The following is a 144,179-nucleotide window of genomic DNA, read 5'->3' as shown; positions in this document are numbered from 1 at the left end:
TCCAAAAATATTTACATTATGATTCAAAACAGTAGCAAAATTATGAAATAGCAACAAAATAATTTTATGGCTGGGGGTCATATTAAAGGGTCACAGCATTAGGAAGGCTGGGAACTACTGCTCTAGATGAAACAGAGCAAATTCCTTGAAAGATACAAACTGCGAAAGCTCACACAGGATGAAGCATCCCATCAGAATATCCTATGCCAATCACTGAAACTAGAGCCTAATAAACAGAAAACACATGTACCAGACTGGTTTCCTGGTGACATATAACAAATCCTTAAAAAGACATTGTATCCATTATTTGAAGTACCTTTTAGCAAATAAAGGCAAAGGGAATATCGTCTCACTCCATAAAGCTAACAGTATCCTAAAACCAAAACTACCCAGGGATTGCCAAAAATAAAAACAATCGAAGAGTGCTTCAGTTAAGCAGATGTGAAAAAAATCAACAAAATATTATCAGGTTATATAACCATGTATGTAAAGAAGTGTACTCCTTAATCAACTGTAATTTATCACATTTATGTGGGACTCCTTCAACATCTAAAATATTATTAGTATGACAAGCTAAAGAGTAAAAAAAATCATGATTATATCAGGAGATACAGAAATAGTATTTAACAATACTCAACATTTCATTCTGGGTAAACTATCTAGGCAAGAAGAAGTAGAATTTTCTTAACTTTATAAGGAACAACTATCTACAAAACACTTGAAGTTAACATCACTCTTGGTGAGGAAAAGTTTGAAGTATGACTACGAAATCAAGAAATAAGACAAGAACATCCTGTCAGTGTTGCCTTTTGACATCGTAGTACATGATTTAGTAAAAATCATAGCAACGTAATAGAACAAGAAAATGAGAGGAAAGGTTTACATATTTTCAAGAAAGAAGTAAAATGGTTTTATTCCGTGGATAACAGGATCATCTAAAGAGCCTGTAAGAGCCATAGAGACTTCTGCTGCTAATAAGCAACCGTTGAAAAGGTGCAGGAAATAATCAGCAGCTTAATCAGCAATTGACAGTGGAATTTGTAATTAAAAACGTTTTACCATAGCCATTAGAACTCTTCCAATGAAATGTTGAGCTATAAATTTAACAAAACGTTGTAAGATCTATATGAGCTAAGTACAAAATTCTGATGAGTGATAACAACTAATGAAATGGAATGAGGCTTCATGTTCATGAATACAAAGATTTCATATTTTCAAGGTGTTAGCTCTTGTTTTTTTTTTTTTTGACCTGCATAGTCAAAACTTCATGTTTCTAAAAGACAAAAGATCCACAATAACAATTCTGTGTTAAAAGAAAACCAAACCTGATGACTGGTACTGGACAAATTCAATGCAGCAGCACTAAATAAGACAAAGCTCTACTGGTGGAAGAATAGACAGGTCATTAAAACAGGACAGAAATGCACGTAAGCACAGCAAACTCAACTTTGACAAATCAATAAATGTTACACGGTGGAAAGAAGATAGTCTTTTCAAAAATGGTGCTAAAAAATGGACATCTATGTGGAAAAACAAGAGTCTAGACACAGATCTTTCAATCTTCATGAGATTAAGAATTACCTCAAAGTAGTTTGTAGACAAAATACACAATGCAAAACTGTAAAATTCTAGGAATAACAACATAAAACCTAGATGGTCTTCTTTTTTAGGTCTAACACCAAAATCATGACCCCTAAGAGAAGTGATAAACAGGACTTCATTACAAACTTAAAACTCTGCCTTTCAAAATGTAATGTCAAGAGACTGAGGAGGTAAGACAGACAAGAATAAAAATTTAAAGCTAAATATGATATAGCAGTATTACCCAAAATATACAAAATAACTCTTAAAACTCAGTGAAAAAGTAGCCCTCACTAAAAAGCAGAAAGAAAAACCCGAATCAGCATTTTATTAAAGAAGATTTATGAAGCAAACACAAAAATATTCAACACCATATGTCATTGGGGACTCGTAAATGGAAACAATGGGGTATCAATGTGGTGCAATTGAGATGGCCAAAACCCAAAACACTCATAACACCAAATGCTTGAGAGGATTTAGAAAATGGAATATCTCATCCACTGCTGGTGGAAAAGCAAGCTGTACCACCACTAATAAGAGAGTGTACCAGGGTCTTTTGATGCTACACATGTATAACGCATAAATCGGACTCTTTGATATTTACCCAGAGAAAGTGGTAATGTGTCCACACAAAAACTCAAACTCAGTGTTCATACTTCCTCTAGCCATAATCACAGAACTGGCATGTAATCAAGATCGCTTTCAGGAAATGAATGAATAAACTCTGATATTTGTTGAGTTATCAACCATATCAACATGGAAGAAACTAAGTATATATTATTATTATTATTATTATTATTATTATTATTATTATTGAATGAAGAAGCTAATATGAAAAGACTACATACAGTTATATGAGTCCAATAATAAGACCCAGGAAAGGTAAGAATGGTGGGGACAGTAGAAAGATCAGTGAGGACCAGGAGGTAGAAGGAAAGGGGTAGGCAGAGCACACATGGCTGTAGAGCAGGGAGAGAGCATTCTGTAAATTCCGTATGGTACCATAGTACTAGACAAGTACGTTACTTTAAACCCCAAAGATGAGCCCTAGTGAAAGTTGTGGCTTTGACGTAATGTCCACATGTCCATAGTACAAGCACATCCACTGTAAAGACTCTGCCACAGGGGTGAGGTGTCAGTAGTGGGGAAGGCTGTACGTGGACAGAGGAAGCACATAGAAACTCTTTGTACTTTGTGAGTTCGAGACCAGCCTGGTCTACAAGAGCTAGTTCCAGGACAGGCTCCAAAACCACAGAGAAACCCTGTCTCGAAAAACTTAAAAAAAAAAAAAAAAGAAACTCTTTGTACTTTTTGTTCAGTGTTGCTCTTAACATAAAACTGTTCTAGAAGATGATACATTTAAGAGAATTCTCAAATCCACACCTTAGAAACTTGGGTTCAGGATATCTTGGTTGGAGCTTTAAACTCTATTTCATAGTCCAACACATTTCTGCTTCCTAGCCAGACTTGAGAATTACCAGGTAAGTCTTGTTGTGAGAGTTCAAAATGCTCATTAAAGCATTCGGCTCCTCAAGCTGTCAATCTGTGCTTGGGACAGTCTTGTGAAAGCCTCTGTACTGATATGCTAATGGCAGATAATGCTTACATAGGAAAATGTGCATTTATAGAGGGGAAGTTCTAACTAGTCTAGAAATATGGGCTACTAAAATTATGAGGTACCCCCAAACTTAGCCTCAGCTATGCCTTTACATGAATCCATTAAAAACAAAATTGTTACAGGAAAACAAAAGCCAGGAACATAATAGCAAGCAAGAGAGCACAGCCAGAAACATGACAGTGAGGATTCTAAACTCAGTTCTCCTTCAAGAGGACAAGTGCATGTCAAAGCACGCCCCACAAGCACATGGAGGACAAAAGGCAGCGCTGGGTGCAAATGGTTGTACAAGTCTCATCTTTCTTCCATAACTGAGGTGTCCTGTTCCCCACCTTTAGAGGTTAGAGGAACAAATTGTTCATAGTTTGAAGCATGAGCCCCTGCCACTCCTTATTTTTTTTCTACATAGCCCAAAACGATGTAATGCTTACATACGCTCTCTCCCTCCTTCCCCCACTCTGATAGCATGGGTCTCCCTTAGAGCCCAGATGTTTTCTATCTGTCCAGGCTGCAGTTATTTCAACACATGACTTCAACTGCACTCACATCAGATCAGGCCACCTGCTACATCCTCTCAACACTTAAGAGAGATTTGATGGTAAGTCTGTATTTACGGTTTATTTGGAAAAGCCAGAATACAATTAAGAGGGTGCTTTTAAAATCATCCCGAGGTCCAAGGATGTGTACAGGGCAGATTGGTAGATAATCAAGATACTGTGTTATGTAAACACAATCAAATCCAATTTTGTGAATCATTATTGCATAAATTTGGAAAGAACCCAGTAGTTAAAAAATTCTAAAATACAATTATATGCTTGGAAGGCATAATATCATTGGACTTTTAAAAGATTATTAATTTTCCCTCTAAACCAAAAATTACTCGAATTTTCCATTAAAACATATGTGACTAAATATATAAAACATTTATTTTCTGAATTTCAAGTTTCTTTTATATTACCTTGTCTGAAATCAAATACGTTCACCCTGATATCAATAAATGAAACTATATATATATATATATATATCCATATATGTGCCCCTTTTACATAGTAGATATTTAAAATAAAACACTTCAGTGAATCAGTGAACAATCAGTAGTAAATGTTTATTAACACTCTCTATAGACTGGAGCTAAACTATATGCTGAGATACAGCAGGAATGAAATGCTCCATATTTCTATTTTGATAAAATAATGAAATAACTGCATAGTTAACTGAGAGAAAATGGTTCCATGAGCAAAAGCTGCCAGCACTGCAGAGTTAATATCACAATATTCCCAAGTTGGGCTGTACTCTGAGTAGATACTGCACATCGTGCGTTGTTTCAACTCTTTAACAATTAGTCACAGGAGGTGTGACTTATAAGGTGTTACTAAGTAAAAAGAGAGACAGGGAAAATGAAGGTGACAAGCGTCTCCTATTGCACTCTTCCTGTGGTTTCCTAGGTATATCTATAAATGAAGAAAGATGTGAAGAAACCCATCTGCAAGTTCTAACATACAGGCTGCCTGAAACTTAAAGGCTCTGCAGGGCTACAGGGCGTGCGGTGCATCATGACAGGTAAGATTGGATGCACTTGCTTCTCACTTTGGGCTTCTCTGCGGAGATATAGGCAAGAGCAGATAATGGCTTCTGTCCTGCTCTTCTGGTTTAACCCCATCTATAACCCTTACTTCCTATCTAACGTCAATTATTCACAAATATATTTTAGGATCTGGCATGACTAGAAGGGCCACTGTAGACTGAATAACTGTTTTGCACCTCAGTGGAGGACTGGGAAATCTCTGCAGGCAAATGTGATGTCACTGAAGAAATCACACACTTACCTGGAGAGATTCTTCAGTCTGCCAACATCAGCCATCAGACCGCTTTATCAAACTGTGATTTTTCTATCTCCAGTGCTTTGGCTTGTAACAAGTCTGGTAAAGAGCCAAATGATAGCTTTATCTTAAAGGACTACGTGGCTCATGCTAGTTCAGACTCACCAAATTAAACTGTAAAATGAAGTCTGTAACCTGACTTAGAGCAGTGGTAATCAAGGTGTGATTGCCTACTGCTCACATCATCTGGGAATCAGACAGAAACGTGAGCTCTCACTCTAATGCCGAAAAATCCTCTGTCAGGACCTCCAAATGTGCCCAGCAATTGGCAGCCAAGTAATGCTGGCTGCTGGTCCAGTTTGTGACCACTGACTAGAGGAGGGGAAAAAGTCATAGCCAGAAAACTGAACTCAAAAGAATCTTCTCACACTAAATAAGATGTGAAAACATCCCAGTTAGGTTTCCGCTGCTGTGATAACACACCAGCCAGAAGCAGCTTGTGGAAGCAGAGGGGTGTTTGGCTTCCGTGTCCTGCTCTCTGTCCATCACGAGGAACTCAAGTAGGAGGAGATGTAAGACCCATAGAGAAAAGTGCTTACTGACTTGTTCCCAGTATTACATTGGCTCCCTTTCTTATACTCCTACGACTACCTGCCCAAGGGAGAGACTGCCACAAGGAGCTGAGCCTCCCTACATCAATCAAGAAAATGCTCCATGGACATGCCCAAAGGCAAGTCAGATGAGGATAATTCCTCAATTGAGATGCCCACTTCCTAGATATGTCAACTGTGTGTGTCAAATGGACAAAACTAACCAGACCAAAAAGGCCAACAAACTAATACACAGTCATAAAAATACTGTCTCAAATGTATAGTCTTTAAAATAGTCATCTTAATAATGTGCACAAGCTTTAATAAGGGAAACTTTTACCTTTCATTAGCTCTTACTTAGTCAATGCGATTACAAAACTCTCCTATCTTAGAAATAAAGAGTTAAGAAATCTAGTAGAAGGAGAAAACGTAGTCTGGGAGGTTTAAAAGAATACTGACATCATTCAAGTTGTGAGCCATAACTCTTATTAGATTGTATTGCTACATTCTTCACACAGCTTTGGAAAGTTATTCCTAAGGTCACAAAATATGCACTTAGCCTGCACACAGAGAAGGAAAATGCTTTTACAATGAAATTATTTCAGCCTGGCCCAATAATATTTGAAAGACTCAAGACTTATTTTCTATGTAATGTATCTTGGCAAAATAAATGATGGCTTTCTATGACTGTTTTTTCAACATTCTCTGTAGTCTGCCCCAGAAACAGTTAAATTTGGCAATAGATGATACAGTAAGGAAACTTGGTATATTAAGAAAATATCCTTTGTGTTTTGATACTATAAAATTGCATGGGTGAAGGGTAAGTTATAATTGAACTTGGTCTCTGACAACAATGGGTAAATTTTGCCATAATTTGTGTAATACACATCAGAATGTGGTTTCTAAACGATTGGTATGCCCATTAACCAGTAACCTCTGGTAGTTTGTTAATAATTCATCTTCCATTTCATTCTTCACCAATTTATTTTTGATTATTTGTGGACCACACCAATTTCCCATGATGTGATGGAAAAAATGTAACAACCGAGAACTGAATGAGATCACACACAAAACATCAACTTACTCAGATCAGGATAACGAGGTTTGACTCATTCACTAAAAAAGGGAGCGTTCAGTTATTCCCAGAGTCCACAGACAATGCTGAAGGTCAGCAAGGTGTTTTAGAGGACACTGGGTCAGCTCGGGGAATACCTTAGCATTGACAAAAATCGAGAGGTTACCTAAACACTAGACTTCTTGACTTTCAATGAATCCAAACCAACTCAACCTTTCTGCTGTTGCTGTGGTTCCAGGTGGTATTTGATAATGTCAGAAAGCAAAGGCTAACCATTGTATGCAATTGATATGCAAAATCTTTCAAAACATGGGATTCTTCTAGAGACAGCAACAATGTCAGAACAACGCTAGGAATCTAGCACAGTACTCTAACTACTGACATGAACATCCAAGAGATACTACAGCATGGAGCATGCCATATATTGAATCTGCCTTCGTTTTCTCACAAACACAATAAAGGTATTATGAAGAATCATACTTTAGGGATTCAAGAGGTGAGTCAGCAGTTACGAACACTGGTTATTTTTTCAGATGACCCAAGTTTAGTTCCTAGCACCCACATAATCGCTCACAACCAACAGTAACTCCTATCCCAAGCTTTCCAACACCCTTCTCCAGCACCCAGATATGCATTTGGTGCACAGACACATATACAAGCCAAACACTCAATACGTAGAAAATAAATAATTTTTAAAAGAGTACTATTTGATTAAAAAATTGAGGTTTAAAATGGGAAGGAAAAAATTATGTAAGTGTATATGATTCAGTATTTCATATAAAATACTATAGAAGAACAAGCAAGGAACTATGGGTCAGAAAATCTGGTTAAGTATCAGATACCCCTACTTAATTTCTCTGGATTAAATGTCTTAGCATTTAAAAGAAGCAAGATATTCTCTATTCTGTTTATGTCCCATTGCTGGAGAAAACTCTGATCAAAATATGTGGAATGTTGTTTTTGAGTTTGGGGTGAACTCACAGGCTTTGGGATGGCCTAGATTCAGGCTATGTCCAGTCATTGTAGATTACATTCAGACAAATGAAACTGCAAGAGAAAGGATGCCAATGGGAGGGTTAATCAGTCTCCCTCAGTGCCTCCTAAATATACCTTTGTCTTTCCTCATCACCCTTCCAGGTCCTGCGCCTTGTCTCTGTCCGGATGATCCCAAGATCCTGGCTTCTCTTGAAGAACTGTGCCAGGTGAGTCCAGAAGGGGTTTCCTCTTCTTCCAAGGGTTGCCAGGGCTTTAACAAGCATGTAATTGAAGTATGTCTCAGAACCACAACATTCAGAGCTGTGGCTTTAATAGAATTAATTGTCAAGCACTGATCATGCTGGGCCTCACATGCACAGCCCCTTTGACCCTTGCAATAACCTAATCTGAACCTTGACTATTAAAGGTCCTATTTTAAGATTAGGAAACTAATGATCCTAGATATTAAAGAAATTCTCCTGCATTGCTGGGCGGTGGTGGTGCACCTGTTTAATCCCAGCACTTGAGACGCAGAGGCAGGAGGATCTCTGTGAGTTTGAGGCTAACCTGGTCTACAAGAGCTAGTTCCAGGATAGGTGCCAAAGCTGTAGAGAAATATTGTCTCGAAAACCAAAAATAAATAGGTGGATGGATAGATAGATAGATAGATAGATAGATACATTCCTCCATATCTTCACTAAGACTTGATTGTAAAACCTAAAGGTAAAGTAGACCTAAGTAATGCAGCTACTTACCCAAAACTATACATTGGTTTTTTTTGTATCATTAGACACATTCCTATATTTACTTGAAATCTCCTATATCTGTTTGAAAAATGTAATAAATAGCTATTCAATTTGTCATAGCTAAATAGTTCATTGAAAGGCAAAGCTATTAAGTTATAATCTACTGGCTGATGTGAACAACCCTAAAGTCTAATAAATTCTAGATCTATGAATACTTTAACCCATATATCAAAATGATAAAATCAACTGTCTGCTACTAAAAAACAGTAAAACATAAAATTTACGTCTTATGAAGGAAATTCCTTCCCCATTCCTAAAGTTACTGACAATTTAAAATCAACTTTAAACAAATTGTTAATGTCTTCAAAACATTGTGGGAATTATTTGGAGTGTTCATAAAACAAGACTGCTTTAACATTCATAAGCAAATAAATGTGCCACAATCACTAGTAATCATCAAATTTACATATCAATGCACTCTGTGTCCTGTAGAGATTTTGGTGAATGACTTTCTTTCCTGTGTTAGTGGTCATCCACCACTGGTGGCAGCCATAGAAGAGCTCACAGACTATGACTTACCAGAATATAATTACACACAGAGTGAAATCTACTCTATTAATATGCACCATTCATCACCAGACTTAGATTTTAGTAATAACATTCTCAGAGCAAAAGAAGACACAGCTCTTTTTTACTTTTATCAAAGGCACAATCCTTTTTTACTTTCTCTAATTTGGTTATTTGTTTCCCTTCTTATTTCTGTTTTTCATCATTTTTCTCTTACTCCTCCCCTCTTTGACATCTGCAAAACCCAGGGCTGTGTGGCTGGGGACAACGGGGCGCGGGGGGGGGGGGCAGAGCAAAATAATTTTAGTGATGCATAAAACGTTATCACTAACACCCATCAAATGTTCTCTCAGGAGGCTCCAGCCAGGAACTTTAGAAGAACCAGAGGTTGTATTTCTTGTAGAAGTTATTGCTTTGAGGGATCATGATAAATAATATTAAAAGGCAACATATCAGCATTATCATTATTGACAAATCCTTGCTGAGTACAGGATGTACTTACAGCAGTGCCAAGAGTAAGACATATGCTTAAAAGCTTTAGGAAACATGCTCCTTTGTGAAAATGGAGCTCCTCTCTGGACTTTAATATTCTGCTCTAGTGGATTTGGGATGTATATGAAATCATCTCTTATTGTATGTTAATTATGCATAGATTTGATAGAATTTTATGAGTTTAAAGTGTTTACTCACTCTGACTCATTTTTTTAAAACAAACCATCTCTCACTTTATGATTAAACTGTCTTAACTAGTAAAATTTATGTTTAGTTGTCTATATGAAAAGGACATAAACTCACTTAAGGAACTCAGCATGTGATAACTATGAGTGGAATCTATGGATGAAGACAGGAATGTCCTCTTCCTTGACCTGGGTAGTAGTTACGGGGTATGCTTATGTTATGATCATTCGACAAACTATGTACTAACAATTTCTGTGTTTTAGTTTGTCTTTACTGCAACTGGAGAACTTAAAAATATGTTTCTGAAAAGTCTTGGCATCCTTTCCTCTAAACACACACAATCAAAAAAGCCTCGTTGATTTTTCTACTGCCGTGAATTTTTCAAGTCCCAGCCTAAGAGATTGTTTTCCAGCATCAACATTCAGGCACCAGATCTTCTTCTGTCAGCTCCCAGCTCTACCCTTGCATAGAAACTTTCTCCCCTAGATGCCCCCTATCTTCTCTGTGAAGTCCTGGACACTCCTTAATATCTTCCCAGTGATGCAGAATGATGCTTCTTACTCACAGAACCATCTCTAACCTCCCTTTGCTACTGCCCACAAAGGCCCTAATGTCCTTTCACAGTGCTGGGCTGGGAGGCTTTCTCCAGATCTTCTTTACAAAGGACTTTATAACTACAAAAATAGCTATGCCTTCTAATTCTCATACAAAACTACCCCCCCCACACACACACACACTGGTGCCTCTGTAAACAAGTTCCATGTGGTTTTGTAACTCCATAGAAATATACTACCATTAAACACTCCCCCACTTTCATTTGATTTCTTCAAAAATGTGATTTCTTCAAGAATCTTCATGGAGTTGTTGAAAAGATTGAGTAAGATAATCTACATAAATTTAGTGCAAAGTTAGGTTCACCGTGTTCACTGATTGAAGTATCTTTGAGTGCAAATGTAGTGTTGTTCAATATCAGACATTGTTAGACACTTCATGTAAATGTAGTGCTGTTCAATATCAGACATTGTTAGACACTTCATGTAAATGGTCATATTTAAACTTCTGGCAATTCTGTGGGACATATTTTTGAAGCCCCGTCTTTAGGTGAGAAAGTTGAGCATTTGCAGGCAGCCAAGCCCCTTTTTCTGGGACATTAACCAGTTAAATAGATTGGTGGGGAAACATTTGCTTCTAAATAATCGCATTCCTACAAGTTCTGAATCTTCCCAGACTAAACCCTGACACTCATACCCTCAATGACATATACATGGAGTCCCAATTGGCTATTGTGAAAATGCCCAAGAAAACTCAAACCTGGCATTTGCTCCAAGGGGCTGACAATGGGTAAGTCATCTTCTCGGAACAGTGTCCAACCATGTTGTTTTTAAGACATATTTGTTTGCTGCTTTCAAGTGCCTAACCACCTTCCATTCCTGGTGTTTGTTGATTTAGAATCTCTTCCATCCTTCCAAACTAAGTATACACTTAGAAAACTGAGACTACAGTTCCTCTTCTATTGCAATAGTCTAAACAAGATTAAATTCTAAATACTCTGCTAAAAATTCCCAGGGTTTACTTCCTTTTTTTGTTACTATGGGTAGAGTCTACCAAAGAAGGTAGGTCCAGCCTGATTGAGCCACTGTAACTATAATCCACTGAGACAGCAAACGAGCTCTTCTTGCTGCAGTTACTTGTTGCTATGTCTCTTGTCTCCAAAAGCCTTCAAAATATTCTTTCTTTTATTAAGAAAAAGATGCCCATCATAAGAGCCCAGTTTACATAGGCAACCCATAATGACAAATCTAATAACAATTTTCTCTAATCACGTGTGCCATTTTCATCATCCAACTTCATCATGCCTGTTCTTTAAAAAGTTCTGTATTCAACTGCTTATCTTCCATTTGGGAGAAAGCAAGGGATCCCCTGAATTAGAAGTGGCCATTTGGGGGGCTTTATAGCAGCTTAAACTTGATGAAAGTAAAGCTTATCTATGAGGACTGTCCCTTGTACCAGCAACATTTCTCTGTTAATTGTGACTACCTACTCAAAAATGTCTTCACCATTCAGAATGCGGAAAGCATGCCAATAGGAAGCTCAGCTCAAAGGCAGTTCCGGCTTTGGCCTTGGGCTGTACACCCACCCACTCCTGCACACAATGACTCAAACTCCCTTTTCATAGTGTCTTATCTCTCCACACCACGCTCCACGAATCCCTTCCTCTATTCATAATCACTGCAGTCCTCATGCTCCTCCATCTGACCTTCTCTTTCCCCCAAAATCTAGAAGGTATGCGCTGGATAAACAAACAAATTCATAGACCAAGATAGATGTATTTAGGGCAGCTTTACCGAAATTCAGCTTCAAGTTCGTGTTTAACAAAATTCCAGCCAAAATGTTCATTTGCCACTGCAGCTAAATATTTTCCTAAAATCTGTCTGAAGCCAAACATTTTCTGAATGCCTACAAGGCTACAAAAATAATAAATAGTATCTGCCCCCCTCCCTCTCTTTCTCTCTCAAACCTTGGATAATCCAGAGTTTCAATCGTAGAAAAAGCAAGAAGACAAGGTAAGAAGAAGTCAGGCTTGGGAACGGCTGCTGCTTCCACAGTCTCTCCAATTGGGAGTGAATGAGGGAGACGGCATGCACCATGGTGCTGAGAAACATGAGCAGAGTCCACAGGGAAGCTGAGGATGCACTGTGAGCCTCTTACTTAGCTGCTCTTCTTGCATAGCTTCTTCTAGGTTTTCCCTCTTTGTTTTAATTTCCGAAAGAGTTTGCAACAAACAATAAAATATGCCCAGATAAGCACAACCCTAGCGCTCACATGGGTTAAATATCCAATCACCTGAGATATTCAGAACTTAGATCTGAGGCTTAAGGACAGACTGGATCTCTAAACACATCTCCGATGATAAGGGTTCAAATCTAAAAAAGAGTGAAAATAAATTGTAAATATAGTTTGGAGCAGCTCTTGGTGCCTGGTAGTTGTGAGAAATGATGAGAATCAAGCAAACCCAGAGTCTCAAAATGCAGAAACAGAGACACTTCTTGCCCTACATGGTACTTCACCCCGATGTCCCAGGAAGAGCCTGGCATCTCTAGCAAGGCACACAAGTGGTTCTGAAAGTTTTCTACAGAAGGGAAAGAATAAAGAAGACAGATGCACACACATGAAAATGTAGCATAACTATGTTCTCTGAAATTTAGATGTTGAAAACTTGAGGACACAATAGCAAAAGTAATTTAATTAACCAGCACACAGTAGCAAAATTAAAACCAAATAAATTTAATGTTTACTGAGGGTATATGTATGATATTACCTTCTAGTTAACACTTTTTCACACATATTAATTTAGTTTTTCACAGTCTCATACACAAGTATTAACACAGAACCTGAGGTGTCAATAAATAAAATAATATCCCTTAAAGCCCAAGTCAATAAGCATACGCATTAAATCTAAGAATCACAAACATGGTCTACCTTAGCCCAAAACTTGTGTGTTTCTCAGCACCCTGAGCTCCAGTCCATAGCCAAACAGCAGGAAGAATTCCTTTTAAGTTTTTAGAAGGTGTTCAGATAATTCTAACTTTGAAAGAAAACGGCAGTGCCTTCAAGAAAGTTGTCATCAGCTGACAGACTCAATAACTGAATAGAAATTTCTTTCTTACACCGAGGTGCAAATCTATAGAAACTCGAATAGAATTAACGTCATAAGTGTACACATTAAGGTACCCCCAAGACATCTATAGAAATGGCTTCCTATAATTGGTAACTTTTCAGAATACTTGAGCAGAGTATGACCAATGGTGCACCAGTCAGCTCCTTGGTCACCTTCTTTGTTCCTGTTTGCCGTTGTCTGTCTGGCCTATGGTTTGTCTGTCCACATTAGTACAGCTTTGATAACTAAGCTCTGTATCACTCTGTCTTTTTAAGTAGCCACAGCAACAATCCAGTCAGGTGGGCAAGGCTGCAGAGGGTGTGTGTGTGGGGGGGGGAGGATGCACGCGTGCGCGCGCGCTACACCTCAAACACTTGCTCTCTTCTTGAGTGGAAGCAGGAGCCTGAACTAGGCTTCCAATGACCTCCAGCCCTTTCTCCTCCCCCATCAGCCGACAATGCAGTATTTCTGTCTATTATTTTTTTCTTGTGATGATTTCTAGCACCAGAAGGCACATCTTAATCATGCAACCATTTCACAGTCATTCTTCAATATCTCTGACATTTAATCCAAGATTAAGAGAAAGTCAGAACCATTATTCATGTGATTTGAACTTGTTTCTGATTCAGTTTACTTCTCTTGAGAGAATAAAGCATAAGAAATGAAAGGGGGGAGGTTGTTTTGGTTTGGGTTTTTTTTCTTACTGAATAGGGCATAATCTGCTTATATTTGAGTCTACTTTCATTACTAAAAATAAAATTACACTTTATTTATGAACTTAAAAATTTGTTCTTAGGGTATAAAAACAAATCTGCAGTTGAGTTTCAATACTTCACAGTGGTCTTTGTATGCTAGTTGGGGGAATTCCTATGAAGAACTTCTCGGGGAGGGGGATGCCCACAGAGTCCAGAAGATGCCTTGGAACTGGAGTTACTTATGGTTGTGAGTCTCCAAATGTGGATTCTGGGACCCAAAGCACAGTCGTCTGCAAGAACAGCAATTGCTGAAAAATCCCCCAGTCTCTTCACATTATTTTAGACAAGACTTCTCAGTGGACTTGCATCCTGCTTACTGACTAGACTAGGGAGGTAGTCAATAAGCCTCAAAGATGCACCTGTGCACCTCCTCAGGGCCATTTTTCCAGCTCAGCAATTTTATCAATTTTCAGTTATTCAATGACAAATTATAAACTGGAATTCTACAGAACTTTACAGAATTATAGGATTCAGTAATTCTGTGGTTCAACACCATTTTATTTAATTCAGCAAATTTTTTATTTAATGCTCATTAAAAGTCAGGTGTATCAATACTGAGAGTTTGAACATGTAAAAGGGGATGAACACAGCCTCCTTATGTAGAAGTCCACAGTCTAGTGAAAGAGGTAATTTATTTTACTTTCTTTTTATTTATTCAATGTGTCTTTCACATCATGCATCTTGATCCCATTCATTTTCCTGTCCCTTCACATCAGCCCTCTGCTCTCTGCCTCTGCAAGCCAGCTCCCCTCATAAAATAAAGTTTAAGGGGAGAGAAAGGAAAAAATTAAAAATCTTACCACTGAAGCTGCAGTGCAACACAGTGAATCACGCAGTAAACACCTTTGATTATACATCTTTACCTTCAAGTATTCATTGAAAAGGTCTGGTTCAAGGCCTCCAGTTTCTACTGCACCATCGATGCTAGACCCTCACTGAGACTTCTTGGATATCCTGTTGTTGCCCTCTGTACCGGAGATCATGGGTGTCTGACCCACAGACCCAAAGCTGCAGGAAAGAGATAATTTTTAAGTCAGTAAACATCACTGTGTATTAGAGCAGAAACAGAAATCACAGGGGACTGCCAGCAAAGGAGACCAGAGAGATAATTCAGTGCCTGGTATTTTTTCTCTGTATGTCCTCTACACAGGTGTACACATGTAGGCTAAAGCAAGAAGAGAGGAAGAGAAAAACATTCCAAGTATGACTATGGCATGTGGACCAAAGGCAGAACACATACCATCAGATTCTTGGCACTTCCGGGAGTTTGTTTTAACTGAATTTGACTATGTGGGGAAAAAAAAAAAAGTCTAGTTTGAAAGCAAACTAGTGGGCAAGGCAGGAGATTCAAACACAAATCTTAGTTCCAACCAGAAGCACTGAACTGAAATCTCTAAGTGGGTTTGATTTGTCGTGTTCTCTTGTGCTACTGACCCAAATGGTGGTGAATCCCTGAAGCTGTACCCACGCCCCTCCTTTGTTGATTATTATTTCTACTGTTGATCAGGCTCCTCTGCTGGGCTGAAGGAGCCACACTTAATAGCCCAAACTCATTGAGCAATCATAACATAGCATAGGCAAACCAGGAAGACACAGAAACCACCATCCACAAAGCAGATGTCCCTTGTCACACTGCCCATCTGATGAATATATGATCATTCTTTGTTTTGACTCACATAATTGCTAGCTCCCTTGTTTGAAGAGGTATTCTAGAGAAGTTGGTTTGGTCATTTCTAAATATTTTACAGATCTTGTTTTAAAATATCTCTTGGGTGGTTGCTTTTAGATCCATTGGCATCTGCTCACGCTTGGTAGTGTTTATATAAGGATTAAATCATGGGGATCCTTTCTTAATACATAGATGCCTTTATTATATAACATGCAAGAATGCCTGTATCTGTGAAAATAAATTTTAGTTCAGCAAGAGTTTGTTCACTCTCATCAAGAAAAGATAAGGGAAGTACATATGATTTCAGTACCAGGTTTTTACCTGGTACATTCGGCGAACAGACACACAGTTCTACCTAGGCACTCCAGTTCCTATGTTCACAAGATTTTTCTTGCAGGTCTAACTGGAATGGCTATGAGTTGGCTTAATCTCAGCTGGCAACTGTGAGATGTTCCTATCATCCCTCACGGTGGTCTCTGGGATTATGCTAAACAGAGCAATTTCCTTGACCTCCTCGACCCAAGGACGATTGATTGTGACAAGCTGAGTCAGATCATTTTGTACCAACCTGTGGTAGTTACGGTGCACTCAACTGCTTCCCAATCTTCCTAAAGCCTTCCTAAGACTCTGTGACTGGAAAAGAAGCTGGCTGGGATTCATTTCTACTTAGGATTCCTTTTCGATGCCACTTGTCTGTTTTCTATGTTGCTTTAAAAGTCAGCAACAGGATTGGGGTTTCAGAAGCTGAACCCAAAGGGTTTGCTCGTGAAACTTTCCTACCTGCTTTGTGAATACTAGTCCATTAAATTCTAGGGACTCAGTCTAAGCACTTTATGTCCTCAGACTGAGCTCCTCAGGGTGCCACCTTTAACCACCTTTCCTCATCCCCCTGTATATGTTTTAGTGAAGATTGAAATTCAGGACTAACTGCAGAGCAGGCTGAGGTGGCCATAAGATGCTTGAGCCTCTATCCAATCCTAATCTTTGTTGGGCCTCAAATCATATGAACCCTTTAGTGAAATGAGGGAGATGACTCAGTCTAGACAGGCCTGGACAAAAGCGCTGGGCTTGTCGGTCAACCAGGTTAGCTGAATTTGTGATCTGCAGGTCAGTGAAAGAGCCTGTCTCAAAAAAAGAAGATCAAAGGTGAATGCCGAGACATCTAGTTGCGACCTCTACAAACAGAATCACACATGTATTAATACCACTATGCATGTTCACACATGCAAACATGTACGTGCACATCTACACAAATAATTATAATTTAATAACAAAAGAGCGAAAAGTCTAATTCCTCAAGGTCAGTTCTCTTCCTTACTCATTCAGTAACATCAAACAAATCGTATAAAACAAATTTATACTTAAGTGTGTGGTCAACACACTTAAAATCTCATTGCAAGATTAAGGATGGTGTTTCAAAAGTTTTGGATGACATGTTTTCCTTGAATCCTCTCAGAAAAACAGGTCTGTGTGTCTCAGTCTGATTAAGTTACATTATGTATCAAGACAAGTTGACATGACCTGTGATGATCACTAAGAACAATACAGTATCTCATTCCTCGCCTAAAAGTACCAATAAGGCTTCCAAGAACACTTGGCCTCAGTGCTGTGGCTCGGCTAGCTCAGGTAGTGGCCTAACCCGTCGGTTGTTGCAGAAGCCCCTGTACTATGAGGAGGTTGTATACTAACAAAAATTTCTCTCTGTTCTTGGGAACTAGCTAACTGATTGCTGTTTTCTCCTTATGCATCAGAATGAGTATGTTAAAGAATGTGGGCAGTCTTAAATCAGATCAATTAGTGTTCCATGTGATACCAAAAAAGCTTTGAAGTCCTGGCCAGAGGCTAAGCAGCCAGAAGCATCCTAAAGCAACCCTCATAAGGGGTGCACAGTAGCCCAATGTCAACTTTGGCTTTGTTTCTGTGGAAATGTAGACTGGAGAAGGCATGGCTCTCTCGTGATATACTACTAGAGAATGACCAACTACTGAGCTCATAGAAAATATCCTCTTTATCTTGTTCAATATTCTCACCAATAAACCAACAGGTATGTCTTCAGCAGTCACCAAAAGGTCCCACTTTAACCAACTGAAACTGTTTATCATTGAGGTAGAGATGGAGAATGTTTTCCTGCTTATAGACTCAACCCTTTCAGTTTAGAGTTCCCTCCAGTCACCCTGCCAGGTATCCAACTTGGGCTAATCTAGCCTGTTCTTCCAGTAGTTCTTGAATCCTAGAACTCTAAGTAATTTCATTCTCCTTTAAGCATTATTTAATGCTTGTTCTCAAAACTTCTTTTATTCACACCCCATATACCCCTAAAAATGGGTATGATGACCTGAGGAAGAGGGAAAGCGCAGTTTACATGTGTTTCTACCCAAGAAACCCTACCTTCAACTTCTGCCTCACAAAATTTAGCAGCTTTTCATTTTCCGTTCAACAAATACTCAATGACAATGAAGTCCCGGGCCCTATGTTAGGAAGGCAGCCATGAACAAACCATCCAGGCCCATGGTACACTGGAGAGTCGGTGATTAAACAACTATGTAACTATCTGTAATTATATACAGTTATCTACTATGAACAAAGGATAAAAAAAGATCACCTAGACAGTGAAATAAACATTTAGAATTTGGAAGAAATGGAGGACAGACTTTGATAGAGTCTACGAATGAGCCAGCTTTCCTACAGTTACCTAACACATTGTATTGTAACATTGGACATGCCAAGACGATCGTTCTAGAGAATCTCAAGGAATAATTTGGAAAAGATCTCCCTATTCTTTTTCAGTTCTGTCTTCACGAAACCCCTCAGCTTGGAGCAAAACAATCAAGCCTTTACAAAGAGTCTGGGCCCTGGAATTTAGTATTCTGTTTTCCTAAGAGTGGTCGCTTAGTCGTCTTTCTTTACCATCATTTTGCAGCTTTTAGAAGCACATTTGCTCTGTTTACAAGCTCAATAATTGCTACTGGTTTGCTGAAAACCAGCAAAGTTTCCTTTCTGCTTTTTCTAAGATGAAATAGAAATGAGGAGGTGAGGCTATATTCCCACAAGACCCATAATAGCACACACACCTTCCAACAAGCAACTTCCTGAGCTGTGCTAATTACTAAGACTTGAACTTCTGTGGCTAACTATTCTGACATTCTTCCTTCTAGATCATCACATTCAGTTATGAACAATTATCTGTAAGATCACTTGGTCCCAAAAGCCGGATTGTCTCTCCCTAGGTTAAGGTAGGGTTTTTTTTTCCAATGAGAAATGCCCAAAGCTAACTTATAATATCACTAATAAAGTAGCAAATCCGCCACATCTTAGGTTTGTATGACTGTTGTTCTTCTTGATGTCATATTCCAGCTGCACCTACCAACCTCATCTCTTCAGTAAGCTAGAATCTAGAATGGTAAGAAAGACAGGAACACTTCTGAAAATGATGTTGATGTGTATCACCTACATTTAGTTGATGCATAAATATGTTCAAACACATCAACTTGTATTCTTTAATCATTTACTAGTTTTATATACAAATTATCTTCAGTAAACTTGGGGGAGAAAAAAAAGCACCATCATTATATATCAACATGTATTTTATCCTAATAAATGAGCATGGTTTAATAACTAATTAGAATTGTCTTTTTCAAATCCATTTTAAAATTTTAATGTTTTTTAATTACCATGACAAAACAGGAATTAGTGGCCTGGAGGAAAATGTTTCTTGATATCCTTTCTAAAAACTACTTATTTACCTATTTTGCCATTAATTTTTATGTTTCTCTTAATCAGTTAGGGACTTGTCCATGAGTATGACTTCGGATTGCCTTATTATATGCCTGTAGAAAGACTTTCCTAACCACAAATGAAAGACTGAAAGAGAAAAAGTTGCTGTGTTGGGAAATAGGAAGTATTCCACAGACTCATCACAGTTTTTGATGTCGCAGATACTGCATCAGGAACTGATTGGATAAGACTCAGTTACCATCAGTCCCTAATGCATTGCCTTCAGCATCTAAACAACAACCAGCAAACACCTCAAGTTAGACTTGCTGTGATATGTTTATGGTCATCTGACAGATCTTAATTGTACCCTAAAAAAAAAAAATGTTTCTTTAAGAGAAGTAGTCCCAGAACGCTAAACCATCTACCTTTAGCACTCTTGTGGATTTATTACTGCAAGCAGAGACATTAATCTAGTTCCTTGTCCCTATAATGTATTGTACCTTCCTGACAGAATATAGTACTAAATAAAATAATTTAAATTTTGCTCATCACTTTCATTTCCTGAGAGAAAACCAAGTACTTTTGTTTCTTCGTTTAGTATAAACTTCTAGGTTTACATGGTTTTAAATATGATAGAGCTGTTTGCCTGGGGATTCTTTCCTAATGAGTACCACTAAAATAAACACCATTATTTTAAAACAAGCAGCTGTAGCACAAATAATAAAAATCCAAAGACAAAACTGGGTTTCAACCTGAAGATCAGAAAAGCAAAACAGTCAGGCACTGGCTCTTACATCTACCTCAGTTCAAAATGGCGATCCTGCCTCCAGAAATCCTCAGAATGAGTCTGTGTGTGAGAGTTGTCTCCTTCTGTTTTATATTCCTCTCTAGTGCTGGGATTAAAAGCATGCACCAACACAGCCCAGTTTCTAAGGAAAACTAGTGTGGCTACTGGGATTAAAGGTGTGCGTCACCACTGCCTGATCTGTAAGGCTGACCAGTGGGGCTGTTTTACTCTCTAATCTTCAGGAAACCTTCTTTATTAAAGTGCAAATGAAATATCACTACATGCTACCAAGTGGTCACTATAGCTAAAATCTACTTACAACTACTTTAAATTCATTTGTATTTCCAGCATTCTTCAATTGGAGGGTCAAGGTGGTTTGATCAAATCCTTTATCTCCACTTAATAAGGAATATTGGAAGTTTCATTGAATGCATATTAGTTCCAGGTACTAGTCTAGAAACTTCTGATGCAGCAGTGAACAAAAAGTCACTTTCAAATGGAGCCCATCTAGTTGTGGAGGGAACAGGCTAAAATCCTTCTCTTCCCTATTGAATGACTACTTTTCAGAGGAGAAACAATCTTGAAAAAAGGTCTGCCTTATTTAGTGGGACACTATCATATACAAGGAAGTATGCAGCTTGTTGTATAACTACACATAGGTCATACACATGCTAGACACATTGTGATGACTCGACAGGTGGATCTTGCAGGATGACAGTGGGCTATAAACTTGACCAGATGATAACTATAATTGCAACTGCTTTATCAGATGTGGTTTCAATGTTTGAGCAAATTAAAACATTTTCTGCCAGGTATGCAGTTACTGGCTTTCAAATTCTTTTCTCCGGATACTTGATAGTAAAGTCTACCAGGAGCAGTTGCTTTTAGGTGACAAGGTTATCAATCTAATTTCACCATCCTTTCTCAGAGGTATATCAGCTCTTCAAGCCTTTGTTATAATCTAGAGGGTAAGAAATTTAGTCATGTATCCAGTCCACAAGATAGGATACTCAACCATGAAATTGGTAATATGGTGATCGTTGGACCTAGTAAGTGATAAGAAACATCCATTGCATGCTCGTTGCTAAGACATTTGCATTCCAGAAGGTAGAAAGTAAATGCAAAAAAATGCACATGGTTTCCACTTCAAGGAAATTTGTAGGAGTCCCGTGTCATTGAGGCATATTAAGACCATCTAAGATGAATTCCATCTAAGATGAAATTTAAGCCAAAACATCTGGTCCATCCTACAATCAAGAAAGAGATATAATGCCCAGTGAGTCTCTTTGTGTTTGGGAGTAGAAATATATTCCTCACTCAGGAATGTTACTCCTGCCCTTTTTCAGCGCGCCTTGTAGAACATCTTTGTGCCAATAGTGAAAGACGATCTTCTCAATGGGCAGAACTTTGAGTGATATATTCACTTGCTATGCACTTTGCTTAGATGGAGAAATGACCAGGTGTGTGATTGTATGCCAATTATTGATTGTGGCTAATTATTTGGCTAATGGGCAGGACTGAAAAAATTGTTGAAGACTGGAAAAATGACTCCAAGGTTAAGAAAATTTTCTGCTCTTCCAGTGGATCCAAGTTCAGTGCTCAGCACCCACATGGAGCGGCTTGCTGTTGTCTATACCTTCAACTCCAGGGAATACATTGTCCTCCTCTGGTTTCCACAGGCATGTGCCATGCACACACAAATAGTAAAACATAAATTTAAAAGTAACAAATTTGAAAAGGAATTTCAAAAAAAACATGAAGAGGGCATAGCACAGTGTCTCAGAGGATAAAAATATTTGGCACAAAAACCTGACAACCTAAATTTAACCCCCAGATCACATGTTGGAAGGATAGACTACCAAAATTTGTCCTGACTTCTATATCTGTGCAGTGGCATGACTGCTCTAAACACACACATACACACACACACACACACACACACACACACACAGAGAGAGAGAGAGAGAGAGAGAGAGAGAGAGAGAGATGATTTAAAATGTTTTAATAAATAAAACATTTAAATAACATTTAAATAAACCTCTTCAGACAAAACAAAGAATAGCAAAAATATCTCTAAAAGGAGACCACACTCTCTTTTCCCAGCCACCCAGAACCAAATAATCACACAAAAATTTTATTAATTACAACACTGTTTGGCCAATGGCTCAGGCATATTTTTAACTAGCTCTTACATATTGAATTAACCATTTCTATTATTTTATATTTTACTACGAGGATTATGGTTTGTTACCTCATGTCTTGCTTCTTGGGTGGCTACATGACATTTATATAACTCCATCTTCTTTCTCCCTGTATTCAATTTAGTTTTCTTGCCTAGCTATATTCTGCCCTGCTATAGGCCAAAGAAACTTCTTTATTAACCAATGATAATAAAACATATTCATAGCAGACAGATGGGAAATATCTGCACCTTTGTGAATATACACAAAAGCGTGACTAGAAAGGATGATTTCTTATTAAGGCTGGCTTATGAATACAAATCAGTCTCCTCCCCCAACCACCCCCCTCCCCATTGCCTGATTTTTGTGCTCATGTGCAGGAAGCCCACAGTGAAGGTAACGGTAGTTATTCTTGACATAGCATAGATTTATGCTCAGCAAAACCAATATAATTGTAACCATTGCTGAGTTCCCAGTCATCCAGCAGCAGAGACAAGACCTATACTGAGTCCCCAAAGTGACACAATTCCTTCAATTGACTCTGGTAATTTCACATGAGCAACCCAATTCCATGTCTTTTCCAGTACTTCCATGTCCAGCCTCTACCCTTTTAGCCTCCCCCCACCACGCCAAAGGAAAACTTAAAAATTAATTAAAAATAATTCACTCCTCCATCTTCCCTACCTTTCCGTCACATATTCATTTATCACAGTGGCCTTGAGAGCCGCTGTGTCTCTTTCAGCATATCATCTTGCCCAAACAGCTTTACTTGCAAGTGTTCATTGTGTGATGTGTTATTGGTATGGTTCAAGGCCTCTGGCTTCTGGTATACCATCAATACCAGACCCTCACCAAAACTCCTCTCAGATCTCCTGCTGTTGCTTAGAGACCCTGCAGCTATAGGTCCACAGGACCAGTCCCTGCACACACTCCAGCAGATCATTGATGGAGTAGATGTTGGGGTGGACCCACTCAATGCTCTGGATGTGGGTGGACCTGGACAGTAGCTGAGATGATGATGGTAGTTCCCAACTGAGACTGCACCCTCGCAGATGAGGGTCAGGACCAGCTCTCCTGTGCCCATGTCATCAGGGGCAGCTCTCCCATTGAAGCGACCAGAGAGAGGGGAGGGCAGTTTTCACAGTGCCATCAAGGATCTTTGAACCAGCTCTCCTGTGCTCAGAACATTGTGGCCAGTTTAGATACTAGAGCTAGGGCTGCTCTCTGATGAGTTGGCCGGTAAAAGGGCAGGATCAGCTCTCCGGTGCACAGGCCAGCAGGGCTAGCTCTCCAATCATCATATGCCCTGACTGCAGTAGCCCCAGGGACACAGACAGCTGCAGCTTGGGCCTGGATATTGTCATGGCCTTGGTTGGCAGCGCAGGCCTCTCAGAGCAGCATGGCTCTCAGACACAAACATGGTTTCAGGTGGTGATCTGTAACAGGAAGGGCCCGCTTGTTCAACCTGCTGCCCAGTTCCTGGCCACCCTGCTTGCTTACCCCTGAAATAACCACACAGAAAGTGTGTTAATTAAATCACTGCTTGGCCCATTAGCTCTAGTCTCTTATGGGCTAACTCTCACATCTTGATTTAACCCATTTCTATTAATCTGTATATCACCACATGGCAGTGGCTTACTAGGTAAAATTCAGCACATCTATCTCCGGTGGCAGATCCATGTCGGTCCCCTCACTCTGCTCACTTCCTCCCAGAATTCAGTTCTGTCTTCTCTGCCTACCTAAGTTCTGCCCTATCAGGCCAAGTCAGTTTCTTTATTCATTAACCAATACAAGCAACACACAGAGGGGACTCCCACATCAGTGACCCAGACCATGGGCATCCGTATGGCCCTCAGTGATAACACGGGTCACAGACAACATGGACCCAAGCTGCAGCTCTTGCCAACATCATCATGCCCCATCATGGCAGCACAGGTCACCCACATCAACCTGTTTCTCACTGTGGTTGGGTCTTTAGTTCCACTTCCATCCACAGTACACAAACCACTCTGCTTCTCTTCTCCCATCTCTCTACCACGTTCTGTTCATCACAGCGGCACCCACCCACCAGGGTTGCTTGGGGCCAGGTGGACCACAATAATCTACTTACAAAAATACTTGGGGTTATGATATTTTCCTGGTTAGTATCCTAAAAGTCCCTATAAATTTTAATAAAATAAAGTCTGTTTACCATCTATACCTGTTGAGGGAGCTGCAGGCCTCTTCCCACAGCCCGGCTCCTGGCCGACTGGCTAGCTTATGCCCCAAAATAACAACACACAAATTGTATTCATTTAAACACTGCTTGGCCCATTTCTATTAATGTGTGTAGCACCCCAAGGTGCGTTTACCGGGAATATTCTAGCCTACGTCCATCCTGGGTCAGAGCTTCATCGCGTCTGCCCAGGAGAGGGGAGCATGGCGTCTGAGCTCACTTTCTCTTCCTCCCAGAATTCTGTTCTGTTTACTCCACCCACCTATGTTCTAAGCTATCAGGGCCAAGCAGTTTCTTTATTAATTAACCAATGACCTTCCTCCATCATATACCATCACATGTTTTAGGGAATATCTACCCTGTTGATTTATGTGATACTGTTTCTTCCCTGTATTGATCAAGGGTCTGTAAGGAACCTGACAACCCATTCTAAAAGGTTACTAAAGACGCTTTGTAGAAATGAAGGCAGGGTTAAGGGACCAGGAAAATTTGAAGGTCCCAGGCCTTCTAATTAAGTAGCAGCAGAAATATATTACTGCTCTAGTCCCTGGGGCAGGAGAGAGTGGTCACCACAATTAGAACAATGAGGCCTTTAAGTCAGAGAAGAAGCCACTATGGAACCTCAGCCTGTAAAAGGCAGAAGCAGAAGGACCACTCTGGCCCTCTCTCCCCTGGCCCTTTCAATTCCAGTCAGTGCCTGAAACAAAAGCAGAGGCAAAGTTACCCCAGTTTCACAGAACGTGGTGTCATCAGAACAGATCTCTCTTTAGGAACACAGACTCACTTTTCCAAGGCTTTAAGAAGAAAAATAGTGAGCGAGGTAATTCCTATTTCTATTCTTCCAAATGGAAACTGCTCATAATGCCTAATGGATAAATGCCATGGTTTTCTGTGCTCAATCTTTGTGAGTTTCTTGCTTCTATTTCAGTTCAAGTCACCTTCTTCCATATTCCTCCAATGACTGTCTGCTGTCTAAACTAATGCACTCTCTCCAACCCTACATCACTATTTTATTGCATGCTGCATTTTCCTCCCAACGTAACATGCTCTGAAATAATTTCCTATTTCATTTTTGTTCTCTTCCCTGCCCCCATCCCAACTCCACAAATTCCCAAACTTTGCCTCACTTTTTCAGTACCTAGAACAGTGCTCCATACCTAGAAAATGTTCTGAAAATATTTCTGAATAAAGTGAAATCTGACAGACTCCAAGAATGTAACATAAGAGAAAACTGTGTGCCATCACGAGAAGATGCCCACAGCAAAGAAAACCTTTTCACTATGGGGAGAAACACAAAAGATAATTCTAGAACCGGTCAGCATTCTAAAATGTCCTAGATAATTTATACTGTCTATCTTAAAGGGATCATGGTGCTTGAGGTTTCAGGAGGAGAATCTCTAATTCCACAGCTTTGATTTAGTTATGAAGACAAAGTTAAAATGTGGAGTTGGGCAAGAAAGAGACCTAGAAGCTACTTGGGATATCTATCTCATGGCCCCTCTCCATCAGAAGCAAAATGCAAGCTGGAATATGTGGTTTGGGGACTCTCTTAAAGACTTCAGGGAAGTTTGTGAATTGTCTGGAGAAGGCTGTTCTATTCCTTTATGTCGTGAGTCACCTACGAGGCTCCAGGCAGCAGCTGTATGGCAGAAAGGCTTGAGGAACTGTGTGGGATGCTTCAGTATCCACACAGCAGAACTGCAGTTGGGCCACACCCTGTAAGTAACTGTCACTGTGGAAAGCGTGCCATATGAGGTGCTGTTCATTTCTGGGCAAGTGATGAACCACAATGTTGTCACACATTTGACCAAACAATCCCTAATCCTCCTATGCTTCTCCGAGCCAGAGACAGAGGGGACATGTCTGTTCTCCATTATTGGCTCATTGATCTGCCTTAAGAGCAATTTGGGAACGCGATACACGGACCACGCCACATCAGTCACAGATAACAAACCACCACACGAATATCCTAATTCATAAATAATAGCGCTTCTGAGAATCCACATGTCACCCCACGTGCGGGAGGGCATCTGAAAATGCTGAGTGCTGAAATCACATGCAGCCAGGCAAGTCCCCACTGAATTCACATCTGAGGAGCTTTGCATGTATTGTTTATTCCAGCAACTTTATGGAGTAAATTACATACAACAAATTGGTTTCAGATGGTGGATAGGAAGCGCTGATGTGCAGTGTAGGGAAGGTGCACACCCGCTTTGACCCAATCGCTTCCCCTCCCAGCCATCTCAGTCTCGCAGTCCAGATGCAGCTTAACTTGAAATGTAGTAGAGATTAAAAACTAATAAATGGTGAGGACTAGAGACATGAAAAAAATGAGAGGTATTGGTTGTTAACTCATCTGTCTTGTGATTTGGGGTTGTTGTAAACGAAAGCATGAGGAAGGCTAAACTTGCTCTCTCCATCCCTGCCTACAGCACAGTGAGCAGAGTCAAATGCCTTCCTGATATTTTCTGCCTGTCCAGACATTCAGCTCAGCCCACACACAGAACCTCACTGCTTACCACCACAGGGACCAGCATTTATACTAACCTGAAATCCCAGCACTTTATGGGGGAGACAGGAGGAGCAAGAGTTCAAGACCAGCATAGGCTACACAAGAAAATCTGATTTAAAAAAAGAAAAAAGAAAAAAAAAGAGGAGGAGGAGAAGAAAATTGGGTTCTATATTCCTGAGACACTTGTCTTTTCCTATCCTTCTGAAGCTAAATTCTTTTTGAAGAATTATGTTTAAATTGGCAGTAAAATGTAAATGTATTACTGATATACAGCTCTCTGAATTTTATTGAATGTATAAACTCAGGCAACCATCACCAGTCAGATCACCATCCTCCACTGTTTGGAGGCACTGGCAAATGTTGGGCCTGTTATGTCCCTTTGGTTTTATCTCTTCAAGAATGTCTTAGAGCCTTTGTCACATGACTTTTCCATCATCAAAATGCCTTTAAAATTCACCAACTTGTTGCACTGTCAGCTTCCTCCTGCTGCAACCTGTCTACTGTATATATGAACTGTTTGTCCTCTTTCCCACTGAAAAACTCAAGGGGTTTGTATTTTTGTTAACTATGAATAAAGATGCTATAATTGCATGTGTGCCTGTTTTACCATGTCTGTTGGTCTTTATTTCTCTTGAGAAAATACCTAGGAGTGAGACTGCTGAGGTATGTGGTATGGACAAACATAACAGTATAAGAATTGATCATCAGTTCAGTATCAGGCTAATGATTATCTTAAATACCACCATAGAGCCTTCATCCAACAACAGATGGAAACAGAGGCAGAGACCCACATCGGAGCACTAGACTGAGCTTCCAAGGTCCAGTTAAAGAGTGGGAGGAGTAAGAATATGAGCAAGGAGGTCAAGACCATGAGGGGTTCACCCACTGAGACAGTTTGCCTGCACTAATGGGAGCTCACCAACTCCAACTGTTATTCCTACAATGCAATTTGGCATGATAAAATACTGTTAATAACATAACTAGAGACACCTGACTTTGCCTTTTCTTTCTACTTGTAAATCTGGGGCTAATATTGATATGTTAATATGGTTTTAATGTAATTAGACACTTGGCAATTAGAGATACATAAAGTCTTGGGTAATCTACTGATAAATCAGGAAACTTTAGTGGGAGAGGGAATCCAGGAGGAATTTTTTACTACAGTCAGTTTAAGCAACGTAACCCAGTGTCACATATCCAGTCTATTTCAATTCATAAATAAGTGCTATGGGACAATGGTCTTGTACCCTGTAAAGGTTTATTAAACTTGCATTGGTTTAATAAAATGCTGATTGGCCAGTTAGCAGGCAGGAAGTATAGATGGGGCAACAAGAACAGGGGAGTTCTGGGAAGAGGAAAGGCTCAGTCTGCAGTTGTCACTCAGATGCACTGGAAGCAAGATGAGAATGCCTCACTGATAAAAAGTACCAAGCCACGTAGCTAATACAGACAAGAATTATAGATTAATTTAAGATGTAAGAGTTAATAAGCAGCCTGAGCTAATAGGCCAACTAGTTTATAATTAATGTAAACCTCTTTGTGTTTCTTTGAGACTAAACATCTGCAGGGCCAGGTGGGACAGAAACTTCTGTCAACAAATGGTGCCAATGTGGACAACTAAATCCACTTAAAACCTGAGAGAACTTGAGAAGTCCTTCTAGACACAAAAGAAGAGAGTTTAGCATAGCTTCTTGGTAGCAGCACTTTTGGGGGGGGGGGTGGGCTCCAGTTGCTAGAGGCAAATACGTCTCATTTAGGAAAGACTTCTTAGAAAACATCATTTTGAGTAAGGTAACCCAGACACAGAAAAACAATTATCATATGTACTGACTCATAAGTAGTTTTTAAACATAAAGCAAAGAAAAACAGCTCACAAATCACAATCCCAGAAAACCTAGACAACAATGAGGACCCTAAGAGAGACAAACATAGATCTAATCTGCATGGGTAGCAGAAGAAGACAAGATCTTCTGAGTAAATTGGGAGTGTGGGGACCTTGGGAGAGGGCTGAAGGGGATGGTAGAGGCAGGGAGGGGAGGAGGGGAGCAAAGAAAAATGTAGAGCTCAACAAAAAAAAAAAGAGATGCTTCCTGATTCAGCTTTAGCTGCAAAAGCCTTGCAACTCTTTTAAGAGGCCAAACTACCAAACACTTAAATGGTCTTTATGAATAGCCAACAACATGCTTCTTGGTGGTGACAGGAACTTTGAAACTCCATAGAGTTATGGTAGTAAGCATGGCTCCTGCCAGTGCTTCTGCCATGAAGCTAGACCCTCAGAAAGCTAAGGAACTGGGTGGATCCAGCCATCAAAGCCATTGCATTAATCCTAGTCATATCACTTAGCAAATTAAAGACTCATGTGGTCAGAAAAAGAAAGATACACAATAAAGATAGATTCAGAGAAAAAATCTCTAAATGGTTTACAGTGTGTTTAAAAATATATATAAGCTTGGGAGAGAAAGGAAAAATGATAAATTCCTTTAAAAAAAGAAAGAAAGAAAGAAAGAAAGAAAGAAAGAAAGAAAGAAAGAAATTGGGTGTGGTGGCACATACCTTTAATCCCAGCACTTGGGAGGCAGAGTCAGGCAGATCTCTGTGAGTTCAAGGACAACCTGGTCTACAGAGTGAGTTCCAGGACAGCTGAAGATACACAGAGAAACTCTGTCTCAATAAATAAATAAATAAATAAATAAATAAATAAATAAATAAATGAAATACAGTTTAAAATAAAGCCACACAAAGATGGAAAATACACAGGGAATCTGGATACTGTATGTTATTATGCTGTCTTTGAATTGTTTGATGGCTGAAGAAGGAGCAACAACTGCTAAAAGACATTTTATTATAAATGCTGCTGGATTAATTCAACATACATATTTTGAAAATGCCTTGATTTCAAATTTTAGTTTAAAATGTATGCTACTTTAGAGAAGAGGTTTTGTTTTTGTTTCCACAGGAAATGAGAGGCTATGGATTCTTTCTGGGGTAAGAAAAATCAGGTTTGATCAAGAAAGACCCCCTGAAAAAGATCTCCAATAGGAGCAGATGGTCCAGATAATCCAACATTTCAGAGGACCTCTGTAGGAGTTCCTCTGAGTTCTATATCCAGAACAGCCTCAAGACTCTTGATTGAGATGATGAAACCTCACAGGATATTCTAATCAGGACTTGACCATAATCCTGAATTTTCTTTAGGTCCCCATAAGATTATCAGCACCCCAATCAACAGCAAGTAGCCTAGAAAACTATGCCCACATTCCCAAAAAAATGGATTATAGATGTGTGTCTTTGTTTATAATGTTTTGGTTTCAAGTTGTTGTGGATAATGGTCAAGAAGAAAGCTAAACAAAAAAATTAGACTCAGAATATTTGTTTTGGGAAAAGGGAGGGGGGAGAAATGCTATGGGACAATAGTCTTGTAACCTGTAAAGATTTGTCACTTGTACTGATTTAATAAAATGCTGATTGGCCAGTAGCCAGGCAGGAAGTATAGATGGGGTGACCAAGCAGGAAGTATAGATGGGGCAACAAGAACAGGGGAATTCTGGGAAGATAAAAGGCTTAGTCTGCAGTCATCACCCAGACACAGAGGAAGCAAGATGAGAATGCATCTCTGATAAAAGGTACCAAGCCATGTGACTAACACAAACAAGAATTCTGGATTAATTTAAGATGTAAGAGTTAATAAGCAGCCTGAGCTAATAGGCCAACTAGTTTATAATTAATGTAAACCTCTGTGTGTTTCTCTGGGACTGAATGGCTACAGGACTGGGAAGGACAGAAACTTCTGTCAACAAATAAGTGTCTCCCTCCTTCCTACACTAACACCCATCCTGGGCTAATTACAGAAGAAAATGGAATCTGTGCACTTTTATTTATCACACTAATGGGAAACACATGTGGGAGATACTGTCTGAAGTCCAAGGACCAGGGTGCTCTGAAGAAAAACAACACAGAACACAAGCTACTAAGGCAGCTTTCTCTCCTGCATAACTGAATGTGGAACAATATTTGAGTTCCTTTTGTTGCTTTTTGAAAGATTTATATTCTGTACTTTTGTCTCTGTCTCTTTCTGTCTATCTCTCTTACACACACACACACACACACACACACACACACACACCTTGTGCCCATGGCTTGTTGTTTAACCATAGAGTCACCTCTCAAGTCTACCATTTTTGTTATTATATAAATATGTATGGACCCAAAGATTTCCTAGGGAGAAATAGCAACATCTATCCCATCTTCTAAGGTTACAATGACAATCAAGGCACAATCCCACCAAATATCGCCCTGAGGAATAAATGATTTTATTCCTTATAGAGCATTGATGAGGGGTTACTTACAGGAATGTGATGATCCTCCCCAAACAGACTACACCTTAAAAAAAATCCTTTATGCAGCAGGGATAAAGGTTTCCCTATACTTTCACACATATAGTCCTTCTCTCCTGGTCTCCTTCAGTCTATATACTCTAGCACCTCCCTCAATTAACTAAGATAGAGTTTCATATGGCATGTGGTAGGGAGAACCTGGATACCCAAGTGAGAGTCATGGTAGTATACCATCTCTCTATGAGCAGGTATAAACAGTCAACAAACCTACATGGGATAATTCTTTTTCAGTGGGGTATAGCTAAACTCTATAGTATGACAGTTGATTGACTTGGAAGAATATCACTCAAAACAGAGATACAGAAATTAACCAATAAAAAAAAAGTTGATAAGCAATGACTTAGCTACCTTCAATTCTTACCTATTATACATGCCCAGCAATTAGATTTGGAGAGTTTTTAATGACAATATGAGGAAGGTGACTACAAAGGAACAAGGTTATTTATTCTTTTTTGATAGTAATACTAAGATCCTTTAGCATCTACTTTTCTGAGCATTGTTCAAGGAACTTCTAATAATATCCAAAATTCATAAGGCAGAAAGCACCCCATCATATTAGCCTTTTAGAGTACTCTGTATGGCTTAAAAAACAGAAGAAGAGAAAAAGCAGCAAAGAAAATACCAAATCCTGCAGCTCCATGCTTACTATCTGGGGCTCATGATAGAATCATCCAATGGTCTTGGGTAACACTATCCTTCCAGTTTAGCCTCATGCAGCACACAAAGCCTCTGTCTGTACCAACTCTACCCCAATCCTGAAGCTTTCCTGGATGGAAATCCCATGGCCCTGCCTGGTATCTCCAAAATTCTGGAATCTCAATGGCAATGGCTTCACCTACATAACTTCACACAACAACCTTTCAAGACCCCTTTTCTGACATTGCTTGGCCTAGGCAGCTTTCAGGAACCTTAGTAGAAGCCTCTTACATCTCTCTAGCCTTCAAAACCAGTATCACATAAACAATGTTACCAAGTTCTGCTGTCAACTTGAGATGTAGCCTGACCACATTGAGCAAAGATGTAGGCACCTACATATTTTGACTCTGGTGAAACACTACCGTTTGTGGTGCTCATGGAATAGGGAATCCTTTTAGTGGGATCCTCAGTTTAGGCATATTATTTTCAAGTGAGTTTACCTTAAACAAGATGGGTGCCTTCAGTAACGTTGCTCTTAACTTCAGGATATGTTTTGTCCCAGTACAAAGCCCTAGGTTTTAATAGTGCCAATTTCTATCTATTACAACTGATTTTACTCCTGCCTTGAGACTAGAGAGATGGCTCAGCTGTTAAGAGCACTGCCTCCTCTTCCAAAGGTCCTGAGTTCAATTCCCAGCAACCACATGGTGGCTCACAACCATCTGTAATGAGATCTGGTGCCCTCTTGAGGAAGAGACCTGGTCAGTCGTCCTCATCAACTTAGACCATTAAACCCAATATGGACAAGTTCAATAGAATCACCATATAATGGCTGCCTATTCTTGCTTCAGCATTGGCAGGGCACAAATTTCATTTTTTTCATTTCACTTTGCTTGCAATTCCTCATCACACTTTACATTTTTGTATCCTTTTACTCCACTTATTACTCCCTCTCATGTACACCTGGAACAGAACTGTTAGCAATAACCACGGAGCAGCCTGAATACAATCCTGCCTTTCAGTTTCCTCCACAGATTACTTCATTGCTTTCTAATTCAGCTATATTCAAATTCTAAGAACATAGGCAAAATGTAGTCAGATTCTGTGACAGAATACAAACATGGCCTCTAATCTGTGTGCCTGTGGAGTCTGTGTTTCCCTTTTGAGCTGAACCTTCTCATTTCATATTTTTCTCAGTACTCTAGCCTTCTAAACTCCCAGAAGAATGCACATTAAGCTCTGTTTATAGCCTTTCTAGGCAAAAATTTTAAATATTTCCATTTTCCTACTGCAAGATAGCTTCTAATCTGTAAATTTGAGTCACATAGCACAGTCCTATTCTACTACCACTTCCTATGTTAGTTTTCTCCTTACTATCATTAAATACCCAACAAGAAGCAGCTTACGGGAAAAAGTGGTTTTCTTGTTCTACAGTTAAGAATGTATTCTGTCAAGTAAGAAGAGCATGGCACCATAAGTGAGTGGCAGCTGTTTATACTGGATTTGTATTCAGGAAGCAGAGGGTAGGCAGTTATTGGTGCTGGGTTACCAAACCTCAAGGCCCATTCTCCTGTGCCTCAGTTCCTAAAGCAGTGCCCCAACTCCTGAAGGTTCCAGAACCTTCCATGACAATGGTACCATCTGGATACCAATATTGTAAACTCATGATCCTGTGGGGTTATTTCACGTGCAAACCACGAGTCCCAAATATCTCTCAAAGGTCCAATCTCCAAACACAATCACTTGGGAATTTAGACTTCCATACTTGAAGTAGAGGGTAGTGGTGGGGAACACACAGTTCAGCCTTCTATAAGAACATTTCAAACGTGTTTTTATTGTGCATGAGCATTTTCCCCCACTCTTGTCCACCGTCCTCTTTCTGCCCCACCCTTTCCATTAGCTGCCTTGTTCTTTTTAGGCAGATTTGCTTCTACTTTTCTGTGATATCCGCACATATGATTTCATGTATCTATATAAAATCGAGGAACCCCAAATTAGATAAAACATATATCTGTCTTTCTGAGCCTAATTTAATTCACCTGATGACTATTTCCAGTTGTGTCTATTTTATACAATAATATAACTTCTTTCTTCTTTTGGTTGAAAAGTTCCATTGCACTCACATACCAAAATGTCTTTATCCACTCCTCAACTGTGAATAGTGCTACAATAAGCAACTGACAAGAATCTCTTAGGTATGTTGACCTGGAATCCTTTAGATAAATACCCCAGAATAGTATGGCTTGACCATATATAAGATTTATTGTTTATCTTTTTTATTTTTTTAGAAAACCTCTACAGTGACTTACTTAGTGGCTAGACCAGCTTATAGTCACACTGACAGAATAGAAGGGTTTCCTTTGGTCCACATCCTCATTTTCTTAAAGACTACCATTCTGACTGGGATGACAGGAATTTCAAGGTATTTTTTATATTTCTCAGATGGCTCCTAAGGTTGAACGTTTTATCATGTCTATTGACAACTTGTATTTCATCTTTTGAGAATTATCTGTTCACCTGTCCATTTATTAAATGGGGTTGTTTCTTGTTTAGTTTTATTTTGAGTTTTCTGTATATTCTAGATATTATTACTCTATCAGATGTTTTGCTAGCAAGGATCTTTATCCAGTTCTATAAGCCACCTTCTATTCCACTGCTTCCTCTGCTACACAGACTTTTAATTTCATGGGGTTCTATTGATTAATTCTTGGATTTATTTACTGAATTACTGACATTCTATTCAAGAAGTTCTTGCCCATACATACATCATGAAGCTTTTCCTACATTTTTCTCTTATGGTTCAGAGCTTCATGTCTTACATTAGGATCTTTGATTCATTTGAGTTGAAAAGACACCATAACGATGGTAACTCTTACAAAGGAAAACATCTCATTGGGTCTGGCTTACAGGTTTACAGGTTTAGTCCATTTGGGTCATGGTGGGAAGTGTGGCAGTGTGCATGCAGACATGGTGCTGGAGAAGGAGTCAAGAGTTCTATATCCAGATTGGCATGCAGTAGGAAGAGAGCGTGACATTGGCCCTAACTTGAACTTCTACAATGTCAAAACCCACCCATGGTGACACACTTCCTCCAACAAGTTCACGCCTGCTCCAACAAAGCCACACACCTCCTAACAGTGCTACTCCTATGGGGCCCATTTTCATTAAAACTATCACATAGAGAGAAAATATATCTACTTTCATTGTTCGTGTCTTGTTTCCCAGCACCACTTGAAGAGATTATCTTTTCCCCAAGTCATATTTTTGGCGTCTTTGTCAAAAATCAGCTGACCAGCCATCTGGTTTATATCTGGGTTCTGAATTCTAGTGTACAAATGATTTACGTGTCAGCATCAACTTGTTTTTGTTGTTTATGGCTCTGTAGTGTAACTTGAAATCAGGTGTTGTGCTATCTCAAGCATTATTCACAGAGTCACTTCTTAAAGCATTATTTCCATGGAAATGTGGTTATCTGCTCCTTTTTTGCAATAACAGATTTAATCTGAGAATAAACCATATAAATGTTTAAAAAGTGGTAGCAATATTTACATGATATTTAAAGACAAAGAAATTGAAAAGAAATTTAAAATCATGCTTGTTGAAAGATAAAACATCTTGTGGGCTGGGGAGATGGCTCAGTGGTTAAGAGCATTGCCTGCTCTTCCAAAGGTTCTGAGTTCAATTCCTAGCAACCACATGGTGGCTCACAACCATCTGTAATGAGGTCTGGTGCCCTCTTCTGGCCTGCAAACATACATGCAGACAGAATATTGTATACATAATAAATAAATAAATAAATAAATAAATAAGAAAGCCTGCTACACGTTTCATAGTTACTTATTAAAAAAAGATAAAACATCTGGCAATCAAGTAGCATGAATAATTTAAAGCAAAAGATAGAATATAGTAAGAGATTTGAAAATAAGACAAAGATTATCTAAAATACAACCATATCTAGTAACATGAAACATCCCAAATGTGATAGAAGTAACAAACACAATTGATTTTTCAGAAAGAATGGTGAGCCGTTCTCACTTTTAGAAACCTGATGTTATTTCTCTGTTGTTGATTCTGTTCATTTTTTATTATATTTTTATTATTAAAACAATTCTTAAAATTTAAATATTTTGATCATATTCTTCCTCTCTCCCAAGTCCTTCCAGATCCTCTCCCCTTCCCTACCCACCCAACTTTAAGTTCTTTCTCAAAAGAAAAACAAAATCCCAATAAGATCCCCAAAACACAAGAAAACAAAATAAAACCATGACCAAAAAGAAAACAAACACCAAACTGTAACCAAAAGAAGCACCCACATACATATAACAAATCTCATTTAATCATCCCCCCAATGTGTATTAGGTTTTAAGATCACTCTCATCGCACAGATAAGAAAATTGAAAACCAGAGAACTACGTTCCTCAGCTGTCCATGTTGTGAGTGCTAAACTCAAACAACTGAAGCTCACTTGCTATGCGTTCATTCATTCATTCATTCATTCAGATGCTCGACCCTAGCTCCAAAGAAATCAGGTCAGTGCCACTCTGCATCTGGACTAGTCCCGTAGAGTCACCGTGAGCCAGCCTGGGCCAGTGCAAGTTGCAAAAGTCCTGTCTTTTTGAAAAAGGATAGGAACATGAAATTGAGCACAGAGATAGGGGTGTGTCTGGGAAAAGATAGGGAACCGGGGAGTAAATATGATCAAAATATATTGTATCAAATTCTCAAATAATTAAAAAAATGTATTGGGTGTGATGGCATGCCTTTATAATCCTGGTGCTGGGAAGGCTGGAGACAGACAGATCCCTGGGGCAAATTGCTCAGCCAGCCCAGCCTATTTGGTGAACTCCAGACCAGCAAAAGGCCATGTCTAAATAAACACAAGGAAACATGGCAGATGGTGTTTGAGGGACAGTACCTGAGATAATCCACTGGCTTCCATACACTCTTGCACACAACATGAGCACACACACACACACACACACACATACACACACACACACACACACACACACACACACACACACACACACACACACATCCTAAGGCTGTCTTACCCATTTTTCTGCTTCCGAGTTACAGATGGGGTGTGACATAAACTCCAACTGGAAAGCTTAGGTATATTTTATCTCAGCAAATTTTCTTTGATGTAAATTTTCCATATCTGAAATAAAGTATACCTAAGCTTTCCTGTTTTCAGAAAGAACTGATGAGCAAAGGGACTTTCCAGAGGAATGGTTGGCTTGGTTTGGTTTGGTTTGGTTTGGTTTGGTTTGGGTTTTCTACCCTTGTTTGGGAACATCCTTTTGCCCAAAGTTCACCTTGTGAATCTGATACAGGTTTCTCCTGGCTTTTGTCTTTCCTATCTCTGTTCTCCTGATCTCTACAGACCACGCCCACAGCCATTCCCTTCTTCCTCCTATCTGCTTACCTCCATACTCACCCCCATCCATGCTAATTACATTCCTTAAGAAACTTTGGGAGCAGAGGGAAAGGTTTGTAACATCTTGGCATCAAAAGTGGTAATCAAAGCAGATTCTTGGGAAATCTATCATCACAGGCCCTGTCCAGATCCTCCCAAATTGACAGCTTCTCATCTGCTTTCCTCATTCCACTGAAAGCAACTGAGCTGGTGGAGTGTGTGTGTGCATTGAGACCTTCCGGTGTAGGCAACAACCCCTATCAAGAAACTTGGGCCTTCCTGGTAGGGATAATGGGCTCCTGATAGCACGGTTCTCCCTAGTAATGTGGACCCACATGGATTAATTTAAAAGTGAACTACCAGTAAATGACCTTATGGAAGAGTTCTTAGCAGACATCAAATAAAAACAAACAAAAAAAAGCAAGCAAAGAAACAAACAAAAAACCTTCCCTGTTTCAAGAAAGGCTAGCTTTCTGACAGAAGGATGCATCTGGAATAAGATCCATCTCAATTTAAATCCCAGCAGGTAAGGGGAGTCAACAAAGTCTGGCACATTAAGTTGGGGTAGAACCAAGCTCCTCCCTCCTGCTTTGAGGCTGAGCAGTACATTCCAACGTAGGGAATGGGCTCCAGCAAACTATCCCATGCACTAGTGATCGATCCTGGTCCCTTGGGAGGAGTAGATGGGGGGTGGAGGCTGGGGGGAGGTGAGGAAGCATGGGAGGGAGAACTGTGGCTGGAATGTAAAATGAAATTTAAAAAATAAATTAAATAAAATAAAATTCATTGTAAAATAATAAAATAAATATAAATGCCAACTCTACCATGAACCAATTCCTATAGGTCTATTTATTATCCATAAGTAAGGTGTACCTGAACTGTCCCTGGGGAGTCTGCATGCAAATTAAATGAGGAAATGGTACCTGGGATTCTGGGCTTGTAGTCAGTACTCAATAAAGCAACAAAGCTTCAGTTTCCCTTCTCTTTCTTCTCTCTTCCCAGACCTCACAGGAAGAGGGGTGTGGTCGCTTAGTGAGAGAACATGAGAAGATTGTGATGATATTAAACATTCCAACTGTGCCCACTACACTCCAGGCCCTATTCTAAATGCTTTAACTTCCCTGGTTAGCCTTCCAAACCCTGTAACTGCTTCATGAGCGCTGCTTTATAGATAAGAAGCTAAGTTCTTGCCAAGGGCATTCTGCTAATAAGTGATACAACTGTGATTATCTAACTCCAGACTATAGATGCCAGGCAAGAGAGAGAAGAGAGGGGGTTGCATTAGTGGTAAGCCTTGGGTACTGGGCTCCATTTGGTTTGCATGCTGTTTTTAAAGTCAGGTGAGGGCTGGCAGAGAGCTCAGTCAGTAAAGCACTTGCTTTGGAAGCATGAGGACATGAGGACAGCTCCCAAACCCACATAAATAAATACCTAGGGGAGGTAGTATGTGCTGTGAACTGCAGCAATGAGGACACAAGCAGACCCTGGGACCAGCCAGCCCCCGTCGTAGGTGAGTCCTAGACCAGTGAGAAACCCTGTCTCCTTTGTAGAAGGTACCTGATGAACAACAGTGGGGTTGGGCCCTGGCCTCCACACAAATGTATAAACCTGGGCAAATGCACACAGAGATAGGGAGAAAGCCTGCCTTTGGATCTCTGTTTCTGACACACAAAACGTGGGGGGTGCTAATGGGGCAGCACATGTTGATGAACAGCTCCCCTCTGGACTCAGTTCTCAAGCTCACCGGTCTCCATGCCATGGTCGCGTTTGCTAGTGCCTGCTTCACTTGCCATCTGAATGCTCACTTGAGCTTGTGTTATAGAAATAGACAACTCAGCAAACCCTGTCTTAGCCATGAAGGCATAAGAACTATGCCCGTTACTATGCACTCCATGACTGAAATATTTGCATGGCATTAAAGAACAAGGAACCTAAGAAAGAGTCTGTGTAAAACATAATTGACAATCACCTTCAAACCACAACCAGCAGAGAAGACGCTTGGGAAGTCTTCTAGCCAGTTGTGTAAGAATTATAAATCTGAACATCCGAACACCTAAATCCTATAATGGAAGTTTTCGTGTCAGCACTGGGGCGAATCCTCAAGTGCTTTCATTGTTAAATGCATCCTTTACCTGGTGTAACTTGAATAAGGAGTCTCAGATTTCACATACTTCTAAACTTGAAGGATAACATTCAAACAATTTTTTCTCTTCTTTTAGGTATTTAGTCCTTGAAGAGTAGTCATGTATCTTGTGAAATTTTCTGGGAAAGAGCGGCATAAGGAAGGACTGGAACCTTCTCTGGTCATGCCTATTAAGAAGGGCTTGATTTACAAGTGAGGAAACAACTCTAGAGAAAACTGGGGTAGCAAGGGAATAAAGAAAAGACAGACATGGGTACAAAGCTGGGATCAGGGCCTTTGTCCTCTTGGCTGGAGGAACTTCAAGCAGCTCAGAAGCTGAGTGTGTTTATGACATAGAGTGAACACTCAGGCAAGGCTGTGGCATACAGATGAACAGAGAGGCATGGTTTAAGGTATCGAGCTGGATCAAGGAGGCAGGTGTGGCTTGTCTGGGTGGGAGCAGACTCAGTGGGGGAACAGCTCAGACCATAAATATCTGTGGAGGAGCTATGATGGACATTTTCTGCACACATGGCTAACACTTGCACTTAATCCCCCATGAAGGGCTTTCCCGTTTCTCCATGGAACCACAAGGCTCTGGGACTTTTGATGTGACCTGGCTCAGGTAAACACATATATCACTCTGGACTTCACTTACTCAGGGCTTTCTCTGCTCCCTACAGAAAGAGAATCAAGAATGAACCTAAAACCACAGAGTCCAGGAACTACTGCCTGCCGTGCTCCGCCCTCGGATCCATATCCTACCTAAGTATTCGCACTGCCTCCTTCAATTCTTCTCTACGTGAGCCACTCAAGAAAGCCATCCTTGTCACCATCTGCACAAAAACATTACCGATTTTACATCTAGAGGTTTCCCGGACAGATAGATCTTTAACCAGACATTACTCCCCAGTAAGCCCTCTCTTTATAACATACATCCAGAGGGAATTCCGTACCCCTCCTCAGCAACCCTTTACAGTTTCACCTTCATGGTTCCATTCACCTCATTTTTATTAACTAGGAACAGAAAAAAAAAATCACCAGCTTTTATTTTTATCATTCCACTTTATTGTAAACCTGCAGTGGTGCCAATTGTGTTTCAGATCTCTAAGTGGAATTTAACAAGCGTTTTCCTCCTCTAATCTCTCTCCTCAAGCATTCCCAGAAGCACACAAGCCATCTCAACCACTCCCCAGTTCCCCTTGGAATGCCCTGAATGATTCTGAAAGACTTTGTCATTCCCCAAACACCACCCTAAAACTAATCATTGGACTCCAGGCTGCTCTTCTTGCCAAGTTGAAGGGAGTTCAAATGCTCTCTCTAACCCAAGCCTAATGGTTACCAAGCCGTGTATCGTAGATGATGTGTGTGCTGTTCTAAATAGCAAGGCAAGGGGGTGGGGGCTCTGTGACAACCAGGAGTATCCAGAAACCTGACTGTGACCACCATGTGTACGTGTCTGCTCACTTACCTAAAAGTCAGCTTTCGTCTCAGTAACATACAGATAGAGTTTTCTCACATCCAAAACAATTAATGCTGCCTAATTTAAGATTGTTTCTCTACTTTATACAATCCAAGCAGATATAAGAAACTGAGAAAACAAACCAGGGAAAAATAATGGTGATCTGGCCAAAAAAAATTAATAAAATATACTGAATGAAACATTCTACGACTTGAACAGAGAATGTAGAAAAGACATTTCTAACAAGATACAGTACTAACTGGGATTTCCATAGAAGAGACTGTGGAAACTGCAATTTTCACAAGGACCACACACATATTCACAGGGTCCTTCAACAAAGGGCACAGTTCCCTCAACTCCAGACTCCGTCCCCAGTTCCAGCTTATTCCCTGGCAGTTCTGCTAAGCTTCAAAATGACCCCTGCTTCAAAGACCCTTGGGGACATTCATGCTAATTCAAGTTCTCATTCATATTTTAAGAACTGTGTGAGCATATAATTGAATTCCACGAATCACCTAAAGCGTGAGTGTACTCCCACCCCAAATACTGGATTGCTGGCACCTGGAATAGTGCCCAGCACATACAAGCCGCTTAATAAATTTAGTATTTTATGAAAAAAAATTTAAAAGTCTCACAGTATCAATGGGACAGTATGTTGGCATGAAGGAAAATGACCCCCAAAGAGAGTGGCACTATTAGGAGGTGTGACTTTGTTGGAGTAGGTGAAGTCATGTTGGAGGAAGTGTGTCGCGTTTTCCTGCATGCTGCTGCATCCCATCATAATGGTAATGGAGTGAACCTCTAAAACTGTAAGCAAGCAACCTCAATTAAATGTTCTTTTTATAAGACAGGCAGTCCTACAAATCTCCCTCTAGCCCTGCAATTTAACCTTTTCATTGCATGAGATCTTCAATGGGTCTTTAGTTCACTAAATACAAAGTCACATGGCCAGAAAGAAAAAACAAATCCCAGAGACCAAAAAGCAGCTTACCTGTTCAGTCAGCTCCAATCTGCAATTCTGGAGCTAAAAGGAAGATTGCTTTGGAGCTACTTGTTTTATACATGCATAAACTAAAGCCTGAGCTCTTAGGGTAGATTCTGTGACTTAGTTTTAGATGGGAGGTGTTGAAGTTCCGCCTGTCATTTTCTATACCTGCATCTTCAGTAGAGAGTCTTTACTCTCTCCCAAATGAGCACTTGTTAAACTTGAGGATTTCTTCTTTAATCCTCCCCAGCCTCAGTAATGGGGGTGATAGAAAGAGGTACGATTTGAACATACCAACCAAGAATCAGAGGTTTGCATGGCTGAGAAGTGTATTTTGGCCAAAATAAGGGAAGGTCTTTCCGACCCATCTGAAAATGTGAACTGTTTTGTTCTTAAGTTCATGAATAGCCTCAGTGGAAAAGTGTATGGTTTCCTAAAACTATGAAGACAAAAAAAAAAAAAAAAAAAAAAAGCAAATCCTTCGATTTGGCCACAAGGGGGCAGCTGGGACATTTCCTCCTAAATCTTCAAGTTCTAAACCACCATGAAGAAATGGGCACTGGGGCCTCTGCTCATCAGGTGGCTTAACATCACCTTTCAGCTGAGTTCTCAGCATGTCACAGCCTTTTCTCACAGTGTTTCTTGGAGTGTATATTGTTTTGTTTTAAAACAAATTATTTTCCAATTTCTTTTCAGATCTAGAGAGCCCTCTGGTTTAGAACTCTGTGCCAAGATTACCATCTACAAAGATCTTTGGAGACCAATAAATTGTTAGGCTAATTTGGAAAGCTGCAGAAAATGTTTTATTTTAATTATGTTTGACCCCAGATGAAAATGAACGGTAATGATCATCTGATTCCACCACACTTAATAAAGCTTGCACTAAGTGCTTTGAGATTCGCCAAATACTTGCCTCATCACCTAGGCTCCATTCGTCATTCCCATTTTTGTGATAGCCCAAAAGCTTTCAAATCAAAATTTATTGTGGAATTTTATCACTGAGCTAAACAGTGGGAGGTCTGCAAACATAAAAACAAGCAGAGATTAGTAATAGCTAAATTCCACATCTTTGCAGTTCTGCAAAAACATAAATTCACTTCATCTTTTAGGTACATAAAGAGTTGGGAGTTAATCTGAAAAACAAATGCTAGGTTTCCTATGTATGTGCACTGTAGGGGTCAGGGTGTATTTCACTTACAGTAACAGGTACTTTAATGATGGGGTTTTTGTCACTTTTAAAAATAGACACAAACGTGTCTTCCAAGGTTCTGTGATTCCTTCCCCTAAACATCCTATTTAGAATTCTACTAAGCCTCCTTCACACACACACACACACACACACACACACACACACACACACCCTCCCTACTCTGGTTTCCTGATTCAATGAGCAACATCTGACTTGTTGTTTTACTTGGCCTCTCACTAACACCCCTTCCTCAACTCCAACCAAATGCCTTATGATCAAACCCAAATCTTGCCTGTTCCATTTACTGCTGTGTTCACAGTTTATACTTGTGCCTGCCACCCTATGGGGACTCAGCAATTCAGCCAAATGGTGCAATTGCCAAAGGAGAAAAAAAAATGGAGTCTTCCTATTATACTTTTGAAAATGGCTATTTTATTTCCAATTTTTCGAAAATCCTTTATAATAGATAATCTTCTCCGCCAGAATTGAAGTATGCTTTTAAAGCAGGCATCTTAAACCATCCTTGGACTCTTGGTCATTGCTGAGAGCATCCTCTGGAATGCCCAGACACAGATGGAGCTGGACCATGGTATCAGCAAAGGTGATCCTCCTGAGTTGCCATGGCATTACACAGGTAGAGATGTACCACACTGCAGATGACACTGGCCTGGAAGGGAGAGCCCACAGTCCTCCTTTCACCTCTGTCACTGGCAAGCCAGGAGTTAGATCACCTAGTCCAGTTCTGACTGTCTCAATGTCCTCATCCGAAAAAGAGCAAAGGGTATAAAACTAACCACCATTCAAAAGACTTTTGAACTCATGAAATGTAGAAGTGCTTAGAAAGAACAAAGTATTTTTCAAATATGAGGTATGTTGAAAACCAGTGTTCCCTAGCCTCTGTTAAATAAATACACCTCTACTTCACATGGCCACCCACTTTTTTTTTTTTTTTGTCAGTGTCTCACTAGGAACCTCTGGCTGGAGTTGACTATGTAAACCAGAGCAGTCTCTTAGGCACCTGTGGCCTCCAACTCCCAAGTGTTTATCTCTTCCTGATGGCTTAACTAACAGCCCTGGGGTGGATGCATAACCCAATCCCTAGACTTTCCCTTTGCCATAGCTGATTTGAATGACACTGGAAGTGCCTGCTGCTCCTATCTCCAGGGTAAATCTTAACAGGAAACAACATCTCCTAAAGGAACTCTCTCCTTGCAAGGAGGAATGTGTGCCAAGACACGGTCACAGCAGCCCTGACAGTGTGTTCTGTGCTGGAAAAAATGAGCTTCTGCAGCTCCCACTCCACAGACAAATAGACATGCTCTTTTCTCAAGACGGTAAGGTCACACACTGCCTCCTGGAAGCATTTTCACAGTAGCTCCTCAATAAACACTTGAGTGAGAGGAAGGGCTTCATGGCAATACTCCCTTAGGTGTGGAAGAACTCTACCTGCCAGGAGGCCCATTTCTTGCCTCCTGCTAAGCCTCATTTATTCATTCAGACTGCAAAGCCCATTGCTTTCCCTACTTGAGTTTGCTTGCCACACCCCGGGGATATTGCTTTCTACTGTCATTCTGCACTCTCTTGGTACACATCTCCAGTGATTCTATATCCTCCGGGACTGCTTCGCTTTGCTTCTGTTTCAGTTCAAGGGTTACCCAGACCACAAGACCCTCACTGTGGCTAAGTGAAAGCGTGTAATTTAGCCATGCCTAGATTAGACAAAGCTCTGAGCAAGGAAGCCTAAAACTTTAAAAATAAACGGCATGTTTCACAAGTTTTTTTGTAACATGGATTCTCTAGCGCTTGCAAATGAATTTGTCTGTGGGAACAACCCACCTATTCCGGAAGTGATTCCTTCAGAAATAGGTGGAGAGGATCTTCCTATTTTGCTATTTTGTGCTGGCTTTAGCACAGTAGGGACACAGAGAGATGAGAGTCAGCCTCTTTCTTCCTGAAGAACATGGGGAACAGTGGTAGAAACAAATAGTACCTCTACAGAGTCTCATGTCTGAAGATCAGATGGTCCACACAGTACACTGAGAGCAAGGAGTCCAAGGTGGACCCTCTGCCGGGGTGGATCTGGAAGGTTCCACAAAGAAACAATCAATTTTGCTGAGGCAGAAGAATGAGGAAGCAGGCAGCAGGCAGATGAGTGGAGAAGGGTGTTCCTGGTATGTGGGTGTCAGATTGCCAAAAAAACACCCAAGCATCAATTTAACCCCTTCTGTAGCTATGCCACTGGAGAGCACTTCCTCAAGGGCAGAAATGGAGTAGGATTTTGTAAGTTAGCCTAGGAAAATTTGTGTTGGGGGATCAGCCTAAGACCCACAGTAAGATAGCCCTGGTCCTTGGTTCATTCACCACGGTAACCCCCCATCATTTACATTACAAGTATCACAACATCTAGGGCAAAGAAGGAAAGCAGCCCCTTCTCTGGGATTGGGTGTGCTGCTCTTGCGCTTTCTCTTTCTTGTTAAGTTTTAATGTGAATTTGAGGTCACGAGTCAGGCTTATTAGAGACTACATCTCAAGACAGGTCTACACCCCAAGGAGCTTAAAAGCTAGCTCTGTAGGCAAGGCTTCTGCATATAAAATAACTCAGAGCCTAAGAAAGTAGCTGCCGAGACAATGAGACGTGCTGTAAGCACTATACTCCAAGTTTCAGTGCTTTCTCCTGAACATAGCTCGGCATAGTTCAGCAAGTGTTTTTCATTAAATGCCCACCACAGGCCCGTTGATGACTCAAGATAGCATTCATCAGCAAGAGGCAGTGTCCCCAAAATTTCACAAATGTAAATCCATGTACCTCCCAGAAATAGCAGATTAAGTCAACCCTGGAAAGGCTCTGGGGAATCTAATCAATAGGAATTCTGTTTTACTTGATATGGGGATAGGTATCCCTAAATATGTATGAGAATTTCCCACCAATCAGAGCTGTCTTAACAACAATGAACCTCCCTGGGAGACAACATGTTTCTAGCAAAGCTGGAAAATTACTTGGCAGGGCTCCTGTAGGGGTGATGCAAACACTCAATGATCAGGGGTCCCTCTGCCAGTCCTGTGATTGTGAGAACTTCCACACACACACAGGGAAGAAGAGAGAGAGAGAGAGAGAGAGAGAGAGAGAGAGAGAGAGAGAGAGAGAGAGCGCAATATCTGGGCAACCACACTGCAGCATTTCACCATGCTGAGCATCAGCAATTGATAGGCTCGTTTGAAATACCAGAGCTCAAATAAATGGCAAAGAACCAGAGGGTGAGAAGATACACTTTCCACCTAGAGCTTGAATGGACAGAGTGTAGCTGGGATGGCTGAGAGTCTCAGAATGTCAGAACTCAAAGGGGATCAAGATCATCAGACAAAGACCTAGCAAAACACAACACCTGTGAAGGCCATCATGGTTGTTGAAAGGAGACTCTGGGTAGCCTTCCAGCAAATATGTCACCAAAGATGTATTCAGGAAGACTTCCTCCAGAAGAAAACCAGTGGTGTGTGGATGGGCCAGCCACATGGATCTCCGGAGGGCTTTGCACAGCCTCAAAGGTAGACTGGAAAAGAGGAATGTTGTCTGAGGGTCCATCCCAAGAAGTAAGTTGGTTGGAAACCTGGCATGGTGTCAAAACAACTGGCAAAAGATGGGATTTTCTGATCCTGAAACAAAGTCACCACACTAGTGCTGGTGTATCTGCTGTAACTCTTCAAGAAAGAAAAAGAGCCGCATTTGAATCTAGACCCAACCAGTTCTGAGACGAGACTCCTATGAGCTTCAGAAAACAGCATACTGGGTCAACAACTTTGTGCAAGGTCCCTTCCTTCTCTAAACTCCACTGTGCCAATGCAAAAAGGAGAAGCTCTTACAGGAGAAGAAAAGGCAGCTCATCTCATATCATGTTAGAAGAAACAAAATAAAATAACCTTGATTCCTAAATTTCCATTGTGACTTCTCCCATCTTCTTCCTCCTCCCCTCACTGAATTTGGTTTAATTGGTTAAGACAAATGAATGGAAATGAAATCAATACACCACATACTAACAACATTTTAGGAGAAAGTAAGCAGATACATGATGTTTGGTCATAGTGAACGTAATTCTACAGGCAAAACCCATAATTCTAAGACAGGTTCTGCCCAGGACCCAGAGAAATCCATCAAGAGAAGGCAAATTGTTTCTTTTCAAAAAAGCTATCAACTTAACATTGCAAATCATTTGCTATTCTCAAGGGTCTCGCCTAGTATTGCAAAACTTGATAATTACTGGTTCATGACTGATTTAGGAAAAACATGGACTTAAGTAATCAGGCCAGAGCAGGGCTGCTGACCGCAAGGCTGGCAGGCAGCTCGCCTTGCTTAACGTTACTCCTTTCATGACTGCTTAACATTTTACAAAATCGGGCTCTTAGTGGTTTGAATTTTCATAAATCCCAGAGTACGGAAAGCCCAGTTAAGATTCTCCAGCCACTGGTACCTTCTCTGTCATTCTGACCTGCAATCCAAAAAGGTAGAGAAAGCGATTCCAGAAATCTGAATCTGTTGTTTTCTATAAAGTGTCAGCGCTCAGACTCTGGACAGACTCACAGAGAATGGACTCCTCTGCAAATGGACAGGACTTCTGTGGAAATTAGGAGGAAGAATTTAATTACAGCTCGGAGCCAACCCTGTGCACCACAGGGAGCACACGCCCTTCACTCACAGGGCTACAAAATTGTTTCATTTGGCCAATGGACAGCAACAGTGAGGGAGAAGGGAGATGCTCCTCTGCACTTGCCCCTGAGAAAAGTTGCTTGTTTGTTTGTTTAAAGGGTATGTAAATCTCCATCTGCAAAGGAAGCTGTTCCCTCTCAGCTGAAATAGTTTTCTTACTGAAGATCAAGAAATTAAGAATATTTTCTTATTCTGCTGAGGAATTATAGAGAGAGGCATACAAAAATAGTATAACAGATTCAAGTAGACAGCCCCTGGCCTCGAAGACTGTGTCAAGTTTTCAGATCTTTACTTTTCAGCTTTCTGCTTCCAAATAAATATGCTTTTGTTAGTTAAAAAGCAGGCCCTTGTCACCAACTTGGTTCCTACTAACGGTTCTTAATAAGCATATATTTTATAAAATGCGTATATTATAGATCTTTTTACACACCATCAGTATTCTCGTAGAATTAAAGGACAAATAATTAGGGAGTGAAATTTTAAATAGGCATTTTAGCAGGAGGAAGATAAAGTCTAGTTGCACAGAATACTAATGTGCAAATTAGTGGAACCCTGTTATAACATGACTATACGTATATGTATCTATGTGTCATATATATATATGGTGCATATATATATATATATCACACACACACAAACACACACACACACACACACACACACACACACACACACACACATATATATATATATATATATATATATATATATATATATGACTTTGAGCCAAAGATCCACTTTGAGGAATTTATTATTCAAATGATTAAAAACTCAGATAAAATCTTTGTGTGCAAATATACTATTGTACTACTATTTATGATAAAAATAGCAGAAAAGCAACATTGCAGAAAGAAAAACTACATAACTAATAAGAGAATACTATGCAGCTATGGCAAATATCTATCAACATTAGTGATAACATGAAAATGTTTATATAATATTAACCTAGAAGGCAATAAACATGCGTCACATACTGTCTTAAACATGTGGTTATAACTCTGCTTGTAAAACTAAAATTTATCAACATTACAAAATATTAAAATGAAATTTTGGTAATTGTTTTTTCACCTTTTCTCCACATTTTCTGAGTTTTCTTCAATGTTCTCCTAAAGGAAACATTTCCAATTTCATGGACCAGTAAGATAGTCTAGTAGATAAAGGCATTTGTCCCCAAACCCAAGGACCCTAAGTTTTATTCCCAGAGCCTTCATAGTGGAGGAGAGACCAGACTCCCAGGCCATTGGATATACACACACATGCACCCACTAAAGAAATAAATGCAAAAATCAACACAGAATAAGGAATTCTAAACAGATACATATTAAAATTAAGGTTCAATATTTCATACCAAAATTAGGATAAAGGGACTTCACATGTAAAAGCATATCTTAATGGGATTGGCATGTGTTAATTATCATGGTGATTTATTTATTTCATGACTTCATGAAGTGTCTGAAGGATACTGGAAGTCACGATTGAAACAAGAGCATCACCTAGTCCACAATACACGGTGAAGGATGAATGGACACTGGGAGAATGAGACCAGCAGAAAACCCAGAGGAGGAATTTCTAATAAGGCAGAGAAGGTCAGGAATGTAAGTGGCAGAGACTGGATCTGGTGATGGGCAGCCAGAAAGGACAGAGGGAAAATGTAGAAGAGAAATCTGAACTCAGAGGGTGACAGAAAAGTGGAGGCAGCAGACACACGCAGAGAACGTGAGACTGCCGATTAGGCTCAGACCCAGTTTATCCTGTTTTGGAAATGTGAGCGTTGGCACAGCACTTCAAATGTTGCCATGTACTTGTGAGACTATCTCTAGCCTGCTGTCATCTTGAGGCATTTCCTCTAGTACAACCACATCTGTACAATTCCATGCTCATGCCCCCTCTGCCCTTCCCCCTGGGCTCTTCACCCTGGCCTATTTCGTGGATCCTCTCCCGAGCTTCCCCTCACTGTCAGATTCCAACATTTCTGAGGACTGCCACAGGCCATGTGACTGACAGCAGCACCCACACACCATCTCATCACCCCAATGCCTGCCTCTGTGTTCTCATGGCCTTGTGTGTGTGTGCTTGTGTGTACATGTGCGTGTGTGTGTTTGTGTGTGTGCGTGTGCATGTGTGTTCTCTTGTTAAGACAGGAGCCACTCGATTGGGACCCACTCTAAGCCAATATTATTTCATTTTAACTTGACAAACGACAACTACGAATATCTCCCCCTGAATAAGGTACTCTGCTTGGGTTCTAAGTGTGTATGAAGGGAGGCACTGCTCACCTCTGCATCCCCTCCTCTCTCCTCCTCAGAGGAGCCATCTGTTCTAGCATGTCCTAACATACCTTTTACCTAGCTCCTCTGTGCAGGACTCTGAGCCTGCATCTGCAGCCTTGATCTAAAGCCTCCTCTGCAGATCCATGTTCCCAACAGCCACCGGCCATGGTTGATTGGTACAGGCCCTTTAAACAAACCAGTGACTTTGAAAAGACTGCCCAAGTCCCACGGTACTTCCTGTACTTTATGTTTTAATTGAAGTAAATGTATCTGGTCTCTTAAGACAGAAGCACCAGCTTTTCCCTCTTCCTTGTCAGCTCTACAACATCCATCCTACAAAGGGCTCTGTGAATTCTTCCTTACAACCCTTACTCAGCGGGACTTTCTCTCCACCTCCGTTACTAAAGCCCTAGTGTGAGCTCCTGCCCTGTCCTTAGACTATTAGAGCAAGGAGATCTTTGATTTGGCAAATGGTTATACAGCAGCTCTTCTGTACTTGTCCCCAGGCACACTGATCAGAATTCCACTCAGTCTTGGGGTTTCCAGTCCCTTACCTGTCCTCCCTGCCACCATACCAAAAGACATTTTCTCACCAGAAAACAGACCTGAAGAAGTGCTGCTGCTTCTTTTGACTCCTCTTTCATTACAAAATAAAATATACATCATCTCTTAGCATGAAAGACTGTGCACAGTCTTCCTCCATATACACGCCTACCCTTCACCCACCCTGGTCCCTGCTGTGATGGGCTTCTTACACTTTCCAAGGCCATGGCTGGGAGGAGTGCTGTGTTTGATCTAAAATGACTTTCATTCTATACCCAAAAGACCCTTATCTTTCTTTAATGAGCCACTTAAAAGATCCCTCATCCTTCTCAAGTCAGAATTCACTAGGATCCCACCATGTACCCCACACCCGGCTTTGTTTAAACCTCTGTCAAAACCTTTACCAAAATCATTTTTCTGCATTATCTTTTTACTCACCCATCACTATCCCACACAGTCTATATAGGGCCAGTACCAGGCTGGATTGATCTCTGTCTGAATGTCAAATTCTACTTCTATATCTGAGTCCTACCTATCCTTTCCAACCCAGGGCAATCCCAGCCTCCTCCTTGACCCTTCTTGGGCCACTACCTCCAGACCAGCATGCCTTCCTGTCTGAATAGCCATAACACTTACCCTCTGTCTACCAGCTTAGTTGTCAGTTAACAACACGGTACCTTGAGCTGTCAAATGTTCTTGTCTTCCCCTCTACTGCTCTGCAGAGTCTCTTCTCTAAACCTCAGTCTCTCACCGTGCATCATACTCTGTGCTCTACAATTTTTTGCTAACCTGTAACTTTCTCTTCCGGAGAGAATGAGAATGATGACTCCGGGACAGAACAGAACAAGTGTAGGGTGTCTTTCCTTAGAAGAAACTAAAGGAAAAGGGAAGTAGATGTAAGTGATACTAGGAAATACGAAGTCCTAAATAAGATAGCCGCAGAGTTAATTTTTTAAGATAAACAAATCATAGAGAAATAAAGCAACATACTGAACTAAGCATACCTCATGATCATCAAATACAGTCAACTAAAAACAGATACCCGCGCATTCACTGTTCATATGAAAACAAAAAAGAGCAGACACGCAAGTGGATAATTTCCAGCATCCCCAACTCTTCGTTTATGTAACTGATGTATATGACTTAATAGAAAGGTTGAGAGAAAATAACCGAAGTGTGAGTAATTCTGCCCTCTGCCCATTGAAGGGGCAGTTATGACTCACGTGTCCCTCACAGGACCTCAGCTCCTAATCCTAACACTAGAGGTGACAGTGGAAGGATAAGTTCACACTGGTTTCCTCCACGTCTGTTTCAACAGCAAGGAAAACACCACGATGCTCAGAGACAACACACGGCATGCCCATTCGCTGCAACATGCATTTGTGACTTTTATATAAAGGAACTTCGGAGCAATCGCAGAGAATTTTAAGAACATCGACTTTATATAATTTTTATACTGGGCTATGACTTTAACACGCAATCTTTTAGTGAGATGTGACCCTATTGCAGTTTAACGTCATGATGGATACTCACCCCACCCATACACAAGGAGCTCCCATGGTGCTTCTACCAATGATGCTTGGTTGGAGAATTTGGTCATAGCTGTCTCTCATTGCTGCCCAAGTGCTGGTTGTTCTGATAGAAATGTGATCACCCCTTCTAACTGCAAGTTGATTGTAACAACATCAACCTTTATAACCCCACAGTCGATGCCTCACCATGCTCAGGGCTTAAACAAACAGACATGATTAATTACTAACAGGCCATTTTAGCTGTGGTGCCATCTCCAAAATCAAATTCAGACTTGGACAGGATTGTGTGTCTTGTGCTTTTATCATGTTTTCTTGGGTGCACTTATACTGTGAAATGACTGGCGAAAGGGAGAGGCTTTTGTTGACCCCAAATTACTCATTAAATATTAAATAATTGAATGTTATCATATTCAGTTGAGAAGGAATGAAGAGGCTCTGTTTAAAGAGTAATAAAAAAGATATTGTCATCAACATTTTTCTACAAAGATAATAAAAAATTCACTTGGGAAAGAGGCCCGCCTTTATCAGCAGCCTGGGAGGGAACATCATACCAAGCAAAGATCCATAAACCAACTCCTCTAGGGAAAACAGAGATCCAGAAAGCAAAATCTCCCAGGGTTAATCAACAAAATATAGATATATGAGGAGATTAATCAAGATTCCTTCATGTTTAACTAAATCATCATATATCATCTCTAATTTTAAAACAACATTTTTAAAGTAAGCTAAGCCTTTCACTCCTGGTTCCTAACACACCATTTCCTTCCCTCCTTTTCTTTCACTCAATTTAATTCAACCCACAAGTCAGCAGGGGTCAGGTGGCCAGGCAATGACTGAGCAATTACCGGGTGTTATGGACTTATAAAGATTAGCTATTTGAAAAATTTACACTAAAAATAATAAGAACTCCTTACCTTCGGGTGGTCTTAGGGAGCCGAGTCCTTCTGATAACTCAGCTAAGTTACATGGGGTGTCACAGAGAAGACAGCCTAAGTAGTTCCTGACGTGAGCAGATTATTTCGAACTGTTCATGTCCCACAGTGAAGAGATGGATAGTTAATACCATCTCAGTTTAAAAGTAAGTTCTTTGCTATTTTTAATTTATTGGTCAGCAAGTGCTTTTAAACTCATGAGTCAAGGTTTTTGGACATTAAAACAAACAAATCTACTGTTTTTTCAGGCATAAATGATATGCAGTGAGCCTCTGCACATAGAGGTTTCTCATTCTGCTTTGAGTTTATTTTCTCGCTCATGTTTAACTGAACTGCCTCCAAATGATTTTTAAGTATTAAGGTGAACACAGGCGTCCTTTTTAAAGGATATTTTGGGCAACTTTTTTTTTCCAGAGCCCCTCTTGGGCAACAGTTTTAAAGCAAAAATGCAAATCACTTTTTTAAAAAGCCTGATGTGAGATTAAAAAGTCCAAGTCAAAGATCACCCAAAGCTTAAGCTCACATAAAAACAAACTAAATCAAAGGAAAGATATTTAAAATTCTTGAGAGCAGGTTCAAATTACCTGAGCTGTGGTGCAAATCCCCCTAAGTACACCGTTCTTTGATTCCATCAGATCCTGTGTTTTCTCTCATCTGTAAGCCACCATTTATCTAGAATGCAATCAAGCAGAACATTAAAATAAGCAGGGTGGTGATTTTTCTGTGGCCTCCTTTGGATTAATCTACATGTGTTTATTGAATACCTACAATGTTCCTAATACCATATTAGAAAAAGTGGGCACATGGAAAGGTACAGTTGTGGCTTTATGAGAGACAGCTAACGAGCAAACCAACTTCCAGAAATGCCATCCATAAAGCAGTGGTGATCACTCAAACCTTCATCTGCTCATGTAGGACTATCAGGTCAGGCACTAAGAGCTGAGCTCCTAACTATACCTGAAAAGCACAGAGAAACCCAGAAACATCAGAGAAGCCCCAGCTTCTGCCATATTCTCTTAGTTTCAGTCGAATTTCTAGTTTTTGGGTCTTCTTAAATAAGTGTAATAATTTACATGTTCTGTTAATAAAACTTATTTCTACACACTATAAGTTGATGAAGTCTGGAATATTTTTTTTTACCTAGTGCAAAGCCTAGCAAGAAACTGATAGGGTCAACAAATAATTGCTAAATGGTTGAGTTCATTTCCAAAAGCCAGATGCATGCTATTTTACACAAGTCTCAGTGTGACAGGTGTAATTGAAAGCTTAATTTTATTGCTTGGTACAGTAAATTCCATTTTAAATGGAAATTATTTCAGGTAAAGAGAATCCTGATTCAAAACACAACTGTACTCCAGGATGAAGAACCTTGTAATTTTCCATAGGGCTTAACCAAGAATCCCTCTCTCCATCATCTTCGCAGGCATCCCTCTCTCCATCATCTTCGCAGTCTTCCCTCTCTCCATCATCTTCACAGGCATCCCTCTCTCCATCATCTTCAGTCTTCCCTCTGTCCATCATCTTCACAGTCTTCCCTCTCTCCATCATCTTCACAGTCTTCCCTCTCTCCATCATCTTCACAGTCTTCCCTCTCTCCATCATCTTCGCAGGCATCCCTCTCTCCATCATCTTCACAGGCATCCCTCTCTCCATCATCTTCGCAGGCATCCCTCTCTCCATCATCTTCGCAGGCATCCCTCTCTCCATCATCTTCGCAGTCTTCCCTCTCTCCATCATCTTCAAAGGCATCCCTCTTTCCATCATCTTCAGTCTTCCCTCTCTCCATCATCTTCACAGTCTTCCCTCTCTCCATCATCTTCACAGTCTTCCCTCTCTCCATCATCTTCACAGTCATCCCTCTCTCCATCATCTTCACAGGCATCCCTCTCTCTATCATCTTCACAGTCTTCCCTCTCTCCATCATCTTCACAGTCATCCCTCTCTCCATCATCTTCACAGGCATCCCTCTCTCTATCATCTTCGCAGTCTTCCCTCTCGCTATCATCTTCACAGGCATCCCTCTCCCATCATCTTCACAGTCTTCCCTCTCTCCATCATCTTCACAGTCTTCCCTTTCTCCATCATCTTCACAGTCTTCCCTCTCTCCATCATCTTCCCTACACAGTTAATAATGTAATGAGGCCAAAGGAGCCCAAGAGGCCAAGGAGATTAGTCACAGAACTCAGGGGCTTTCACCACTCATTCATTGTTTGGAACTTAGCCTACATCAACAATGACTAAGAATCACAACCTACCCTTCATTCCCAGCATTGTGTGATCCCTTTGCCTGGAGAAAAGGATTCAATCCAAAGAACAGCCTGCTAAGGTGGCACTTCTACAGGAGCCCTCAGTGCTACAGAAATGAAATCCCAGCCATGGCGTTCCCACTTTCTAACCAGCTATGCATGTACGCAAGGAAACAAAGGAGTAAGAGAGTGGGAGGACAGGAGGTTTCCAGTACCCATCCTACCATTCAGCTCCAAGCTTTCACTTTCATTAAACACAGTAAACCATGTTGTAATCAGGATGAAAACTTGATTAATCCAGAGATGTCTCATGTCGTTTTCAATTTGTTGCACTACTGAGAAAAGTTCAAGCATTCTGCTCTACCTACAGAACAGCTTGAAACCCCCAGAGAGCAGCCCCCATTCGGCACCTCCTTTCTCATACATTTTACATTTTCACAGCAAAAATATTTCCCTAATTGTGTTAAAAGTTGTATTAGAAGATAATGAACAATTATAATGCAATTTGCTAACAAACATCCCCGAGAGTTCTTTAATCATCTCTTAAAGACCTTCATAGTAAAGACCCAATGAGCTGTGTCTGGCTTTCATTCAAAGACTAAATTTATGAGGCAAGACCAGTTATTTCCTAGAGATGCCACCATTTTGAGCAGTGATTGAATAAATGCTAAGTATGCATGGCAAGGATCCCAAAATCTGACAAATTGAGAAGATTGCTTGTAGATTTTTAAATTCCAATTGAGAGCAGCATCCCATAATTCCCAAGGCACATCACTAACCAGTCTTTATTTATGACTAAATAAGCTGAAATTAATATGTAGGAGTCTGGGGGCAGGGGTGAGAGGTTACCGGGAGGATAAATCTGTCAGCCATTGGGGTAAATACAACATTCAGAAGCAGTATTTTCTGCTATGATTTGATGAATCTCTAGCAGGAAACATTTGTGTGTGTGATTTATGAAATGCAATGTCTAAAAGCACATGACAGGAGTAACAGAATGAAAAGGGCTCTTGGAAATTTGCTCGCCTCCAACCCCTTCCCACCAAACTCCTCAGGAAACAGTGGATGACCAGGGAAGAGGGGAAAAGATGACAAACCCACTGATCCTTAATGAAAGACTTTCCCAGAATGAAATGGATTCTGCATGACCCCAGGTGATGGCTTTCTATTTTTTTCCTCAGTCAGAGTTCAGACTTGAAATATGAAAATAAACTAAGCTTAGAGTGCCAGGCTCTCTTTAAAACTAAAATATCAGAAGGGGGACCTGGGGGGATAGTTAGTAGTCAGAGGGAAGAAGCCTATAATGAACAACTAAGCTCTCTCCAGGTTTCTAGAAGGAGTCACCACACAAGGATTCAATTAAAAATATTGTAGCTTCGACGGGATCACACAGCTACTTGAGGTAGCACAAATACGTTGACCACTGAGAAGTCAACTATTAATGAAATAAAGTTCTCTCCTTGGGATAGTTGAGGCACACTGAGGAGTTAAGTTATAATGGTTTTCTGAATCATATTAAACAAAAACTGTTCAAGGAAGGGGTCTAATGAATATTAAGAGTTTCTCTTTTCTCTGTGGCCTCAGTTGCTTTAAACCTATCTGTCTCCACTTATGTTGTCTGGGGAAAAAAACTTGGTTCTTTCCCTCTCAAAAAGACACTTTCTTGACATCTTCTGTCATGAAATCTGAGTTTTTGAGTAACTGGTCATTTTTTTGGTGAAAAACTACAAAACACTGAAGACAGAAAACAATATTATCTAAAACGTGACAAAACCAGAAGTCAACCCTAGCACATGCCAGTATCTCCTTCCAAAAATAAAAATAAAAAATAAAACAAACAAAAAAAAACATAGGCTTTTTCCAGTCAGTCATGAATGAGCCACAGCGGTGATAGTGACCAAGACATGAGCCTTTTGAGTTTGGACCTGTTTGTCTGCTGGAGAGTTAGGCTGGTTCAGGTATGTAACAAAGCCTGACTATCCTAACTGTCCTGGCCACCTGAACAACACACAGCGGAGTTCAAACCCTCCCTGAAGAGGCAAACTCAAGGTCCCCGCTTCCCAATCAGTGGAAGGGTCCTGCTGTACGGCACTGGGTCCTCCTGCAAAGCGCGGCCCTGACGAGAGATGGCCTAACTGAGAGTTCACCTGGAAGGGTGTGGGCTCTTACAAAGTAAAAACCACAACTTTGGTAAAGCAACTCGCTTGAAGGGATGTCTTGCTTTCTGGCTTCTAAGAATAATCTCTACTGATTGGCGCCTGGCGACAATGTATGGTTGCTTCTCGCTTCTGAAGTTTACCACTGCATTCTTAGCTTCAAAGCACGAGTTTGAAATCACACGCTAAAGTTCTTTAGGAGATAGCTGGGAAACTACAGGGAAACCCAGATTTTCATGGAATCTGCAGCATGTCATAGACTCCAAATGTATTGACTCTAGATTACTATCCTCCTTTGTTGTGTAATTAGAAAAAGTCAAAATTAGCATATAACAAGATATTAACCCAAACCATTGCACATCATGGTAAACCTATCATTTGGTATTACAGTAAGTCTCAAATTCCACACTGTATTACTCTGTATACTGATGGTATATGAATTTGGAGACAATTGTAGGTAAATAGCTTCTTACCAACAACCACTGTCTCTAGTCAAGCGATTTTCTTTTTAATTATGTCTTTTATTATTTTAAAGTAATAATATAATCACATCATATCCCCCTTGCCTTTCTTCTGGCCCATATCCCATATGCCTCTCCTTGTTTTTTCAAATTAAGAGCTTCTTTTCTCATTGTTATTATATACATATATACATACATACATGCGTACATACACATATACACACACTCACACATATATAAATGCATAATACATGCATACATACATACACGCATACATGCATGCATGCACAACACACAATCCTAAATAGATAAATAAAACTTATACAGTATTTATAATGTTGTTTGTATGGTATGGCACAACCAATTGGTGTGCACTTCCCTAGGGAAGACTCTTTCTCCCACTCTCAGGATTTCTCAGTTGCTTCTTATTCTTTGTATAGGATTGAGGCCTCATGGGCTCCCCACCCACCAATACACATCCATATTGGCAGGTCAATTGTTATTCTTGTTCAACTCATGGTTAAGCAGCCGTGTTGGTGCGACTTTACAGGCATAGTTTCTGCCAATCCTAATAGACACAATCGCATGGCAAACTGTATTATTCACTGGCTCTCACAACCTTCCCAGCCCTCTTCTGTGGTGGTCCCTGGGCCATAGGTAGAAGAGTTTTTGCAGGTGCATCTGTTGGTACTGGGCTCCATAAATCTGTATTTTGATTAGTTGCTTTCTGAAATGGTCTCTATCTGCTGTAAAAGTTTATTCTCTAATAGGGGCGAGAACTACACTCATCTGTGGATATAAAGACGAATATTTAGAGTATAGTTAGGGCGGAAGCTGGTTTAGTAAAGTGGTTGTTGTAAGTTCTTCTCCAAGATCCATGATTTCATTAGCCATGTGTTTCCAGTACCAGCATATGAGTTCCCTCTTGTTGAGTGTGTGTTAAGTCCAACTGGAGAGCTACTGTGACTGCCAATGTATTTGTGCCTCTACTGCATCCTTAGGGTTATGGTGCCATTGTGTTAATTTTGTGGTTCATAGGCACCATAGCTGGGGAGGCTTATTGGTTGCTTCCCTCCTTTGGAAGCTTTCATGGCACCTTCTGGTACTAGAAATTGCCATAGAAGCTAGTCATCAATGAGGAGGCTTTCAAGTCAGTTCTCAAGGCACCGCGTCTGAAGTGTATGATGTCTTCATCAATACGACCTTACCTTCCACTGCTGGGGGCCAACCAAGGGCAGTGGCAATGGTCTGTAATAATTGGGGAATCTTTTGAATAATCATAACCAACAGCTCAGAAGAGCGTCTCATGCCTCATGTTGGGGTTTTTGTTAGATGGTTTTTGACTCTTAGAGGGAGTATTGTGCAATCAGATGGGAAAACGTCATTTAAAGTATATATGTATATTTATATGGAGAATTCTGTGTGCTTTGGTTTTTTTAGATAGTTAATATTATAATTTCTTATAAAATTTTCAAACATCCTTATTGTTATTTTACCCTCCTGTCCCCTTCTATATTTATATCCCTTTCTCTCCCTAATTATATCCTCCCTCCCCATCATTTTTTGGAATAGTCACTGTTTTTTATTGGTTTTTCAGCCTGTGGTGGTCATACTTCCAACCCTACACACAAAATGTTCTCTTCAATGAGAAAAAATTACCTTTGTTTCCAAGTCCAGTCTATATTTTTCAATTAAAATGAATTTATTCAGTTTCCACTTGGCCCACTTTGCCTAGTTTGATAAACAAACATCTTCATGACCCAACCCTGTTTTATTTCTCCAGTCTTAACTTTCTTTTTTATCTACTGAATAACTTGATTCTCTTGTGTATGTGGCTTCCCTGAAGGCTCTCCCTGATTGCAAAGTCATCTCCTCCTTTGCCATGGTTAACTCTCTCTTCAGAGCTGAGACCCCATGATCTCCCTGTGCTGGTGACTGTCTCTTCCTACAAATCTCTGCCACATGACATAAAGCTGGAACTGAATACTTAGATATCTGAGCCTTCAGACTACAATAGTCTTACAACGTTCAATCCAATGTTCTCTGTAAAAGAACTGAGGATCCAGAAGAAATTATTTAAAAACAAATAAATGATTTGTAAGTATAAATAGCATTTTCAAATGCTAGGAGAGAGGACTTCCATCCCAATACAAAGAAATGATGATGCTGAGGTGATGGAGATGCCCATCCCCTGATGCAACATCACACACTGTATGCCTACACGGAAATATCGCACCAAACCCATACATGTATATCACATTAATTAGGACTTTTAAACAATGAAATAAATGAGACACCCACAAATATAAATTATTGATAATTTTGTATAGACACTTAAGTTTTATTTTCTATTCATAAAGCTCAATTACAAATCCATCTGTATTTAATAATTTCAAATAAAATGTATTAGCAGCTACCTACCTCATAATCACGTAATTAAATCTAATTACCCAAACAAAAACTGGTATATCTGTATAGTAGTAAAATCGATGATTTTGTCTATATTACCACTCATAAAGAATTTCCTTATCAGGTTTTTATTTTTCACAGAATTTACTGACTCAATGAACTGCATAAAGACCAGACAGCAACAAACTTTATAATAATCTAGTAATTTAGAAGCACTCTATTAATCAACTTCAAATATATAACCAAGATGTTTTTCCTATAAATATTATTTTCACAAATTGAGTGCTAGTCCAGTTTAATACATTATTATAAATACATAATATTCAAATACAAGTTTACTATGATTTGCAAAGAATTTTAGGGTTTAACCATATCTTAAACATTTTATGTGTATTAAAATTTCATCATTTTCTATACCAATTAAAGCCTTATGTGTGTTAAAATTTTGCCATTTTCAAAATCAATTAAAGCCTCAAAATAATAAGACATATTTAGAAATGTTCAGTTTCAGACTTGTAATTGGAAAGCTAAAACGTAAGCAAAATGAACTTGTAAAAGGAAGTGGATGAGCATTTGTGGCTAACCGTTTTTGACAAGGAATCAGGAGAGAGAGAACATTTTTCATGGCAGTATTCTCCTCGGTGTGTGTTCTGAGATTCTTCAGCTAAAGCCCTGGCTTCCAGCACAAACATGGTCATTCAGTTATTCATCCAACAAGTTCCGATTAAGAATCACTTTCCCTGGCAGTCATGACGTAGAAGCGAGCAGTTCTTGGGGGATACTCACGAGTCAGATGGAATGAGTGTTTGACAGCGGCTTATCATTACAAACAACTGACAAGCTCGATTTTTTTGATTTACCCCCAAACTATGTCCCTTTCCTTTATTTCACAAGCTGTTTCCCAGGTGTAGATAATTATTGATACCTTTCAAATTTGTGTTATGTGTCGGGCAAGAATAGCCAAGGAAGAATCAGCCTGCCCATCACTAGACTAGAGACCTGGGCCAAGGAAAAACACCCTGATCCTGACTTGACCTCAGGGCCAGAACTTGAAATCCTACCAATCCCTGAGCTTGCTGCAGAGTCAGCCTGGAAAATTACACCAATCTCTGAATTTGTCTCAGAATCAGGCTACAAAAATTCACCAATCCAAGACACCACCACCCCCATAGAAACCCCTATATACACCCTGTATTCCGTTCAGTTTGCTGCTGCTTCTGAGCCTAGAGGCAGCCACCCTCCTGGATTTTTCCTTCCCAATAAATCTCTTGAAGGAGGTTTGTTTCGTTGTGTGACATTTTTGCTGGAGTGGAGGCAGTTAACAACTTTCACCATAACCAAGCAGAGCAGAGTGTGGCAGAGCTGTAACAACTTGCTGGGGAAACCCTCCCTTGCCAGAGAAAAGCTATTTTATTGGTTTGGTTTGGTTTTTCAAGACAGGGTTTCTCTGTGCAGCTTTGGAGCCTGTCCTGGAACTCGCTCTGTAAACCAATCTGGCCTTGAACTCACAGTGATCTGGCTGCCTCTGCCCTCCAAGTGCTGCGATTAAAGGTGTGTGTGACACTTGTGTTAGGGAACCCTTTCCCTGGAGCAGAGCTGTAAACTGCTACACTTACAGACTGTTATTCCTTGACTCCTGAGTACCAGGATACCTTTCCATCCAAGCTGTAACACTAACATTATGTGTCTCAAAAGCTAATAGCCAATATTTTAGACCCAATTATATTTGAAGCAGTTGATGACATTGACAATTAAACTTTATCAGCTTTTCTCTATCTCCTTCCATTCCCCACGTTCAGTACTTATTCATCTTCCAGTTTCCTCCATTCCTCTGTCCGCTGATTACAGCAGCATCCAGCTGGTCTCCCAGAAAGCAAGCTTAAAAGGACCTGTGCTTTATCTTCCAACCACAGCCATGTCTTCCTTAACACATAACCTTGACTCTATAATGCTCAATGTTGTCCCTAGACAAAAATGTCAAGCTAGTTTCTAGCTACCTGAAAAGTCACACCTCCTCAAAAATTTATTCAGCATTCCTTTTGAGTCAGGCAAGCATAGGAAATAACTTAGAAACCCGGGACTTAACTGCCATAAAAATTCTTCCTACAATGATCTATTCTATCCAAACTACTCTGGCTAGCAATGAATAAGCAGAAATCCAACTCTTTTTACTGTTTCCTGAAGGAAACTCCCATCACGACTGTGCCTTTAACACTTATCTTCAGATTCAACTACACCTGAAGTCTTTCTCACTCTTCAAAGCCTCTTCCTCGACCCCTGAGTCCCACACCAAGTTATCCCTAAGCCCCTGGTGCACACTAGCAGTCCTTATAGAAAATCTGTCACTTAACTAACACTGTGATATAATAAAACAATCCCTTTTTATTTTACTGTCTTCCCTAATGAGTAAATTTTTCTTTATTCCAAACCTACTGCTCTATTTTTTTCTTCTCATTACCAATTTTTCTAATCATTCTTTGGATGGCTGTGGTCATAGCTGGCCCCTCTTACTAATTAATAGGACTTCTTATTTTGTTTGATATTTTTGGTCTTGCCTCCTTCTATAACTAATCAGTTTTGCTTCTCCAAAAACCAAACAGATTCAGCCTCAAAGCATCACAAAAATATTCAATGGGGGTCCAGGTTGATATGAGAGCGCACTTAAAACCTGCTTCCATGGTTAGAACAGCTTCTTCTAGGTGCCTTCCCATCTTCTTCATTAAGCCCTCTTTGGAGCAACCATGCCCTACCATCCTACACAGTTCTCAACATTATTAACTATATTCCATAGTTCAATCATTACTGTGTGATCTGGTTCACCATGAGAATAACATCACTCCTCAGTATTAATGTTCTATGTTAGTTACTTTTCTCATTACTATGACAAAAATCCCTGATCAAGTCGAATAGAGGAAAGAAACATTTATGCTGGTTCAAACTGTGGTTCAAGGTTATAGTCCATCATGCCAAGGAGAGCATGTCATAAGGGTATGAAATGGTTGCTCACATTGTGTCCCCAGTCACAAAGCACAGACAGATGACTACTGGGGGCTCAGTCTACATTCTACATTCAGAATGGGTCTTTTCTCTTTGCTTAAACCTTTCTGGAAACACTTTCAAATACTTTTCACTGAAGAAACACACATTCAGATGTATGTGTCTTGGGAATTCTAAATCCTATCTGGTGTGATGTAATCTTTTTGTACACTGTAAAGATTTGTCACTTGGATTGGTTTAATAAAAAGTTAAATGGCCAATAGCTAGGCAGGATTTTTGAGTCAGAGAGGACACTGAGAAAAAGAGAGAGATACAGCCAGATGAAAAGAAAACAGCATGAACAGTACAGAGTAAAGAAAATAGAGCCACAAGGCAAAAAGTAGATTGATAAAAATGGGTTAATTTAAGTTAGAGCTAGTTAGATAAAAGTTTAAGCTATCGACTAAGATTTCATAATTAATAAGAAGTCTCTGTGTGATTATTTGGGAGCTGAGTGGGGTGAGACAGAAAATTCTGCCTGTACCTATCAAGCTGATAATCAAGGTTAAATACCTCTTTAACAAAACTAAAGAACAGAACTCAAATCATTGTTAGTATCTCTTGTTTTTACTCTTGCTATCAGTACAGGCATAGAGGCTATCTTCTTCCATTTTTCACACCCCAAGTACTGTCCTTAGAATTCACAAACCAAGTAACTGTGCTAATCCAGGAGCTTCCAATAATACAGGAACAATTAAATCACTTGCAGTGATTATACTTCAAAACTACCAAGTTCCGTATTTACTCATTATGGCTGAATGTATTATACTGTGTATTACACTATACAGAATGCTACTGCTGTGTGAAGATCTGAACAAGTTTTTTTTTTTTTAAGTGTTCAAATGCAGTGGGGAATTTAAAGAAACAAAGAACAGGAATGTGAAGCAGATGTAATTTTCAAACAAGTGTCTGATCATGATTGTTCTGACATCTTGGTTTCTGGAACCACTCAGACACCTGTCTGATTCTTGTATTTGGTCTCTACAGTTTCAAGTTATTTGTCAATTTTATTTCTTCTGTTACCAGCAGTGCCATCTCCAGATGGTGCCTATGCAAGGCTTTCACCCACCCCTTGCTGTTAGGAGCCCCATTTCCCTTATGGTCCAGACCAGACAACACAGACCTCCTATTCAAACTGCCCTTAACTATGTTTCTACCCCCACAGAACCCCACAGAGACTCACAACCCTGACAAACAATTAGTAAGGCCCACACTTTGCTCCTCCTTGGTTCTAAAAAAACTGCTACTATTAATCCTCTCCCAGACCCTCAGGTCAAACGTGACTCAGCCATTCCCAGTCATTGTGGAGGAAAATTAGAAAATCCAGTGTGATTCATCAGAACCTGAAAGCTACAAGTCCCACTCCTTCCCCAAGCGCTCCTATCCACCACAACCTCAGAGGAACTCTGAAACACAGGTGGTAAATTCACAGAGAGAACCAAAAGGTAAGTGACAAAACCCCGCCCCCAGCAGGACATCCCATTCTCTAGGTGCTCCATAGATCATGTGGATCTAAATCTTAACTGCATTCTGGTCATATTGCCCTACAATCATTCTCCTACAGGAATTTTCATGCAAAGGAAAGATGTTATCTTAGAATGGATATTTTTACCACATAAACTAAGTAAAAAATTAAAAACTTATGTGGAAAAGGTCTCTGAGTTAATTCTAAAAGGAAAATTGAGACTTCATCAATTAACAGGAATAGACCCAACAGAAATTGTAATACCATTCACTAATGATGAAATTAACAAATTATAAGAAGAAAGTGAACCCTGGCAAAGAAGTTGCAGTAATTTTTTTGGAAGAGATTAACAACAACTATTCCAAGTTAAAAAGAGAAATAATTGGATTCTTCCCTGAGTTGTATGGGAAATATCAATAACTGGAGCCCCTATATCTATTCTAATGCAAATAAATCAGAAAATTTAAGTAAAGTAGAACATAGCCCTTATGATTCTATCCAAAAGTCTGAATTATATGCTATTCTCAAAGTAGTAAAGGATTTTAAAGAACCTCTAAACATAGCTACTGATTTGCATTATATAGAAAGAGTTGTTTTGCATATTAACACGACTGAATTTATACCAGATGATACAGAATTTACTTCATTATTTATCCAGGTCTAAGATATAATCAGGAATAGACATCATTTCATATATATAACACATATATGATCCCATATGGGTCTTCCAGTTCCTCTAGGACAAGGTAACACAGAAACTGATCAATTATTGATTGGAAATGTGCTGAAGCCCTCAGAATTTCATAAAAAAACTTATGTTAATGGCAAAGGTTTAAGAAATAACTTTTCCATCACAGGGAAACACACCAAAAAATTATAGGAGATGTCCTATTTGATCTTTTTACAACCAAATGCCACTACCTGCAGGAAGTACTCAAATGAATAAAATATGACAGCTGGATGTAGTTCATTGTATGGAATTTGGAAAATTAAAATATGTACACCATGCCATTGATACTTTGTCAGGTTTTCAATGGGCAACAACTTTGAGTTCGGCAAAGGTTGATTCTGTAATCACACATTTACTAGAAGTTATGACCATCATGGATATACCACAATAAAAACATGCAATGCTCCAGTGTATGTGTCTAAGAAAATTAAACAGGTTTTGCTTATTATAATATAACATACTATAGGTATACCAAACAATCCTACAGGTCAGGCAGTTATAGAAATAATAAACTGAACTACAAAGGGATGTTAAATGAACAGAAATGGATGATAAATACCCCCAGGAATAGATTGAATAGTGCTTTATTAACCTTGAATTTTCTTAATGAGAATGAGAAAGGAATAATAGCTACAGAGAGTGTGGGAGCCCATGTGTGACTCAGTTTCCATCTGGAGTCATTTCTGACTTGAAGTCATTTGAGTTCAAGCTTGCTTGCCTGCTCTGCTTTTTCCAGTAACCTTGAGGTCTGTGAGAAAGCTCTGATTAAGCCCATGGGAAAGAGCATTTTTGCCCAGTTGGAAGAGCACATTTTTCTATTAATATTTGTATGCCAGCCAGAGGCACTCCTCATTACAGATTAGAAGGTGCTTAGCTGAATAAGTTAATGCACCTGCTTGAACTTCCTCCCAAGGACAGTGCAGGGAGGTGCTTAGGTGACTGCATTGCTCTTTGTTTTACCTTTTGCCTATAGTACATATGCTGCCTGAAAAATAAACTCAGGGCTGTTTGGTATTGATCTTCAGTCCTCCTGGTCTATCCTATATTTCTGTCTTCATTTCTCTTAATCTAACTTTTCCTCCATCTCAGGTTCACAGGGAACCCTCAGCTGATTTCTGCTGGAGTGGGCTCTGACAAGAGAGATATTGAACAATAGAAAAATCTTCTGAATTGAAACAGCTGATGCACTTCAAGGATGTGTTGGCCTCAGAATGGAAACCAGGAGATGTGCTATGTTGGAAAAGGGTTTTCTCTCTTGTTTCCACAGTAAAACAAAAGCTATGAATACCATCAAAATTAATCAAGATGTGATTTAAAAAGAGAAATCTCTGGATTAAAAGAAATGACATCTCATCCACAGAGGTGACAATCCTACAAGTTGTAAGAAAGCCTCACAAGGGTTGGAACAAGGTTCTGTTCTTGTCTTTGCAGGAAAATAGAAAATGCCCATTTTATGGATCTACAAAACATCATATTGAATGGGGTAACTCAGACCCAGAGAGACAAATATAATATGTACTCACTCATAAATGGCTTTTATACATAAAACAAAGAAAAACCAGCATACAGTCCACAACCCAAGAACCTAGACAACAAAAAGGACCCTAAGAGAGACATAAATTAATCTAATCTACATGGGAAGTTGATGTAAGAGAGTCTTCTGTCTATATGTTACTTTCATTGATCGAATAAAAAAACTGCCTTGGCCTTTTGATAGGCTAGCCCTTAGGTGGGTGGAGTAGACAGAACAGAATGCTGGAAGAAAGAAAGCAGAGTCAGACAGATACCATGAATCTCCGGCCTGAGACAGATGTAGGTTAGGATCTTTCCTGGTAAGCCACAGCCTCATGGTGCTACAGATTTAATGGAAATGGATTAATCAAGATGTGAGAGCCAAAAAGAGACTAGAAATAATGGTCCAGGCAGTGTTTAAATGAATACAGTTTCTGTGATTATTTCAGGGTAAAAGCTGCCGGGAGTCAGGTGGCAAGAAGCGGCTGGCCACTCCTTTTACAAGAAGTAGAAAAAGACAAGATCTCCGGAGTAAACTGGGAGCATGGGGATCATGGGAGAGGACAGAAGAGGAGGGGGAGGGAGAGAGGGGAGCAGAGAAAAATATATAGCTCAATAGAAACCTTTTTTAAAAAAAAATTTTTGAGAAGTCAAGAGACCTTGTATATCTAGATGGCCAAAGGAGAAAAGATAGCTTTTCAGAATCACCAAGTGTAGGAAAATCTGACTTATGATATCCATATTCTCTGCATCGTAAAATCTCACTACTTAAACATACCTATCTTCTTACTTCTTTCTCAGTATAATGATAGTCCTGACTCACTTAAAAATCAAAGATGGCTTTGGAGTTAGACAGTGGCTCTCCTTTTCTAAATCCAAGCTTGTTGTTAAAAGAAGACTTCACAGTTTCTGTCTAATATCAGGAGAGCCACCTGGTGTGGGACAGAAGAAAGATAAAAATTTAGAGACTAGAGTTATCAAAATTCTGCATTCAAAAATTCTTCTATCTATTTTTGTCTCTGTGGTACTTTTCTTTGAATATATGTCTATAGAATTTCAAACTTTCCATTTTGATATGAATAATGTTTAAGTTTTCCAGAGTGAACAATAAATTTTTCTACAGTAATCTCTGAAGTCTCTAGGAAGAAAATGAGGTCCCACAACAACAATTCCACCTGATTCATATGATGCCATTCAGCTGATAGCATCACTTAAAGATCAGCTTTGGACTATAAACTACTCAGAATAATTTCAAGGTGACTAGCTGAGATGATCCAGCCTAACAAATTACTCTAGCCAGGACTTGAGACAAGCTCTGCGCTTTCCCATTATGCATAGCCTGGAAAAAAAAATGATAAAGCTGCCTCTCCCAAGAGTTGACAAATTAACCCAAATTTTTCTTTACAGGATCCATTAAAGACAGATTCAAGGTTTGTTTTGAAAAGAAAAATGGGCTGTAGTTATGATAGGATACAAGGGTAGATTACTGAGTCTACTCCAAAAAGAAAAAAGGGAGGATATAGATACAATAAGATAAAAAGGTAGATTATTGAATCTACTTTTAAAAAGTAACTACTAGTTTTAAATGTTTTATTTTGGATTGACTTTTGCATATTATATATAATTTTTTATATTGATACAAATTTGAGATTAATTTTGTTAAAACATACTGTGCATATGTTTCTAATCTTATTCAAGGTGTTTTACCTATAAAGCTCATTTAAGAATGTAATGCGAATTTCTAGTCTTTGGAAGTTATTATTACCAACTGTTTAGAATAATAAGGAAATGCAGGTTAGCAATTAATCAATTAACATCAAATCTGTAATCAGGTATGTTTTCAAGGTCAAACAAAGATACATTTTAGATGGACAGATCATCTTCAAACACTTCAGAGAACTGCAGAATATGGCATTTAAGATGCTTTAATAGCATAGGCTCTTTCTTATGACAATGAGACATGTCTGTTGCTGGCAGCACCAATCTACATCAGAGAAGATAATAGGCATTGAAGAAACTCCATATGGAGTTTACTTTCTTTGTGGCGAAAGTAAACCACTGGGCAAGAAAATGTCCTTGCCTCAACTGCTGACAGTATGTTGTCCTAATTGGACAAGCAGGACACAAAAGAAAGTGACTGCCAAACATTGTCAAGACAAGGAGGGACAGCGCTTCAAAATATCCTGCTTCACAGAAAACTCTGTCAAATATGCTAGGCCTGTAAGCCAAAGACAGATGTCCAGACATTGCCAAGGAATTTTGGGTGACAGTACTCAACCAGTTGCTTCTGTCATTTCTCACAATTTTTGGAAGTATCTTGCATGCATTTTCTGCTTACTCAGTTAATATTACTTTCTTCTTGGATTTCTGAGGGAGTTGAAGACTAGATAGTTATAGTGTTCCTTGTTTACACAGAAAGCAAGTTATGATAAAAAGTAAATTAGGTACAGGAATTTGGACCAAGGTAGGATAGATATGGAGTATTTTCTCTGAATTAGTCAAACACAAATGGACTAGACATTGTTGATGTATTTATTGCCTGTATGTATTGTATATAGTCATTGCACTTATTGGATATAGTTTTTCTTATATTAGTTATAGCCTTTTAAAATTTTAGACAAAATGGGGAATGAAGTGATAGTTCATTTATATTTTAATAAATAAAGCTTGCCTGAAGGTCACAGAGCCATTGGTCAGCCTTATAGACCAGGCAGTGGTGACACACACATTTAATTCCAGTAGCCACACTAGTTTGTCATAGACACTAAGCAATAGTGGTAGCACCTTTAATCCCAGCCCTAGAGAGGAATATAAAATGGAAGGAAACAGCTCTCATTCTATGTTTCCTGAAGGTAGGATCACCATTTCAGACTGAGCTAAAGATAAGAACCAGTGACTGGCAGTTTTTCTTTTCTGATTTTCAGGTTGAACCCCAATATCTGTCTCCGTTTTTTGTTTATCATGCTACATTTGGTGCTCAGCATTTGGGGTACAAATTTACAAGAAAAAAAATGTTTGTCTGAGGTTATTAACCAATGTCCCAGGCCAAATCTGAACCCAAACCTAGCCACATAGGTTCTGGAGAAAAACTAGTGCTCACAACTCCCATCTGCTCTTGCTTAGCTTCCTCTTTTGCCCTGGCTTTTACTTCTTGTGCAATGGTGGTTTGTTGCCATCCTTTGAGGCACACACACAGCTTCCTGTGCACCCATACACACTCCGCAGTAAAAAACAATGACATCTTAAATTTTGCATGCAAATGGATGGAAATAGAAAACACTATCCTGAGTGAGGTAACCCAGACCCAAAAAGATAAACATGGGATGTACTCACTCATAATTGGTTTCAAGCCACAAATAAAGGACATTAATCTATAATTTGTGATCCTAAAGAAGCTAAATAAGAAGATGAACCCAAAGAAAAACATATAGTTATCCTCCTGGAAATGGGAAGTAGACAAGATTGCTGAGCAAAAAATTGTAACTGTGATTCTTGCTAACATAACTATTCTAATAAATATAGTTTTACTATGTTTAAAAAAAGCCTTCCTTTTTAATTAGACAAAAATGGAGAAATGCTATGGAATAATCCTTCTGTACACTGTAAATATGCATTACTCTCATTGGTAAATAAAAAGCTGACAGACCAGTACCATAGCTGGAAGTATAAGTGGGACAGCCAGACATAGAAGACTCTAGGAAGAAGAAGGGCAAAGTCAGGGGAGATGCAAGCCAATCAATGAGGAAGCAGGATATGTAGAAAATGAGGTAGCAAGCCACAAGTCACATGGCAAGGCATAGATAAGAAATATGGGTTAATTTAAAGTGTAAGAGTTTGCAAATAACAAGCCTGAGCTATCGGCCAAGCTTTTGTAATTAAGCCTCTGAGTGATTGAGGGTGACTGCAGGACAGGAAAACTTGGCCTACATCCTAAAGTATACTCTCAACTTGGGCTGCTAGGAGGATGAAAACAGGACTTGCCTTCATGATGACTGGTGAGACAGATAATATTCACCTCATTCCACAGATATGAGGGTTAGCAGCATTTCTGTAAAGGCTAGAAACACAACTCAGTCAAATGCTTGATGTATATTGGATGGGTAGATGATACTAATGAAGTCTAACTTTGCTGAATAGACAAGGAAGACTAGAAATGAAGAAGGAAGACAAGCAGAGCAGGGTGGCACACAACCGTGATGCCAGAACTCAGAAGGTGGCAGCAAAGGCATCTTGAGCTCAAAGCAATCTGGGTGCTACATAGCAAGACCCTATCTCAAAATAAATAAATTTGAAATGAGAGGGAAAGAGGTAGGAAGTGAAAGGAGAGGAGGGGAGAACAGGGAAGGGACAGGAAAGACCTTCCTCCTAGTCTGTGGCTATGCCCCTAACTGGTGTGAATTTCAACAACTCATCACTTGTCTAATCTATGAGCCTCCCAAGGTTGTGTGGGCAAATGGACCCTCATTTTCTTCTCTTTCCTTTTTCCTATTAAGTGAATTTATCTGTTCTTATGCCTTGAAGGTCTTTTTTGCGCCTGTCATTCTTCCAACTGAACTGAACAAATTCAATACTGTTTTATAATTCTTGACCCTTTTAAAGGTTACCTACAAAGGAACCATCTGCTGAACAGAGATCTTAAAGGAAGAAATAAACTGAAATCCAAGAAACATCCATGCAAAGTCTCTCTTGTGGATATGTAAACTTTTAACCTCTTACCTCCAATGAATGAATTTCCTTATTTGTCCCATTTAATCATCAGTAAAAGTCAGACACGCCAGTTCTTAGATTTTTGTCTGTTAGCACTATACTATAAATTCTAAAAGGAAAGTATTTTCTTTGGTCTTTCCACATTCTGCAATGAGAAAGAAGTTAATACTAGTTTATCAAGATAATTTATGTTTTAAATCCCTTAAAGAGGAAAGAGAAAATGATAGTGTCTATTTCATTTTAGGCTTTGGTCTCACCAGTTGCATTGACATAGGTTATGACGTACTCAGGGGAAAAATCATAAATCATTCTTACAGATGCTATTACACATTTTTCGCAACTATGGATGTCAACATGCATAAAGTATTTATGATTTTTTTGAACCATTATTTCCTAAAGTTCCATTTAAATATTTTTAGACTGATTTTAAGACCTTATTTAACTATAATCACGAAAAAATTAAGTAGTCACTAAAGGAAAGCCAAGACACATCTCTGCTGTAAAAATCTACAAAAATGAAGGAAATTTTAATCTTCACAAAATGTTATTATTGCTGTGTGCTATATGAGGTTGCATGGCTCCGCCCACATTTAAGGTCGGAGGTGACTCTGTGAAGTCAGCTCTCTCCTCCCACTTCTGTGTGGCTCCTGGAGCTGGATCTCTGGTCATCAGGTTGGCACAGCTAGTGCTTCATCCACTGGGCCATCTCACTGGCACCCCATGAGTTATTTAGATAGCTTTATTTTGATGTTGCAAAGCACACTGAAAGTTCTACAAATCAACAAATTACTATGGAAAGTTTCCAAACTGGCAACGTGGAATAGCATTGATCTAATTCTTTAAATTGCACGTTGAGGAGGAATTAGTCATTTAAGAGGGTTCTTGTTTCCAATTTCATGCTTGGTAACTACAATCATCTTGAAACCCCATCAACCTGGAGGAGGGTTCCAGGAAAGTTAAATCTGAAAGGGGGTGGCATTGTAGCTGAAAACAAAAGTGAAGCTTGCCATCTGCATCCTCTGAGGTCGCCTCCCAGGATCTGAGAACTTGTTAGAAAGCAACCTTCTGCAAGGCTTTACATCATGCGTTTGTATCTCTCCAAGGAAATTCTAATTACTGGTTCCAATCATTTCTGATTGATTTGACTTTTATTTGTCCAAGATTTTCTTTGCTCTATGATGAAATCAAGCCTCTAATAAAATTCCAAATATTTCAGAACAATTTACCAGCTCCAGATGACTGAAAGTTTTCTTATGTCCATCTGGCGTTCAGGAAGAGAGTTTCATAGGACAGATCCTGAAGAATGATACTTCTGGCAATGCCTAAAACAAAGGACTCGACAGTGACATACTTAAGTCAATGAATCTCTCATGAATGCAAACTTGTCAATAAACTTTGAGACCCAAGCTTCAATATAACCATCACACGTTTTAGTGATTTGTCTTCTAACACATGGCTTCATGTTTAGAGGACATTTTGGAAATCAATTACATAAACACACATTATCTTCAGTGAACACATTTATAATTATTGGCAAGCCAAGCATAGTGGCATTGTAATTCAGGAGGTAAAGACAGTGGAATCAAGAATTCAAGGCCATTCTCTGCTACATAACAAGTTCAGGGCAAGCCTGAGATACATGAGACTATGTCTCAAAAATACATGCTATAGAAACACAATATATATATATATTTATATATATATAACATATATGTGTGTTTTTAATATATATACAGTGTGTGTGTATGTGTTTGTGTGTGTGTGTGTGTGTGTGTGTGTGTGTGAGTGTATGTGATCTATGTGACTCTGGCTGGCCACATAGGACCCTCCTACCTTAGTCTTCTGAGTACTGGGATTACAGGACTGTGCTGCCAATTTGCCATGTTCCTCTTTTAGTCTTTGGGGTTTTGGGTTATTTTTTCTCTTAAGAAACTAATTAGATATGCTAAACGTTCACTTAAATTATTCCTTTCTGTTGGCTTTACATAAACTCTAATTTAATGATGAAACAAAGTGGAAGAATCTTAGCACTGAAAAGTAACTACTCACCATCACATCCAAGGACTTGCTTGAATCTTAGCAAATACATCAGAATTCATAAGTATGCTCATCAAGAAAGAAATTGTCATAGGCAATAATGTTCAATTTAGCTATTCAAAAATATTGAGGTTTTTAAGTACCAATATGAAGACTAACCAAAGAAAATAAATAATTTGGTCAACATTATTCTTGAAGGTCATTAATTTTTATCAATTCACTACAAATACTACTAAGACAATAATAAATTCTTTCTATAATACCAATTGGTTGATTCATCCAGTTATGGCTACAATTGTTGCTTCTCATGTACCCATATAAGAGAACATATTTTACAAAATGAGACGGTGTCAACATTGCCTAGTTTGGCTACCTGGCCGTAACAGTCAGACAATTTAATAATTTCTATCTTGGTCTCTAAGACTCCAGAGATACCCAGTGTGGTTCCTTGTTGGACTCTATTAGCCCATACCTCTACCAGCTCCTCTTAGAAATAAGACATACTTACAGGACTGATTTGATCCAGACACGTGCTTCAAGAATTAGAATCTTAGGGCATATTGGCCATGCATAGTCCTCAATGTCTATAAATCTCCTCTGAAACTGTAAACTCTCCCCACCAAACAGAACTTGAAGTCTTTAAAAATATCAGCTTCTCCTAACTTCAGAGCAATTTATCAAGCCAAGTTTATTCATTGCTCAACTGTATTCTGCTCAACCCTGTTCTTCCAACCTTGAATCCCTGTAGTTGATAGAGCTGCGCTTGCTATAGTTGACTGCTTCTTTGTGACCCCATTGTACTAAACTCCCCTGGTAGGGAGGAGGGATAATGCACAGAAACATTCACAGCACACTCCTGACACCAGACTGCCTGAGTCTGACACCCCATGAGGCAAGTTACAGTAGTGTGCTCAGTTTTCTGGTGACATAAAGACACAGTGCTAAGAAGCTATGACTCAGAGTCTGATTATTAGTTTCTGGGACAATGGGATGATATATAATACTAGTCACTCCTATTTATTAATAGTAAGATAATAGTCTATAATATGTTTAATGTTTGAAAAGTTAAATACCCCAGAGCCTCCAAATTTTAGAGGAGGTTTACAGATGTTGAAGAACCTATTCCAAACATAACTTTATCTTTAAATATTGCTTATAAGAGATCCACATATTCCCAAGACCTAGACAGCAAACCACAGCAGACCGGTGCCCAGAGCCTGCTGCTTCTAAAATATAGCAGAGATGAGAGGAGACAAAAAGCCATGAAAAAAATTAGACATTAATCTATTTGTCATGCAATAAAGGATCAGACCAGTAAGTGATAGACCACCATAATCAACAGCAACATTAGCAACGGTAACATGAAAGTCCTAAAGGTTTTTTCTTTATGGACACTTTTAATACTTGTAAAAACATCAATGTGAGAAAAATCACCTGCCTGCCTGTCTTTTAACATATGAAGAAATCGTATTTGGGAAATTCCAGTCAAAACTTGAATATAGCCCTGCAGGCTCTATGCCTCGTGCTCCATCACCATTATTTTGGTTATCTTTGGGTGTGTCTGCTGTTCCTCAGCCATTCTATCTGACCACAGGAGATTTGATGCCATGATTAGCAAAAGCAAAGCACATACCCCCTTTAAGCCAGGGTTGGGGACTGGAGGAGAAACCTCATGATAATCACATAGTGAAGAAATGTCCTACATAAACTACGGGGTCTGAATTCAAGGTCATGTATGACCCCAAAAAAAGATAAAATGAAGCAAGGGTTCTTAGACTGCCTAGTCCGTGGCTTGCCTGTATTCTGCAAAGGCAGGCCTGGAGACTGGAGTTCTTGGCAACACAGCTAGAAGGGCTAGCCTCTGGACCAGAGAGGAGGAAAGGTGGTCTGTGTCGTTAGTACCTAAGCACACAGAAGCAAACCACTCCCAAAGCCAGTGAGCCAGTGACTCATGTCACCCAACCCAACAGCTGATGTTTGACATGCTTGTTGCTCTGGTACTAGCCCATTTCCTCTTAACTACACTGCTGAGCCTGGGGGAAGGGTCTCTTTTGTGTGCATTTAAGGACCTCATCAAGGTTTTACACCATAAGCCTTGGTTTCCAAAGGAAAACCAAGAGGCTATTCACAGAAGAGAGATGAGGAGCAGACAAAAGTAGTGTGGCGCCTGCTGGCAAGCATGTTACGGCTAGAGTAGCACATGCAGTATGGTGAATATAGACTGGCCTTCCTTTTGAGTTTGGGCTATAGTTCAGCGGCCAAGTGATTGCCTAGCATTCATAAAGCCCTGGGTTCATTCCTATCACCACGAAAAGAAACACACAAAACAGCTCTTTATTTCCGTTCCTATTAGCCCTACATGGGCTAATGGTCCACCGTGAAACAGGACCCGTCAAGCAACATCACTAGTTGCATCAAGTCAACACTAGTCAGAACACTGTCAGGACAGGAAGTAATACCTGAATAATATCCCGTTAGGGTGGAGCACCAGATGTTCTGATATCTAAAACACAATTATTTGCATGTGTTTGATATTCTTCATGGATTTCTGGTTCTAGCCTCAAAACAACCTCAAGGGCCCAGTAAGATGACTCAGCTGAGTAAAGGGGCTTGCTGCCAAGCCTGACAGTCTGAGTTCAATCCCTGGGGCCCACATGGTGAAAGGAAAGAAGTGACTCCCACAAACTGTCCTCTGACCCCTGCACATGTAGCATGCATGCCCACGTGCACATACACACGTGCGCACACACACACACACACACACACACAAATGTCATTTTTTAAAACTTCAGGAAATAGAGAATCTGTTCTTCAATTTGACAAAAGCAGTAACATTTTAAATATAGTAAAAAAAAATTCTCAAAGCAGATTTTTGAGTAGAAAAAGAAAGAACGGTTATATACATCAAAATTGAAAATATTGACTCTTAAAAGATAGCAGTAACACATTGATGTTGACAGAAGTTTCTGCCCTGTCTGGTCCTGCAGCTGTTCAGCCCCAAAGAAACACACAGAGGTCTACATTAATTATAAACTGGTAGGCCTATTAGCTATTATAACTCTTATAACTTACATTAGACCGTAATTCTTGTCTGTGTTAGCCATGCGGCTTGGTACCTTTCATCAGTGAGGCAATCTCATCTTATTTCCTCTGCAGTTGGGTCACAACTGATGACTGACTCCTCTTCCCAGAATTTTCCTCTTCTCCTTGTACTGCCTCTACTTGCTGCCTGTCTAGTGGCCAATCGGTGTTTTATTAAACATGTACAAGAAACAAATCTTTACAGGGTAAAACCATTGTCTCACAACACACTGAAAAAAAAGAAGAAAATGTTCAAATTGTATCTGACCAAAGACTGAAAAGACCACTGAAAAGCACTTCTACAATAAGATAAAATAAATAAATAAATCGACAAAAGATTTGGACAAAATCTTTAAAAGAAAATTTTACCAATAAGCAAATAAAAAGATGCTATGTGATAGACATGAAAGAAACGTTATATGAAACTGCACAGATACAGATTAGCCACCAGAAGGGATCGCATTGCAAATACCGAGTACTGAGTGTCAATAAAGTCACAGAGCAAAGTGAAAACGCAAAATATTCTAACATTTGCTTATAAAGGTAAAGATACAATTCCACTCCTCAAGCATTTACCTAAAAGAAAAATACTCAAAGCATTCTAAATGAGTGCCCAAAACAGGTTTATTCATAAACAACCCAAATATCCATCAAAAAGCCAGCAGAAAACTGGAGATATAGCCACACAATGGAATGCCACACATCAATGAAAAAAAAAAAAAAAAAGAACTTCTGGGTCCTTCCCAAGGCTTCATCTCAAAAGCATGCTAAGTGAAGGAAACCAGATCCAAAACAATTATATGCTGTATGGTTTGATTCACATGAACTTCTGCGATGAACAGCTGCAGGGGAACAAAGGTACACACAGAGAAATCAATCAGGAGCTGTAATGATCCAGATGGAAAAGTCTAAATCAGGGTGGCTGCAAAGATGATGAGAACTGGTCCAGTTCTGAAAATATGTCAAAAAAAAAAAAAAGACTGTGTCGTTTTCTGCAGAACTTAATGCAGTATGCACGAAGTAAAGAAATGAAGCTGACTGGATCCGAGCAGAAGGAGAGATGAAATTTTTGCTGATTTGAATGGTGAAGCTGATGGTGGTGCAGGCTGGGGGAGGGGTTGCCGAGGCTGGCATGTGTCCAGTTTGAAATGCCCATCAGACGTCTAAACAAGGGTAGCAAACCAACAACTGGGTGCGCAAGATAAACTACAGACAGAGTTTATATAGAGGTAAACTACAGATAAACGACTACAGATAAACCACTGGGAGCCTTTTACCTCGCTGCTCCAAAGAAAACGATGAAGAGAGTTCGAACAAGAAAACACATAGAGAGGTGTTTTAACTGTACAGAAAGGGAGAATCTACTTTTTAAAACACAGAAAAGCAGTTTGGAATCGTTGGTGATAAGTGGAGTCAGGGAGACTCACTAGAAACTCAGCGAAGTCTTTGCTACGATCATCAAAGTCTTGCACACTCGGTATATGCTGGGGACCATCTCAAACTTCTCTGGTCCTGTTAAATGTTGGATGGTTTTTTATCTACACATTGTTGTCTAGGTAACCCACCTTCCCCAAAGACCACCTGGCAGGGCTCTCCCAACAGTCTCCGCCAAGTCCCCACCTCCTCGACTTCTGCAGTCTGCCTCTGGGCCAGCATGTTCTTAGACCCTCCAAGTTATCAGGTTCTTTGACCTCTGATATTCATTTGGTAACTTGGTTCTTAAAAGGCACACCGGCAGCCAAAGGGAACTGCCTGAGTCTAGAGTTAGAGAAGTTATCATAGATAGCTGCAATCTGTGCGGTACGACTTGATGAAGTAGGTTTTTTTAAAAAAAAAAAAAATCTCTCCTCAGATTCCTGAAATTCCACTACTATTATGAAAGATGGAAGCAAAACCCTAACTTGACTTTGGATGAGCAGTGCTGGGGAGAAGGAAGAAACTATAGATAAGAAAGGAGAGGAGTTGAAAGACCAGCAATACCACACACACACACACACACACACACACACACACACACACACACACCACGGTGCGGGCAGGGGACAGGCATGCATTCAGGCAGGTACACATTTTGTTAGTGTGAGTTCCATTTGACCCACTCGCAACCTGGAGCACCTAGTAGGCCAGGAAATGAACACATTCGTTCTCACTATTGCACAATTTGAGGAAGCAAACCCTCTCTCCATCAATAAATAAATAAATCTGAAATTAAAAAGTAAAAGACCATCTCTGAATAACCTTAATTTACTCTCCCAGGAATCACTTCTTGAGATTAAAAAAATATATTAAGCCATTTCTGTAGAACCTAAAAAAAAAAAAAAACCTCTATGGGGGTGATATTTGGCATCATGTCTCAAATCCTTGTGAATCTGAAGACAGAGGGGCCGACCACAGAGAACAGCTGAACACCCCCAGACCCCAACGCCGAGGGGCGCGCTTTCCCGCGGGCTGCAGCCTAGGCTGGGCGCTTGCGCCTCCCTCTCTCTCCTCCGCCCTCCTTCGCCCTACTTCTCCTCCCTTTCTCCTCCTCCTGTGGCTGCTGCTGCTGCCAGACCTCGCCATTTCAGACCCACCGGGCGGCCCTCCCCTGCGCACTCCTTCACTGCCAGGGCAGGAGAGCGGCGCGGTCCCCCGCAGGTAGGAGCCCCAAAGCCGAAGTCGCAGGGTGGGCGCTGCTCCCGCGGTGGCTGCACCGGGGAGTGTGGTGGGGTGACCCAAGAACTATCACAGTCTGTGCATCCGGGCAGAGGAGAGGGAGGTGGAGGTGAGGGTCTGGGAATGCAAACTGTCAGCCTATGCCAGTACTTGGGTGACATCTGTTGGGATGGGCAGAGTGTGTGCACGGGCTACCAACTCCGAGAGTTTTGCTGGTGACCATGGTCTCTAAAGTTCAGCGACGGATGTGCGAGATCTGAGAGGCACCTGGATTGCGCAGCGGCTGGGTGGAAACTGAAGCATTCAGCGATTCACGCTGACAGGCGCCTAGTAGCTTACATCTAAGAAAGCGGAGCTCAACTCCCTGCAGGCACCAAACCAGGCACCCCAAAACCGGTACCCAATGTTGCGGTGCAGTCCGATGTCCGAGCCTACGCAGCCTAGACCAGTGTGTAGCACATTTTGAGACCTTGGGACGAAGGGACAAGGGATCAGTGACTTTGAGTGGCTGATCTCTGATGCCCTGAGTTTGGAAACAAAGTTGAGGGCGCGATGGAAAAGGTGCTTCAAGAGAGGGGACATGAGAAGTAGCCCTGCGGGGAGTGAGAAGCTCTGTGATAATTTCTACCAGGAACTTGGAGATCGCTCATCTAGTTTTGTTTGGGTATTTTGGACTTTTGGGGTGCGGTGTGCGGGAGGGGGGGAAGAAAGTCTGAGGCCATATTGGTTCGCAGGTATTTTTACTGAGCTGGGTAGGAGCTTCACTAGCTAGAGGTGAACCATGTGGGTATTCTAAGATTCCACAGAACAGACAGGTGCTGCCCATTTTCCCCTCTGCGGGGGAGAATGGGGGTCGCACAGTCGTCTTTGGAACTGATCATTTTATACAGCCCCTTTTTGACTCCCGTTTTGGAGCCTAATGCGTAGGTGCGGTATAAATAGACGCTGAACATCCTTGGTTCAGGATGAATGAAAAAGAATAAATGAGGTGCTGCAGTTTCTCCTCTCGGTGGCTGGGGGCGGGGGTGAGAAAGCAGATTGGACACTGGGTATCTTGGGCTCTCCACCCTCCCTCTCTTGCTTGTTTCTTCACTGCAGAAGTTTTGATTTTCCAGGCAGCAGACCCTAAACATACCTTTGTGTTTTCCTTAGAAAGTCACGATGTTGCAAACCCTTTTCCTAACTTTGCTGACTCTGCTGATGGTCAAGTCACAGGACACCGAGGAAACCATCACATACACGGTGAGGGGCGATGGAATTTGAGATAAGTGTATTGAGTGGTAGTCTGTGACACAGCCGTTACCCCCCTCTGCCAGGGTAAGAGCGCTGTGTTCTGTAAAACAAAGTAACTTAAACACTTTAATATAACTCAGATTTGGGATTACTGATAAACTTTGGGTCCTTTCAAGGGTGCATTCAGATTCTCAGATGAGATGGGAAACAACATAGAAGGATTTGTGAAAGACCCGAAATGAGCACTTTAATATCTTCATCCGTGTAAGCTCTATGTTTCTATGACTCTCAATGAATCGATGAGTTTGAGGAATTTGGAAGCCTGGGTACATGCAGATGAAATCAATGCATGCGAGGAACACTCAAGTCAAATAAGAATGTATCGGGTAAGGACACTGTCTCATCTGTGCCTGTGCCCACTGTCCTTATGGGTAATCTTTATTGAATTCATGGAGACTGTCTGTCACTTCAGAACCCTGCAAAGAGTTTCTCTGTCAGCAGGAGACAGCATTTGCTAACGAGGATTTAAAATACACTGTGTGCCTCCTGGGCTTGTAACTTCTGTCAGCATCTCTGGCATTTCTCAGTAAAATCTGATCAATTAATTAGCTGCACCAGTATAGCCAATGGTTGATAAAATATTTAAAACATCATCTGGCCCCACCCACTGCCCAGTGTGTGAGGAGAGACCAGGCCAGGGCTCACCTCACTGTGATGAGGTGCTGGGTCCGCTGTTTGGTGTTTTCTAACTCAGGGTTGTGAGATGAATGACATGTGTCCTGGGTGAGTATATGAAAAACATATTTTTCTGCTTCTTTCCAATTTTTAAAATTAAGTAATCCTCCTAAAAAGAATGCAAATGTTTTTATAATAAAACTCAGAAGTGAGCTAATATCAATTACTAATAATAAACATTATCTCACTTTTGCATTATGTTATCCCTATAACATTATTGCCCATTCAGCAGATGTTCCCTTCTGCTGTTCACATCAACTGTTAACAAAATCGGTTAGTGAAAATACCTTGTTAACATGAAAATAAAGAAAAATGAAAACATACTGTTTATCTTCAAATGAAAATGTTTTGCTACTCAGGATAAACTTACTCCATTCTAAGTAAGCTATTATTCATCTAATAAAAGAGTTTGCTCCTTTTTCCTGAGACTCTGTCCTAGAAATCACCATGTAGACCAGCCTTGCCTTGGATGCATGATCTGTCCATCTCAATCTCCTAAGCAGTTATTACTGCTTTTAGAATTGCTTATCTTATACCTCCTCATTTTTCCAATCTCCTAAATCTTATTTCTTTGTAGCAGAAAGCATCCATTGTGAGTTACAATCCTACAGTTTTAGGGTTGTTATTATGAAGGCCTTCCAGATCGGATGCCCTCTTTGTGCTGAGAGATAAAAGTCTATCCTCTTGTAAGATGTGTATGTCTAATAACTGATGTCTCAGAGAGCAGAAGTGATTACCCAGGCTTAGTCACATCAGTGTGAACACAATCTCTGCTCCCTTGCAGCCAAGTGTGAGGTGAGTGGCACTATCCTGTTGATGGTGGGATGGAAGAACAGAAAGGTTATCCACTTGATTGAAGGTTACACAGCCAGCAAGTAGGGAAACCAACTTCGTTCTAGGCAGACATGTTTCATAGTAGAGCCATATTTAATGCACTAATGTAATGTGATAAATACCTTACACTGCAAGTTTTCCTTATTCATCACGCCATTATCAAATGAACTGCCATTTTGACATGATTTGAAAGACTGGTATCTATAAAAGAGACAGTCTTATGTTCCCCTTTCATATTAGAGATAATTGGGTTCGCTAAACTACTATTGGACAAACATCTACATAAACAACCTTTTCACTATCTAAAGGGGTTAGAGTTATTGGTTTATTGAGACAATTCAGCCCTCTATGTTGGGGAAGATACTGTTGAAAACTACAAGGCTTCTAAACAAAATTATCATAGATTATACAAATCACCAAAGACATGGAAAGGCAAAAATGGTTAAGGTCAGTGCTAATGTAGAAGAGAATAACTTAATGTTGGCTCTCGATGGAGGTTCTGAGATCAACTGTTATAGGAAGGCTGGCACAGCCTCTTGATGGAGGTTCTGAGATCAACTGTTATAGGAAGGCTGGCACAGCATCTCGATGGAGGTTGTGAGCTCAGATTGTTCTAGGAAGGCCTGGCACAGTCTCTAAGACATGTGGAAGTGATTGTAGAGTGGATGGGGAAGAGGGACTGTGCATGTCTGAGTCATTGTGAGGTCATTGGTGGGGTTGTAAACCTGACCAGTGTGGCTACTGTGCACCAAATGTAAGCGTAAGGAGTCTTGACTCTTTGAAAGGCCAGGAAGGCTCACATGGTAATACAGACATGGAAGAGTGATCAGAGCTTGATGGTGGTGCCTTAAACAGTGTTGGAAAAACTGAGACAAATCAGTGTAAGGGATAATACGAGCTGAGTTTTCACCCTAGTAGGTTTCATGTGTCACTAAAACAGCTGACTTGACCTGGGTGCCTCCACCAGCCAGGTACATGCTTAAGCTTTTCTGTGCACAGTCAGTTCTCACTTCTAGTTAATGAATTTGTCTGCTCTACTTTTGTAGTCTGCCTGAAGCATCTTCTTCACTTTGACTTTCTCAGATACCATCTGCTCAAACTCCTTCCTGAGTTTAAAAATTATACCGAGGCTTCTTACCTTCTCTAGTGGTGTTTCTCAGATGTAATCTACAAACGACCTTCATGGCCATTGTCTGAAGTACTTCTCAGGGTATAATCTATAGACAACCTGCATAGCCATTGTCTGAAGTACTTGCCAAAGAATCAGATTCCAGGCATCCTATCTAGACTGACAGAGTCAGATTCTTGAGAGCCGAAGAGTCTCCTTCAACTAGCACACCAAGTGATTGGAGGCCTAGAAAAACCTGGGAATCCTACGTTCAGGGTAGAATCTAGTTCCTCACTCTCAAGGAGAAGGAAGACTTCCTGGTTCAGCCCAGATGGCCTTGCTGACCTCAAGTCCAAACTTTTTGCCTCCTCAATAATTTCATGACTATGTTCATAGTGATCCCCACTCCTAGAATTTCCACAGCTCCCTAGGGAAAATTTGTCCTTCACTAAATCCTTGTTCACTCTCACTTTCTCTGCAAGAACTTTCCTCCTATCTCCTTCCACACAAAAGCACCCCTGGCAAATCGGTATAACTCATTCCCTACCCACCTGCTCTTCTGGCCCATGAGCTGTCAGAGGAAAATGACAAGGTCTTCACCATCTTGAATTCCCAGGGCTGGGACAAAGCCTGGTGTGAGCAGCTGCTTGGTGGTTGTTCAGTGAAAACCTAGAGCTAGGGCCAGACCTGGGGGTGAACTCAAAGTCAGGATGTCAGGGAAGCTACATACTCGGTGACAAGTTTGGGGTTCAGAGTGTGGAGGAGATATGTAGGGGGCTTGCGGCATGACTGAGGCTCTATTCTGAGAGGATTTCAGACCCTAATGCTATACACAGGTAAGCAGCATACTGCAGTCTCTCATGTGGCAGCGTGGGCAAGGTCCCTTCTGCACATACAGGTTTTAGAAAGAGGGGCTACCATGCATGTGGTTGATGAGTATTCCACAGTACACATGTGTGTCAGGCTGGCTCTGCTTCATGGGCAGCAGGGGAGGGGGGAATGTCTTGCATTTTTGCTGAAGGAATAAGATGTTGAGGGGAGAATCTTGAGGATGGGGCTTGACATTTAGCTAACGGGCATCCATCATAAAGGGTGTGTCCCTAGTAACCCCTGATTGCTTGGAGTCTGTAAGCCTAGGGGAATGTATACAGAATGAACTATGAGTGTAAAAGGAAACAAAACCACATGGGCAGCAGTTGGTCCAGGTTCTAATGTTCCTAACTTTTTATTTATATAAAAAGAAATGAGGAATAACTTTCAAAGGAGGGGATTAAGATACTGGACACCATGTTCAGTCTGGTTGTCTCCTGCCGAGTGTGAGGGAGGCTATCCCAGAGTTAGAGGTAAGATAGCCTTTGGACCTGTCCACACTCACTGCTGAAGTGCCGACAACACCGCTATCACTTGTCGAACAGCTTTTGAAGGAACATGAGAAATATTGTTCCATGTGTTCCATTGCCAGAAAGGTCATTCCTAGAATAGTCAGAAAGCTGGGTCTTGGGAGAGAGAAGTTGTTACTAAAGCTGTGATAGAAGAAATTCCTGAATCATCTTAATTAGTCATCATAACCTGGTTTGATTTTTGTCCTGTTCTTAATAGCTGATGCAAGAGAAGTACTATGTCCCATATTAAAATAATCAAAAACATAGTACATCTTTATCTTTTTTTCTCTTTTGGTTTTTCGAGACAGGATTTCTCTGTAGCTTTGGAGCCTGTCCTGGAACTCTTGCTATAGGCCAGGCTGGCTTTGAACTCATAGAGATCTGCCTGTCTCTGCCTTCTGAGTGCTATTTTTTAAGTAGGGGTAGGTATAGTAAATCCCCAGACTCACTAAAAGGAAGCTGATGTAGTTTGGCTGCCCTTCCCAGAGCAATGAACAGAGAGGTGACCCTGGAGATAGGGGCACAAGTTTCTCTGTTACCTATTTTTTTTATTTTGGTTTGTTTTTGTCAAGAAAGGGTTTCTCTGTGTAGCTCTTGCTGTCTTGGATATAGCTCTGTAGACCAGGTAAGCCTTGAACTCACAGACATCCACCTGCCTCTGCCTCCCAGGTACTGGGATTCAAGGCATGCACCACCATCACATGTATAGAATATCTTGAAGTAAAGATAAAGTAAATGAAGAAAATAGTTGCTGTAGTGTAGTCTGGAAAAGGTCATTTCAAATCTTTAGTTATTCCCAACTGTAGCAATTTGAATAAAAGGCAGAAGAGGAGAAATCTAAGTGGTTGGACTCAGTTACTATTTTTTTAAATTAGAAAAGGTTGGGATTTGGTTTAAGAGTTTGGATTAAATTATAGATACCCCACAAATAGAGTTTCTTTCAGAAGATTTAAAATAAATTTTGGTCAATTTCAAATTAGATTTCTTTTATCCTTCTCAAAGACAGTGAAACATTTGAGATGTTTAAAGATGTAAAGTTAGTCCAAGTAGGGTAAGGGGTCTGAGTAAGTAAACAGCTACATCAAAAGCATGATTTAATTAAGGATACAATATAATATTTACCTTAGTATTAGGAATGTACCAAGCTAAATTTCAAGTGTCTTTTACAGATAGCAGAAATAAAGAAATAAGGAAACACAAGGCTCTCCCTCTAGACTGGAGGGGTCTTCTTTTGCTTAGTGAAATCTTCTCATCATCTTCACTATCCACAGGCAAAACTCACAATTTGCTGATGATAGCTGTTTATTGAATTAGCCCTCTGGAGGACTGAGAATGATAGTTACAATAAAAATTCGTATAAGGGGTCAAATTAATAAGTAGATTTAATTATTTGTCTACCAGAGTAAGTTTGATAATTAGTATGTAACTTAGCAGGAATATCTCAGTAGTAAGACTCTTTCACAACAGAACCTTTCCTAGTGTTAAGACAGTACCGGCAAGTGAAGGCTTCATACAATAGGAAAACATGTTTACCATTTGAAGAAATCAAATCACAGATTTTAAATATCTCACTAAAATAAAATTTTTGGACAGTGAGATTTTCGGTAGGTAAAGGCAAACTGCATTCAATCCCAGGTTGCATTTAGTAGAAAGGGAGAACTGAGCCCCCAAAATTTTCCTCTGACTTCCATACATGAACCATGGCACACATGAGCCTACACACATATGCATAAATAAATGAATTAAATAAACCCCAAATCTAGCTTTTGTAAGTATTATTAAGAGAAACACTAATACTTCAGGAAGCTAGAGGCTGGGGAGATGGTTCAGTCATCCGCCATGCAAGTGTGAAGACAATCATTTGGATCCCCAGAACCACATAAGTGCTGGGCAAATGTGACAGCCTGTCTATAATATCAGCACTGGAAAGAAATACCCATAAGTTCCCCAGAGCAGGTGGGCTAGTGGAACTACCCTTATCAGGGAGCTCTGGGTGTTATTGAGAGAGTCTGCATCCGTCATAAGGTAGACTAGAGATGGTGGTGAGACTACCCATATCAGGGAGCTCTGGGTATTATAGAGAGACTCTGCCTCATTGAATAAGGTAAACAAATAACTGAGGTCATTCATGGCCTCAGCCTCCGGCTCCCACAAACATGTATGCACGCACACATACACCTACACATGAGCAAACTTACACACATACATGCATACCACACACACATGAAAACAGTAGAATTAAAACATATGCTTCAGGAAAACTTATTGTAACAAGATAGAGAACTAGAACATTGATTTTTATCTCGATACTTAGAGTTTTGGCCATAGCACTTATAATGAATTATGTTTCAACTACATTATAGCCATCTTTCATAAATTTCCCATATAAAAATCTCTTTTGTCTAAAGACAATAATCCTTTCTAACCTTTGTTATGAGCAAAGATTAAAATGGATTTATACATTTTGTATACATAACCTTTATATCTCTTTTTAATTTGATGACTTTTACGCCTAATTTTTAATAAAATCTTGCAAACAACAGTCTTTTAAATGAAAACTGAATAAGTCATATTTGAAACACAGAAAGCATGCACGTTGTATCCAAATATCTAGCAGACATAAGTACAGCATGGAGATCACCTAAAGTCACTGTGAAAGAGAAGTTAACATTTATGATGTAAGTAAGCACAGGCCATTGTTTGTGAATGTCCCGTGTGTCTGAGCAAAAATCTCTGTGTCTTAAAATGTTTGAAACATATATACATACCCACCTGTGCACATACCCATATCTTAAAATCAGGTACACAGCACTCAATTACAGTAACTACAGGTTCTATTTCGTTTTTTTTTTTCTTGGAATACAGAATGGCATCTAAATATAAGTGGCATACAGGTGGCTCATGAGCCCAAGCCAAGAAACATAAACATGCAGCCCATAAACAAATGACACACACTTAAGTAACACGATTACATTCAACCCTGAGAAGGGCAGAGCATCCAGTGAAGTTCTGCATCTGAGCAGACAGAGACGCAGGAGGCCCCTTGGCCTGGAGCCAGTTTGGGCAATTTCAGCAACTGGGAGATACAGGGATCCAAGGGGTGGGAGAAGGACGCAGACCTTCATGTCTCAGGTGTGTAGTTCCTGGAGAGAAGGGGAAGGGAGAAGGTGTGACTGAAGAGAATCTGGAGACTACAGACAAAGTGTAGGAGCCTGCTGGTTGGACACAGAATGAAATTGCGTAGGAACCAGCAGCACCATGTACTGCCAGGTTCCGGAACAGCCCTGGAGGGAAATCCTGGAGGGCGGCCCACAGGGAAAGGGAAGGCCCTGAAAAGAATGTTCACGTGGAGACCAGAAAGAAAGGGCCGGAAGCAGAGAAACAGGAAGAATTCGCAGAGAAGCTTTCTCACAGGGGAGGAGGGGGCAGCAGTGAGCCACTTTGAGATCCGAGGAGCTGGCGTCAAAGGAAGAGAATCTGGAGACACCAATTTAGGAAAAATAAGCGCTATTCTCATGTGATTAGAGCAGGGTGTCTGTCTAGAATAGAGGAAGATTTGTTATCTCCCGCAGAGAAACGCTGCAGTTTCCGGCCAGTCAGAAAAAGTGGAATTTTAGTAGCATGATGGCGTAAGCATTACGTGGGTGGCAGAGAGGAAAGCCCTTCCTACGGTCGCAAAGGACTCTGGGAGCAGACCCTTTAACTACTTGCCAGTGCACGTACAGCCTGGAAGAGTTCTGACATAAAATAGAAAATCTGTTAAGAGGTTTCCAGCATCCATCTTCCTTCTGGGGAAGGAAGTTGTCAGAAAGAGTAAGAGTCCGTTGCTTTAGGGCTATGGAGTCCAGTCCAAGTTCAGGGGAGCACCTGACCCAGAACCAAGTCAGCAGACAGTCAGAACTCCTGGTGAACCCAAAAACCTCCCCAATGGAGACCAGAGGACAGTGTAGGGATGGAGAAAGCAGCAACAAGGGTAGAGTTCCCCCCCCCCCCCAAAGGGTGATCTTCTTCAGTGGTACCCCCTTCTAGTCACAGTACTGTCGCAAATATCTGGAATTTGAGGAGAGATGCTGAGATAATTAATGGGAGAGACATTAACAGACAAATACAAGGTATGAGGGAAGCTCTGAGATCCAAGGACCCCTGCCACAGACAGACAGTCGGGGCTCTCAGGAGAGCTCAGGCCCACGTGGCAGAGCGAAGGGTCCCTTCAGATGTGTTTCAGAGGAAGGAGAAGGGCTGCAGGCCAGGTCGTTGATGAGTAGTCCATAGTACACAGTGGCTGTCAGGATGTCTCTGTTACCCAAGGAGGTCAGAGAGGAAGGAGTGTTGCGGTTGGGGAAAAGAATGTGTGACCTAGATGATGGGGGTCGCGTTTACTTGACTTGAATCAACCACGTGGGGCGTGCCTGAGAAGCCCAACAGCTTGAACTAGGCTCCACTAGCCTGAGGAGAGGAACAGCTACGTGTGCACAGGACCTGAGCAGCAGTGGGCTGGGTTCTACCACACAGCTCCTCAGGAAGAGTTAGAGCGATGCAAGAATTCAGGATGGGAGAAAACAGGGAGCCCAGTGGACCTTTTTTTTCAATCTTGGTTTTGGTTGTTTTTTTGTTGTTGTTGTTGTTTTTTTTTTTTTGTGAAGTTTATAATGCAAAGTGAGGAGGGAGCGACAAAAAATATCAGTCAGCAATATTTGGGGTGAGCAGTCTTGAAAGAGAGAAAGGAATTTAAGAAGATGTTGATGGACAACTCTGCCAAACACACCATGGAAACAGGCCAACTGAAGGAAAAGAAGGGACCCCTAAGCTGCCCGTTAGCCATATGTGTCTTAGGAGAATGTGGAACTAACTGCCCATCTCGTTTCTCTAGGGTTCCAAGCCTCAGATAGCCCTTTCACAGTAGCTTCTTAGGGAAGCCATTCATTGTTTCCTGGCTCCATGTCTGATATTTTCTTTACAGCAATGCACCGATGGATATGAGTGGGACCCCGTAAGACAGCAGTGCAAAGGTAAGCTTGCTTCAAGGCCTCGCTGTCCACGAGCATTTCCCTTCCTAGCCCTTGCGTGCTAACCCACACTCTATCCACTGAGAAGCTTGCTGACTTATTTTATCACTGACTACAGATATTGATGAATGTGACATTGTCCCAGACGCTTGCAAAGGTGGCATGAAATGTGTCAACCACTATGGAGGATACCTCTGCCTTCCTAAGACAGCCCAAATTATTGTCAATAACGAACAACCTCAGCAAGAAACACCAGCTGCGGAAGTACCATCGGGGGCCGCTACCGGAAGCATAACTGCCAGTAGCATGGCAACCAGCGGTGTGATGCCTGGAGGTGGTGTGATAGCCAGTGCCACTGCCGTTGCTGGCCCTGAAGTACAGACCGGCCGAAATAATTTTGTCATCCGGAGGAACCCAGCTGACCCTCAGCGTATGGCTACCAACCCTTCCCACCGGATCCAGTGTGCAGCAGGCTACGAGCAGAGTGAGCATAACGTGTGTCAAGGTGAGCGTGACGGGTACTGACAAGTGAGTTCTTGCCCAAGGGCACCTCCCGGTGAGGATGTAATAGCTCACATTGATCAAGGGCTTCCCACACAGGCCAGGGTGATAAGTACCTTGTCCACAGTAGCATATACCATCATTGCAATATTCCTAAAAGATACTTGCTCGTGAAGTCATTATTATTATTTTACAGATGAGGAAGCTGTGCCTTCGAAACTTCACCAGTGGTTCCCAACTCACTGCTCTATTCATAGTCACTTAGGAGCCTTTTAACGCTTCTCAGTGGCCAAGCCACGCCCTAGCACAATTAAACAACACTCCCTCAGGATGAATTCCAGGCATCAATATTTCTTTAAAGCTCCCAGTGCGGTTCCAGTATGCAGCCAAGTTTGAGAAGTGGAGGTCACAGGTGTTAGGTACAGAGCTGGTTTTTAAGCCCAAGCAGGGAGGTGCCAGAGTCATGGCTGTTGGGCGAGGGGTCCGGTTATTTGTTTGGAATTTGAAACTGTGCTGTTGACCTACTCCATAAATGTCCCCCTTTGGTTTCTTAACTTTTTTGTTTTGTTTTTTTGCCATTGGAGTAACCACTAATTTATTTTCCCCAATCAGAGGAAATCTCCACCTTGGAGGGCAGCTCTGCATTCATGAGGCTGTTTCTTTTAAAGGTCTCATTTCAACACATTTTATTTCTGTTGCATGCACCACGGCACCATATGCCTGGGCGTCTCAGTTTATTTCCACAGAGTACACATCACTGCATATTGTAGAAACAGCTGAGGGGTCATGCTTGCAGAGCGATAAGAATCTTAGGCTTTGAAGATATGTACGATGTTAACTAACTGGACTGTGCTAAAAGATTGTTTGCCTTTTCCTTCTTGGCAAATTCTCTCAGAACTGCTTGTGTGATGATTCTTTTATTGAGAATGGATTCTACGAGATCCCAGACTCCTTTCACATTGCTAGGAGCTGAGTAGGTAGATCCCCTAGGATGGGCAGGCCTGTCATCACCATCCACACTGGGCAAGGGATGGAGCTTAGGAGCCCTGCCCTTCTGCCTGGTCATGAATGAGGTCATGAATCTCTCAAGACGTAGTACCATCAAGCATCAGGGACATGGTCTCTTTCCTAGTGGTTTGTTCTGTCTTCAAAATAGAAACAGGAGCTTTTCAATGGCTTCTAAGTTAAGTGAGGAATCCACCCTGTTCTGGTTTTTATTATTTGATATTTTGTGGGCAAATTTTAAGTCACCCCACATCAAGAGCAAACTCATGCAGTGACGGTGTCACCTTTCAGGGGACCTCAGAAGAGCATCTGTTTTTTGTTACTGTCATGAGTCAGAATTCCAGTATTGATGATAAATGCTTCAGCATCTGCTTGGTATTTTGGTATCTAATTTAGGATTATGACAATGAGATAAACTGATGAGGTTATATGAGAATATATGTATTCGGATGAATACTGGTGGAAAAATGCCTTCAGTTTGTTTCAGATATTCCATCTTTTAGCTGAGTTTTTTTAAATACATTGACTTGAAAGTTTTGGTGGTATTTTATCTGAAATAAAATATCTTTGGTGAAGTTGTTTAGATTTTTACATTCATTCTGAGTTACTTTTAGCCCTTTGGGTATTGTATACTTTAATGATACCTGGGTCGGGGGGAACAGATGAATAGTGGGCTATTTATCGAAGTAGCTCGTGGTTCATCATTAATACTTCTGGCTGAATTGAGGACCAATGTCTAAAACTGAATGAAGACATTTTAGATTACAACAATTCCAAGACAGTAGAAACACACTTGTGAACAGTGAAAATGAGATCCTATGTAATTTTCCTCTAAAATAGTTAGACTAGTTACCTGTGTTTCTATGTCCTGGGGTGCGACCCCTTGAAACTTTCCCCATCCTTGTTAGCATGCTCATGGATATTGCCGTTGTTCCAGTCTTGCTTGTTCAGCCATTTCTAGGAGATGCTGTTTGACAGCAGATGCCCTGGTGTTCTGGCTTTAACAATCTTTTCGCTGTTGCTATCCCCACAGCTCCAGGAACTGTGATGCAGATGTGTCTGTAGGTGCTAGGCTGACCACAGTATGTTGACCTCTGCATTGTGTCCAGTTGTGTTTTTCTCTGATAGTCTCCATTTGCTCTAAGTTGAAGAGTGGTAACTACACTTACCTGTGTAAGGATAAGATTTAGAGTGTAGTAAGGAATTGTGTTGGACTAACCAAGTGATGTAGTTGATTCTTTCCTAATACGCATAAGGTCACTAGCCCTGGAAAGCTGGCCAGGCTTATAGGATTGGCATGACTTTCCGCCTGTTGCATGGACTTTAAGTCCTGTTAGACAGCTGCTGGTTACCACCAACCTGTCAGCATCACATACTGCATCTTTATGGGTATCTTTCTGATCATTGCCATGGTTCCTAGGTGCTGCATCTGGGTAGAACTGTTTAATTGCTTCCCTCCCTTGGAAGCTTGCATAGTATTGTCTGGACCATGAAGGCGAGACAACAAGAAAGAGGTTTTCAGGTCAGATCCAGCTTGAGTCATCTGGGTCATGTGCCCACATACACACTCAGACACACATTCAGAGAAAAACACACAGACACACACACAAAGAGAAACACAGAGACACACACACTGATGTATATTCTGTATAATTTTATGTAAATATAAAATGATTCATTGAAGTTTATCAAGCGACCTTGGTGTTCTTTGTCCTTCATCCCTCCTTCTTCTGTACTGACCTCCCTCCTCCCCAGTTGGGGTTCCCCTCTTCACATCACCTGTATCCTGCTATGAGCTTCCAAGCCCAGCACCCTTCCACCCCACACTCCCACCACCTGTGGTCACTGTGGCTACTCTAGGTCCTGTCCTCCTCTATGGGGATTGGGACTAGGAACCACAGATGAAAGAGAACATGTTCAGGAGCTTTCTGGTCTGGTGTCCTTACTCAGTATAGTCTTTTCTAGGTCTATCCTCTTACCAAAAACTTTGTGTTTTCATTTTTCTTTGTAGGTAAATAGTATTCCAGTCTGTTTAAGAATCACATTTTTATCTCTATCCATCTATTGAAAAACATTTAGGTTGTTTCCACTTCCTGACTATCAGGGATGAGCCCCCTTTTCTTTTTTTTTTTTAATTTATTTATTTATTAAAGATTTCTGTCTCTTCCCAGCCACCGTCTCCCATTTCCCTCCCCCTCCCCTAATTAAGTCCCCCCCCCTCAGCCCGAGAAGCAATCAGGGTTCCCTGTCCTATGGGAAGTCCAAGGAACCCCCCACCTCCATCCAGGTCTAGTAAGTTGAGCATCCAAACTGCCTAGGCTCCCACAAAGCCAGTACGTGCAGTAGGATCAGAAACCCAGTGCCATTGTTCTTGAGTTCTCAGTAGTCCTCATTGTCCGTTATGTTCAGAGAGTCCGGTTTTATCCCAGGCTTTTCCAGACCCAGGCCAGCTGAGCCCCCTTTTCATTAACCAACTGAGAGTGGGTAACCCCCAAATCATAGACACATCACCAACAAAATGGACTCAGCAGGCTGTATTTATATATTGTGCATGTATATGTGACAATAATAACCAAAGAAAATAGGTTATCCTCTTGGGTGTGAGGGTAGGACTTGGGAGGGGTTGAGGGAGCATATCTGGGAGGGCCTGGAGGGTGGAAAGAGAAGAGGGAAGTGATATAATCTTATTTCATTTTAAAGCATCTCAAAAAAAAAAACTCATAGGAACAGACATATTTAATTAATAGAAAAGGGAAAAGTATCTTTATAAAGCTATTAGCCACATATCTAGGGTCCAGTTTCACAGTATTGTCACAGACATGTTATGTGCTCTTGGTCTAACTGGAAAGTTGTAGTCATTTAACTATTTTTCAGGATACTGGATGAAATTTTATCTTACGTTTATTAAATTAATTAAAATACCAAAAGATATATTTAGACTATGTTACAAGGATTTTTGCATATTAAAATACAATAATTTTCAGTTCTCTGGGTAATTTTTAATTACAAATAAAAATTATTAGGCACTTTGCTTATAGAAAATATAAATACTTAGCTATCTATTATATACACACCAGAGTATTTAATCTAAACTGTTTTAAATAATTCTGCAATTTCTAAAATTTGGGCTTGGGGATCTGTACTGGGCTTATGTACAAAAGCAATGTTAAAGGTTCTTTAATGACCTAAGGCTTAAATTGGATTTCTTCCCACCTCCCAATTTTGCAAAGTGCCCATAAATGTGGATTTACTTAATTGTTGACAAAAAGGAGTTATAATATGATAACAACAGAATAATCTGTCTAGGGATCTGACTAATAGAAGTCCAGTCACACGTGTGCCCGCTGATTATTGAGCTAATCAAATATGCAGCCCCGCTCCTTCTAATTGCCTGCAGATGTGTGACGTCCTCAGTCCAGGCCAGCAGCATAAAATAGCATTTCATAACAGTGCGAAAGTGTGAGGGCCTCTGCTTACAGCAACAGTGTGCCCCAAGGACCTAGATCCCTGATGTCACCAAGCCACTTGAGGAGCTCTTTGTTTTAATAAACCTCTCTGCTCCCTTTTAAATGCTGCACAAGTGTGTCCAGTAAGCCAAACACATTTACTATGACTGTCTGGATTAGGATAAATGAAAGCTACAAATGAATCTTAGTTGTACAAAAACTATTTCTTTTTTCCCACATATATTTTTCAACAGATATACATCATCGCATAGTCCAGAACTGAGAACTTCTTATGCAAGTGCGGTGGTCTCTGTGGTGTTTCCTTCTTAAACAGTGCTTTCAAACGCACCATGCCAATCACATGTCTAGTGGACCCACCATTAGATTTTTTAATAAATATATAACCGATTATCTATGTATTAGCAGTTTAATAAAAACATGGAAGTCTTAGTCCTTTCCACGTGCATTTCCAGAGTTTTCAGTTTTGTGCAGAAGCAGAAGGCTTGAAATATGATACAACATCCAGAGATGGAGTCATGGCATTTTTTAAAGTAATTCTTGACAAAGGAGAGTTCAGCAGGGAAGCCAGACATACTGAGAGTTGTAAGTGGCTGGCATTACCCTTACAGATACACAATAACATGGTCATTTCTGTGTTAAGTATCTGAAGTCCATGTGATATCATCCACCTCAGAGACAACAGAAACTTGTCTGGAAAAGCAAGTTAGATGGGTGGGAGATGCATGAGAAGCCATAGATGGCTGACCTCTTGTTTTCCACATTGCTGTCCCTATGTGGTCATCCTCAAAGTAATGGAATTAAGAGGCACTAGTTGAAGTCAAGAAAGAATTTTTTTGTCATATAAAATTTTCTGAGTACAGCTTTGTAGGGGAAAATCATTTTGAAACTGGCAGAAAGAGAAAGTATGAATTGTCGTATTTAAAGGAATGTGTGTGTTTAATTGAACTTACAAAAAAACCTGAGATATTTTGCCTTGTTTGTAAGAAAACAAAAGCTATTAACTTGGTCCTCTTTCACAGGGACAGCGACTAACCAATGAGAGAAACTAACTAGGCCATCAGGAATGAACTCAAGATGGTTCAGTGGCTAAAGGCACTTGTCCCAACTCTAACAATCTGAGTTTGATCTCTGGGTCCATAACACTGAGGAAAAAAAAAACTGACTCCAAAAAGTTGCCCTCTGACTTCAACATGCAGGCCATGGCGTGCACATGAAAGCCCAGGCACGTGCCCTCATGCGCATGCGCATACTCCGGCATGTCACCTTCTTAGGCGTACAGACGAAGCCGCCGCCCTCTGTGTATTTATAGCTAAAATACTGTTTTGAAAAAGGAAGAAATAATTATGCATGTACTTCTCTAGAATTCTCGAGCTAACACATTCCGCTTCTTAGAGGCTAGGGAAATATTCCTGTTATTTCTTTCCTTTTAAATGGATGTGATCTCATAACCAAAAGAACACTTATAAATTCTAGCCTAAACAGATGGCTCAGCGGACCTCACATTGTTCTTAACATGCAACTCTCAAATGCTGCCCTTTGTTGATCTGACTGATGCCGCAAGGGTCTTTGGATGCTTGAGGTAGTTTTGTGAGGAAATGCCTGGGTATTGCCGCATATAATAACACAGCCCAGTGAAGAGCTTTGATATAAGAAAACATATTTTGAAAAGGGGAGACTATAATTGTGTAAATTATGATATAAACCTAAAAAAAAGCTCAAGTAGAAAGAAAAATGGGCATTTAAACCTGATTATGTTTTTTAATTGTCAATTAGTTTTGAGTATCTAAAATGTATAGCAGAAATTTGACTTTTAAATAAATGGATACATTGAAATAGAGATGTTTTCCTCCTAAACATAAAATATATTTTATTATTTTCTTTTCAAAATACTGTGGTCATTGAATTTCTAGTCAATTTAAGGTCATTTTAGTATGCATTTGTAAAGAATATATGCATATATTTGATTCAATAGCATTAAAAATTTCGTTATAATGGCCAGGCAGTGGTGGCATATATCTTTAATTCCGGAGCTGCTCTGTGTTGGAGGACAACCCGGTCTATAGAGTGAGTTCCAAGAAAGCAAGGACTACATAGAGAAACTATGTCTAAAAATAACAAAAAAAAAAAACCTTCATAAACATAACAGTTGGGGTAAAGACTAGAAGAGATCAATATGATCATTCTCCTAAGAAAACTGTGCTATTGCAATCCTGACTCCACTGCTTCAAAAGTGTGATCCCTAGACCAGAAGCAGCAAGCACATTTGCTCATTTTCTAGAAATGTGGATTTCTGGGTCCCACACCTACAGAATCAGAAAATTCTGGAAGTAGGCCCCAAACGCACACGGTAGTAATCCTGTGTTTCTGATACCTGCTTAAATCTGAGAACGAATGTTGTAGCTTAATCCTTGCTTTCAGGAAGCTGTGTGAGCCACATAAATCAGAAGACAGTATCAGAATCCCCATGGGATACAGTTAGCAGTAAAGGGAAAGCAAAAAAAACATGCATGCTGTGGTAGGGTAGGATGCTACCGTATTTTCCTTCTCTTCTGCTGCGATCACTAGCATGCGGTCGCAGGACCATAAGCCCCTGCTAGAATTGTATCCCTAAACTAAGGACGTGATAACGCGAATCTCAAAGAGAGGGAGTAAAGAGGGGAGCCCCGCATCTCTCTGTAAAGACTGAGGAGGTGAAGTCACATTGCCGGAGTGAAACTATAGTTGTGTTCTGGTTGGTTATGATAAGTGGCTCTCAGCTACATCTGTGACTTCTCTACAGACCCCCGTAAGCTCATGGCACAGACTGTGGTGTGAAGCAGTGTGGTTTGGAGGCTCAGGGCACACTGGGCCACAGAGGGATGAAGTTGGCCTAGGCTTTGGCCGCAGAGCATCTTTCAGCTACCGAAGCAATAGGGAATCTTCCCAGTACCGGTTGTGCTGATGACTGTCCCACTCCGCTCACTCGCTGAGATAGCCGGCATTTGAAAAGTTCATTGTGTCTTCTTTTCTATATAAATTTGATCAAAGATGTGTTTCCCATCACAGGAGGAGATTCTTGTTAGGACAAGTGAACTCTTAATCCGTGGAAAGAATTTCCCTCTCCCCACATACGGGCAAAGCAGCAGGTTAAAGTAGAATTGAAAACCTGGGTAACTTCAAGAATGTGTAAAGGGGCTGGGTGGTGGTGGCAGCACTTGCCTTTAATCCCAGCACTCGGGAGGCAGAGGCAGGTAAATCTGTGAGTTTGAGGTCAGTCTGGTCTACAAGAGCTAGTTCCAGGGCAGACTCCAAAGCTACGGAGAAACCCTGTCTCAGGAAAAAAAAAAAAAAATGTGCATGGGAACAGGCCAATTATCTCTTTGTCCAGCAGAAAACCCCAAGCTGTATTCTCTGAAACCGATGTTTCCTTTTGTAAGGATTGTCTTTTCACTTATTGGCTACTGGCATGATTTTATTCTTTGAAGCCAAGGAGTAAACAAAATTTGTACCAAATGCGTTTGATTTTGCACGAATGTACAAATAAGCTATTCACACCACATCTGAAATTCATTAGCACACTGCCTTTTCCAGGAGGTAACTGCAAATTGCACACTCAAACCCAAAACTGATCAGGAAAACTGGAAACATTGGCAGCAGAAAACACTGTTGTTACAAGAAGTTAAAACAATTGCAGGTTTGTAGTTTGGCTCTAATTGATAGGTAAACATTCAGTGTAAGCACAGTGATGAAATACATGAAAGGAAGGCTAAGTACCAAGACATTTGCATGGAATTCTTAGTATGAATGGAGATTAAAAGGACAGAAAGACAGTGGGTCAATGTTGCATAATTGGGTGGAAAGTAGAGAAAAAGAGAGAAAGAGAGATTTCACTTCAATTTTTAAATTTTACCTACTCTTCAAATAGTTGCGCATTTATGCTAGTCCAGGCTAAGCAGTCAGTATTTCAATGAGATTGCCCAATTACAACACAAAACTATTCAACTAGTATTTGACAAATGCTGTCAAATCTGAGAACCAATTTCTATTGTCATTTGATAAAGTCAAAGTAGAAGGAAGGCATTTTGATACAATCAAAAGAAAAAAGAATGATCACAGTCTAATACTTAGAGAACTCAGCATAACTGATCCACGATTTTGCAAATGATGTTAAAAAAGACAACAGTTTAGCCAAGTAATCCATAGAACATCTCAAGTACCTGATTAACTGTTAAAAGTCAAAACAAAACTAGTTTGTGACACAGAAAATCTCACAATTGGCTAAAACACATACTCAGACAAAACACAAAAGTATACCCCAAAAAGCAAGGCCAAAGATAAAAGCTCCTCCTTGGAATGGAGCATTTAAGAGAGAAGAATGTTGGAGTAGAGTTGGAAAAACGTAGAAATTAATATCCAAGCCTCAGAAAAAATGACCATCCTATAGCCAAGCAGAATAGTGAGGAGCATTGTGTCTGGGTCCCTTTTGTCTCAGAAGGAGCTCGGGAGGCTGCTTCTGATAGGAATGGCAACAGTGTACCTCGGGAGGTTGCTTCCGATAGCGATAGGAATGGCAACAATGTAACGAGGGACAAACCAGCTCCGAAAGAGCCTATGATGAGCTGGCTCCAGTAGCTTTCCCAGCAAAGTGCTCGTAACCTAACCAAACTCTGATAAACACCTTCCCGGGTCATTTCATTTAATATCCGAAGAGCACTAAAATGCTTTGTTAATCACAGGCTCTAAGACCTCAGTTGTCCTTGAAGATGAACCCATTGACTATTATTGTGTAAGGCTTATGTCCCAACCAGAAGTACTATAGGCCCCAATGGAGTTATTTAAAAAGAATTTTCCATCCTTTAATGTAAGGCATCTTGGAGAATCTGTTCTATTTAAGCTTATCCACTGGGGGGGGGGGGGGGGGGATTCATAAAACCTCTTCTTTGCAATCCTGAATTGCTGTGTTTTAATAAACACTAGTAACTAAATAGGATGTTCTTTTCCTAGGAAAAGGAAAATTGGAACTATTGAAGCTATTTTCCAACAAACCTTTTCTGTAGTGACCTCAAGTCTACATCAGATATACCCTTCCTCAAGCTAATAAAAACTTGGGTTGGTAAAATTTTAATATTCATGATATTTGAATAAAATAATCACAAGGATGGAAATTTTACCCAATATTTTATTGCATTTACTTAAATAATGTGTGGGTGCTGGTGTGCCGTGGCACATGTAGGAAGGTCAAAGACAGCTGTCAGGAATCCATTCTCTTCTCCCACATGTGTCTTGGGGGTGGAACTCAGGTTGTCAGGCTTGGAGGCCAGAGACTTTATTCACCAAATCATCTCTCTACCCCTTTATTATTTTAATTTTTAAAAAATGTATAGGGCTAATGATGAAGCCCAGGGTCTAGCATGTTATAGACAAGTATGCTACAACTGACATATATCCCCAGATGTGCTTTCATATATTTATTTTATTCATTTTTATGTGTGTGAATGGTTTGCCTACATGTATGTCTGTGTACCATATTCTGTGCACACCTAGTATCCTCAGAGGCCAGAAGAGGGCATTGAATCCCCTGGGACTGGAGTTAGAGATGGTTGTGAGCCACCATGTTGTCTGGGAACTGACGGCAGGTCTTCTGGAAGAGTAGCAAATATTCCTACCTGCTGAGTCATCCCTCCTGCTCCTGAGTTTTTATATTTTAATTGGTAAGTAATAAATCTATATGTTTTGAGGGCATGGTGTGATTTTTGATGGGTGTACTTATTATGGAATGATCAAATCAAGCTAAGTAATGTATCCATTACTTCACACACACTTTATGGTATGGATAGTTAAAATCTACTTCCTATACATTTAGAAATACACAATAAATTATGAGCCATACCTTCAACTTGTGGAAGAGATCTCAAAAACTCATTCTTCCAGACTAACTGAACTGCCCCTTTTTACCAGCGTTTCCTCGCCCCTCGCCTTCCCTACTCAGCATCTGGTCACCATATTCTTCTTTTTCTAAGTTTGGAATTTTCACATTTCACATATGTGAGATTTTGTAGTCTATCTGTAAGGCTCATAGATATTCATACGATTTCTCTGATAGCCCAAAGAAGCTCAAAACTCTTGAAGAAGGATGGCACAATAAGAGAAAGGAGGAAGAAGGACAGCAGCTTGCCTCTGTGGCATATGTCCTTTGACCTACCTATGGCCCAGAAGCTGTCCTCTGCTTTTAGAGAGTTAAGAAAGATCACATCTGATCTCAATACGGAGTAGAAAACTGCAGGGAGGCAAGAAAGAATGCCAGGGTCTCAGGACCTCCAGAAGAGCTGAGACCTGGCTTACACTTACACAGTTGGCAAAGGAGAAACGAAGAAAGGAGAGAGCTATGGGCTGCCTCAGTGTCACTAGTGTCCCACGTGCCCAGCTTACACAAGAACCATGACAGAACTTGCATATGCCTTTGTGCTTTATATGGTTAAGTCTAAAAAGGCTCAGAGGTGAAGTAAGTTTTCACTCTCTGCAGCTGTGTGGGCTGTCAATGATCTAACTCTGCTCCCGGGAGGGAAGCCATGAAACATAATTCAAAATGAGAAATATCTCCTGTAACTCTATTCAGTGTCCTCTTTAGCTACCAAGTCCTTCACAACCTGGACTCAGGAAGAACTTCTATTGATGGGATTAGATGTCACCATTGTTCATAATTTGAGACCTAAAGAGATACCATTGCATAAAATGGGTTTCTATCTTTTTATTTATCTGTTTACCATCTTTATTCCTGAGAAATTCGTGATGATGGAATATTCTAGAAGTTGTTGAATGGTCGTTAAGAAACTGACCTGTGTGATATGGATGTACCCTTTCTTGCTTGGAGCCAATATATTCTAGAAATTTTTGCTTACATGTATGTACACATACAGACACCTACTCCAGTACATGTCTGTATGCATGCATGCACAGAACATGCATTTGGCATTGTTTGCAGAAGGAAATTACACTTATAGGAGACAAGACTTCAGTCTTGCTCTTAGGATCTCAGTCAGGGTAACATAAACACAGCCTCGCAGAAAACAGGACACCTTGGACAGCTACAGCATTAATTTGTTCAACCAAGAATTTCTGTAACATTTTCCCTAGAAGGGTCATCTACACAGAAATGAAGCTGATAAGGCACAACCCCTGGCTTTGTCATGATACATTTGTGATGCATTGGGATCATTGCTTTGTTAGTCTAAGAGACTCTTGGCAAAGAGAAAATGTTTGAGAAACCATGACATGGACTAGAAAATAATATTTTAGCTGGGTGTAGTGTTAAATCTCCAAATCCTTACATTCCTAGGCCTTTGGTAAATTACATAGTCAGAAGGAAGTTCTGAATGAAGATCTGCTCAGCAAACAAGACAGAAAATTCCAGTCATTCATGATGAATTAAACTTCACAGTAGAAAACTGTGGGCCCTTTTTGTTAAAATAGTTCATGACCTGTTGGAACATAATAGCCCTAATCCAGAGAAGAAGCCAGGCTGCTAAAGATCAACCTTTGTTTTGAGTTTTAGTTGTATAATCCCCTACCCCATCCCCACCTTCACCCCCATCCCCAGATTTGTTGATGGAGAAAAAGAGCTAATGATAAAAGGAAGCTAAATAAAAAATGGAAATTTAATTGTGGTGCAGTTTAAGATGCTAATGATAGTCCTTTTAAAAAGAGAAGAAAGAAAGAAAGAAAGAAAGAAAGAAAGAAAAGAAAGAAAGATTGATTATTTGGTGAATAGATCATTCAAAAAATAGTTAAATAGAAAACCTTTGTAAACTAGAACTCAATTCTAAGTAAAGTGAAAAACCTTCTCATTGATGTTTTAATCAAAACATGAAAACAAATTGAGTAAACAAAGCAAGGTAGTCATTTTCAATAACCCAGCCTATCACAGGTGGTTAATTCCTCAAAAAGATTACCAGGATTATGCTCTATTAGAAAAACCTGGATAATTTGGTTATCATTGTAAAAACTGGCTACATATAGTAGAAGAATATGACATTGAAAAATTATTGCAAAATCTGCTTGTATTCTATATAATCAGAGATGGGCAGACATACAAAAATGTGAATCCAGTACAATATCATTTCAGTCATGTAACATCCTTAGCAAACTATTGTTTCTTCTCTCAGATTTATAGTGTCCTGGTATATAGCTTATAGTGAATAATGGAAAATAAAGATCTCAAGAAAAAATACATGAACGATATTTTGGTGGTGGTGGTGGTGGTGTTTTGTTTTGTTTTGTTGTTTTTGTTTTGTTTTTGCAAAAATACGGTAGCAGTTGTGAGAAATTGGCCTTCCTCTTCCTTAGTGAAAGTCTTGAGTTTGAGTTTCCTTTGTAACAAAATAAGGAAATCTAATTTTTAAAAATTATCTCAATAGATGGCATATGACAATTGTGTCAAAACTATTTTATCCACTAGAAGGAAAACACAACTGTCCTTTAGAAGAAATGGGTTTCTTCTCTATGGGAGAGATTGAGTTGGGGCTGTCCAGAACAGAGCTAACAGAGGAGAGAGAGAACAAGAGTTATCATGGGAATTGTCACATGATTATGAAGGCCAAGAAGGCCCATGGGACACAAACTACAAGCTAAAGAACCACGAATGCCATTGATGTGAACCGATTGAGTCTGAAGGCCTGAAAAGGTAGGATCATAAGAGGCCAAAAGTCTAAGATCCAGGAGCTCTGATGCCTAGAGCAAGATAATGTTTCTGGCCAAGAAGCAGAGGGTGATTTGCCCATCTTTTACACTTTTGCTTTGTGGGCCTCAGTAGACTATATTATATCCATCCACATTGGTAAGGGCCATTTGCCTAAATCAGTCAACCAACTCGAAGACTCTCTCTTTTGGAAACACCCACAAGTACACACAACAGAAATAACATTTCACCAGGTATTGGGGCAATCTTAAGTCCAGTCAAACTGACATATAAAATCAACCATCATACTTCTTAACTACAACCATTACCTAGCAAAGTACAGTTGTTGAGACTGTACGACTTGGGTGAGACTATTACCACATATTATTTGGAAAAGATGGTAAAGCCAGTCACGAGACATCTTGGGTTTCTCTGCTGTGTGACTCAGATACCTAAGAATATCAGTTGTGAAATCTTATTAAAAATTAATTTAAAGTTATATAGAAATATTTACATTCAAAACTCAGTTTAATATACTTTAAAAACTCTTATATGCTATGCATTGGGAACCAAAAATCCTCAGACTTTAATGAATTTCCAAATTACCTGAGAACCCTATTAAAAAAGATTCTGACTCTACATCCAGGCTGACACCTGACATTACACATCTCTAGCAAAACGTCTCCATCTTCTGTAGCTGGCTATGGGCTTCCTGCCATGAAGCCGATTTCTCCACTGATTCTTCGGAGTTGGTCCTCTGCAGTAGCCAGCCTCATATGGGAATAATCAGATCTGCATGTGGTGCTTTTTCTCCTTTGTTAGATGCTCGGTTTCTTCCTCAGGAGCGCACATGTAACCACTGCAGCTGTGCTACACGGGTATCTCCACTGCTTACTGATGAAGAGACTTTTATCTCTGGCAGACTGCTTTCATGTCTGCCTGCTCAGGAGCATTCCAGAAAGTAGCCTCTGGCAGCAAAGAGTGCTAGAGACTCCACCACACTAAGCAAGACACAGAAGATTGCCCTTTGGGTCCTCCCCTAAGAGAACTGACAACCTATTCATCCAGCTCATCTCTCCAGGCTTTAGTTTTCTTAGCTCCTACACTGAATCCCATATGCAGACATACTGCAACAGTAAAGAGAGGAACAGAGGTTTCGTCCAACCAGTACAGTGGCAACGCTCTTGCTCTTCACTGAGAAATAGCTGACTCTTACAACTATTTCTATTGATGGGTGTTCTTCTTTGCCTCAGATGGTAATTTTATCAGTAAAATAAACAGAGTCTGCCAGGGCAAGTTAAAATCTTCCCTGAGAAGAAAGCAGGAGCATCCTGTGATTGTAAAACTCTCCATGACTCAGAGAGAGAAAACTAGACATGTCTACTGATCTGAAGGTTTATTGGCAAAGCAATTCACACCTAGTTCCGATTGTCTACTGGATGTCTGATCCAAATCACTGAAGCATCAAAGCTGGATCACCACTCTACCCCAGGCCCCAGCATGGGTCATTACTGTGGTGACTTGGAAAGGAATTGTTTTCATTTTGGCACATGGCAAGTAACCATTTGCACGTGTTAACAGGAACTTCTTTATAACATGGGAGTACAGACTTTAAGGATGACTAACCCTCTGCTGTGTTCTTGATTCTGAGTTGGAATTTCTCACCTTTGCTGGGGATAAGAATGCCTTTCAGCAAGGGCAGATCACTTAAAATTTACCAATTTCATACATTTTGGATTTTTTTTCAGCTTTGCACTCAAACTAGATTCATAAACCAATTTATTTTGCTTAGTTTCATTATTGTTTATCACACGTAAACCATAGGGAAAGCTATATTTGAGTTATCCATTGCAATACATAAAATTACCCCCAAACCTAGAAACTTCAACCAGCAAACATTGATAATCACACAGCTTTTCTGGGTCAGGAATACAAGTGTGACATTCCAGCTTCTCTGGTTTTGAGTCTTTCACAAGGCAGCAGCCATCTCTGCACTAGACTCGGAGAGATTTACTTCCTCCTTCATTTGTTTGTGGTTATGAGCAGGACTCACTTCCTGCTTCCACCAATGGAAGAATTTGTGACTTTTCCTTTAGAATTCCTTGCTGATTGCATGTCTTCACAGCCTCCATCAATCTGCAGCTTCTTTCATTAAAGGACATAAAGAAAGAAGCAAGGGGGAATGGTAATTAAGCTAAAGTCACGGTCCTTTGTAAGCTAATCAAAGAAATGGACACCAGTCTAGGACTTCAAAATAAGTCAGTGGATCCAGCCCCACTCAGGGGGAAGAATGCTGAGAAACTAGCATCCCTGGGAGACAGGTCAGCGGTGCCCACAACAGTCTAATTAAAACTCCAGAGTTGACGCTGGCCAAACTTTACAGTTAAATCTAGAATTTTTACATGGGTTCTGTAAACAGAGACTGCTCGCTCATTTCCCAGACACCCAGACCCAAATAGTCACACAGAAACTATATTAATTACAACACTGTTTGGCCAATAGCTTAGGCATATTCCTAGCTAGCTCTTACATCTTAAATTAACCCATTTCTATTAATCTGTGTATCACCATGAGGCTGTGGTCTACTGGTAAGGTTTTTGTGGCGTCTTTCTCCTTCAGCAGCTACATGGAGTGTCTTTGACTCCACCTACTCTCTCTCTATAAATATATCTTTTGGGATTTCCCACCTGACTTTATTCTGCCCTGCCATCAGTGAAAAGCAGCTTCTTTATTAACAAATGGTAATAAAAAACATATTCACAGTGTACAGAGGGAAATCCCAAATCAGGGTTCATAAATTAATTAATAATTGAAAGCAAAACAAATGCCCATTGTCAAGCAGTGTAAGATACAGTATGTCTCATTCAGACAGCCATCCCAAGGGCAGTGTACAGGTGAGGTGCTGTCCAATAGAAGAGTCTGCTTGTTTCTGTCTGCCCCTTGTGCCTAAGTCACTCTCTTCTCCTTCATTGACCAGAACTTCTCAAATGTTATCCACTCCTCCAAATCTTTCCTAAAAAATTCCATCTCCTTGGATTTTAAATTTTTCACTCCACTGTACACATAAACAATACCCCTGAAATAAAACTCACTGAGAAAGTACAACAATCCACATTAGTTTTAGAAATTAGTGTGTGCTTGGTTTACAAAAAAAAAATACAATATACACTGTTGTTACCTACTGGCAACTTTGGTTTTAGACATCCCAGCAGCTGTGTGTTTCTCTGAGACTCAGAGATATTTGTTCTTCTCTCCCACTGAAATCTCAGTTCTGATGTGGTCACAATTTTCTTCTCATAGGCTATAGCCTACACCAAGAATAATCACATTTGTGTTTAAATATGGTCAATATATTTTCTTTTATCATGAAAGTTTGCTGGGAGATATGCTACAAACATAACCTAAGGTTGCAATAGGTATATAACTTAAAAATTCAGAAACAACAAAATTCTACATCAACTTTCTTGGGGTCCTGAGGAATAAGTGTCTTGATAAAAGACAGGGTGGGTCTTATTTATCAAAAAGAGATAAGGGGTAAAGCTGAGTCACATTATAAGGAAGGGAGAAAAGATACGTGACCAAAACAAAAAAGGTCAACAGGGATGGAAATCAAGAAGGGAGAACCACTAGCTATGCTGTCTCTCCCAGCAGAACGGTCTGGAGACAGTCTGTGAATTAACTAGAGAAAAAGAAAAAAGAAGAGTCTAATTCAGCTATATTCACAATAATAACAAAAATCCAAATGAAATCGATTTTCTCTTAAAGATAAAGATAGATCAAATGTTTTAAAGTTGACTTTTAAAGTATGTAACACAGTTCTGACAGAGCATAGTGTGTTGCCCCTCAGCTTGCTATAATGCAGATTATTTTCCAGAGTTGTCTAAGTGTCTCTGATGTCATTAATCCAAGCATCTATGGGCCTGCTCAATGGGTTGTTGGGACCTCAAAACCAGGTGCAGGCTAGCCTCTGCCCTGCAACCTCCCAGGGAGGCTAAAGCAAGAAGAGCTGACTCGGCTCTCAGCGGGGTTCCCAGTTAAATCTGGTTCTCTTTACCAGGAGGCCTGGAGGAGGCAGGAGCATGATGCTCCTACGGCTTTTTCATATTCTGCTACCCATTTTCTAATACATCCTCTTGACATGAGCAGCCCCACTGTATTCTTTTTTCTTCGTCACTAACTCTAAAATGACAGGTGGAGGATTATCTTTTCTGCCACTTACCATGAAACACAGCTCCAGACAGTGGTTGTAGGTTTCTGAGCTTAACCACACAGCTCACAACTGAGTGGATAATCAATCATTCTGTGACTAAATCCATCTGGAACAAATTTGAAGAAGTGGCCATGTATGTTTCTTGGGGGAGGAGGGGAACTAAACTGAAACCAGAGTTGATTTTTTCCAAAGCTTTAGAAGGGAAAGGATTAAAAAACACAGCAGTGACTTTCTCCTCCAGGACTTACACGCACACTGTGTGTTTGTATAGACGTGTTCCCACTTGGCAGTGTACTTAAACAGTGAAAGACTCTCTGTGCATCGCAGGAGAGTCCACTCCACAGAGAGTGAGACCTCACTCTCTCCTAGGTTAAAGAAAAGGAAAAGACAGGGGAGGCACGGTACCTTCTCATCACCATAACTCCATGCTGCTCTGCAATCCCCGGTATACAGGTTCAACTGTGGAGCTATAGAACCCAGAGAGCCTGTTCTGGGCCTTTTCTGGCTAGATCACTCTCTTTTTACCCTTTGCATCATAAACATTAAAGGATAATTTAAATTTCAATAACCTTAATTTTTAAAAACATTTTCATTGGATATTGAGATTTGTGTACAATATGTTTTGATCGTATTCAGTACCCTCACCTCCTCCCAGATCCATTCCCCTTCCTTCATCACTTAATGTTGTGAAAGAAAAAAAAAAAACATGGAGACAACTTGTGCTGCCCAAATAGTTCTAGGTGTGTGGCCTTGCACTGGTGTGTGGTTGACTTAGCAGCAGCTCTATTCTTGGAGAAATCTGACCCCACCTCTCCCAGCAGCTAACAAATGCCAGTAGCTCCTCTTCTGGGGCTGGGACTTAGTGCTGGCCTCCCCTTCCATGCTGGAATCTGGTCTGCCTTGGGCTTGCACAGGTCTTGTGCATGCCGTCCCAAGTGCTGTGAGTTCATTGTGCAATGCCCTGCTATGTCCAGAAGACAATGCTCCCTTATAACCGCCCAGTCTGTGTCTCTGCTCTCTCCACCCCATCTTCTGCAGTGACCCCAGAGCCTTAGGAGGAAGTGGTACAGCATACTCGTTCTGTTCAGGGATAAATACTCTGCAGTCTCTTCTTCAAGCGTGAGTCTGTTTGTCACATCTGCTACAAATAGAAGCTTCTGTAATGAGGGTTGAGGAAAACATTAACCTATGGGTATAACAATAAATCACTAGGAATTGGTTCAATACTACAGAACCTTGGCTTTTAAAAACACTTTCTCTGCTATAATACAAAATGAGAGTGAAATTTTAAAATATATTTTTGATGTGTAACCCTAAGTCAATACTATTTATTTATTTATTATTTTGTTTTGGTTTTTCAAGGTATGGTTACTCTATGTAACATTCTTGGCAGTCCTGGAACCCACTCTGTAGATCAGGCTGGCCTCAAACTCACAGAGATATGCCTGCTTCTGCCTCCTGAGTTCTGAGATTAAAGGTGTGCACCACCACTGCCCGGCCACATTTTTAAACAATAAATGTTCCAAGTGATTCAGCTCCACACTGAGCGACATTTCCAGGTAGCCAGTGGTAAATGGTAGCTGCAGGGCAGCCCTGAGGTCCTCAGAACAGAGACTGGTGACTGCAATCGGGCGGCCTGCTAAGACTTTTTAAGACAATAATCATTGCTTAGAGGAGCATTCCGGTGTTATGTATACAGTAACAGTTCTAGGAGGAGCATTTGGATGATATAGATAAAGATATAGATATTATCAATACTTAGAGGAGCATTCCAGTGCTGTGTGCACAGTAACAGTGCTAGGAGAAGCTGTATATACTGTAACAGTGCTAGAAGGAGGTATAATATAAATGGGTTATTTTCAGGATGATAATAACTAGCTTAAAACTATTTCTAATAAGTGCTGTTTGCTATTTTACATCTGAGTGCTTCTCCTGATTCAGTGATTTCAAACAAGTTATCTTCAAGGAGGGTCAACAGCAATATATTTATTCATAATCATATATTTATTTATAGCTATAAAGATAAGTATCAATTACACATTCATAAGATGGTATGATTTCTGTTTTCGCGCTTCATAAAATAATCAATTAAGGGATAATTCGCCCCTAAATGATCTTTTGTGCAACTAGCCTTTCTGCCTCATGCCCACATTATTATACTCTAAGGTGTTCATTCCCCGTGAAGTCTAACCAGAAGGACTCTGTAACAAGTCTCCTCCTCCAAACTGTCCAAGCATAGACTCTGCACAGACATTCTACTATCTGAACATCAAGGCTGCTCCCTTCAAAATGCAATGAGCCCAAGCTTAGCTCAGTGTAAGGTTTTGAGAATATATGAAATTAACACAAAAGGCAATTCTCTGTCCTGCCACTCCCCAACCTATCGGATAGGAGTGGATGAAGAACAAGCTCCTTAAGGAGGGAGAAAGCAACAGGTTTCCATGGCGTCTACAGAAAGAACGTCTTACAGCTATTGTCTTTGTTAAAAATAATAATTTTTAAATTGTATGGGAAAAAGCAGTATAGTTTAGGAGGAGGGGCAGGGCTGACCTGCTGAGCTAATAAAATATAAATTTGAGTTTATAAGAATATATGGTTTGTGAAATAAGCCAAAGAAACTCGAGTTGAGTTTGGATCCTATTTCGCTAAGTTGTTCTCTGAAAACTAGCACACAACCAGTTTACAAAGGTAACAGTGACTGACGTGTCTGGTGACTGACCTGTGTAAGTCACAGTCAAGCCTGAGCTTTCCCTCTGTGGGGTAGGCGTCTTCTGAGACGATGTGGTAGCTGTCTAGGTTGCTTTTATGTTTCATATTGGATTTAGGAATGAGATGAGGAAGATGGATTTAACTTCACTTTGTCACAGTTGGGGACATGTCACCAACCACAGATAAGGTATCTCATTGCAAGATCCCTAAACATGTCTTCCAAATGCAAAGTTATGTGCCAGGCCTGAATTGAGCATGATCAAAGCATGGGAGGTACCGAGAAAACAAGTATCAGAACTTATGGGGCCTTCCTGCCAAGAGCTCACATGTGGGAGCAGACTAATTTAGTGTGGCATCACAACTATTAGGTTCCATTTGGGGACTTCCCGGGAAAAGTGACACCAGGCTTTAATCTTAAAAAGTTATAGGAATCTGATTTCAGAGACATGGGGGAATGAGGGAAGAGAAAAAGTTTCCCAGGCCTAGTGAGAAACACTTGCTGAAATGTAAGGTGTTTGGTGTGACCTGGGTGCACACGGTGTGAAGAGACAGGAGTAGAAGCATGAAGAGCCCCACACGCCAGGGTCAGAGTTGGGGTTTTATCCCGTTGATGGGCCAAGATGACATGATGAGTGTCCTTAGTATAAGATGAGAGATACCCTGTATCAAATTATCTTACAGAAGGATTAAATGCACAAATATAGTGTTAACCTTTAAATTTGCTTCTGAATTCTAATTTATTAACAAGATCACATTATTTATCCTGAATACTTAGAACTGGCCTTATTTCCCATCTATAGTCATACTAGGTATGGATTTCCTTCCCAAAACAGCCCACGTCTGTTTGTAAGTCTAACTTTCCATCAAATGATGCGGCAAAGACCCGGGTTCAGGAACAGCTGCAGAGGTCAAGCCAACTTTATGGATCCCCTCGGTAATGGCTGTATCATTCCCACCACGGCTAGGTTTTCCCCACACAGACCCCAGCTGTCGTTCTTGAAGGGGTTTGAGCCAGCCCTGTCCAGAGCTTGTACTAAAACTGATTGAAACACTGGTTTGAAAACCAAACTGATATTTGGGGTTTGCAGAGACCAGGAAGAAAGTCCATATAAACACATTACTTGGCCCAACATTCTCTAATTATGCAAAAAGAAATCATTTATCATAGAGAGGAGTAAACTGTAAAGTGTAATGGAAGCCCTAAGCATTGTTTATCTTACGTGCTTTGTTTCTTTATATTATAAAATACTAGGATGTGTACATCAAATTCAGCAGAGAGCTCAAGGGCTGCTTTCAACTTGCTGAGGCTTGCAATCCCCCAGGCCAGTGCTATGCGACTGTTGTCTAGTGGACATGGCCAGAGTTTATTTGTCAGACCAAAACTTGATAGAAGCTTGGGCCAGATCAGGCACCATGAGCCAAGTGCCCCTTCATCCTTACTGTATCTTTAATTAAAAATGAAGTAGAGACCAGGCAGCAAAGGCCTCCCCTAGGTAGTTCATGATTGCTGCCAGTCTTCTTAGAAGGAGGGTAACGGCTACAACTGTCCGAAGGCCAGCTGGACAACAGAGCGTCACGTTGGTCAAAGGAATCTGGGAGAAGATGTATAAAGAAGGTTGGCATGTGCTGACCTCGAAAAGGACTCCCTCCTGCTGAGTTAGAGGGCTGGGGGAAGGCCTACTGGCAGAGGCAGGCGAGAGGTGAGAATGTATTACACATGGCTGTAGCATGGGTGATACGCAGAGTTAGAAAAGATGCGTTGATGAGGAGGAGCCCAAGAAGAGTCATTTTGTATATGGAACCACCTATAGTGCCTCAGTGGAGGTTCAGAGCAATTGTGCAGAACTGACTAAACGCTGGGGCAGGTTTTGGGATCCCTGAGAGCCTGGCAGCCCCAGCCTCACTAGGCAGGTGAAGACGGCAGGGGACATGCCCTGGGTCAGAGTAAAAGCAGCTACGAACAACTGTCCAAGAAGAGGTGTTCAAGGTCTGTGTCCCTCACTGAGGGATCCGCAGTCAGGGCTTATTAATTAGAGCAATGCTCTCAAAGGTGATACAAAATTAAATATTAAATGTAAGAAATGTAGAGCTGACAGAGGAAGTCGCTGTCGGTTCTCTTACCTACACCTTTAATAGGGCAATAAGAGACACTGGATACAATGAATATGATTCTCCTCACAATGTTTGATGTCCAATGAAAACTGACTTTCCGAAAGGTGCTTCTCATGATATTTGCTGTTACCAGTAAACATCTCAAAACCTGAAAGCCTCTCTCAATAAAACCTCCCCCTCTGCTGTGGCCAAAGGGCTGCTTCACCGACACACGGTCCAAGTGCTATAGGCATGCTTGTTCTGAACCTCCTCATTGGAGAAATCAGATACCCTGCAAATATAACCAGTTCATTTCAGTTTAACTCTCTGCCTTATCCTTAGGGAAAACTGCAGGATCCTGGTTCTGCTTCTGTATGTAGATATTTCCCTATCACAAAGCATTATAAAATAAAGGGGTGCATTCTCCCTTTATCCTCTAGTTCTGAGCTATAATAATGTAATAAAGGGGTGCATTCTCCCTTTATCCTCTAGTTCTGAGCTATAACTTCATTACTGACTTGAATGAATTACAGTGACTATAATGCCCTTAGCATAATTAAATAAATAAAAATTACCACTAAAACTTCCATCTTCCTAGCTTTCTCATAGCTACAATGTACATTGGAGCACTCTCTTAGATTTATAGTTCAATACTAATTGGAGCTGTGGTTGGTGCTGTCTGCTAAATCCTCTTATAAACACTAATACCTGATTGTCACAAAGGGCTGTTAAAGTATGAGCTGTCCTTTCCTATCATGAAACATTATGAATTATAAAAATGATATCATACTTTATTTTACCAGACCCCTTTTTGTTTGAAGGTTTCCTATTTCCTCCATGAGAACAAAGTATAAGGAAGTCTGGCTTCCCTTTTCTTGGGTTCATTCATCTGGGATATATAAAAAGCAGGGACAGTGGTCACGCAGTGGTTGGTGATCCTCCACATCAGGCTTCAGCTATGGTAGGCCATATTCAAATATGAGAAAGCATAGAAATGAAGACCTGTGTCTAATCATATAAAAATTAATATGAAAATTATGCTGGAAATCATAGTATTTGCAGCTTTCTTATTTCCTTCCATCTGCGTCTGACAGAAACATTAACTTGATCTGCTGTCAACTTTTCGTCTTTTCATCCGAAGCAACTTATGGAGCACTTGCTATGATCCCGTGGTACTCTTGCTGTATTACTTCAGTTCATCACTGCAATGACATTATGTAATTGACACTATCTCTTTTTGGTATATATAGCAGTGAGACTTGGAAAGGCCAAGTAAATGTCCTAGGACACAAAATAAAACTGCAATTCTGTTTAGGGTTGGGACCCGCATGATGGGGGATAGCACAATGACCAGAGCACTTGCTGCAGGAGTGTGGGCATCTGAGTCTGGATCCTAACCCCTCAGACAAAAGCCGGGAGCAGCAACACATGTCTGTATCCCAACATTTTGTAGAAGGGGAAACAGATCTCCGCTGCTCTCTGGCCAGCCACTCTAGCTGAAGAGGGGAGTTCCATGCTCAGTGAGAGACCATGACTCAAAAAATAAGGGGAAAAGAGAGGACACAGAACATTAATTTCTGGCCTTCATAGGCACATGAATAGGCGAGCACAGTTACATACGCAGGTGTACACACCTGTAGGAACATGTATACGTACATACAACAAACACACATATACTACACATACACAAAAGAAAAAAAACACCCATGATCTTACGCTTCTGTCTCAATCATATTTAAAACAAGGAGCTACATAAGAAGATGTTATTCTGCAATTCTAAAACCTTTTAGACAGATCTGTTCCTTCTTCGAACTTGGTTCATAGTATAATATGTTAGACATAAGCATGTTGTTATATTTGTAATAAAAATGCCATCTCAAATAAAAGAAGTTAGGACTTAAAATACTAGCAGGGAGAAAATAGCTTGATTCCTCTACTTCAGAAAATAAAGAGATCAGTGATTGACAGTCACTGACGGGGGACATTCAGAGACCTTTCTGGCAGCCTCACCATCATCTACATTAACCACATGTGTGCCTGAAGCCAACAGCTTTTATTTAAAGGCTTGCATAAATAAAATATTACATTCCTAAGGAAAAATAATCCCAGGGTAATTTTTAAATTAACAATATGACTCGCTCCAACGTCCCACTTTCTTCCATATTTGTGGAATGAGATAGACTCCATACATGTGCCGCATACAGCAACCATTAAAGCAGATGTAAGAGAGCCAAAACACACAGGCTCCTTTTCATCTGTGTTTACTCGTGCCAAGAAATTCCCCTGAAGACTGGGTTATTTAGCATCTACCTTTAACACATCCACCACGTGCCTGGCATAGCTCCATCTGTCTTTGTACTTCAGCTGAGAAACACTGTACAGTGCATGTCTCTCCATGAGGTTTTCTCCAGTGTACATTGTCAAGCATGCATTAAAGCTACTCTGAAGTCCTGGCAAACAAGGAACTTCTCAGGTACACAGTAGTATGCATCCAGGACTCCCTACTCCTCTGACAATCCTTCCCTCTTACCCAGAAAGACAGTCTGTTTTCAGACTCCACTTTGAACCAATCCAGTAGAGTAAGGGAGAAGTTTGATCAAAAATTTTAAAGGAGAAAGAAAAAATGGAGACTTGACACCATCACTCCAAGAAAACAAGAACAAGTTTTTCATGTAAATGAGTTGAAAACGGGGAAATGAACACTTTTGAAAACGGCACCCAATAACCCATCAAAGAAACCATTGTTTCAGAACTGAAAAAGATCTCAGAGAATAATAATACTGCAAAACTTACCACTCCCACCAAGGAAATATAAGATAAAAGGCCCAGCATTTATTTAAAAGTTCAAAGACCGTTTTCCATGTTGGTTTGCAGAAAACTGGAGACTCAGACCTCCCGTGGGGCCAGCAACTTTACTGAACAGGATTTTCTCTTGTCCCACATCCCCTTTACACTCCTCCAGCTGAAACTTATGAGTTCCTCAAACTTTCACAACGCTCATTGCATTTTGATACAAAGAAGGAGGGATTCCACAGTCTAAGTCAACACAGTTTATTGGAAATTAAATTGCGGAATATAGGACGGTAGCTCTGGGAGAATGGCAATGGTTGAATCGTTCTTTGTGAAATACAAGTTGATTACTGATAGTTGCTCACATTTAATATTTTGGTCACTGAGTAATTCCATGTCTTGACATGATCAAAGTGAAGGGTCCTCCTTTCTGAGAAAACTTTAGTACTGGGCAGATAGCAAGAAGTCAAAGACATGTGATCTGCTTTTCTGCTCAAGGAAAAGGGAGGAAATATAAACAGGCCCTTGAGATAAGAATGTCCCTCCGTATAGTTTATCTTCAAGTTTGTCAGATGTTACAGGATAAATACAAAAGTCAACTTCCTAAATGTACAAAGACACCCATGTGTGTGCATGATGTGTCAAATGAAAGGAAGTGCTTAAGTCTGTTGAGTCCTTATTCATTACTATTACTATTAGGACAAAAGCAGTGGTTTTCCTCTCTTTTGGTGTGTGTGTGTGTGTGTGTGTGTGTGTGTGTGTGTGTTCTCTGTGTGTGTATGTGTGTGTGTCCTGTGTATGTGTGTGTGTGTGTGTGTGTGTGTGTTAAGCTTAGGAAAAGTTAATTTTAAAATAAAAAGAAATATGCCCAAAAGATTAAAACGTCATTTCCACTGCCACACGTATGTGTAACCCCTTATCACTGTTTTCTAATACAGATAAGGAGGCAGATCCCTGCCACCTGCCTGAGATCCATGGTGCATGCGTGCAAATTCCCAGAGACAGGAAACTCATTACTTCTGCATACATCAAGGCTTCTAATAACTGTAACATCTTTTCTTGAATGTTAAAGTCTAGTTCCCTTGAATTTCTCCTCATGACTTCTAGTTCTGCCTTTTAGAATGTATTTGCCTCTTTTCTCTAAATAGCTTCTCGGGATGCTGAAGTCCACTCTGACCAACTGTGACCCTTATGGGTTGAGCACAGAGAAGAAAGATCAAGACTGATGGGGAAAGTATGGAGGAAGGATACTCGTCCCCACAACTCTGGATGTCGTTCAGCTTGCCCTAGTCCTCATTTTCACTTTTACTCCCTTCGCTAAGCCACAGGCTTGTTAGAAATGTCTGCCTTTTCCAAACCAGAGCTTTGCTAGTTTTATTGCTGTTGTCGTTGTCCTTTTGCTCCTGTCTCTTCTTCATCCCTGTGGTAGTTGGAGAGCGTAGCGTGGGGTTAACGCTCTGCCACTGAGCCACACCCTCTAGGAAACATAATCTCTATATGGACGTCTTTGAAATTTATTTAGACTTGTCCCATGGCCAGCACATGGAGATTTTCTTTCAACATTCTCTCAGTACATACAAAAGCTATGTTTTCCATACAGTGGTAAGCATTTTTTCAAAGTTTTCGCCATGTTATTTTTATTTTGTCTTCATTTCTGAATAATGTATGTTGATTCTTTCAGTTCCTAGGAGAAACTGCTGAAATCTTACCACTTGCCATAATTGTGTTTCATTGTGTTTACATTTAGCTTTTACTTCATTTATGATTAAATGATTTTAAATTTAGAGTTTCTATGTTTCCCTAAAACTTTCGTTGTAAATACTATTCCTGACTTATTCCTTAGTGATTTTTCCCTTAAAGGCAATTTTATCCAATGTTAAAATTGCAAAGCTAAAGTTTTTCTGGTTAATATTTGTATAGTATATTTTTAATCTCTTTTTCTTTAATATCCATACACTTACAGTTGAATTATGTTACTTGAAACAGTATATTCATTTTCTTTAATTACATGATTATCTAATAATTATCATCATCATCATTATTTCTAGTGTATAATGTGAGCAACAGGATGGGAACATTGTGAGATCGGGTCTCCCTTTTGCATGGGTTCCAGAAACTGAACTCCTGTCCTTAGCTTTCATAGAAAGCATTTCTGATTGCCAAACTGTCTGCCTGCTCAGTTTTTGTTTTAGAGCTAGCATGTAGTCCAGTTCTAGTCCCTAACTGATATGTGTGAAACCCGAAACAACTACCCTACCATCTGCCGTCTGCATTGCCTGCACATTTCGTCTTCTCCTTCTCCTTCTTTTCTTTTTTGGATTTCCGAGACAGGGTTTCTCTGTAGCTTTGGAGCCTGTCCTGGAACTCACTCTGCAGACCAGGCTAGCCTTGAATTCACAGAGATCCGCCTGCCTCTGCCTCCTGAGTGCAACACCACCGCCTGGCATCTTATTCTTATTTTTATTCTTATTCTTCACCTTCTCTTTAAGTTGACAAAGGATTTTTCATGATTCTGTGTTCCCCTGAGTCAGATTTCTAGTTCCGTGTTTTATTACTATTCCTTTACGTTTCCCCTGGGGATTGCTCAAACATGTACCCTGGCGTATCAAAATCCAATGTAAATTAGAAGTTTTAACCTTTCCTGAGGATCTGAAGATACACTAAAAATATTTAAGCACACCAGGCAGTAGTGGCGCACTTCTTTAATTCCAGCACCTGGGAGGCAGAGGCAGGCGGATCTCTGTGAGTTCGAGGCCAGCCTGGTCTACAGAGCTAGTGCCAGGACAGGCTCCAAAGCTACAGAGAAACCCTGTCTCAAAAAAAAGAATATTTAAGCATTCCATCTCCTTTTGTCAATCCACATACATTTAAATATACATGGTGTGTATATGTTTGTGTGCATTTATGTTTCTATGTGTTCGTGTTCAGATGTGTGAGTTTTCATATCTGAAAATTCCATACCCAAGTGTGAAACTTTTCAGGTGTCAGGCCTTGCCCTCCATTTTGCTTTGAGAGTTTCTTCTTGCTTACCCATGTGAATGTCAGACTAGCTGGCCCTGGAGCTCTGAGTAATGCTCCTGTCTCCACATCCCAATTCACCATGGTCAAAGGTCACCCTGAGGGGATAGATGTGCCCTCTCCCATGGTCACCCTGAGGGGACAGATGTGCACTCTCCCATGGTCACCCTGAGGGGACAGATGTGTGTGCACTCTCGCATGGTCACCCTGAGGGGACAGGTGTGCCCTCTCACCATGGTTACCCTGAGGGGACAGATTGTGCAGGAAAACATAATAAGGTATTATGGTCAAAAGTAAGAGTCACAAAGACATTTTTTGAAAAAGCTTTAGGCCTTTAATGAGTTAGGGAACTAATGCCAAGTTGCACCCAACATTTAGTACTGTGCTTAAATTTAGTGGGAACTAAATCTACTTAATGTTGGATGAACAAGAATATAACCGGTCTCTCTAATTAGGAGGTCACCAAGCCATGCTTGTTATAATTGGCACTGCCATAGCCAGAGGCTTGTGTCACTTCAAGTGATGATTACCTAAAGGAGAAAGCCAAGAATGTGTTTGCTTTGGGGTGGGGGTACTGACCCAGCTATAAGGTCTCCAAGCAGGAGACCAAAACTCAAGTCACACTGCTCATGGGGACTCAGTAGGCTCCAGAAGTGGAATTGGTCTCCATTCAGCTCATAACTTGCCAGAGTTTGATTTGGGTTTCTGGAACTGGCCAGTGCCAAGACACCCACAAAACACAGATACAAACACATCCCATGATCAGTAGGATCAGAATTATACCCAAGACCATCCTTTTTTTATAATTAGTTTTATTGAACTCTACATTTTTTCTATGCTTCCCTCCCTACCTCTCCCCTCCCTTCTACCCTCTCCTATAGTCCCCATGGTCCCAATTTACTCAGGAGCTTTTGTCTTTTTCTACGTGCCATGTAGATTAGATTCATGTATATCTCTATTAGGGTCCTCTTTGTTGTCTAAATTCTCTGGGATTGTGATATTTGTTGGTCTTCTTTGCTTTATGTTTTAAAAGCACTTTTGAGTGAGTACATGTAATAATTGTCTTTCTGGGTCTGGGTTATCTCACTTAATATGATGTTTTCAAGCTCCATCCATTTGCCTGCAAATTTCAAGCTGTCATTATTTTTTCTGCTATGTAGTACTCCATTGTGTAAATGTACCACATTTTCCTTATCCATTCTTCCTTCAAGGGGCATTTAGGTTGTTTCTAGGTTCTGGCTATGACAAACAATGCTGCTATGAACATAGTTGAGCACATGTACTTACAGTATGATTGAGCATTCTTTGGATATATACCCAAAAGTGGTATTACTGGGTCTTGAGGAAGGTTGTTTCCTAATTTTCTGAGAAATCACCACACTGACATCCAAAGGGGTTGTACCAGCTTGCATTCCCACCAGCAATGCAGGAGTGTTCCCTTTACCCCACTACCTCTCCAGCATAAGTTGTCAGCAGTGTTTTTGATCTTGGCCATTCATACAGCTAAGATGGAATCTCAGAGTTGTTCTGATTTGCATTTCTCTGATAACTAGGGATGTTGAGCATTTCCTTAAGTGTCTTTCAGTCATTTTAGATTTCTCTGTTGAGAGGTCTCTGTTTAGGTCTGTAATCCACATTTTATTGGATTATTTGTTCTTTTGATTATCAATTTCTTGAGTTCTTTGTATATTTTGGAGGCCAGCCCTCTGTCTGATGTGGGGTTAGTGAAGATCTTTTACATTCTGTATGCTGTTGTTTTCTCTTGTTGACCACGTCCTTTGCTTTACAGAAACTTTTCAGCTTCAGGAGGTCCCATTTATTAATTGTTTCTCTCAGTGTCTGTGCTACTGGGGTTATATTTAGGCAATGGTCTCCTGTGCTAATGTGTTCAAGTGTACTTTCCACTTTCTCTTCTATGAGGTTCATTGTGGCTGGCTTTATGTTGAGAAGACCATCCATTTTTAATCAATATTTAAAAATAATGACCAACCTTATTGGACAAATTTGAATTGCCACACAGAAAATCCACTAGTACCCAGCCACTCAAGAGCCAAGACTGATATTCCAAAATATAGTCACACTCCCCAAGGTTGTAGTTGGACCACTGACCATAGTATCCCCTATTCTAGGGCACCTTTCCCCAAACATATCTGGGGAGTAATTATGTTTGAGAAAGAAACAAAAACAAGTTCATCTGGGTATGATACCATCACACAGATGCCTGAAAATATCCCAATACTAAAGTATTTATCTGTAGGAAATGTTGCTTTAATTCTCTGAGTGCTATCAGCTGCACTTGCCCAGTACACGAAGAGCACTAAAGAATGAGTGTGTGTGCCTTCTTCTTCTGTCTTCTTTTCTTCTGTTTCGGCCTATAACTTAGAGGTACATCTACTAGGTGAATAGTACAGAGAAGTCGCAGGTTAAGCATTCATGTGAACCTGTTGGTTTTCCTTCCACATTTATGAATGATACACTGAACCCCATCTAATCAGCTCGTGTTTGGAATCCATTGTTCCATGGAAAGCTAGGTGAGTAAAGGTTCATCTTCCATGCAAATCCATCCTCATTGCTGAAGAAGCAACCCCGATACACGCATCACTTTTTAAACATGAGAAGAGCATATTACAAAACTCTACCAGAACATGGTACAGTGCCAAGGATTTCCAGGACACTGGATTTGGTCACTTTCTAAAACAAAGACTGAACCACCAAGAGGGCTGAAGCTGATTTTGATGATGTTTTTGTTTATCACTTAAAGCACACCAAATTGTTATCTACGCTTTGCCAGAATTGATAAGAATCTAGAGCTATAAATCTCCTGCTGGCCACAATGATGACAGTTCCCCTCTGTTAGTAAATATCTCTTTTCTCCACTAGAACTGCTTAGCTCTGGTGAATTCTAGCTAAAGGGTGAAAAGCCGATTGGAACTGGGCATGTTGCCAGATAAATCTGATCCCGGCTCTATAAAGGAAGCAAAATGGGAACTAGAAAGTCTTTGACAAAAATTGTTGATAAGTGGCTAAAGACTGGGGAGGGAAGCAGAAAGCACAGAGAGCTAGAAATCTAACTGTAAGCAAAAGAAAGACAAGGGGAAGAACCCAGGTATGACATGATTAGCAATCCTCTGATCCTGAGGGAAAAAGTTAAAGTATACATGCCTGCAGCTCAACTTTTGCTACCCACGTTTGTGGGAGAAAAGTCTGTGGAGAACTAAATCATAGAAGGAGCAAAAGGGAGCCTGGGATTTGAACATGAGGTTTCTGCAACATCAGGCAGCTCTGACTCTACATGTCACTAGCATCTTACTTCCTCGCCTGTCAACTGTCGGCAGTAGTCTGTTCTGTTTCCCGAGGTGTCCTGGAGTAATTTGACTTCTTAAGAAACTCTTTCTGTATAGAAACTATTTATCTACTTTATGCTAATTTTTTTTAGAGTTTTAATAAATGTCTATGCAATGCTATATTAAATAGTATACACTCTCCTCTAAGTAGATTTTAATCAGTAACATTAATGGATTACCAGGATTATAATTACCAGCAGCCACTATTAGATAAGACAGAGGCAGAACAACAACGTCCTCAGCTTTTGCTAAGAAGTTCCTACCTCCTCCAATAATTTTGAAAATAAAGACCCTCCAAATTCCTAAGATCCTCATCCATCAACTCCTTCCACTGAAAAAGTTCACTGAGGCCACAGTCCTAGATCACATGGGCAGCCACAGAATCAGTCACTTCAGCCGCCTTCCTCCTCTCTATGGTCTGCAGCGCCTTCCTCCAAAGTGGCCAGGAGTCACTTCTTAAACTCAAGTTGAAACCCAATGTGGTACAGTAGAGCCCTCATACTGCATGTCACTTTTGCCCATAAAACACGCTGAAGTGACTCCATGTCGTGGTAAGTTATCAAATTATGGAAAGAACATTGCAGAGATTAAAATGTTGCATAAGAGAGAGCACAACATGAGTCAGGGATTTGGAAACTATGAGTCAGAATACAAGGGAAGAAGCCAAAACTGGAGAACAAAGGCCTAAGCAGGGCCTAGGGGACACCAGTGAATGGACACCATCCCCGTGTTCGCTTGCAGATATTGACAGATCTGCAGTGCCACTGACTGGGGCAAGCCTGATGGGAGGCTCAGCAAAGACTGTGCTGGATTATTTAAGGCAACTAAGGTTGTCAGTGTCAAGAAAAGAAATACCTACAGTAGTATAAACCACAAGTAGGGAGATGAGGACTCTTTTAAGTTATTCTCAACCTATCAGAATGTTTAAAAGTGTTGTGGGATTTTAGGAAGCATGTTCTGCTGTTTTGTTCTTGGTAGTGTTAACATTATCCATGGCTGTTTCATTAACAGCTGTTCGCTGTAGTGTTCAATACAAACCCTCGAATCCCCCATTTAGATCTCTGGATTCTGCTAGTGACTTGGGCACGCATTTGCTGAGCACATTCTGCCAGACCCAGCACCGGGCTGACTCCAACTCCCTGTCATTCTCTGCAGATTTGCTGGGTCTCTTTCTTGTGGGACTTGCCTTCAAAAAGAGAGCTTGCTTCCACTACCAGATCCTGTATCTCGTCCCCTTCACCCGGCAGCTCAGGACCCACCTCCTCTGCAAAGATGCTAAGGCTGCTCACTCTGGCCAGTGTAGGCTGAGAGTCCTCCAGACTCAACGGTTTTCCCTTGTTCCCACTCAGAAGCAGAGTTGATTCTGCCGCGCTCTTCAGGCCTGCCTGCTACTCTGCCTTATGAATTTTACTTCCATAACCTACAGTGCTGGTCCTGCTTTCTGTAAACCCTGAGCACCAAAGTAATCATTCATTCATCCATTAATTGGGTAAACATCTACTGAAAAAACAACCATCACATTCCACGCGCTATAGTAAGCAGGGGAAATGAGCTTCGCTGTCAAGGACAAATGATGGATAATTGAAAACAAAAACATAAAATTCCTTTCCCCAGAGCGTTTGTTCCTAGATTCTCAGGAAAACATGGCTGACCTGAGTCATTTTCCTGTTAAATAAAGCCGGGCTTTGCCCACACAGATGGCCTCCCAAAACAGATGCAGGAAGTAAGTTCTGCTCACAAACAACAGAGGTTCCTGCAACAGCAGTGGTTGTGCTGCCCTGGAGTGGTGACAAGAGTGTCACCCTGAGCCTTCTGACAACAGACAAGCAGGAAAAAACGCACGAAAAGGTTTAAAGATGTTTGATGGCTTAACATGCCTTTGTGTGAGTGTATAAGCAAGCAATAATAGAATCTTCCAAGCAATAGCATTACGGCATTTAAATAGATACTATAATTGAAGACAGTCCACAGAAGTTCTGGCCGCTGGGATTCTTTAGCTTTAAATAAGCTGCTAAATGTGAGGGCCGGGGAGAATAAATACTCTCCACTGCGGTTAGAATGATACAAACAGAAATGCAGATGACACTGCCTCCAGGTCATGGAGGTTATGCTTTGAGCATTTCTAAGTGCAGGTCAAAGGAACATTGCATCCAGCAATTCATGCTCACTAGATGAAGCAAATTCTATCACAGTTTTTTTGTTTTGGGTAAAGAAAGGAAAATAAGGTAGTTGGAGTGGCATAGTAGTGTATTTGGGTCTTTGCCTTTATTAAATTACTGTAACTCACTGGATATTTTTTAATAAATAATTCTTTTCAGAAGCTAACTAGAGCAGACTCTTAGAAAGGAGCCTTACAGGTTTGTATGTTTGAAACCTATTTCATGATACATTGATCCCAGGGGAAACGTTAGTCGGTTTATCAAAGACAGTTCGAAGCAAATGATGGGAAAATAGGAAGGAACTTGCAGGACACCCAGAATGTGATGAGGTGGAGGCAGTTTGCACAGAGTGGTTGCAAAAAGAGAAGCCTGCGTCACTGGCAAGGCCTCCTTCAGCAGTGCCAAGCCGGCCTGAGTCCTTGATCTCCTGCCAGCACGGACAGAGGGAGCTTGCCACAGTTGGATCTACCAGGACTCTATCTCTCAGGGCTGTTATCACGGCAAATGTTGGCAGATGCTCCTGACATAAAACAATAGGAATTCTGCTGTCATTTCTGCATTAGGGAGTCATAAAGCTCCAAAGAATCCCAGTAGAGAAGGTTTTCATCAAGTGCATTTGAGAAAATAACAAGGCATGAAAGGGAGCAGCTGACTTCACAGTTCGGTCACTGCTCCGTGGCCTTTCACCTCGAAAGGGCCCTTTGGGGTAGATTGGAAAACAGCATCATAGTGAGAGCGTTAATGAATTTCAGAACAACAGCAACAAAAAAACCTGTTGATATTTAAAATCAGGTGCCAATAATTTTGTGTCAAAGACAGCCTTACCAGGTTTATCCAATGTGCAATCGTGCATCAATCGCTGGAGCATCCTCATCCTCTCGCCCTCTCTTTCTGGACAGAATCTCTCCTACTGCTCCAGGCTAAGTAGAGTGATTATCTCAGAATGACTTCTTATAAAATGAATGGCTTACTTTATGGCTTTGCTTAGCATGAGTGCAACAATTCAATTCTCCTTGAAATTAAAAAAAAAATCCAAACAAAATAACACAAAGAGCCACTTTCTACTTAGGTGGGAAAGAGAAAGCATAGTCAGTTCTCATGGCTGAAAATTGATTTCTTTTAATTGATTCTCAGCCCACCACCTTGGGGTCTCCCACAGTGATGATCAAAAATTCACTCCCCAGCAAGTCTATCTTGGTTATGAAGAAATGGTCATCTAGAAATTACATGTTTTGTGACATTTTATTAAAGCTTAGTCTTCAGTTGTTAGAGAATACCAAAACTATGTAGCCGCCCTTTGAAATCTATCTTCCTGGTGGCTATGTGATTTCTGAATGACTGTGAAGGATACAGACATGGCAAAATGAATTCTACCTACAAGTGGCAGTGAATGGTCACACAAATTCCTAGCACACTTTGGTCAGGAACAGGCTCTCTAAGTTGTCTTCCTTGGTAAGTTCCCCTCTTTGCTAAACCTGTAACTTGCTTCCCATGGAAGCACATGTAGCATTTGTTCAAAGTAAAATCTCTTAGGAGACTATCAACTACACTAACATATCTGTCCTAGAAGAATATGATCAAATTGGTGCTTTTCATTTTGAGTTTTGTAATGAAAACTTTATATATACATGTTATTCTGCCATTTGAGTAAAAGACACCAGAATCAGAAGAGAGACTATACAATAATAAGATTTATAAGAAGGTCTCTCAAATTTAAAAGCATTTGGTAGCAAAAGTAGGAGTCGTGCAATCTAATTTAATTCTCTCACCTTTTATGTAAGTGTATCTACATATGTATGTTGCTGGTGATGGCACCTAGAGCATTACAGATACAAGGAATGTGCTTTACCAATGTGCTATATTCTAGTCTCATTTTACTTACAGTTTTGAGATAGAGTCTAAGTTGCCAAGGCTGGACTTGAACTTCCCCTGTAGCCCAGGCTAGACTTAAATTAGAGATCCTCCTGCTTCAGTCTTACAAATAGTTGTTGTGTGTTCTCATAGGTATCCCTATCTAATAAAAGTATAAAACTATCTTAGGGAAGCATTCATGCCTACTGGGAACGTGATGGGTGATAGATAAAAGGGAGAAGATGGAGTAAATGGCTAAGATAGGTTTAAGAATTATTAGGAACTCGTAAATCTCAGGAGTACACACTGGTAATTCTGAAAATATTTTATAAACATTTGAAATATTTTTTATTTTAAATATTTCCAGCATTATAAAATTATTTTATAATGCTTTTGAAGAATAAAGTAAAATTCAGTTTAAGAAAAAAGAAAAGAGAGCCTCCATATCTTCACAAACAGCTGGAATTCTTTCTGTATTGCATGTCTTTCCCAGATATCGATGAGTGCGCCTCAGGGACCCACAACTGCAGAGAGGACCAAGTGTGCATCAACTTACGTGGTTCCTTCACATGCCAGTGTCTTCCGGGGTATCAGAAGAGGGGCGAGCAGTGCGTGGGTAAGTCCCTGGTGCAGTATTAAGACTCCCAAATTGAGACTCTTTAGACATCAAAATAAAGCCCTCCCGGTTGATTGAAGAATGATACCCAACAGCTTCTTCCTCTTCTGACAACGAACAATATAGTTTCCAGCTACCAAGAGGAACTTAAGGTTGAAACTATCCTAAATACTAAAGTACTATAGACTAAGTGAAAGCAGTAATCTAGTCTGAATGGAACCATAAAGACAACCGAGAACTAAATTTTTCATTAGGGGTTGTGTCACTAACATACTGGTGACAGGGACCACTGCACAGCAGAATATGGTGCATGCGATAGATGCTGAGGTCAAATGCCCCCTCTACCCCTGTCATTTGAGCCTATGGTTACTTAAGTGCTCTGTGTATCACCGTGTTCAAGTGTCCTGTGGAGATGCCACTAGTTCCAACTCAGGAGCTCATGAATGGCAGTGGTTAGCACATATGTGGTCCTGTGCCATGTGACTGGCAGAGTGAACACTAAAGAAGTGGTTCTCAACCTTCCTAATGCTATGACTCTTTAATACAGTTCCTCATGCTGTAGTGACCCCCAACCATAAGATTACTTCATTGCTATTTCATAACTGTAATTTGCTACTATTATGAATCACAATATAAATATCTGATGCAGAATATCTGATATTTAGCCCCCGAAGGAGTCGTGACCCACAGGTTGAGAACCCCTGATCTAAAGCCTCTTTACACTGCAAGTCTTTGGTGGTGTTTCAAGTGCAGAATGAAGCACTGCACCAGAGGGAGTTTGAGAGGATACCTCCCTGAGGTCTAGGGCCATGTCAGCTTGTGTCACTGCTGATGCCAGAGTCCCCACAAAGGGTCCAGTACACATAGTAGATGACCTGCATATATTCTGAATGAATGAAAGAACACAGTTTGAGGAGGCCAGCTGGCAGGCAGTGAAGTAAAACAGCACTCTGGCTCACTCAATCAAGGAACCCAGTAGAAGTCACGAACCGCTGTGATTGGCTCCCTCTGCCCATCTGTTTACATGCCTAGACTCTTACCACAGACCAGTGGGAAGACCAGATTTTCTCCTAGGAGCAGAGGATGAGGGTTTGGAGACAGCCAGGCAGCATCAGCTTCTACCTGAGAATGTGAGCTGTCAACATGGGTATGTCAGCACTCAGCTCCTTGTAGACCCTGGCTGACTCTGCCTGCCAAGGGCTGTGTCTAGGTGCTGGAATGGGTACCCGGACTCATGGAAGGACCAGGGTTTGTAAAGCTGGAAGTTAAAACAAAGAACAAGAGTGCTGGAAAACTCCACAGACGCCAAAGCAAGCTATGCTCTTTGGGTTAGTCAGTAAAATAAACACTGAGGGCCTAAAAGTACAGTAGTAACCTACTCTACTGCAGGGTGAACCGAAGACGAAGGAAGACTGAGAGGCAGCCTTTATGGGAAAGTGGGAAAATGAGCTCACATCAGATCATGTGTGTACCGACGTTGCCCTCACCCACAAAGGTAGTTCTGCTCTCCTCAGAGATCATAGAGGGGTCTCCTCATCATTTCTAGGGCATCAACGTCCTCCCTCCCAAGGTCACTTGCACCACAGCTTCTTCTCACTGGTTATGGTTCTGGGCCACACATGTGTACACATTCTTTCCAAAGCAACAAAACCACCCCTACAAAACCCTACTGCACTATCCAATCCCATCCCAGTTGCTTCCCCAAGGAGCCATAATCTAACCAAATATAATTAGTCACTCCTCCTTCCAATTTAGGATGAAGTAGACCATTTTTGGAAATTTCCAATCTGTTGCAGTCTGATACCTATGCAAAGTATAATAAAAGCATTGTGGTGGTTTTGCTTGATGTAGCTAAACATGCACTCTGAGTTCCTGCACTTGTGGATTGACCCAATCCTCCATGGACCTCCACAATCAGCAGGGCACTGCGCAGCTTGCTCTCTCTGTCCCTGCTATACCTTCCTATTATTTATCTTCTCACTATGTGGAGTAACACGTTTATGCCTGTATCCCATGCAGACAGATGCAGAATAAATTGCAGTTATGACTATGCAACCTTATCACCAAATGCAATGCTATAAAATGAATATCTACTAGTTGAAGAGACGGGCACCATTGAGTCATAATATATTCACCGAGAGCAGACTGTGTGCCAGGTACAGTTCTAGATGCTGAGATATAGGATTAGGCCAACAATTTTTACAAAATCTTTGGTCTAGAGGAGCTATTAGAAAAAAATCCATACATATTGACTAGCGATTGTGGTACCTGGCTATCACATAAGGCACTAGGAAGCACTCTAAACAATAGCTCTTAATTAACGTAAGATTCTTCCACATCAAATAATGTAACTGAGCATCTACTAATACTAGTCCTTGCTCGGGGCATGAAGCATACATCAGAGAGCAGACAAATATCTTCCACCTCTATCTCAAGGGAAGAGACAGCTCTTATTTGCCTCAGATGATAGTGAGAGAGACAGACAAGCAAATAAACACACATCTCAATATTAAGCAACAACAAACGCTACAAGGAAGTCTGAAGCAGGATAAGAATATGGGTGGGGACATAAACTGTCATATGTAGTGAGAGAGCCATCCTCCCTGGGTACCAGGAAGCAGATACATAGGCTGTGCGGATGTCTCTCTAGTTATTTCAGTATGCTGATTGGCCAGCAGCATTCTGCATCTTTCTACTAACACCTCCCACTTCACTACCTAGTATGCTCCAGATACATCACCTAATCTGTACCATGTGAACTCTCCAACCATTCTACCATATGAATAAGAATCGGAAGCTCCAGAAGCTAAGCCATGGAATTGCCAGATCCAAGATTCGAACTCACGTTAGCTTCAAGCCATTCGAGCACACTGTTGTTAAAACAGCAGCACAGCTTTGTTATTTCTTATTTTTTTTTTTTAGCGTGAGGTAATGTCACTCTGTGGTGTTGTTTTGTATGTACAAAACTGTCCTGTTAAACTACACACGCTATGCAGGAGCCGTCACAGAGTGTAGTCATGAGGTAATGACATTTTATTATGCTTCTCTGCAAGTTCTCCACTGAGCGTTTTATAGCTGGAAATATTTATCAAAGAAGGACACAGGCTGGAACACTTCATCCAAACGTCAGGACATTCTCAAAAGGTCACTTGTGTAGTATCCTTTCCTTTCACAATGTTCTTTCATTTGACCCTCACAAAACTTTCTAAGATACACATAGCAAACCTTCCTATCACGTTAGGCACAAACACGAAGACACAAATGTTTGGATGGCTTAGCCACAGTCACCAGCTGGACACGACCCACATCTTTTCTCTCTCGATTGTAAGCTGTATCTTCATTCTTTTTCTTTTTCCTCATTTTAGGTAAGTTTTTGACCCTCCACTCTCGGCATCCTCCTGTGTGTATGTGACATGATCTTAACCTCTTTCCTTTCTCTACATTTCAAAGCATTCATTTACTGCTAACATGGGTGTGTGGTTGGTCTTTTGTTTCGTTTTGTTTCTTTGTTTGTTTTTGGTTTGGTTTGATTTGGTATTTTGAGGCAAGATTTCTCTATATAACAGCTCTGGCTCGCCTGGAACTCACTTTGTAGATCAAGCTAGCCTCAAACTCACAGAGGTCCGCCTGCTTCTGCCTCCAGAGTGCTGTGATTAAAGGTGTGCACCACCATGCCCTGCTTGGTCTTTCTTCATAATGTTTTACTTAACCGATGGCCAAAGTATGTTTTAAATACATGTATCCTAATTTTAAGAGAGAGGGTGAAAAGGAGAGATTGAGGAAGGGAGGGAAGAAGATTGTTTTTAACACAAGATCTTCCTGAGATGTTTTCTACATTAGCACCACTGAGAATTCAATAAGTCAACAACTTGGTTCTGGTTTTTGGGTTTTGGGGGTATTTGCTTGTTTGTTTGGTTTGGTTGATTTTGTTTTTGTTTTTGTTTTAAGATAGGGTTTCACTATGTAGCTCTAACTATCATGGAACTCACTATGTAGATCAGGCTAGCCTCAAACTTACAGAGAACTACCTGCCACTGTCTTCCATGTGCTGGGATTAAAGTCGTGTACCACTATGGCCAGTTAACCCCTTGGTTCTGTGTCTGTGCCATCTGCTTAGATATAGATGAATGCGCCGTGCCTCCATATTGCCACCAAAGATGCGTGAACACACCAGGTTCCTTTTACTGCCAGTGCAGTCCTGGGTTTCAGTTGGCAGCAAACAACTACACTTGTGTGGGTAAGTCCTGCGAGAACTGCTGTCCTGCAGACCAGCTTCTGCCTAAAGGAATGGTCTGCTGCTTTGTTCCTGGTGTTCTGTGCTCCCGTGTGAACTGGTTTCCGCCAGCTTCCCTGGGGTCATAAAGCTGAAAAGACAATAGCTAATCTGTTTCTTAAAACAGAACAGGATAGGAATGGGAAGTAATTTTAAACGTTGGTTCAAGTTCTCCTCCATGGAGATAGATAGACAGAGAGAGAGAGAGAGAGAGAGAGAGAGAGAGAGAGAGAGAGAGAGACAGAGACAGAGACAGAGAGAGACAGAGAGAGAGACAGAGAGAGAGATTTAGATATAAAATGGAACTACAGATTAATGGATACACATACTTCAATTAGTCAGTGTGTGAGATAGAACGCTGAAGAGGCCAAAGGGTCACTCGAAGTTCAAGTGCATAAACTTTTCACTAAGAGCGCACGTGACCCTTACATGTTTCATCTCCCCTTTCAGTGTGCAATGTCATGCATGCCACATGATTCAGATGAGCACAACCTGGAAGGAATCTAGTGCAGGAGGGAGGAAAATGCCTTCTTCACCATATTTTCTGTGTGTTGGAGCATAACAAAACTCTGCATGGGTCTCAAAGGCTTATGCTATAATTGTTGAGGAATTTAACAGAAACCATTTAAAAAGTAATAAATATCCCAGATAACTCTTTACCACCACATGCTGAGATACCATATCAGTTCAGGTGTCTTAGAACAATTATTTATGGATTTGGATTTTGAATCTGGACAGCATAAGAAAATAGGTACTGGGACGTATGTTTATTGGACGCATTAAATTCATTGGGGGGGGGGGAATTTATCAGACATCAAACTGTCATTCCTAGAAAAAAAATATATATTCTGGTATTTCTAAAAGAAGTGTCTGACCAACTTTTGTCCTTCCAACAACTGTGGTGCTGAGGGGGTGTTCTCCAGTGAGTGCCCACAGCGAGGGACTACTTACCATCAAATGACACAGGCACGGAAGAGCAAGGCTGAGCCTAAAAACGTGCAGCCCCAGATACACAGAGACAGATGTAGACTTAGATTCTTTCCCTGCAGATATAAATGAATGCGATGCCAGCAACCAGTGTGCTCAGCAATGCTACAACATCCTCGGCTCCTTCATCTGTCAGTGCAACCAAGGATACGAGCTGAGCAGTGACAGACTCAACTGTGAAGGTAACATTTTCCACACATCCTAGAGCAAGGGCCAACCTGACTGACGTTTTTTTGCCTGACTGTGCTGCCGATGAAAGAAAATTTTATTCCCACAAATCCTGTTCTTAAAATCTTACAAAGGCAGTTTAGAGAAAACCATGGCTTTTGAGTTTGTTACTGAAAGAAATAAAAAGCATTGAGCAGTTGGGACACTAGGTGTAGCCTGGGAGTGTCTTGATTTTAAAAGTGTGCTCCCATGGTGGCTTCTGCTGGGAGTTGGTGAGAAACTGAGAATCCCAGCCCCCAATCACAATTTCCCAAGACAGAATCTGCACTTTTAGGTTTATAAAGAGCTGGGGGTGTGGTAAAAACCAAGAGACTTGGCTCCTAATTTTATCCATGCGCTGTGTGGCTTGAACACATTTTTTTTTAACTTTTTTTTTTTTATTGAGAAAAGGAGGAAAAAAAAAAAAACAAGTTTCCACCTCCTCCCAGCCTCCCATTTCCCTCCCTCTCCTCCCACCCTTCTCCCCCTCCCCCCACTCCTCTCCCCCTCCCTCTCCAGTCCAAAGAGCAGTCAGGGTTCTCTGCCCTGTGGTAAGTCCTAGGTCCTCCCCCCTCCGTCCATTTCTAGGAAGGTGAACATCCAAACTGGCTAGGCTCCCACAAAGCCAGCACATTACGTAGGTTCAAAACCCCGTGCCATTGTCCTTGGCTTCTCATCAGCCCTCATTGTTCGCCATGTTCAGAGAGTCCAGTTTTATCCCATGCTTTTTCAGTCACAGTCCAGCTGGCCTTGGTGAGCTCCCAATAGATCAGCCCCACTGTCTCAGTGGGAGGGTGCACCCCTCGTGGTCCCGACTTCTTTGCTCATGTTCTCCCTCCTTCTGTTCCTCATTGGGACCTTGGGAGCTCAGTCCAGTGCTCCAGTGTGGGTCTCTGTCTCTATCTCCATCCATCACCAGATGAAGGTTCTATGGTGATATGCAAGATATTCGTCAGTATTGCTATAGGATAGGGTCATTTCAGGTTCCCTATCCTCAGCTGCCCAAGGAACTAACTGGGGACATCGCCTTGGGCACCTGGGAGCCACTCTAGGTTCAAGTCTCTTGCCAACCCTAAGGTGGCTCCCTTAACTAAGAATTGTGTTTCCGTGCTCCCCTATCCAACCTTCCTTTATCCCAATCCTCCTTTTTCCCCAAGTTCCCCCCATTCTCCCCTTTTCCCTTTTCTCTCCCCATCTCCCCTTACCCCCATCCCACCCCACCCCCAAGAACTCAATTTTCTCCCCGGCAATTTTGTCTACCTCCCATAGCCAAGAGGACAACTATATGTTTTTCCTTTGGTTCACCTTCTTACTTAGCTTCTTTGGGATCACCGATTGTAGACTCCGTGACCCTTGTTTATGGCTAGAAACCAATTATGAGTGAGTACATCCCATATTCATCTTTTTGGTTCTGGGTTACCTCACTCAGGATAGTGTTTTCTATTTCCATCCATTTGCATGCAAAATTTGAGAAGTCATTGTTTTTTACCTCAGCGTAGTACTCTAATGTGTAGATATTCCACACTTTCTTCATCCATTCTTCCATTGAAGGGCATCTAGGTTGACATTTTTAAAGAAGTCAGGGTTGAGGTTTCTAAAGAGTAAAAAGATGGTCAGTCAGTGGAAAATGTGACTTTGAAAGGCTAGTGGATATACACCTCCTGGGTAATTCAGGGGTTTAAAGCATCATGAAGGGGAGGCCATCAACATTTGGTGTTCATACCCGCCTCATGAGTCTACCCATGTTTATTTGGGACCACATAAGTCATAACCCATGCAAAGAAGTCTCAAATCAAGCAAGCGTGTTTAAAACTATAAGGAGTTAGCTCGGAACTGCTGCCTCTGCCGGGCTTAGCAAACTATACAGTGGTTGCTGATTCTGAAATACAAAGATTCTTCCTCAGAAGGCCACGCCTGCCAAGACGTCACCTCTGCAAAACTGCACAGGGATAGAACTTGAATTTCAACAGTTCAGCAGCAGGGTCACACCATCACTGAAGAGGCAAACATCAATCTTGTACCTGATTAGGCCTGCAGAACACAAGATGAAGAGTGTCAGCCATGAGCCCACTCACTCAGTCCACTTAGCATCAGTGAAACCTGCTTTAAGAAACCCTCTGCAGGCTGGGAGGGAGAGAGGAGAATGGACATGTTGCCACGGTTGGCTCTGCATTTCAGATGGAGCCTTGCCTTTCTTCTGTTTTAGAGTTTGCACTCTTTTGACACTCTTTAGCTGATCTAAACATGCATAATATAAAACTAGTGTCAGAAAAGTTTCTCAGCTCTGTGCCCCTGTTCTTGTCTGATTCTACAGACATCGATGAATGCAGAACTTCAAGCTACCTGTGTCAATATCAGTGTGTCAACGAACCAGGGAAGTTCTCGTGCATGTGCCCCCAGGGCTACCAAGTGGTGAGAAGCACGACCTGCCAGGGTAAGCTCACTGGTCTCATAGAGCTGAAGTCAGTGGTGGCCAGGAACAACGTGGAGAAAGTGGCAGGATTCAGACTTTCATTTTTCTACCTTGATTGTACAATTTGAGTTCCTGACTCATAACATTATTAGAGTACATTTTATGAAAGGGAGATTCAATGATACCCTGACTTCCTTTAAACCTTAACTTCCTTTCTAAAACTGTGATTTAAATAAACTTTAATGTTTCTTAATATAATAATATCTGTGGAATTACACCTTCCAATAATCTACCAAAAAAGATTCACTTACTAAAATGCTTCACTCTGAGTTTTGAGTTTAGAGACCACTCTTACTACTTGAGCTATACGTACGTACCTTAAACAAGCCTCAAAAGCTCCAACATATCAAAACTCTGAATGAAGTATAGTTGGAGGGTGGTAGAGGGACTTGCTCTATACCCCAGGCTGCCTCATAGCACCCCAGCCTCTGCCTCATCAGTGCTGGGATAACAGGCATATATCATTACTCCCAGCCAATTCATGTAGTTTTAGGTGTAGAGGAAAGCAAAACTCATGATGGATATTAAAATGTATTTCAATGACTCAAAAAAGCTAGTATTAATCCAACAATGGCTAATGACCCTGGGCCCAATTTCAAAATTAATACTCATATGGTCCTCGTGTCCTTTTAGGGGTAGAAGAGAGAGCTCTCTACAAACATATAATTCCGAGTCTGACAGAAAGATGCAGCGCTCCCCTAACCTTCAGTGTTGTACACAGCTTGAAATTTCACTAATGGAAGAAAGATTATCAAATAAAGACAAAAATATAGGTGATCCCAAGAAATCCAATATAAACACGTTTACTCAAAACAGTGGAGTAAAGTCAAATACAGCTGAACTTAGTGACAGAAACCCTGCTGGGATCCAACTCTGCTGCATACTGTCTGTGCAATCTGAACAAGTCATCAGACATCTCTAAACATTGACTTTCTCTTTTGAAAAGGGGAAACACAGGGACAAAACAAAACAACCCATTAAATGATTTGCACAGCTCGTAGTGATTTGATGAAATTTACTTAGCAATGTCAATAAGCAATAGAAAATCTCTAGAGTCCTTTTTATTTGGAATTAGAAAGACTAAACTTGAGGACAGGAAAGATCTTATGTTTAAAAGGACCAGATGGAGGCATGTAGAATCTAGTCTAGCGTCACATTTGTAGGGGGCAGCAGTGAACTCAGAGACCATCTGAAACCTGGGATTTTGTAGTATGGAAACACACCACAGTAGTAGGTGTAAGTGTCATTTGGATGTCATCTCTTGCACAATGACCACCTCTATAACCCTTCCCAGGTTACTATAAGCTCTGCAAATGTTAATTGTGGGAAAACATTGCCCTCCAGTGATCTCACATAACCCTAATTGAGATATGAATATTACATGCAGGGAAATATTAGCCAGCTGAATACTTCAACCAATTCCCCTGGAATCATCAAACAAATGTCTGTGTGCTTCCAATTACAAGTGAATTTGATAGTCAACAAAGACAGACTCAAACTAATACATAGTAGGGTCTTATTTGTCTGGGCTTTGTCTTCAGGAATATTTCTGTTATAATTGGGGGTAAAAATGCATTGAAATCAAATGAGAGTTCACAGTGCTGTTATGTTGAAAATACCTATCAGCAAATCGTTTGGCTATGCAAAACATCTTTTCATCATGCAGACTTCACTCTTCTAACATTTAAAGCAATTGTTTCCCTCTACTGAAACCCCAGCATCGTTTGTAAGGACAGAGTAAAATCTAACATATTTGAATTCTTAGCTTCTTCCAAGTGCAAAGGGTCTGATATAAATGTTCTCATGATCATAAGATCACAAAAGTCAGAGCAGTGCGCATGTGTGTTTCTAGAGAGGATCAAAATAAGATGTACTTACACATATATATCAAATATTTTAATATTGTTTCTTCCTGAAAATTTCTCCAGAATGATATAGGTGTTGATTACGCTAGCTCTTAAGTTACTGGAAGTAATAAATTAAGTCGTACCCTCATTTCCTTTGGCTACTGCCACTCTTCGTCATGTGAACCAGTCTTAGTATTCCTGTAGCTGAATGCTACCTTCATTGTGCAATACGCTGGAAATATTTAAAGAATATATCAACTGTTACTTCGAGGGAATCTTGACATTTTGTCTTTAGCTAGAGTCAGGCCACGAAGACAGTTTGTATAACTTGTTCTCAGAAACTGTAGCTTTTCCAGTTTCTTCCTGGATTGAAGAAAAATTTTAGCCAGCTAGAAATGAGAAGAACTGGTGTTGTTCAAAACACAGCATAGAATTATTCTCACAATAGAACTATTTCTGTTATTTTATAACCTTGAACTTAACCTCTGTTTTTCCTCCATAACCAAGAGTCGCTTGTCACCTAGCTCTTCACAGCTTGCATGAGAAACAACTGGATTATTATTCAACAGATCCAGGTGATCCTGATCCGTGCCTTAACACTAGCCAGTGGAAAAATTCCAGAGTAGCTGTAGTTGCTCCTCCACAAGAGTTTACACACTAGGAATACAAACAAGCAAAGCACAGATTTTGATTACGTAAAATAGAAAGCAACAAAGACCCTAAAGGGACCGTATCAGGTCTAAAAATTCAAAGGAGTTCAGACCCCAGCACCCAGCCAACTAACTGGAAGCAGGACTAGGTAAATCACTTCAGGAAAGATAAATTAAGGAATGAAAATACTCACTTGTAGGGAAGGCATGATTCATAAAAGACTTCTGTGAGACAAAAGAGAAACTACAATCCACATGGAAATGAAGTGAGGATTACACGATAATATGGACGCTGAGTATTGCTGTTAACCTACAATAATGCTTGCTAGTAAAAACCCTTTCTTCAGCTGTCGTCTGGGGATCCTACTAGCGAAATATGAATTCAGCACCTGTATGACCTGGTCTAAGCACCACCACTCTCAACCCCAAGACTCTCCTCATCTGGATGCTTCTGTTTACACTGTCTTTTCCTTATTTACTTGCCACTATTGACAGTCCCTGCTTCTACACAGTCCTAAACTGTCTCTGTTCTGTGAGGTGGAACACGTCATAGCTCACTTTCTCAGTGCAGCCCTTCCTCCCAGAGCACCATCTGTCCCTGTCCCTCACAGGTCACAGGTCGCAGGTCATAGGTCATGGTTGAGTCTCTCTCTCTCTTCCTCCCTCCCTACCACTTTCCCAGGCTCCTGAAACAGCTACCCTCTCTTGGAAATGTTCCCCTCTTTACATGAGAATTCATCTCCGTACCTTCTTCCACTTGAGATGTCTCTTTCCTTCTGGTTGCTAACCCTCCACACACAACCAGCTGTTCTTCCGATTTATTCTGCTCTTGCCTACCTCTTAATTGCATTTTACTCTGTAAGTAACTGTTGGCATACCTACATTCTCAATTCCTTGCAACAGGAAATGAAATGTTTTTGTTGGTCTTTTGTTTACTTTCATATAAGCAAAGTCAAAATTAGCATTTGACTTTCAGGTCAACAGATGGACAACTGGTGAGTATTAAAAAAAAAAATCAGGAAATGTCATGTATTAGTCCACAATGACTCTGCTCTATCTATCCTGATGTTGAAGCAGCAAATGTAGGTTGAACTCAGTCTTGTGTCTAAGAGCAAACTGAACAAGCCAGGTGTGGTGGTACACACAGATAATCTTAGGTCTTAGGAGGCTAAGAGAGGAGAATTTTGAGCTCAAGGCCAGATTTGGTTACACTGTGAGCTCCTCACGTGCAAGACCCTGACACGCACAGCAAACAAATAAAAGTCGGTCCCTCTAGTGCTTCCTTACAAACCAAACTCGGCCACACATGAAATGTGCTTAGGTCAGTAGGTTCTTTAACCCTGTGATTGCAGATATAAACGAGTGTGAGACCACTAACGAATGCCGAGAAGACGAGATGTGCTGGAATTACCACGGCGGCTTCCGTTGTTACCCACGAAACCCGTGTCAAGATCCCTACGTTCTAACGTCAGAGAAGTAAGAAACATTAGGAACTTTATATTAAAAGTAAGAAGCTTCTGGTCCTCCTGAGTCAAACTGATGACTGTGTTTGTGTTTGTCTCTGCAGCCGATGTGTTTGCCCTGTCTCAAATGCCATGTGCCGAGACATGCCCCAGTCCATAGTCTACAAATACATGAGCATCCGATCTGACCGGTCCGTGCCTTCAGACATCTTCCAGATACAGGCTACAACTATTTATGCCAACACCATTAATACCTTTCGGATTAAATCTGGGAATGAAAACGGAGAGTTCTACCTACGAGTAAGTATGTTTCGGTAGTAGTAGCTGGCAGAAAGGTGGCCATTTACTGTGTGCATTGCATGGCGTCAACCTAAAACCTCAGGAGCTTCACGTGTTGGCCTTGTGTCCGGCCTTCTGAAATATATGTAGTAATACTATCAGATATTAAAATCTACTGTTTACAGAAGAGTGGGATTCTGAAAGATTGAGTAGTCTCCCAAAAGTCACCCAGATTCCAAGTCATGGAATCTAATTAAGCTGTGCGTGACTCCCCAAAACACAAGCATGCCCCAAGTACGTACTGCAAATGCATGCTTTGTAACTGTTCAGGGAAAAACACTCAGAGAGCTTCTCTTGGGATAAAATTTACTGATTGTTTTGATGTTTACCCGTTTAGCCTGACCCTTGATTTATTAACTTTCTTCTTGCTCCAGAGTAACAGGATCCCATTTTTTTGCCAGAAAATTAGAAGGGATTAATTTCTCGGAGACAATTTCTAAGGCGAAAAACACAACTCAAAGTACCGTCCATTGCTTTTACTTTTCTTAATAGGAAAGAGTAGGTTTCATTAACATATGATGTTTTAGACTTGAACTATAGAAGTTGCCTCAACATGAGTATCACACAGTTCAGATGCTTATTAATTATTAATCAGTAACTGCACGGTAGCACAACAGCTCTTCTCAAATATTTCAATAAACTTCTATTTTTTGACCTTTTAACCAACATTTGAAAAGATAAAAGCTTCCTGTACTAACATTATACAGTTAGATGAAGTCCAAACATGTTTTTTTTTCCTCTATAGTAAACCTGGCATTTTGAAATTTATTTTTATTATCCGGAAATCCTTTTCTCATGTATGAGGTGAAACATTACCAATTTTGTAGAGTATTAGAGATTTTAAATTATTTGCAGGATGTACATGCTTGAAATCTCAGCATTCAGAAGGAATCAGGCCTGCAAAGTTGAAGCCAACCTGGTCTCTCCAGTAAGTCTGAGGCCAGCCTCTGTCTGAGGCCCATCTGAAGTTCTGAGAAAGAATTCATCTCAAATTAAGTATAAGAAAAATAACAGAACAATAAAAATGGGTACTCTAAGAATATTTAACACACAATTAACTCCTACAAAAGTTCTATGCTGGAATTCCACCTGTAGCCAGCATTTGATGCAGAAGGATCAGCCAGCAGGGCATAGCTGAAAACCTACTGTGTTCTGGGTGTTATGCTGGCTGCTTTGAGAAGCTGAGAAGACATTCAGTGCACTGTTCCTCCTTCCAAAGAGCTTTTTACTTAATAATTTTACCCTGGGTCAATCTACTGTTTGATTCTGTAGTCTAATAGAGGCCACAGTTGTGGGTAAGATCATTCACAAAGAGGATGGAAGGAATGTCTCAAATTGTTCAGAAGAGGACTAAAGTAAAGAAGAACCAACTCATGAGAGCCTCCCTCTGTAACCTTACCTGAGGACTATTGACCATCTCATCCACCATGACCTGCATGTCACCCTGCCACCAACTCCCAGATCCCAACCATGGCCTGAGGTTTCTTGTCATTCAGCGCAGTATCGCATGAGAATCTTGATCTTCAGTGGCACAGGCAGTAGCTGATGCTCCTGTTTCCTATATGTCCTCACCCCCACTCTGTGAGCTACTGTCTCCAGCACCCCACTCCCCTGGGCAACAGCCCCAGAGAAATGATGTAATTCACATATATTCCCCACCAAGCATGTGAGCTGATAATACTAGCAAAGCTTAGGCTCCACTTTCAGATAGGTCCTCGGTATGCTCAACAACCCTACTGCTTCTCTGTGTCTTTCGTACCATTCTCTTTAGCCCTTGTTCTCAAACGTTCTCAGATCTAGGAAGTCCTTATACCCTACTTTTTAGTAGATTAGTCACTTCCTGTTTTGAAACCACTGACACTGGCACTAACGCTAATAGGCATAAATGACCCATTCTATCCCGTGCAAATGTACATCTGTGCTGTCCCTCTGGTTTCCAAAGATATTTTATATTTGCCAGTGAAGACCAGCCCAGCACTGTGTGCTTCTCACTGCATCTCCTCTGGACCCTACTCCACCGGACTGCCCCCACCTCCAAATGTTTAATCCTAGGTGTCCCACTGTCTCTCTTCTCCTGTGCTCTTTGCTCTGTGCTTCCTCACCCTTCAGCCATTCCTTTGTCTTTCTATCAAATACTCTACCGACACTGCTCCAGGGAAAAGTCACCAATGACATCCTCTAGCATAACGTTAAAGCCACAACCACTTTTCAGTTCCAATATTTGATTCTGCTTCTCTGTCGGAGGCTGCTGCCCCCCCCCCACTCATGTTCTCCATGAAGTTTTTAGTTCTTCTCATCTTTCTTATTTTTCTTTTTCTAATTTTTTGGGGGGCCGGGGGGTTTTCAAGACAGAGTTTCTCTGTAGTTTTTGGAGCCTGTCCTGGAACTAGGTCTTGTAGACCAGGCTGGCCTCGAATCCACAGAGATCCTCCTGCCTTTGCCCCCCAAGTGCTGGAATTAAAGGCGTGTGCCACCACCAGCTGGCCCTCTTTTTCTATTTTTTAATTTTTTTATGTGTATGTATGTATTTTTATAAGTATGTGAATATGGGTGTGCCTAGATGCCTGCAGAGGCCAGGTGAGGGTGTCAGATCCCTTTTATAAAGGAAAACATTTAATTGGGGCTGGCTTACAGTTTAGAGGCTTAGGGTACACATGGTGCTGGAGAAGGATCTGGGAATTTTACAGCTTGATATGTAGGCCAGGGGGAGTGAACTGTCTCCAATGGGCATAGCTTGAGCATAGGAGACCACAAAGCCCACCCCCACAGTGACACACTTTCTCCAACATGGCTACACCTACTCCACAAATCCACACCTTCTAATGGTGCTTCTCTCTATGGGCTTAAAGTAGCCAATTAAATTCAAACCACCACACAAGCACACAATGTTAAGAAAATGAAAAATGACAATTTTCTTTGCCAGTTCCAAGATTATCAGACTCTTACATGAACTCTTTAAAAAGGCTGGAATGATTCAATTTGTGGATAGAGAAATGATAACATTAAAAGAAAGTGTGAAATGTTAACACATGTTATCAAAAAATGTGGGAAAATAAGAATTTGGAAAGCAAAGCCTTACCTTGAAGCCAGTGCAGATGACGGGGTTAAGGTAAGGATGAAGGTTCAAGCAAGCAAGAACTAAGCAATGCTTCTTTATCCTATACTTCCCCCTGGTTATTGTAGGAAGTATGCTAAAGAAAAACAGAAACTCTAGCCCCAGAAAAATCATTCTCTCCACCCCTCTTTTCTCGTTATTTTAGCAAACAAGCCCCGTGAGCGCAATGCTTGTGCTTGTGAAGTCACTAACAGGACCGAGAGAATACATCGTGGACCTGGAGATGCTGACAGTCAGCAGCATAGGGACTTTCCGCACAAGCTCTGTGTTACGATTGACAATAATAGTGGGGCCATTTTCGTTTTAGCCTTTATGAGGGTCCACCACATGCATTTAAATAAGCCAAAGAATATTGTTACATTAAAGCACTATTTTATTTATAGATATATCTAGTACATCTGTATCCAGACAGTTACACAATGATAGGAAGTGGGCATTTAATCTGTAAGATTCAAAGTTTATCTTTATCACTGAGTGTAAATTAGACATTAAGCCACCAAATGTTCTTCTTGAAGGGAGCTAAGCATATATTATCTGGTGAAACTTGGATTCTTTCCTATAAAAATGGGACCAAGCAATGATACTGGTCTGTGGTATGTAGAGAATCTCATAATTCCACAGGCCATCTCATGAGTATCGACCATCTTAACACCAAGAGCAAGGAGGAGGGGTTTTTTTAACTGCTTTGTAAGAAAAGGGGGAAAAAGTCAATAAAGATATATTTCTTTAGAAAATGAGAATCTGTCATGTGTGTATTTTAGTGATGACTTTAAAGGTACTGTTTATTGTTCATCAGTAAATTATTACTCCACAATATAGTGGTTTCTGTAGGACTCTTGAACTTTGTCATAAATTTTACCCACAATTTCAAATGAATCACAGATTTCCTCAAAATTTACCCCATTGAAAAGTCTATGAGGAGCAGTAAAGAAAACAGCTTTTTGTAAAGCCATGTTAGGATCCTTCACAGAAGCAAGCACGTGTAGTAGAATTCCTGAAGCAAGAAGTGCACCCAAGGTTCAGAGAGAAATGGGAAAAGAAGTATCTCCCTGGAGACATCCCTGTTTCTAAGCTTGACTTCTAGCAAGCCTCCGGTTTGCCAGGAAGAGTCTAGTCCCTGTGCTTGCAAGCAGAGAAGGAATGGTGGCTCTTTAACCGTTTAAGATTCACATTAGCCTCCATTCCCAATCCTATGAAAAAGCTTCGTGTCTTGTTTGTGTAAAATAACGGCTTCTCTTTGATGTACCATATTTTTAACTAAAATAAATATTCTAAAAGATCACCCAGTTTTCAGAAGAATTTTTTTATTTTTTTAAAGTATTAACATTGTGTTTTCTTTTTTGTTTTTTTTAATTTATTTATTATATTATGTATATAGCATTCCTTCCACGTGTGCCTGCAAGCCAGAAGGGGGCACCAGGTCTCATTATAGATGGTTGTAAGCCACCATGTGGTTGCTGGGAATTGAACTCAGGACCTCTGGAAGAGCAGTCAGTGCTCTTAACCTCTCAGCCATCTCTCCAGCCCCCAGAAGAATTTTTTTAATGTGGCCAATAAGAGATAACATAATTTTTATGTATTGAGAAAAATCAATTGTAATTGTCAGAGCAAGAACAATCTTTATATTTTATATATAAAATAATAAAGTAGGAGATGAAGACATACAAAGACTATTACAATCATGCCACAAGTAAAAATGTCACAAGTAACCTCACTGCTGAAAACAAATGTCTTTCAGAGTTGACTAAATGTGAAAGAATTGTCAAAAAGACAATTCACTGGGGAACAAAATACCAGCCCCTTGTGTGTAAGGAGTTGGGGTGGGTTTCAGCCACAGCAGGACACAGAAACACAGACAGCACAAGATCCTGCTGGGCAGCCACAGGACTGCTGGACTGTGGGCACACCCTCTCACCTGCCACACATGGTCTACAGTCCACATAAATTAGAGATTGGCACAAACTTTTCCATTTTTAACCATTCTAGACCCCCCCCCATTTGGATAAAGCACTCAAGTTAGAGTTGAATATAAGAACACTTTAGGAAGTGAGGATCTACAATATTTGTGTTGATTATTACTTTAATGATCAGTCTTAAGGCAGATGTTGCTGCAAAGCATTAAGTCACTACGGTACAATGTACAGGTGACTGTGGAACTCTAAGCTTTATCAAAGATTTTTTTCCAAAGCCTAAGATATTATCCAAGATTTTCCATCTTAAAAAGACAGAGTTGTCTATAGTTCTGCAGGGCACTACAGAAGTAACAGGGATCTACAGAAGACTCATGCATAAATGTTG

At 40.6% G+C, this 144,179-nt stretch overlaps 1 protein-coding gene across 2 annotated transcripts; it reads left to right on the top strand.

The window, feature by feature from the left end:
- Positions 1-79,671: 79,671 nt before the first annotated feature.
- Positions 79,672-143,153, top strand: Efemp1 (EGF containing fibulin extracellular matrix protein 1). 2 transcript variants are annotated; one of them, XM_041669184.1, is made up of 11 exons: positions 79,672-79,797; positions 80,968-81,057; positions 90,068-90,116; positions 90,232-90,618; positions 126,405-126,527; positions 130,645-130,764; positions 131,850-131,969; positions 134,309-134,428; positions 138,317-138,440; positions 138,532-138,727; positions 142,027-143,153. In XM_041669184.1, exons 2-11 carry the CDS (start codon positions 80,977-80,979, stop codon positions 142,186-142,188), a joined length of 1,482 nt encoding a protein of 493 aa, XP_041525118.1. In that variant the 5' UTR covers positions 79,672-79,797; positions 80,968-80,976; the 3' UTR covers positions 142,189-143,153. The 2 variants fall into 2 exon arrangements, with proteins under 2 accessions (XP_041525118.1, XP_041525119.1); XM_041669185.1 differs by lacking the exon at positions 79,672-79,797 and adding an exon at positions 80,463-80,479.
- Positions 143,154-144,179: the final 1,026 nt, after the last annotated feature.

This window comes from Microtus oregoni, unplaced genomic scaffold, assembly GCF_018167655.1.
Source record: "Microtus oregoni isolate MIOR12 unplaced genomic scaffold, Mior012 000019F_ref0000042, whole genome shotgun sequence".
Classification (NCBI taxonomy): domain Eukaryota; kingdom Metazoa; phylum Chordata; class Mammalia; order Rodentia; family Cricetidae; genus Microtus; species Microtus oregoni.
This window is presented reverse-complemented; position numbering and strand designations above follow the sequence as displayed.

Excerpts from the sequence above, each read along its gene's own strand:
- Efemp1 (XM_041669184.1), top strand. The coding sequence starts at position 80,977 with ATGTTGCAAACCCTTTTCCTAACTTTGCTGACTCTGCTGATGGTCAAG. Across the intron at positions 90,117-90,231 it reads CGTAAGACAGCAGTGCAAAG|ATATTGATGAATGTGACATT; the intron begins GTAAGCTTGCTT and ends CACTGACTACAG. Across the intron at positions 126,528-130,644 it reads GAGGGGCGAGCAGTGCGTGG|ATATAGATGAATGCGCCGTG; the intron begins GTAAGTCCCTGG and ends CCATCTGCTTAG.